The sequence below is a fragment of the Psittacula echo genome, assembly GCF_963264785.1.
Source record: "Psittacula echo genome assembly, chromosome: 14".
Lineage (NCBI taxonomy): Eukaryota > Metazoa > Chordata > Aves > Psittaciformes > Psittacidae > Psittacula > Psittacula echo.
In genome coordinates this window covers 5,832,912-5,969,183 of record NC_137750.1, presented here as the reverse complement: position 1 = coordinate 5,969,183, position 136,272 = coordinate 5,832,912, and the positions used below count along the sequence as shown (strand labels likewise).

Below are 136,272 nucleotides of genomic sequence, written 5' to 3'. Positions count from 1 at the left end.
ACCGCCGAGCCCGGCACCGCCATACTCACGTGGTGAGGAGGCATCGGGAGCGCTTGGCCAGCCCCAGGCAGGCCAGGAGGCAGACGGTGAGCACCAGCATGAAGAACAGGAGATAAGCCAGCCACCTGCATGCAGAGGAAGGCTCCATCACTTGTGTCCCCCTCACGTCCCCAGCCCCACCGGCAGCCCCGCTCACCGGTAATACTCGATGTAGGCGACATGGCCGGCAAGCACGGTGAGGTCTGTGCTGGTGCCGCGCCACACGGGCAGCCCCGTGAGCTGCAGCACGATGCTGCCTGAGAGCTGCTGCAGGAACTTGAGGGTCTGCAGGTAGTCCCCCCGCGTCGCCAGGAGCTCGTTCAGGCGCTGCAGGTGCTGCTCCAGGCCCACCTGCATCTGCAGCGTGGTGTCCGCTACCTGGGGATGGATGCGGGATGGTCAGTACCTCCGGGCCTTCCCAACATCCCATCCCAGGCAGTGCTCAAGGCCAGGCTGGACACAGGGGCTTGGAGCAAGCTGCTCCAGTGGAAGGTGTCCCTGCCCGTGGCAGGGGTTGGAGCTGGGTGAGCTTTAAGGTCCCTTCAACACAAACCACTCTGTGGTTCTATGATCCATGGGATGCTCCCTCCAGGACAGCAGCTCCATATCAGTGCCCTGTGCTCCAGCAGGATCCATCCTCTGGACAGCCCTGCCGCGGCCCCCACGGCCCTTCCTGGCCACAAAGGGCCCATTTTGCAGGGTGACATCACTGTCACCCTGTGATCAGCACGGCACGGCTGCCTGGGGCTCAGCCTGGGTCCCTCCAGCTGGATGCTTCTCCCTCCACAGTGCTTGAACCAGACCCAGGATGGAGGAGGGATGTGACCCTGTGGGACGTGGAGGGGATTGGATGAGGGGACCCGGTCCCATGGCCCTACCAGCGAGTCGATGCCAGTCAGTGTGTGGTTGGCGTGGTCCAGGGCATACAGCAGCTGGTACACCCCATCGTTGGTCTCACTGTTCCCATAGAAGCCGATGCCGACGGCTGCACTGTGGGCAGAGAGAGGACCCCTGATTAGAGGGAAGGAAATGCTCACCCCAACACAGGTGCCTTGATTTGGGGGCAGGGAGGATGTAGGGACACCGGTTGGACTGGGGACACTCCCTGGAGCATCCTGGTGTTGGGGGGACCCCTTACCTTTGGCAGGGCAGAGCCAAAGGAGCTGGGACAGGGTCAACATCGCAGTGGGGAGTGCTCACCATGGCTGCTTTAGCACTCGTGGTGGGGTCAGAGCTGGCCCCGAGGAGGGATGTGCCGGGCACGTGCCCGGTGCACGCGGTGTCCCCTCCACACAGCAAACGCCATAAATCCAACAGACATGAACCCATTCACCACAATTAAGCCTTTAGCATTCACAAGCAGGCTCAGCGCGGCCGCGGGAGAGGTTCAGAGCCCCTGGGGAGCTGCAGGAAGCTCTTTTGCTGCCTGCCAGCGGGCACCATGGCCCTCCTGCCACGCTCTGTGGGGTGCCCGAGGCTGGAAAAGCGGGAGCGATCCCGGTGGGAACACACCAGGATCTTTAGTGCCATTTCCCTGCTCCACACCACGCTCCAGGCAGCCACCTCGCTCCGCCCAGGGAAAGCAGCCCCTTTGTCTCGTGGTGGAAGGGCCCATGTCCCAGCCCATCACCCCGGCTCAGGCCAGCGGGTGGGGGATCCCTCCCAGCCATAACCCGAGATGGGTTTGGGAAGTGCCCGGAGCGCTGCCGGCTCCCCTCGCTAATTGCTGTGGTTGCAATTAAGAGCGGGAGCAGCCGGGACCCAGCAGCTGGGTCACGCTGCCGCTCGCCATCTGCTCCGGGCTGGGATTAGCGGCCCGGCCCCGCTCCCGGCTGGGATTAGCTGGGAAAGAGGCACGGCCGCAGTGGGGACAGGGCTGGACCGCGGCCGGACCCCAGCATCGGCGGCTGCGAGGATGGAGGCAGGGATGGGCTGTGTTTAATTGCATGGATCTAATTAAAGTAACTCATGGCTGGGGCTGAGCACCTCGTGATGGGGGCACAGCACCATGTCCCCATCCCCATCCTCACCAGCAGATGAGCCCGGCGGTGACGGCCATCCAGGTGACACAGCAGGAGTGGGGCCGCTTGGTCTCAGGGTGCTGGTCCCTCTTACAGCAGCATAGGCAGATCAGGTACACAGTGAGGAAGAGGAGGTTGAGGCCGAGGCAGACGGCGGACACCAAGCCCAGGAAAAGCAGCGACTGGGAAGGAGAAGGGGCAATCAGCGCTCGTGTCCCTCACGTGCTGCAGGATGCGGGGGGATGAGGCCACGTTCAGAGCCCCACGGGGCGGTCACACGGGGAAAGAGGAACCGTCCCCGTCCCCATCCCGGGCCATGGAGACCGGCTCTAAGGGGTGGTGCAGCCACCGGCGCTGTCCCCCCCTCCGTTTCGGGGCCATGGCGGGCCAATGCCTCGGGGCAGGGGGGCTGCAGCCGGGTAGGGGACACCACCGAGCGCCCAAGGAAGGGGTAACCCGGGAGGGGGGAAGGCTGCGGTGCCGGTACCGGCCGGCCCGGCGGGGGGGCCCCGCTGCCCGCGCGGGGAGAAGCGCGCTTTGTGCGGCGCTGGGGTCAGAGCTGGCGCCGGGCGAGGAAAGGGAAGGACGGGGAGGAGGGAACCCCGGTACCGGGAGCGCTGCCCCGGAGGGCTCCATCCCCGCGGAGGAGCGCGGGGTCGGTACCTGCTGGTAGTCGGCGTCCCGCGGGCGGAAGGCGGCGGGCACGCTCTGCAGGCGCAGCCCGCGGTGGGGCAGGCGGTGCAGCCACGACACCCACCACGGCGCCACGTACCCAGCGCGGGCGGGCGGCATCGCGGGGCCGCGCTGGGGCCGCCGCCGATGGCGGGGGGGAACCGAACCGCGCCACTCCGCCCGGGCCACGCCCCTCGCCACGCCCACCCCGATCGTGCTCCGCGTATAGATTTGCGCGTCCGGACCCTCCTATAGGGACACTGCGCGTGGACCACGCTATAGGGGCCTCGCATCCCGTCACTGCCCTTCTACAGGGGCACCGTACCCATCCCTCCTGCTATAGGGGCCTCACACCTTGTCAGTAACCTTCTATAGGGGAGCTGCACCCCACCACCCCGCTGCTGTAAGGGAACCACACCATGCCCATCCCCTCCCTGTTACATGGACCTTACCGTATCACCACCGTGCTACAGGGACATCACACCTTACCACCATCCTTCTGTAAGAGGAACCACATCCCCTCCCCTCCCTGCTACAGCAGCCTCTCCTTGTCACCACCCTATTATAGGGACACTGCACCCCACTACTGCCTTTTTATGGGGGCACAACACTCATCCTCCCTTCTATAGGGGCCTCACACCTTGTCACTGCCAGGCTATATAGACAGTGCATCCCATCACCTCCCTGCTATAGAGGAACCACACTCCCACCCTGTCCCTGCTATAACATGGCCCCCTGTCCACAAACTGTAGGGTAGGTTCCATATTGTCCCAGGCCCACCACATCCCCCAGGAAGCACCCCCCAGCATTCCTGAGCCCCAGAGCAGGGCTGGGGGCTTGGGTCACCAAATGAACCCCTGCAGGATCAGCCAGGGCCGCATGGACACACACACATCCCAGTGGGGAACAGTCAGGTTTATTTATTGTAACAAACAACATCAAAACTCCCATTTATTGGCTCATTTCAGCTCCTTGACGGCCAAACCTGCAGAGGAGAGAAACTGCTGGTGAGAAACGGCTCCACTCACACAAGAACCCCATACCCCAGAGCAGGGACACATCCCAGGATGGGGCTCCCAGTGTGAGACATCCCCCCTGGGACACCAGGAGGTACCTGGGGGCAGTGACTGCTTCAGCTTTTCGGCCTTCTCCTTGTCCGTGATGACCAGGGTGTAGAGGTACCGGCTGCAGCGCACCTTGAACTTCACGTTGTCCTTGTTCTTCTTGATCTTGACGGCTGCAGGGTCAGGAACAGCTCAGGATGGAGCCACCGCAGCCCAGCTCCCCCTGTTCCCCAGCCCTGCCTGCACTGGAAACTCCCAAATTAAGTGGATTTTGAAGCACCAACAGCCTCTGCTGCATCCCGGGGTTCAGCCCCAGGCTCCTGAGCCGACAGCTTCATTTTGAGGCTGTTTTTACAACAACCAACATGAAGAACTGGTATACCACCCATTTCCACACTGCAGATCCCCAACTCGACACCCAGCGCTCCCCAAAAGCCATCTGATCCGAGCCACTTGGCTGGAGCTGCTGGGAAATCCAAGTGGACCAGCACAGGAATGCTTTGTGAGGGGCTGCCAGCAGCTCCATCAGCGTTTCAATGCAGAACTCTCCCTCTCACCCACACCAGTGAGTTAACAAAAGGCTTTCAGTGTGAAAGCGCCTTTTCCCTGTGACGGCCAGATCCAAATAAGCGAGAGAATAGGGAAAACTCCTCACACATGGCTAAATACTGAGCTGAGGCACTGCCAGAGCTTCAATCATCACCATATTTGTACGTGCAATGGAAGGAGACACAAGTTCGGCCAGGATTCACTTATCAATGCGACAGCCCTGCCAGTGCCTGACACCCTGCAGTGATTTGAAGCCTACAGAGGGTCAGCAATGGGGTGATGTGAAATGAGCTTCCAAGGCGGCGCTTGGCTGAACCCCCCTGGGTGAGCAGCAGCAGCGTAGCTGAGGCAGCACTACAGCAGCCACCCCTGGAGAACCCAAGTCCTGGACCCACAGCATCCCCCTGCCCAGGGTGGCCTCGCTCACAGGTAAACTCTGAGCAAAACCAGTTTAAATCCCAGCTGTTTCACGTCAGCACTGGGGCAGCGCTCCCGAGCCAAGGAGCTCCATGGGGATGCATGGTCCTGCTGCCCTGCTCCCGTGCTGAGGCTCCCACCTCGCCCCCGGGGCTCCAGCAGCCCCACACTCACACTTGGCGTCCTTCCTCCTGGCTGTCAGCAGGAAGTCTTTGATCTCCTCAATCTTGCGGGGCTGGGAAGCAAAGCAGCGCCTCAGCACACACGGAACACCCCAAAGACCCCCCCAGCTCACTGCGGCCTCTGTGAGCCCCGACTCCCACAGCCACGACTCCCTCCCAGGGCCTGCGGGGTTTCTGTTCCCTGCAGCCAGGTTTGGTCTCCGACAGGACCGTGACAGCCGCAACACATCGCGGGGTCTGCGCTGCCACCCGCAGCACCACAGGGGCCGGGCAGGATAGGGACCCCCCGACCCGCCCCCTCCTCACCATGGTTCCGACCGGGCTCGGAGCGCTCCAACCTGCGAGAGACACAACCCAAGATGGCGTCAGTCCCACCGACCCCCAACGGCCGCCTACCGCCGGCGCCCCCGCACCCGCCCGCAGCCCATCGGCCACCACCGGCTCATCCCGCGTCCCCTCCGCTCCCCGAGCCCGCCGCGGGGCCGGCCGGTCCCGCACAGCCGCGGATGGCGGCGGATCCCGCATCACTCCCCCCTCCCCTCGGCGCCATACTAACAGCTCCCTCCTCAGTGCACAAACCGGAAGTGAGCTCCCGCTTCCGCATACAGGGCTTAAACCCGCCCCCTTGGAGCGTCGCTACGGCTCGGGCCGAGGGACAAAAAGAGCCCAGTCGCGATCGCGGTGGAGAGCGCGATTCCTGTGATGAGTTGGCAGGGTCTCAGCCCCGTGCCATGGGCAACGGAGGGTGTGCAGGGAGCACCGGGCACCTCTGGCCTCCCGCATCCCTCCGTGCATGGCTGGATGGGTCGCCTCTTGCATTCTCCTGAGCGCCCGCATCTCTCCGGAGGGATCCCGGAGATGGGGTCCTGCGCGGGGTTCCCCCCCCGAGAGATGCTGGGGCCCGATGTCTCGGGATGCTGGGGCTCGATGTTTCGGGAGCGGGTGTAATGGAGCAGCTTCGCCACAAGAGAGAGCTTGAGCCACACTCAAAGCTACTCAAACGACCCTAACCCCCTGCAATAACCATCGGGGGATCGGGGGGGAGCGAGGGATCCCATCCTGTCCTTGCATCCCATCAATCTCTCTTATCTCGGCCCCATCCCACTGAGCCCTATGTGGGGGAGGAACAGTATATGGGTATGCTGGGGTGCTCCTCGGTAATGCTGGTTTCTGGGTGCTTAAATGGGGTCATGGGGTGCAATGGGGATGGTGGAGACAGGAGGCTGCCCATCAGTCCTCCCAGGGACCCTCTATTCATGAAGGGAAGCCCCACCTTGAGTCATCACTTGGAGGGACTGGACCCCATGGGTGATGGGAGCAGTGACGTGGCTTGTCCTGGTCCAGCATTCCCAGGGTGGAAAGGGGGAATTAATGGAGCTGGTGGCTCCTGTGTGGCTGTTCCAGCACCCTGTGCCCATCACTGCATCCCATAGTGCTCCCAGGATCCCACTAAGACCTCTGGGACACAGCTGGGGTGGGATCTGTGGGGCTCACACAGAGGGGTGAAGCGTATCGTGTGGGTTGCTTCCCCTTTGCCACCCGATGAGTGTTTAATTGTGTGATTTACTTATCTCATTGGAAGGGACTGATTTACCCGGCTGCCTTTTAATTGCTTCAAAACTGGAGCAGTTTTTCATGTTTCAAGGCGTGCTGAATCGTACAATTAAACCACCACCAGCGTAAATCAACAGCCGAGAGGGACGCCGGCTCCTTGGTGTCATAATAAAACCAAACCAGCATGAAAAGTGCCCATTCCAGCACCGATGCTGAATGCTGATGCTTTTAACCCAAAGTACAGTGTGGCCTCACTATGGGGAGTGTTGATCACATCCCTGTCCCCCCCCAGCAGCATCCTTCCTGCTCCTCCCTGGGGCGGATTCCCTTTCACTGTATCACCATTATTTAAAGCCGGGTGGGTGTCTAAATCAACACCAAATAATTCATGGGAGTCATTTGCTCCTCAAAGACGGGATCGTTTTACAACCGGCTTTAAATTAAAGCAAAAACCAAATAAACTCAGCCCCAAACCCCATCGCACTCCGAAACTGCGGCTTTTAAAACACATCAAACGCGTTTCCTGCCTGCCTCCCACTGGCCCTGCTCCGCTGCCTGATGAAATTCAATTAGCAGCCTTAATTCACCCACCGAACACCAGCTCTAGGTATTAAACCCCTTCTCCGGTTGTGCTTGGGAAGCACAGGGCCAGGGTTACGGTTGTGTTTAACCCTATGGTTTGGGGGCATCATAAACCCCTTACCCCATTTGGGAAAGCAGCCTTCCTCCTCCTCCTCTGCCTCTGTGAGGATGCCCCAGTGAGGTGGATGTTGATGGAGACACATGGAAGAGAACCAGGATGCTGGATCCCCAAACCTCATCAGGACCCCTGGGTGCTCCTCGCTGAGCCTGTTGGGGTGATGTCCCCCCAGGGCCCTTGGGGACAATGGGGACCAGGTCGACACGGGTGGCATCCCCCTGGCAGCTCGCACAGGGGTTTATGTGCAGCAGCGGTTGGCAGCAGGTGATTAGATGCTATCACCTTATCAGCAGCAGCAGCTCCGGGGGCTGCGGGAGGCAGGAGACAACAGGGAATGGATGAAAAACCAGCAAGGGATGAAAATCCGATGTGGGGTTTCTCTCTTCCCCTCTCAAAGGCCTGATCTGGCGTTGAAGGAGCACTGAGGATAATCCGCTGCTGGCTCCATCCCTTGGTGCCGCTCACTGTGACCTCCCTGGGGCACAGTTGGGGCTCACCGTGGTGTGTGCACACCAGGGCAGCCCTGGTTTCATTGTGCAGAATGACACCGTCCTTCTGTGTTTTTCCTGGTACACGGAGGGGAACCACAGCTTGGGTGTGTATCAGGGTGAGCTCCGAGCTATGGGACCAGTCCCAGCCCACCAAGTGTTTGCTGCAGCCCTGGGACAGCAAGAGGGGTGTCCCTGCAGCATCATTTGGTACCCACTGCCTGGACCCCAGCTTTGCATCCACACCTGCAGCGCACCTTGATGGAATCAGAGCATCTCCTCTTCTTCCCATCCGCTGGCATGTGCTGGAGACCTGGAAGCATCCTGCCCACCCAGAGCGCTGGTGGCTGCCTTTTCTTGCTCTTCCCTGGGGACACAACTGCCCCTGCTCACGGTTCCCAGATGCAGCAGCGCTGCTGCTGTCTCCTTTACCCAAGGTTTCTGCATCTTACAGGTTAGAGCATGGAAGGAACTGACCATCCTTGGGGACACCATGTGGTACTTGTGTGATGGGAGATGTGTCCACAGAGGTACATAGTGTCCCTGGAGATCCTGCAGGAACCCCACTTTGTGGCTGCACCCCATGGCAGCTGAACCTCAATTTGGGCCATGATGTGTGTGTCCAAGAGGTGGAAAGCTGAGATGAGCATGCCTGAGATGTGCATGATTGAGATGTGCATGGTTGAGATGTACCAGTCTGGGATGCTCATGGCTGGGATGTGCCTGTTTGGGATGCTCACAGCTGAGACGAACATGCCTGAGACACATAACATGCAGCCATGCACTCACCTCATGTGCTGCGTGCCCAAGCAGCGCATGCCCAATGCATGTGTACACGCGTGTGCTGCAGACATGCACATGGAGCAGCATGTCCCCAGGCTGCACAGCGCCCAGCCCCAGCCCCCATCCATCCCTTGTTTTCCTTGTGGAACTGGGGTTCGTTCCTCCTAGCCTTGGGAAGGTGACGTGGCCGAGGTGGGAGCTGGCACAGTTAACGGCAGACACGAAAGGACACATTCCCGGGGAGATTCCCCTGTTCAGGGGACAAACTGCAGCAGAAATGGATTTTTCCCTCGTTTCCTGGAGTTTCTCCCTCTGGCGCAGAGGAGTGAGGCCCCGCATGGCGATTGCTGCTCCGAGCGCGGCGGCAGTCGCTGGATGTGTTCGTTATTAACAGGGACAGGAACCTCTTCCCAATCACTCTGTATTTTCTTTCTTCCCCCCCTTCACTCTCATTTTTCCTTTCTCCAGTCTTAAAGCAAAGGGCCCTGGCAGCGCTGCTGCCGAGCGCCGATCAATTCACTCCTAATGGCAGCTCCCATGCCCTCGCATTCATCAGCACGGCTCTTAAAGAGCATCCGAAGCTCCACGGGCGACTTCGGGGGGGAGAAAAAAAGCCCATCTGGAGGCGAGATGATATTTGCTCCATCTCTTCCCCTTTTGTTCTTTATCTGCTGAGGACAAAGGCAGGCGCAGGCTCGAGGTGGGGACAGGCAGCGGAGGCAGATGAAATCCCAAGACACAAAAGAGCTTTTCTTGGAAATGCCCTGGAAAGGGAGGAGGAAATTTGGGGATGGGGGACACAGAGGGCTGGGGGTGAGGCTGGTGGGGGTCCAGTTCATGGGCGGAATTGCAGCATGGCCAGAGCAGGGGAAGGAGGAATAAACGTGGTGGGAAGTTTCCCGGAGGCATCGGGAGCCGTTTGAAGCTCTTGAACGTATGTTCCTTTTAATTAGGGCTGGGCCGGATCCTGCCCCATGGAGCAGTCACACGGGAGCCAGGATCAGCATCTCCTGGGGAGCAGCTCTTGTGCGGCTGCTGGTTTGGGAGTTTAACATGTTGGGGTGATGCTGCAGCAAAGCCAGGTAATATCCAGGTCCCATCCACTCAGCATCCCTCCTCGGATGAGAGCAATAACCAAGGGAGTAACAACCAGCCAAGAGGTGCAGAGCAGAAGGTGCTGGGGTCCCCATCCGCAGCCCATGCCCACCAGCACTGTGTCTGGCCACCCCTGTAATGAATTGCTCTGGTCTCAGCATCCCACATGGCAGCACGAGAGATCCCAGCTGCAATGCAGGAGCAGAGCCCGTTATTTCTGGGTGCGTTTCCTTCCCAAAGCAGGCAGCTCTGGGCTCCTGCCTGCAGATTGCAGCCACCAAACAGCAGCAATAACCCACCGGCTCCGAAGAGGACACTTGGCAGGGACACGGTGGCCTGAAGGGCTGTGGTGTTAGGAGATGCCAAGGGATGCTCCCTTCCTTCCTCCTCGCTGCGTGCCCATGTGAGTGCCGGAGGGAGCTGGTGATGCTGGTGGTGTTCCTGCTGTTGGGGTACCTGCGTGATGGCATTTATCCGGTGCAGTGGGCACTGATGTTCTCCATGGCACATGCTCCGCAGTGCATCCTCCATGGTACACGCTCTGTGGAACATGGTCCATGGCCCGGGATGCTGGCGCAGGCAGAGACAGATGCTCTTCAGAGGAAGGAACAGCAGCTGCTTCTCCAAAGGGGCTTTTCTGCAGCTCACGGGAGATGTGCAGAGAAAAGGGAGAGCCACTTCATCTTAATTGTATGTAATTACAGCACAGTCTACCCATTCAGCCCCCCTGGAGCCAGCCTCAGCCCCTGAGACCCTCTCCCAGCCGGGATCGGGGCTGCTCATCTGAAGCTGGAGACATAAAAAGGATCGGAGTCCCATTCCCCAGCCCCACCGCTCCCCTGGGCATCAGGATGTGACGGTCTGAGCACGGGGAAGGTTGTGGAGTGGGGTTTTGGGGTGATGACCCCCACCTCAACAGTGGGCACCCCCCTGCATGGGGCAGGACATGCTCAGCTCCCTGCTGGCTGCCTCATTGTGTACCATCCTGTGGGCCCTGGTGCCTCATCTCGCATGGTACCTGAGCAGGTGGAGCTGAGGTGATGCCGTGATGCTACCCCCTGCTTGCTCCCATCTACCTCCAAAAGGGATTTGCTGTTTAGGAGCACAGGGCCGTGTGTGAGCTGCTGTATCACATTCTCTTGTGTCGCTGGCCTATGTTCCCCTGCACTTGTCTTCATGGAGAGCCACTAATAGTGACCCAGCCTGACGCAGCACAGCCAGGACCATCACCCCATGGGTGCTGCAAGGACGGAGGATGCGATGGGTGAGCAAAGGTCCCTGAGCTGGTGGCCATTGAGAGAGTGTTGGTGGCCCTTGGGTAGGTGCATGACACGGGCGGGTGGCACCAGCGGTGGCAGCGCCGGGGCGAGGGCAGAGCAGCTCCAGCTGAAGTCGGTGTCATCCTGCAGAGGAAGATTATGGTAATTTTCCTCCCCCCTTATGCATAATTTTCCGACTCGGCTGCAGCAGAGGCTGTGCGGGGAGGCTGGGTGATGGGAATGTCATCTGCGATTTGATTATCTCCTCCTGCCTGCCTGCTCCGCTTGCCTTTTCATTCCTTGTGAAGCCTTCATCAAAACACGCAGATCTAATTAGGACAATTACAGCGTGGGGACAGCAGAAACCCACCCCGCGCCACCCTGAGACCGGCTGCCTCTGCTGGGAGGTGGGGACCGGTGCTTCTGGGGGCCCTGGGGATATTTTGAGGTGATGGATGGACCCCACGCGCTGTCCCAGGGCTCCTTCATGGGGCTGCTCACACTGAGGTGGTGCTGGCTTTGGGGTGCAAAGGGATGGAAGTGGCCTCAGATGTGGACATGCCACTGGCTGTGAGGTCCATTGCTGGTGGGTGACCCAGAGGCTGCATGTGCTGGGGGCAGGTCTGTGTCCTCCCTCCCCATCACGGGTCTTGCTGGTGGCAGTGCCACCCCTGCTCCCGGCACACCGTGCCCCCCATCTCATCACGAGCCCCCCGCGAGGCTGCGGCTCCATCGGCCTCATTGGTATTCGTTCCCCGTGCGGTGGCAGCTGGCGGGATGGGAGCGGAGTGACAGCGGTGACAGGTAACGCCAGCCGCGGGGCGGCAGCGAGGGCGCAGCCGGGGCCCGGCTCCGTGTGCCCACACTGGGACGTGCCGTGGGGCTGGAGCATCCCATCTGCTGGGGGATGCTCACCCCGGATGCTGCGGGTGCTCCGAGCAGCGATGTGAGGAGCACCGTGCAGCCCCGTGCCCACAGCACATCAGTTAACACAGGGAAGGGAAAGCCGAGCAGGGACGTGCAGGCACCCTGCAGCCACCCCTGGGGACAGTGGCGAGGGGTGGTGGCCGGGCAGAGCCGGCTGCTCCGGCAATTAAGGGAAGTGCAAATTGTCAGAGGCTGTGATTAACGCTGCCTCCAAATCCGCATGAATATTAAAAGCCGACATTGCCCAGGCTCCCGGCACAATGAATTCTGGATGAATCTTAAGATAAATCGTTTGGATAACTTAGCGGCAGCTGTACTCCCTTGCCACCAACTGCCTCCCAAAATCATTCCACGTCAGGCGAGAGGAGCCAGAACAGAGATCAGCCCTGACGCTGGGAATTGTCATTCCGGGCTTGTCAGTGCTGGGATCAAGGCAGCAGAGCACAGGGCGCTCAGGGCAGCCTGGAAGGCGAAGGCAGAGACTCCTCAGGTCTGGCTGATACCCAGGAACTGGTGACAAATCCTGTTACTTGCCACAGTTCCTGTCGTCTTTGGCTGGGGGAGATTTGCTTTGACTCGGGAGTGCTCCTTCTGCAGGGATGGCATTTGTCACTGCCCCGTTACGGTTACACGCGCAGCCCCCAAAGCTCTTCCAACACCACGTTAACAGCAGCACATCCCACTCCTCCATTCCTGCCACCAGCATCCTCCAGCTCCGGTGCAGAGATCCATCTTCCCGGGAGGAGCCTGGAGCACTGGGACCAGCTCCCATTGGCATGCAGCCACCTCGCCTGCCGCGTGCTCAGGGTCAGAATGCAGTGCAGGAGCTGCTGCGATGTCCTCGGGAGCCGGGGGCCTTGACTGCAACCTTGTGCCACCATAAATCAGTGCTGGAGCTCTGGCAGCACGAGGTGGGGAATGGCAATGGCACAGAGGGCACCTCTCGGGCAGGGGATGAGCATCAGTAGGCACTGTGTGCCCCCATCTCCTTCCCTCCCTCTGCAGAGGGGTCCCCAGCCCATCTTCTCCTCTGCCGGCTCATGGGATGCATCCATCCTCCCTGGGATGTTGGGAATTGAAAATTGCAGATGTTTCCTGGGTCTAAATTACACTGACCCCATCAGGCTGCACCCCGCTGTCATCTAGGTTAGGAATTGTAAATCCAGCCCTGCACAGCCTGCGGGATGCAGCTCTGTGCATCCCTCTGGGCCCTCATCCCACGGGTTCTCATTGCACTGATAGATCCCAATGTGACAGAGTCGGGGTGATGGAGCTGGGACCTCCAGATGCCTCCAGCACCCCACAGCAGGTTTGGGCAGCCCTGAGGGGTTTCTGTCCCTCTGCATCCTGCCCCCTCCTCCTCTTCCTCCTCCTGGCCCCCGCGGCCACAGTGTGCCCGTGCCGTGCCATGGCCCTGCCACCGCGGTGGTGCCGAGAGCTGCAAACCCGACCCTGCGCTGCCAAAAGGCCGTCAGATAAATCAGCAGCTCAGGTGCAAACGGCAAAAGGAGATTAAAGTGGAGAGGAGCAGATTGAATCAGGGGCCATTAACAGATTAAATCATTACACACAATCAGATCAACGCACAAATAACATGAATAATAAGCATGGCTCAGAGGCACCGGTTCATGCTTCCAATTCATTGCAACCAGACGATGAGGGCTGGTGGCTGCCACCACCCGAGTGGCCAGAGGATAGAGGTGGCAGCATCCGGCCCAGGTCCCTATAGGGCACAGGATGCAGGGAAGAGCTCCATGGCTGGGGATGGTGACACCACTTGGGGTGTCCCCATGGGGTACCAGCCTTCAGGGAACCCCCAGCATGGCCCTCAGGGGTTGTATCCCCACGGACGTGTGAGGCAGCGAAGATACAGCAATAAAAGGCTGCAAACAAAGCCCAGGCAGTCCTGCGCATGGTCATGGTGAGTCCTCCCTCTGCCTCGGGAGGCCTCAGCCACCATCAAGCATTTGTTCTGCCTCAGAAGCCTTTCTTCCTTGGATTCCTGCTCATCAGGAAGGCAGGACAAAGTGTGAGCTGCTGTAGGAACACCTGGGAACAAGCATTATTATGTGGTGTGACAATGTTTGATGAATTCATACCTGCCCAGGGAAGGGACTAAGTAGGTGAATAAAGTGAGACTGTTCTCTGAGACAATCAATAGCCTTCAACTGAAGCGTCCCCACTGATGTGACGTTTTGATTTTTCTTCTTTGGACATACCGACTGGATTTATGTCCTCTTAAAGTGGAGAGAGCAGGGAGAGAAGTGCTGGCAGCGGGGTGGGCATGGCTGAGTGCAAGGGAGGGCAGCATGGCTGATGGAGCTGGAGTGACGGGTTTGGGTGTTGGATTGGAGTGATGGAACGCAGGCAATGGGTTTGTGTGATGCCTTGTGTTGATGAGTTGAAGTGATGGGGCCAGGGTGATGGATTTGGGCAGGGAAATGGGTTGGGGTGATGAATTTGGGGTGGGAATGGGTTGCTCAGGGAAGTTGTGCATGCTCCATCCCTGGTGGTGTTCAAGGCCAGGTTGGACAGAGCCTTCGGTGCCATGGTTTAGTGTGAGGTGTCCCTGCCCATGGCAGCAGGATTGGAACTGGATGATCTTAAGGTCCTTTCCAACCCCAACTATTCTATGATTCTAATTAGTTAATGGCTTGAATGATGGGGCCTGGGTGATGGTTTGGATGAAGCAAGAGTAATGGCTTGGGGTGATAAAGATGGGGCAATGGACATGGGGGCAATGGGGCTGGGGTTTGGGGTGGTGGAGCTGTACAATAGTACAGGCAAGCAGATCTGTGCCAGGACAAGGAGGTGCCTGGGCCATGTTCTGCAGTTGTAGATGGAGAAAGGGAAAGACAGAGTGGGATGAGCTGGTGCAGAGCAGAGGGAACTGCACATCTGGGACCTGTAGGGACAAGGCAGACACCTCCTGCACCCACCCTACAACCGCCCTCCCCATGCATCCCTGCAGGCACTGCTCTGGTACCCAGCCAGCCCATCACTCTGCCCATCAGCTTCCACCCCACCGGCGTCTGCATCACCCTCATCCCCAAGGCACCACCACAGCACCCACTGGTTGCTCCCGCCACGTCTCCGGGATTCCCGTCACATCCGCGGCCCGGGAGCTAATGACTCATCCCCGGCACGGCCATTTGTTTGTGCTGGTTTCGGGTAGACTGATGTTTTTAATGGCACATAATCATTTTTCAGAAGTCATTTGATGCTACTAATCATGGCTGTGATACGCCACGCCGGGATGTGTAATGACATGCTGAACAGGAAAAATGGCACTCGGATACTTGGTTCTTCCCGGTGTAATCTATATTTTACCACATCTCCCTGCCTAATGATACTTATAGCTGTTAATAAATGACTACTTAGACACTTCCCTTCTGCCTTTTTTTTTCCTTCAGTGGGCGATAAAGTAATTCTGGATTCAAACACAGGGATGGGAAAGGGAAGCGGCGGCTCAAGTGCTTCCCGCTGGAAGCGAGCGGTGGGAAGCTCGTAGAGGAGCCGCTTTTCCTGCTCGTAACTTTTCAGCCTCTTGGTGAAATGAGCAAATGTTTAACAAAACCCAGGAGTGAAACCATCTTTTAATGGGATGCGGTTGCTGCAGCAAGAGGCTCCTCCTGGCCCCGTGCCCACGGCTCGGGATGAATTCAAGCGCGGTTCCTGTTATCGCTTCATTAAAGGGATGTTGGCAAGCTGGGATTTTTAGATATGCTCTTCCTTAAGCAACGCTTTCCTTCCCTGCACTGCTAAAAGGCAGCGATCATGGAATGGGAATGGACTTGGAGCACTGGCAGTGCCCAGCAGCTCCCCTCCTTGGCTGCTCTTTGGAGCTTCCCTTCCCTTCATTTCATCCCATCCTATTTCATCTCTTCCCCTCCTTTCCCATCCCATCCCATTCCTCTCCTCGCCTCTCTGTCCTGAAGCCCAGTGCACATCCCACCTGTACCAGCACAGGGATCTGGGGGCTCCTCTCTCCATGTCCATGTGAGCTCCCTAGGGATGTGTCCATCCCTAACACCCAGCCCTGGCAGTCTCATGGTTGCAGCCGGTGAGCTTTTCCCTTCCCAAGGGAATAACCCTGCCAGCACAGCTACTTCCTTCCTCGTGCCCTCACCTTATTACTGGCTGCTTTTCCACACAATAAGGTGGAAATTGGGCTTTGCAGAGCGGTTGTGCACAATGACTCCTAATGTCCTGGGAAAGTAAATGGACAAGCCCTAGCAAAAGCTGCCCATTACTTAACGAACACGGACACGGCAGCGCCATTAATGTAATGGTGAGGAATGATTCCAGCCGTGCTGCTCCGTACCGCAGCTAATGCCGAGCTCCAGCCTCCGCTCACCATTAACCATCCCCTCGGCAAGGTGCTGCAGCTCACACGGGTGCCTGTATTAGTCCCAAAGGCAATGCCACACAGCAGCCACTTGCTGAGGAGGATGCGGTGATGGAGCTGCCCCCTGTGCCGGTGCTGGCTCAGCAGAGTGCACCGCAGCACACGAGCCTCCGTGCCAGGCCCTTTGCCAGCCGGCATCCTGTCACCTTGGCCAGGAGCAGCAGGGCTGAGTGGATCAGGCAGTAATGAGACAGAGCTGTAATGAATTGCAGCAGGGGCTGACAGGAGCCCTCAGCCGTGTGCCGGCTGTCACCACCAGCAGCCGCGGTGCTGCCAGGTCATGAGGAGTAAATGAAGCCCAGGGCTGAGCTTTGCAAAGCCAAATCCCTCTGCCCCGATGCAGCCGTGGCTGTGCCAATGCTCTGGGTCCATGCTGCGCATCCCTCATTACTCCTCTGGCACAGCCAGAGCTGGCACAGGGATGTGCCAGCTCAATGGGGTACCCTGCTCGGGCAGTGGTACCTCCTCTAAGTGTTATAACATGAAGCTCTTCTTCCTCTTCTTTAGCTTTTCCTCCTCCAAACCAGTGAATCGATTGGATGGTGGCAGGAAAGAGGCCCTTTACAGATCTGTGTGATTAACGTGGACTCACCCCATCCCCTCCATCCATCATCCTTAATTAATTAGAATGTGATTACTTATAGATTCCTCTTCTGTTATTCACAGCCCCTCATAGCCAGGATAGGGATTCCCCATCATCTGATGCTTTCCCGCCTGGAGCAGGATCCTCAGGAGAGCTTCCAGGCAAAGTATGGCCTCAGGGTGCTTGGCTTTTGTGTTGGCAAATTCCATTGCTCTGACTGTAACTGCTGCTGGCCCAAGCACCAGCGTTGCCAAGGGGCACGAAATGAGCTGGGAAAGCACAGTGGAAGCAAGTTCAGGAGGGCTGGAAGAGCAGGAATGGGGTGGGATGGAATGTGGGGGGGCTCTGGGATGGTGGGGACACCCTGAATGCCTCTGCCTGGCATCACTCATCTTCCTCCATCAGCAGAGGTGGCAGCAGGGTAAGGGAACAACCTGTGGTACCCCATGGACCAGGCATGGACTGGGGCAGGCAGAGCTCACCCCTCTGCCCCGGCCCTTGGCCCTGGCTCCACTCCTGGCTCTGCCTTCAGAGCTCCCTGGAAGCTGTTTCTTTCCCTCCTGTAAAGGAAAGGACAAGGCGCTCGTGTTCCTCTGGCCTGGTCACTCGGGCTTGAATCATTTCATCAATCACAGAGCAGCTCTCGGAGGAGACAGGAGCCAGGCAGGCTGCAAGGAGGAGGCGAGGAAACCTGCCTGGCTCTGCTGGTGTGGGAGAGACGGATCCAGCTCCAGCGCCCCACTGGGAAAACCTCCTGGAAACCTCACAAGGGGCTGAGCATCCCAGCCCAGACCCACGATGGCCCTGAGACGGGGCTCTGGATCCCAGCGGCGTTGCTGGGTCCTCTCCCAAAAGCTACCCACTCTCCATCACTGCACCACATAGGAAATGTCCTCACCATTTGAGAATCCCCCCTTTAACCAAGGTGTTTCTTCTCCCTTCTTCCTCTATTAGAGGCAATTTGGCAATATAAATATTGTCACTGGCAATTACCTGAGCATCCCACAAGCCCCCAAATAAAGCCAACTCCAGCCAAAGCCCCTGCAGCACAAGAGCGCGCCAGGATTGCTCCCAGTGGTGCTGGACGTGCTGACAGCTGGCAGAGCTAATGGATATCCCAGTGGATCCGGGGGAAATACGGCTTTTCCATGGCGGTGGTGCCGGGCTTGGCTCAGAGCCGCGGAGCCGCGCTGGATCCCATCCAGCGGCCTCGCCATCTGCTCCGCACTACAAACATGTGGGTACAAAGCGAGTGTCACTTGTGTTAATTCTGCAAGATGTGGCAATTGGTTTAATGTCCTTTGAAGAGCTGGCAGCATCCCTGCCTCCCAGATCCCACCCCAAAACCTGGGTGCTGTTGCCCCCGTGAATCACTGCATCTCACTCCTTCCCCTGCATCCCATGGTGACTTGCCACCATCCCCGTCAGCATGAGGGCGCAGGGAGAACACGTTTCCTATTGTTAAGAATGCAGATTTTCAGCTCTGTTGTGTTTTTTTTTGGTGTTATTTTTACTAAAAGAGCCCTCCCAAGGCTCTCTGACCCAGTCACACGGCTCCTGCCACGTCTCAGCAGCCACCTAATTAAAAACTGGACTTTGGTCAGGCAAGAAAATAGCTTCATCTGGGTGTTATTTGCCTTACTAATGCAGTGGCAGCTTTCTGCATGGGGTGAGGGTTTATAAAACCTTAATTAAGTTTCACATTTGAAACGAGGGCAGGTACAAGCCTTGGCTTTAATGGCCTTGAACCCTGGAGATGCCGTGGTAGAGGGTGGCTGATGCCTGCCTCAACCTGAGGTCCCCACCCTGGCCTTTCTGCTGGTTTCATTCTTCTTTTCTTTCTAATCAACACTTCAGACTGGACTCAGAGCAGCTATTTGTAAAGCTGTCAGGGAGCCTGGCATCCTGCGACTGCGTTTCTAGGGATAGGCTGCTAACAGCTCTCCTTGAATGGGCAGGTGGAGCTGGAACAGAGTTTGGGAACATCACGATGCAGGGCTCAGGGGCATCACGACACAGGGCTTGGGCACGTCACGATGCAGGGCTTGGAGATGTTGCGGTACAGGGGTTGGGGACTTCATGGCACAAAGCGTGGGGACACTGCAATGTAGGGTTTGGGGACATTGCAGTGCAGGGCTTGGGGACATTATGGCACAGGGCTTGGGGATATTGTGGCACAGGGATCAGCACTGTGGCACAGGGCTCAGGGACATTGCATCACAGGGCTTGGGGACATTGTGGTACATGGCTTGGGAGTATAACAATGCAGGGCTGGGGGGCATTGTGGCACAGGGCTTGGGGATACAATGATGCTGGACTCGGGGACATTGTAGCACAGGGCTTCACGATGTAGCAGCACAGGGATTGACATCGGGGCACAAGGCTCAGGCACATTGCAGCACAGAGCCTCAGGTCTCACGGACATCATGGCATAAGACTTGGGGACATCCTGACATAGGCCTCGTGGACATCACAGCATAGGGCTCAGAGATGTCACAGCACAGGGCTCATGGACATCACAGCACAGCAATCAGGGGCTGTGGTGCAGAAAAGACTTTGGCAAAGGGCTCTGCATGGTTGGTTTTGGACTCCCCTCCCCAACCCAGCGCGGTGGCAGCCCATGGCCTGTGCACACTGTGGGGCTGCAAACCCTGCCAGGGGCATGAGGGGGGATCCCAACCCTCACTCCCCATAACGTCCCCAAGGCAGGGATGCTGCAGCGCCCGGTCCGGCCCCACGTGCAGAAGTGATTTAGACAGTTGTATTAAAATGCAAATTCTGCCCGGCTCGCTAGTTTATCATCTGACTTGTTATACAATTTGCCAGTTATAGAAGAAAAATTACCATAATGGGCCCCTGGGGAATGGTTGTAAAAAGGATACCAAACATTACTTATCAGCCCATTCCGCTACAATTATCTCCTGCTTTTCTTCTCCCACCCTCCCCCAGCAACCCCAAGGAAAATTAAACCATCAATAGGAGTCAGGGAGCAGGGAGAGCCTCGGGTGTGCTGGGGTGTGTGTGTGCGCCCCTGAGCACCCCCATCTCCCACAGCCCCCAGGAAAGCTTTGGAATCGCCTCCGTCATCAGTTAAACACACCTCAAAGGGAAGATGCGAGCGCGTCTCTGGAGGAGCAGAGCACAGAGACGGGGAAGGGACGGCCTTTATTCTGCAAGGAGAACAAGGAACCCTTTAATGTGACTCTAGAAAGGGAGTTAAAGTCTCCTCGTTTGTTCTGGGGAGGCAATTTAGCCCTGTCCTTCTCAGCTCCAGTTTGCTGTAAATGCTTTGGCATCGTGGGGGCACCTTTGGAGAGATGAGAGCTGGGACTCGCTGCCTGCTGCCGCCTCTGGCACGTCCCTGCTTCTCCCAGCATCTTCTGGTACATTCCAGCATTTCCCAGCATCTCCAGGCATATCCCAGCATCTCCGAGGGGTACCAGCGTGATTCCAGCAACCCAGTGATGCCCTGGTAGGGCTCTGGGCTCCCCCAGGTCCCAGTTTCCAAGCTGAGGTACCAGGAGGTGACTTCTTTTCTGATGGCCGATGAGCGGTCGGTGCCATCCTCAGCCCCCTGCCTCGTGCGTGCGGCCGATCCCAACCCAGCAGCTCCGGGAACTCTCCAGGAATCGCCCTCAAACCCTGGGTGAATTTTCCGCTGTTTTGGAGCCGAGGCTCTCGAATGTGCGATTTTCCATGCAGATCATTTCCTAATTAACCCTCATCCCAAAGGACTGCCGGGAGCGCAGGCGCCACCTCCCAGGGTGCAAACTGGCAGGGGCTCGTGCCAAGTGGCACAAGTGGGTGTCCCCCATCAAGTGTGGAGCTGGTCCAGGCTCTACAATGGAAAAGCAGGATCTGGCAGCAGCGCCCATGCCAGGAGCAGACAGGGAATGGATGACACTGACTGGCTCCAAGCCCTCCTGCAGCTGGGAGGTCCCATCCACCCGTTACTGCTGGTTTCTTCCTCCTGGAGCATCACTATGGGAGGAAAACTGGGATCCACAGTGGAAACTAGAGCAGGATGTGGGCTCTGGGCCCGCCCGTATCCCTTGGGAGCTGCAGTGGGCTCAAAGGGGAGCTCACAGAGGATGGGGGTGTCAGTGGGGCGATGGGGTGCAAGGGGGGAGCCCCACACATCAGCACGGGGGTCCCTGGAGTGTTCTCAGCAGGGATCCTGATTGTGCCTCCTGGAGCTGCCAAGGCCGTGCTGTAACCAGCCACACAACATTAGCTTCCCATCACAGACTGATGTGCTGGAAAACAGCATATTCCCTTGGCAGCGGCACGTTCCAGATGATGGGAAGGCAGTGAGGGATGGGCAGGGACAGGCTCATGTTTTGCATGGCCCTGGTCCCCCCAGCCCTGCTCTTATCTGGGAGGTGATGCTGTGGCTGCAAGCTACATCCCTGTCCCCTGCCCCATGTGTGGCCAACCCAAGGTTCTCAGAGCCACAGCCCCATAGAACACCCCACAGGTCTCCTCCCTATCTCTTCCCAAGGGACCATGTCTGGGACACATCCCTGTGTGGCCACTAACCATGTCCCTCCATCATGAGGGCACCGCATCCCCAGCCTGCAAGAGCATCGTGTGCAGGCGCTGCCACCGAGACAGGCACTCCGGAGGAAGGGTCTGCACGGGAGGAGTATTTTTAGCTTTCTCATTAACTGAGTGCTTTCAAATTAGCCTTCTATTAACCTCAAAGTAAAATGAAAGCGTTGGAAAGAAAGCGTGGGGGGGATTTGATTCCCCCCTTCCCTTTCAGGTCTGAAGTCTCCTGCAGAATATCAAGGTTTTCATGATTAACGTCACATTTGCCTTGAAGCTCTAATGAAGAGCAGTTGTGTAATGTTTAACTTCTGGGAATAGCAGGGAGGGTGTCAGCCAGGACTGAGGCAGCTCGGCCTGTGTGGGACCCTGCCGAGCTGCTGCTGCTCTGCTGCTGCTGCCTCTGATGTGTGCTGATGGGGTTTGGGGATGAAGGTGGCTGGTCTGGGGATGAAGAGTCCCATTCGGCTGCTCACAAGCAGCACAGAGGTGGTCAGACCCCCGTTCAACTCTGTTTGTGCTGTTATCCAGCATGTCCCTGGGTGGGATGGAGGTGGAAAGGGGAGGGAGATAGAAGGGGGATGCAGATGAAAAGGGAATGGAGATGCAGGAAGGAAAGAGACAGAGGAGAGACAGAGATGGAGGATGCATGGAGATGGAGGAAAAGAGGAAGAAGACTGAGGAGGGATGGAGACAGAGAGAGAATGGAGGTGGAGAAGGGATGAAGATGAAGGAAAGATGGAGCAGAGCCTGGGGCAGTGCCAGCATCGTGTGCATCCTCTCCTGGTCCTCTCTGTGTCCTGCCACATATGGGGCTGCTCCAAGCCCAAGGAACAGTCCCCAACCCCGAGACCTCCTATGATCCACCCGAGTAGAGGCAGGATGGGAAGTGAGAGAGCAGAAACCCACAGCACTGGGGTGCTACAGCTCCCACTCAGCCCCATGGGATCCCCCAAATCATCCCTGTCCCTGATGAAAGGAGACACGTATGTGTGTGCAGAGAGTCCCTAAACAAACCCCGTGCACACACACACACAGACACCCACCCAGGGCTGATTTCCATTAAGTGCAAAGCAGAAATAACAGGAACATCAAAGGGAAATTGGAAAGACAGAGGGAAAAAAAACTGGGGCGGAGGAGCGGGAGTGGGAGAGACGGAGGAGAAGAAAGGGAAAGGAGCCGCAGCCAAGCCGGCGTCTGTCCTGCAAATTGGAAGTGCTGCTCGGAGGTGTCCACAGGCGACCTGCCAAATCAATTGATTTCATCTGTGGGCAGAGATGCCTCTCCTTTATTTCACACCAATTTGCACGGCCAGCGTTAGATAAAAATGGCAGAGACGCAGGAAAGGGAGCGCGGGGGGAGCAGGGGACAGGAAGAGATGGAGAGGAAGGAGAGGGGGCAGAGCTGCTGGGACATGCCGGGGGACAGTCCCCTGCTGGCCCCTGTCACCCTGCCACATCCTCCCCCGTATCCCTAGGGACCCATTCACATCCCACTCCCCATCGGGGACGCAGGAATGAGGAGGAGCCCCCAAATCCCGGCAGTTCTCCGGAGGTGCCACCCTTGTGCCATCCCCTCCTTCCTCGGATGCGGCTCCATCCCGGTGCTGGCAAGCTGAAGACTCAGACAGAGAAAAATACCCGCTGACATCAAGGTTATGTAGTCCTGGGCTGACAAGATGGATTATCTCCCGCAATCCATCATTTCCATGGCTCCTAGTGCAGTTTTCCTTTTGCTCTTTTGCTTCCACGCTCTTTTTCCTCTCCTTTTTTGCTTTGTTTTGAATTTATCAGCAAACAATTTGAGCAGCTCTAAGAGCCTCTGAGAGCTGCTGCAGAGCACAGGAATCGTCTCCCTTTGGCTGGGGCTGCAGTCACTCACCTCAGGCTGTAAATCCTGTGACCTTGAGAATTAAATAATAGCCGTAATAACCCTAATGAAGTCCCACGGAACTTCTCACTCAGAGCAGCCACTTTGGCAGGTGGGAAAGAGCTGGGACCTTTTCCTAGTGATGGAGGCCATGATGAGCTCCCATGGAAACGCTGTGGATGGTGGGTGTTTGGGATTGGGGCCACCGTCCCCTGCTCCGCTCCTGCTCGACAGCAAATCATAGCAGTGCTCGGGGTGCCAGTGCTGGTGCCAGCCTTGGCACGGGGAGGGGGGGATTTGCCGTCAGCCTTTTGCTGGTGCGGCTTTTCCCGCGGGAAGTGTTTCATTTTGACATTTCCCAAAGAAAAATTCCCTTCTTGTCACACGATGGCAGTTTTCTTTTCAAGCCAATAAATCACAGCTCTAACAAAAGCCCCGTGACTGAGAGTCAAAACATTTCCCTTGCGCTGGGTTTGTGCCAAGACGCCCCTCGCTGCTGCTGCACCCACCAAATTCCCCTTCTCCTCCTGTTTTCCTTTCCTCTCCACATGCCTGGTGGATGCTGAGCACTCTGGGCAGACCCACCACAATTGGACATGGAATTGATGATCCTTATGGATCCCTTCTAACTTGAGTTATAGCCCATTTGCAGCCTCATCCCATGCTCAGGGACACGGCAAGGCCAGGCAGAGTGAATAACTAAAGGGGAAAGTCAACCTATTGCTTTAATATGGGAATTAAAGACCAGGGAGACCTTAGAGCAGCTCCAGTGCCTAAAGGGGCTCCAGGAAACCTGGAGAGGGGCTTTGGACAAGGGCCTGCAGGGACAGGCCAAGGGGAATGGCTTTAACCTGCCAGAGGGGAGATTGAGATGAGCTCTTAGGCAGAAGCTGCTCCCTGTGAGGGCAGCGTTACTGCAGCCCCATGTCCCCTTAGGGCTGGCCAGGACCCAGCATCCCAGGTATAGGCAGCCGCTGCTTGTGACAGTTGGAGTTGCCTTCGGTCCCTGCTGCTCCTCCTGCCACTGGAGCTATTAAAGATCTAACAAATCACTAAATTAAACAGTGCTTTTGCACATATTGAATGAGCCTCCCAGAGCAGGCCGGGAGGCGGCTGAAGTGCCCGTGATGAATGTGCCTGAGCTGCAGCAACGGAGGCTTTCAGGGCATCTCTGCTGAGGTACTGTGCTGGGGCTGAGCATCCCTCCTGCCCGGCTCCCAGCCCGCACATAGCCTGGATCATGGGGACCCCAGGATTGCCCCTCTTCAAGTGCTTCTGCTCCCCAGTGCAGGGGATTTGCACCAGTGAGGGCTTTGCCACTGGTTTTAGGGTATGGGACCCATTCCCACGTGGAACTGTGTCTCTGTCCATCCTCAGAACCACCACAGCCCATTGCTGGGTCCCCACTGGTACCCACTGCTGGTGCTCCCCATTACTCATTCCCTGCTTGCGCTGTGTTGTCAGGCAGTCGGTGGGATGTGGCTGCCATTGACCCCTGGGGCTGGAGCCAGCCCCGGTGTCACCCAGCTCACGGCGCAGGGACCGGAGCACACATCCCACCTCTGCTGGGACCTGGGCTTAATTAATCTTCTGTCGAGCAGAGAAGTGGAAATGGTCCCGGAGGAAGCGGCGAGATGATTGTGCTGGAGTGAGACAAAAGAGAGCAGTTAGGCTGTGACAGCTGATATTAAAATGACTACAACTCACTTCACCCCCCCAGTCAATGCATTATATTCCTTATAAATAATGGGTTACTCCAGGTTAACTGTCTGTTGCTGCATTCCAATTGTTGATATTTAATTAGCTCTAAAATTAAAGGGTTCTTTTATTGCCCTGCTGTTCGAACTGCTTTATTTCTAATTGATGGAGATTAAAGTGTCTCCTCGCCATCCTCGCTCCTCCGGCACAGGGATCGGGACAGGTTTGGTGGCAGCTTGTGGCACCGGGAGGAGCAGAGCCCCGGCTGTGGTGTGGTGCCAGTGAGGGGCTGTGCCCCCAGGGGTCTGTGCTGGGTCATGGGCACATCCCCTTCCACATCACCTCCATAGAGACCTGGAGAGGATCCTGGTGCTGGATCCTTCCTATGCACTGACTGAGCATCCCTTTTCCTGGCTGCTGGTACATGTGAGTCCTGATGGGCAGGCAGTGGGCAGGGACTGGCACGAATCAGGTTATCTCCATGATAACTCACCCCATTGCCTGCACTGAAAATCACCCCAGAAAGCTAATCCTGGAGCTGCTTCTTATGTCTCAATAAAGGCAGAAATTAAGACCCATCTCATCAGCCTGAAATGAAATTTAACAGCCTGAGGTGGGCACCAGGCGCTGTTAAACCCCTTCACCATCTTGCTCCAGGCTTAAATGGCTCTTTAAAAACCTAATGCATAATTTAACCAGAGCAATTTAAAGCAGACACCACCAGGGATGTTGGGTAGGCACGGAGCGGCCTGGGGCTCAGGGGTGCCTCTGGGAAACCTTCACCCCATCACTATGGGGAGATGCGTGCGGCTCCCTCAGCATCGCACATCTCCCTCTGCCAAACCCTGCCTCCAAAGGGAACAGTTTGCTCCATGGCACACGGCGAGCAGGATGTGGTTGTGGGGTCAGCCGCCAGCCCCATAGCCACCAATGGGGCATGGCTGGCTCCGAGCTGGGGGTCACTGGTCCTGCAGCTGCATCCGCCCTGGTACACAGGAGAAATTTCACGGTGCCTCTTTCATGTCAGAGCAACACCAAAGCACTTGGGAGAGTTAATAATAGAACAGCAGCGAATGAAACAATGAATAATGGAGCAGGGTAATAGAAATAATAAATAATATATTTACAAACTCCAGTCCTGCCCCAGTCCGCTCCCAGGGATGGGGCTGGCACATCTCATGGCTGTGGGCATGGCCAGGGCTGCTCTGTACCTCAGTGCCAACCTTTACCAGAGGGTGCCAAGCCCCACGGCATCCCCTCGGGAATGGCACGGGGGTGTAATCGGGCAGCAGCTCCCAAACACTGGGAATGCTGCTCTTGAATGGGGTTCGCATGATGGAAAGCCTCTTGCTGAGCCGTCTTTTCATGTTCCCTGGCTCCTAAACAACTCGCTCTCACTTGACTGTAATCCCAAAGCGCTTTAATGGTGGTTTATTTTCAAAGCAATCCATGGAATAACAAGGGCTGCTTTTCCTCGCCCTGGAGAGCTGGCACGGGCTCAGCACATGGAGGGTGCAGGCAGGCTGTGAGGTGATGGGGGGGGTCCCCTCACCCAGCCCATGGTAGTGGGCATGGGCAGATGCGATTACCAGGACCCCATCTGCTCCCATGCACCGACTGCCAGCTGCTGCCGGCTCGGTGCCGGGGCAGGAGCTCTGTTTTGCCAGGACATGGGTTATGGCTCTTGCACGGGGACCCTAGTGAACACTCAGGGCTGCGCCAGGGTCCAGCGGTCACCATGGTGGAGCATCCCTGGGGGCTGACAGGGACCAGGGCCGCTGTCCCTGTGCAGGGCATGCAGGTGGCAGGCGGCAGCGGGGTCAGCCCCTGCGCGGTGATGGATGGGGCTCGGCTGGTGGCATCCCCAGGCTGATTTATCACTCGCTGCCATGGGTCTGTGGGATTGAAGTCAAGGTGAAAGCCAGAGGGAGGGTTTCCTCGGTGGAAGTGTCTGGGAGCGGGTGCCTGGCTCTGACATAGAGCCCATGGAATGACACACACTGTACCCTGGAATATAGGGGTTCATCTCAGGAAGGGGTTCCTGGCTCCCAGCATTAAAACAGCCTGAGTCCTTGGGGTCTGGCCAAGGGCTTTGACCCCCCACATATCCCCCTAATCCCCCCTGGGGTGGGTTCTGCCTGCTCCAAGTGAGGCCCCTTCCTGTGCTGGTCCCCATATGCTGTGCTCTGCACTGAATCATTAATATATCTGTCACAGGGCAACTTGCAGGCGAGATAATATTGATGTAGCCATTAGAGTGCAGGGAGAACAAGGCACGACGCTGCTGCTGCGTGTGGGATGTCAGTGACACCCGGACCAGGATCATTCCCACTCCGTGCTGCTCCGCTGGGTACCACAGGCGTGCGCTTCCCTGCATCACCCCCCAGGACAGATGCATGGTGCCGCCATCACCATCTTCCACCCCAAAACCATCTCCCTGAGGGGGCACCGCCTCTGCTGCCGGCTCCTGCGCTACCTGGGAGAGGAGGGAAAAACACTGGGAGCCCTTAAAATAACACACAACTGTTTAAGGATGTGAGATCCGTGCTAAATCTCGGCGAAAAGGAGCAATTATCCTGTCAGCGCAGGTGATATCATTTTGGAGAGCGAGTTCCGCAGCTGTGATTTTTTCCCCACCATTTCTCCCCTGGAGGGATTTAGTGGCCAATTATCCATTGGGAAGTGGGAAGGTGCTCACTGTCTGTTCTGTGCTGTGTGCCCCAGGGATGCAGGAAGCTGCTGCCCCACCACGGCTCTGCTTTTCCAGGCCTTTAGCACCAAATGGCAGCTGTGCTGCCTACGAACCTCTGGCCAGGACCTGCAGCACCGTTGGGTGCTGTGGAGGTGACACGGAGCTGGTGTTCCCCAGGGACACGTGCTCAGGATCAGCTTTGCCCTTTGGGCAGGGGTGGTTTTGCTGCCTCCCGTAAGCTCCCTATTGATGCTGGGTGCACAGTGCTGCTCCCAGCTCCCTTCTCCCCATGGGGAACATGATGCTGTGTCAGGGAGGAGTCTCAGCAGGTCCAGAGCACCCAGGCACTGCCAGGCGAGCATTTGGGGTGATGCCAGGGCTCAGTGTCCCTCTGGGAGCACCGAGAGTGGACCCCAAAAGCGCCTTCTCACCCCAGGGGTTGGCTGGTGCTGGTGTTGGTGTGGGTGCTGCTGTGGATGCTGGCATTGCTGTGAGTGCTGGCACTGGTACTGCTGTGGGTGCTGCTACGGGTGCTGGCACTGCTGTAAGTGCTGCTATGGATGCTGGCACTGCTGTGGGTGCTGCTGTAGGGGCTGGTGCGGCTGTGGGTGCTGATGCTGGTGTGGCTGCTGCTGTGGCTGCTGATGCTGCTGTGGATGCTGCTGTGGCTGCTGATGCGGCTGTGGATGCTGCTGTGGCTGCTGATGCGGCTGTGGATGCTGCTATGGGTGCTGCTGTGGATGCTGCTATGGGTGCTGCTGTGGATGCTGCTGCTGCTATGGGTGCTGGTGCTGGTGTGGCAGCAGGGCACGCAGGGTTAACGCTTCCCCCTTCGGGCTGCTGGGAACATAATTAAGTGCTAACTTGTCATTTTTTTTTAATGAAGTACCGGAGCTGGAGGTTTCTAATTGCTAATGAGCCAGAATAATGATTAGTTGTGTTTTAATGAGGGCGATGAGCACTTGGAGCGGGAGACAGCGCCCGGCCCTGCTTTGGCCTCGTTTTTCTGCCATGGTTGTGTGAAGTGTCCAACAACCTGGATTGTCCCATTTGCAGCAGTGGAGGTGGCTCTGCCACCTCTGTGCTCACCCTTCGGAGCAGGGCTGTGATTCCATATGAATCCATGCGAGTGCCACGGTCCCTGGCCAGGCATCAGCTTTCACCAGTGGCCATATGGGATGCTGAGGACATCTCTGCACAGCCAGCTCTTGCCGGCACATTGGCATCACTTGGGAGCACTGTGGAACTGGGAATCCCAAGGATGAGCCCCTGCACTCTATGGTGTCCCTGTGATCCTTCTGACATTCCCACCTGCTTCTGGCCGAGCTCTGCCCTGCCTGGGGACACCGGGATGCTGTGTGACCTGGGTGTGTGTGAGCTTGTCACCCCCTGACACATCTTAGTGCTGGTGGGTGCTGTCTGCACAGAGCCTCATCCCATCCTGTATGTATGGCATCAGAGGGCGAAAATCAGATGACTAATTAGGTAATTACAGGTGATTATCTTTAATTAGAGAATGGAACGGTGTGAATCAGGGGGATGGGGAAGGTGGAGGCTGCCAGGCTCTGGGAGATGCTGAGCTGGAGCCCTGGGATCATGCAGACTCATGGCCGCCTCGGCTCCCTCCAAAGCATCCCCTGCTCGAGGGCTGAGTGAAGCCGACGGCGTTGCTTCCTTTGGACTCCATGCGCAACGTGGCTGGTGATGGAGCACATCCCACGGCAAGGCCGGCTCCAGTGATGCCATCAGCTCCATCTGAACATCACCCCGTGATCCACCTCACTGAGCAGAAGCCGTAGGAGAACCGCCCCCCCCAGCTCCAGACAGGCCCATTAACCAACGTACTCTGTTATTTCTCAAAGGTGTCATTAAATCTGATTGTTAATTACTAAGTGGCAATGGGGAATAGGCACAAACGGCGGTGCCCACCCACAGCTTTCCCCCCTCAAGGCCCAGAACCCCTCAATCCCCCAGGAAACAGTGTTCGCGTCTCTTCACGCTGCTCTGGTTTCTGCTACTTCACAGGAGCTGAAATCTGACCTTTTTTAATATACAAGGCTGCGATTGTGGAGCCGGGAGCAGCTCTGGGAGGAAAAGGTGGAAGCGAGTGAGATGGGGGGAAAAAGCATCGCAGCCTTCCGGCGGGGTGGTGGTTTGGTACCCACCAAGAGCTGGGGATGAGCTGGTGGGAGGGATGCTTGGGGAGTACCAGTGGGATGCAGGAGCCTGGCCTGGGATGAAGGAAAAGAGGCAGAGATGGGGAGCTGCCTGTTTAAAGCCATATGCAAGCTGTCACCTGCTCAGGCAGAGCGGGGCTGCCTGGCAATTGCAGCCCAGGTCCTGATAATTGCACTTTCTTTTCTTCCTTTCTCTCCCTTTCCCCCCGCTGAGCTGCAATAATTGGGTGCTGCCCGAGCTCATCCGCTGCTGGCTCCCTGAAAGGAGCTCTGCAATTAGCCAGCGGCACTATAATAAAGCCTCTAATACCCACTTTCACGGCTCACGCTGCAGTTGTTCAGCCCCATTCCCATCCCCATCCCACCACATCCCCATCCCCACTGCCACCTCCATCACCAACCCCATCCCATTCCATCCCCATCCCTATCCCATCCCTATTCCCATCCCCATTCTTATCTCCATCCCATCCTCATCCTATCCCATCCCTATCCCCATTCCATTTCCTTCCCCATCCCCTTCCCCAACCCCATTCTACCCCCATCCCTTTCCACGTCCCTCCTCCCATCCCCATCCCATCCCACCGCACCCCACCCATGGGATGCAGCAGCTCCAGCCCTTGCCCATCCTCACCGCTCTCCCATCTCTAGCAGTGCCCAGCATGGGCCGTGCCCAAGCACCATGGTGCTGAGGCCCGGGTCTGATCCTGACCTACTTTTCAGAGCAGCAAAGTCCCCAGCAGCGTTTGAAAGCGGCTCCCGCCGGGGAGCCCTGCACGGGGCCGGCGTTCCCAGGGCGCTCCCTGACAAGCGCTCACAATAACATAATTATGGCAGAAATAATCCCTGTGTCAGTGCTGGAGAGGGGCTTTCAGCGGGAGCAGGGGAGCCCCGCGCCCTGCGCTCTCCATACGTGGTAATTAACAACGTGAGGAGCTCCCCAGCCTGTGCCACTCGCATTATTTATGAGCATCTCAGGGCTGGTGACTTACGGGCACTCCTGCTCCCTCCCTGCCTTGTGTTTCCCTCGGTTCTCTCCCTCGGAGTTGCCGTGTGGCAGCGAATCCTGGTGGGATCTGCTGCTGGATGTGGCCAGGACCGTGGTGATGGAAGAGGGGGGAGTGGTGAAGTGGACCCCATCGCTGCCTGCACCTCCTCAGGAGCATCATCTGGGGTGCCCCCATCCTGGGGTGCTGCAGGTCCCGTCTGAAAGCCAGGGCTGCCCAAGGTGCTTCTGCATCCCTGGGAGATACAAGATAGATAGATGATGGGGTGGGAATGGGGATGGGTATAGTGATGGCATGAGGATGGAGATGTAGAGGGAGATGGAGATGGGAATGGAGATAGGGATGGGATGGGCTGGGCTGGAATGAGATGGAAATCGGGATGTTATGGCGTGGGGATTGGCTCTTTCCTCCTCTCCATCCCACAGGACCACCAATCGAGGGTGAGATCTCAGCCTCCCACCCCAGTGAGCTCCAGTGCAGAGAGGCACAAGGCCCCGGCTCTCCCTTTGCAGGCAGCTGATGACCCGAGAGCCCTAGGGCAGGGACGAGGAGTTGGACATCAGTGTATAAATCATCACCTCTCTTTATAGACAGTTTTAACCTTCCTGGCTTCTGCCTGGGGATTTATTAGCAGCTGCATTTCCTGCAGCAGTAACTCACCACGCTGCCAGGCAGGCTGTGGGTCACCTCTGCACTCTCAAGCTGGTCCTTGGCACCCCAACATGGATGGGGCAGCTCCTCACCTCCGTACCTGGGTGCCCCTGAAATCCCATCCTGCAGCACTGCCATGAACAGCCAGATCTCCTGCCTGCAGATTGGGATGGGGGCTGTGGACCCTGCCTGCATCACTGATGGGACAGGGATAGAGGCAGGGATGGGGACAAGGGCTGCTGGTGATGAAACTCCCATCCCCAAGGTCCTTGGCTCGGCCTGTCTGTGTTCCCACAGCCCGCACAGACCTGACAGCCGAGGGATCTTCATTCCCCAAAGGATTTTCTTAATTAGGAGACTCCATCACTTGCTCTCACACACACGCACCCACTCGGCAGCAGCTCCTCAGAGGCTCTGCCCACCCACCCTGCTGCAGTGCCAGCTGGCACAGGGGCATTGCAGTGGCATCAAGGAGGGAACAGGGACCCTGCTCCCCCAGGGCTGAGCCTGGGTCAGGAAGGATAGGGCATGCTCCTGCCCCCTCAAAATCCACTTCCCTGCTGAAGTCTGTGCTCAGACAATCAAGAGCTTTAGTGATGGGGTTTAGAATCCTGCCTGAGAGGGGAACGCGCCTTTGCTCTGCTTCCCCCTGCCCTGTCCCTCATGTCCCCAGTGGGGACATTCCCACCTGGTGACCTGGTGCTGAGTCCTCCCTGTCACCTCCGGGTGGGTTTTACCTGTTCATCGGTTGGGTTTGGTCCCTGTGCTGCCCATGGGGCTGGGGCTGGTTGGCTGTGGGTGAATGAGGCTGATGCTGGCAGCGTACGGATGCGCTGCAGAGGCAAGACATGGTTCAGCCACTGCCCCCACGTGCATCCTTCTCTGATGGGCTTCAAACCATGCAGAGTGCCAGGAGCTGGCTGTGGCGTGGTCCACAATGCAGGGAAGGTCAGTGAAGGTGCCCACTGGCACTGAATGAGCATTGTGTGTACCCACCATACCTGCACCGTACCTGCCATATCTGTGCCATAACCACCATATATCTGTGCCATATCCTCTGCACCATACCTGCCATATCTGCACTGTACACACCGTACCTGCTGTATCTGTACTGTACCTGCACTCTACCCACCATTCCTCCACCATAACCACCATTCCCGCACCATATCCGCCGTTCCTGCACTGTCCTTGCACCATACCCACCATACCTGTGCCATACGTGCCATATCCATGCTGTATCTACCATACCTGTTGTACCTGCACTGTACTTGCCATACCTGTTCCGTACGTGCCGTACCCACACTCCTGCAGTGCCAGCACCCAGGCACAAGGCGCATCCCCGCAGCCTGTTGAGCGCGTTGCGATGGAGGAATTGATCCCGCTGCTTCATTTATTAGCTGCTGTAATACCACCGAAACCGTTTCCACGATATCCCAAACTAAATCATTTATTCTTGACAAAAATCCAATAAAGAGCTCAGTCCTTCTCCATAGGCAGATAAAGCCCAGATTAACGGGGCTGCCGAGATCAAAAAAGAAGGAAGAAAAAGGAGGAAATGCTGGGAAACGAGCGCGGGCTGTAGAGGAGACTCCTTCCACCTTCTTGCTTTCCCAAGGCTGCGGCGGCTCAGGGTTTTATTACAAAAAGCCCCCTAAGTATTACAGGCTAATCCGTAAATCCCAGCCTAGTAAAATATGTGATGGATTTTGTAAATTGTGCCCTTTACAAATCTGATTGAACTTTTTTTTCCCTGCTGGTTTCCTTTTCTTCTCCTTCCCCCTCCTTTCCTGGGGGATTTCTTTTCTCCTTGGGGACCGTGATGCCTTTTGGTGTCCATGTCCTGCTCCTTCTCCAGGCTGACCCCTAAGACCCTGTTTAAAGGCATCTGATGGTGGGACTGACATGGCAGCAGGAACAGTGGGGATATGAATGGGGATGGGGATGGAGATAAGGATAGGGAAAGGGATGGGGACAGGAATGGGAATGGAGATGGGGTTTGGGATGGGGATGAGGATGGGGAAGAGGAAGGGAATCAGGATGGGAATGGACATGCAGATGAATATGAGAATGGTGATGGGGTTGGGAAAAGGGCTGAGACGGGAATGTAGAGCACACCTGTATCCCTGGTTGGCTGCCTGCATTATGAATTGCTTCTTTCTCCTGATGTTTAGGGCTTTCTGCCTTCCCTGGGCTGCCTCAAGGTGCTCTGGAGCTGGTCAGGGACAGAGGGTCCCCAATGGGGATGGGTGCCATCACTGTGATGGGACCACCCTGAGCCAATGGGGCAGGGATCCAGGGTCTGTGGGAGGCTGCTGAGGGTCAGACAGGGACCGTGTTGTCTTTGGCTGCTCCTTGGGGGCTGTGGAGGGACTTGGTTGCTCGGCTGGGCTGTAAATCCCAGTGTCAGATGTGGCGCGGGTCGGTCTGAAACCCCTCCATGGCCAACTGTGGAGCATCACCACCCTGCACAGTGCCTGCACGGACACCTCGGGGTGCTGGGGTCACCCCTGGGGCCAGGCCAGGCTGTGAAGCCTGGAAATGGGATTTCAAGAGCAGCGCAGCCCAGGGACACATCCATCCCCTGTGCAGAATGGGATGAACTCGGGCACGTCTTTCCTCTCTCCAGCATTATTTCCTGCTTCTTTATTAAAGCAAGATGTTGCTGGTGAAACTCACCCTCCCTTCCCTGTTTTTCCATTAAATGATTCTGCAGAGGAACATCTGGCAGCAGCAAACGAATGGGCTATTCCTGCCTGTCGTGCAGGAGATGCTGATCTCCCTGCAGTGGCTAGGGGTGGCTGGCAAATGCACCATGGTGCCTGTCACCCGGTGGCACGGGGTGACATGGGCAGCAGTGAGGATGGGGACCCATTGGCAATCATGCCCCACGCAGCAACCCGGGAGCTGGGAAGAGGAGAAGCATCTGCCACGTCTCTCATTTGACTTCGTTCCATCCTGAGCTGCTTTTTCTTTTGGTTTAAGGGTAACGCTGCTGCTGACGGAGAACTGGGATCAGATCCAGCCTGGAGCCAGGATCCAGCCCACAGCATGAGGAGCAGAGTCCGGATCTCTGCCGGGGACTCAGATCTTTCTGGGATAGTGGAGCAGAAGCGGGGCTTGGGGGGTGATGGGCACTGAAGCTCCAAGCCCCTGTGTCCAACCTGGCCTTGAACACTGCCAGGGATGGGGCAGCCACAGCTTCTCTGGGCACCCTGTGCCAGCGCCTCAGCACCCTCACAGGGAAGAGCTTCTGCCTAAGAGCTCATCTCAGTCTCCCCTCTGGCAGGTTAAAGCCATTCCCCTTGGCCTGTTCCTACATCCCTTTGTGCAACGAGGGGTTTCTGAGCTCCCGTCAGTGCTGACTGTGGGAACATCAGGGCAGAGTCGTGCCTCAGTTTCCCCAACACTAAACAGTGCTGTGATTGAGGCTGGGAGCCATCCAGCCCTTCCTGTCCTCCTACAGCCCACCCCAGCCATTGAATACCAGCGTTAAACATGTTTGGAACCAGCACTGGTGGATGCTAAGTGGTAACCATGGCAACTGCCAGGTTTCTGTTTCCTTGCCCTTGCCAATCACCTTGAGATGCCACCACGTCCCGGTCACCAGCCGGGTACCCCATGTCTCCTGTGGTCCCACCGTCAATCCCAGCACTGCAGAGGGACACAGTGATTGGTGGCTGCAGAGCTGTGCTGGAGATCCCCTTCCCACCAGACACATCCCAGGCTGTGAAGGGGCTCCCAGGAGTCCCTTCACCCCAGGGACAGGAGCCAGCACCCCCCGACACCACATCCCTGGTGCTGGAGCATCCCTGCCCGGCAGCGCCGGCGGAAGGAGCACAAAGCAACATCTGCAAGTGTTTAACCACACTGCTGGCCTGGCCCTTCCCAAAATAGCTCTCTGGGATGGGCTCCCGTGCCAGCACTGATGTAATGTGCTTTTCTTTCCCTCCCGTCTGCTCCTTTCCTGCTGGAGCCACCATTCACTTGTCAGCAACGCTCCATGCCGAGGGCTTTGCTGCCGCAAGCCCGGTCTGTGCTGGCACAACCGTGGTGATGCTGAGTGATGGCTCGTGGTGCAGAGGCGCTGGGTGGGTCCTGGCGGTGCAATGCCATTGTTGGCTCCTCATGGAGCTGGGCTACGTCCTTAATTCTCTATTAAATAAGTGGGGAAACTGGGGAAATCTGGGTGGTTTTCTGCTGGCTGCTCTGCTGGGGTTGGTGTAAGTGGGGAGGGAGTGAGGGCCAGCAGCTTCCAAGTGGGATCCATTGTCCCCATACATCCCGCTGCACCTCTGCTGTTCCGGTAGCCCTATGGAGAGGGGATGCCCTGGCTGTAATCCATGGCAGGGCAGGGCTTGCTGCCATGGGTACCACCATGGGATGCCCCCATGTCCCCATGCCTCTCACAGGGGCTGCAGATGCCTTTGCAGCGCAGGCTGCAGCCAGCCCTGGCCCCTCTCCATGCACAGGGGGTTAACTTGGCCATGGCCATGCAAGCAGAGACGGGCCGGCGCTGAGCCAGGCGCAGGCAGGAGCTGGGGCCAGCTGGCTGCAGCCCCTCGCCTGGCTCCCGCTCCAGCACATGCCTCTGGAGCAAGGAGTCTGCGCAGCACCCGCCCGGCCCCATCCCTCTGCCACCTCCCCACCAGCACCGCAGGGTCCCACTGCAGTGGTGCAGGGGTTCCCTTGGGTCCGGGACCACGAGGATGCCGGCATCCTGTGGCAAAAGCTCATGGAGGAAAGCAGCCTGTCCCTGCTCTGTGTGTGGGGATGGCACAGGGACCTCGCTGGGTCCATCCCAAGGACATTGCATCCATCCCATCTCAGCAACTTTTCAGTGCTGTAAATCACTGCTGCTGCTCGGATATCCATTGTCACCGTGTGTGTGACACTGGTGCCACCGGGGCACAGGGGCCATGGCACGGCAGAGCAAAGGGCAGGGGGTTGTGTTTGCTGGGTGGCTCGCAGTCTGTGTGCCGTGCTGCCAGCCCCAGCTGCTCCCGCTCCTGCCCGGCAATGAGGCTTCATTCTGAGATTTACTGCTGTCTCATGGAAAACCGGCTGGAGTGGGAGGACGCCTCCTTGTACAGGCAGGGAGGAGCTGGCAGGGGCTCTCTCCTTCTCCCCACTTCCCACTTCTGTGCCCCACAGCGATACAAGGGACCCCCACATCCCCTTGGTCCCCTCAGGGATGTCTGGGCTGCGGTGATGCCCCTTGTCCCCTCCATCAACCCACACCCAGTGCCCACTGCGCTGCTTGGAGACGTGCAAGTTGTGTCCCCCCCGTCCTCCTCCCCTGCAGGAACACATGGCACCACGTGCTCAAATAATTACTTCATTATGGGCTAATTACTGCAATTAGCTGAGCAGTGCTCCTGCAAGTGCCTGCTGGCCTGTGCTCGCCTGTCACGTCCCCTCCACCCCTGCAGCCCATGGAGGTGGCACCAAGCATGGCCTGGATGGACCTGGGGATGCTCTGCTTGGCTTGGGGGGCTCCAGCTTGGCACCCTGGTGCCTCTCAGTGCCTTGGGAACCCTGGAAGGAGCACAGGGCCACACATGTGGGTTTGCTGGTCCCTCCAGAGCTGCTTCTGCCATCCCCATCCCCATCCCTATCCCAATCCTCTGAGAGAGGCACCCAGCAGTTAGCCATGGGATGGGCATGTGCTGATGCCCTGCAGCACTGCATGGCTCTTGTCCTTGTCTCTGCAGTGGGATTGGTGACATTCACCACCAAATTGGTGCTGTTCCCTGATGACCTTTTCCCATCCCCTATGACTCCCAGCACCTCGGCAGGAGCCCCTGCTGATCCATGGCTGTGCCGAGTGGGAGGTGCTGGTGTCTCCTGTCATTGACTCATGTTTTATCTTTAATTCCTCCCCTGGGCCTTATCCCACGCACAGCACGAGAGCTGAGGAGCAGACACTCCATCCCCAGGGACCCCAGAGCCACGGTGATGGGCGCATTCACTGCCTGCCTTTGGGCTGCTCTGCTCAGAGGGGAGCCCGGTGTGGGCAGACACAGGATGTGTCCTGCGGGGCTGGCATGCTGCTGGAGGGGGGACACGCTGAAGAGTGCCTGCTTTGGAGTCCCTTCACCTGCTGATGTGCACTGTCACAACAGAGCATGTAATGGGTCCCTCTGGCTCTGCTCTGCTAACCCGGTGCGTGCTGCCGTGCGGGGATGCTGCCCCATAATAAGCTTATCTCTCACAGGCTGCTCCAGACAGGAACAACCCATCCAGAAATGGGGCTCCCCCATCCTGCCAGCCCCTGGAGATGGGGTGCAGAGGGTACAGAGCTGACACATCCCCATCTGTCCCCCAACACAGGGAAGAGTGCAATGAGTGGGGTGATGGGGGATGCACAGAGACCCCCATCCACCATCATCACCTTGGTGTCACCGTGAGAGCCGGGAGCACTGGGGACACCCGTGTCCTGTGCTCCACTGTCATCACCATTCCCTGAGCCCTGAACATGAGTATGAGTTAATGAAGCAGGAGCAGAGCTCTGCCTCACGGCTCGATGACAAATGTGTCCCGAAATCGGGGGAAAAGGCAGTGATTTGAGGGATTCAATTATTCACCAGCAGCTTGCTCCTGCTGTGCACTGGGGAGGTGGTGCCAGCGTGGGGAGGTGTGGGGTGTCCCGGGGTGCCCCGATGGGACCACAGCTCAGCTGGGAGCCCCCCATGGGAGACAGGGACATGCAGGGGCTGTGTGGGTGTGCAGAAGCAGTGCTGGCGCGTGGCTGGGAAGCACATTGGGATAAAGGGAGGCATTCATTCACACCTCGCTGGGCTGGCAGCGCCCTGCCAGGGAAGTGCAAATGGAATCAGCAGGAGCTCAGGCCCTGCAAAACCCCCTTGTCCTTGGCTGAACGCGGTGTGGGGCCTCATCCTGCTCCTCTGTGAGCCCTGGTGATGCTGGAGTTTAATGTCACCTGAGTCAGGATGAGACCTCATGGAGGTGGATGTGCATTTAAAATTGATTTTAGTCGGTCCTACTGTCTCCAGCTCCCAGGGATCTGCGTCCTCATGGCCTGGCCACAGTCACATCTGCATGGTACAAGGGACAAGGGCATCGCTGCTTGTCCTCACAGCCTCTGCTGGGTTCTTTTCTATGGGCAGCAGCACGGTGGAGGTCAGAGGGGCCCGTTTCTTGCCTTAGGGGTCACAGTGGCTATGGGCACCTCCACCTCCATCCATCCTGTACTATAACCAGCACTGCCTCCCTTGGGGCCATGCCACATCCTTGGCCATGGATGCCGGGGATGAGCCCAGCACCGCGGCTCAGTGCCCATAACCCCGCGCTGCAGTGATGGGGCCTGGCAGGGGACCAGCGCTTGTCAGTGTGGGCAGGTGCTGGCAGGGCTGGGGGATGCAGCAGCCAGCTCCCGGCGCACACCCCGCTGCTCGCAGCGCTGCCCGGGGGCCACTCGCTCTTCGCTTGCATATGCTGTGAGCAGAGGAGATTCATCCCCTCCAGCCTCCCTTGGCTGCAGGCTTGGGAAGAGGCTTAGGGAGATGCTCGGGTCTGGCACAGCCCATGGACCATCCATCCATCCCTCCTTTCCCATGCGGGAGCAGACCCCAGCTGAGCACTGGTAGGATGTTGGCATCATCCCCTTGAACACTTCATCACGAAAGCAAATATGAGTGTGGCACGGGCATGCTGAGCAGCATCCAACACCACAGCTGGGTACCGCAGGACATCCCTCCCTGGCCAGCCCCACTGTGAGAGCCACCACCTGTCCCAGCTCGTAGAGGACCTTGCTGCGAGCTGGTTTAGGTCCCTTGTCCCAGAGCATCCTGTACCCTTCATACAGCTCCCAGCGCCTCAGCCCTGCCAGCAGCCTGCTGCTCCCAGCAATTCCCAGCCCTCGGCCCTGATGGCAGCCAGAAGGAAGCAGCTGTTTGCCAGGGAGGCAGAGCCTGGCAGCGGGCAGCCGTGCCGCAGCCTGTGCCAAGCCGCGCTGAACAAGCTCCTGCTAAGCCGCTTCACGGTGCCCGCTCCGAACAAGCAGGATTAGCACCGGGGAGGAGGTTTTGGAGGCTCTTTTGTGGGTCCAAAGTGCCCCATGGATTAGGTGCCACCTTCCCCTGGGTCCCTGCAGAGCTGCAGCCAGGCAGCGGCTGTTTAGAGAGGAGAAGAATCACAGCATCAATCAGAGCGGGCAGCAGGAGCAGAGCGGGTGATTTAGGTGACTGGTCACTGCTGTAACTGATGATGAGCTGTGAGTTGAGGAGGGAGAAGTAAGAAGGCGAGGCAGGCTGGTGTCTGTGTGCACAAACTACCTTATCCACAGAGGGGATCCGGCACCCTGGGATGTGATAAATCCCTCTTGCCACTGCCGTGCGCTTGGATGAGATGGGTTTCTGAAGGAAAGCAGAGGCTCGGATGTGAGTTACTGGCTGAGGAGCAGCATCCCCAGAGCCTGGCTTGCACAGGGCCCCAGGGATGCTGGGTCTCCAGTGTGGGACCCCAGGGATGCTGTGTTTCTACCATGAACCATGATGGAGAGAATACCGACAGCCAAGGTTTGCAGGGGGCCCTTTCAGCTGCATCATGCAGGCCCTCCTTTCCCCCCCTCCCCAACCCTTCCATCTTCTCTAGCTCTCATTTACAAACAAGGCTGCAGCCGAAGATGGGGAAGGAGGAGGAAGAGGAGGCACCGGAGCCGTGTGTTTCATTCCTGCACATCTCTTCCTGCGTGCCAGATGGGCAGAGGGAATCAGCTCTAATTGTTTATCTATGATGCGATGCAGCAGTCACCTTCTCCCAATGGTCCCAGCTCCAGGGCAGGGGGATGGAGATGGGGGGGCCCAGGAGCGGGGGGACCCCGCTCCTGGGCCCCCCCATCTCCATCCCCCTGCCCCAGAGCTGCAACTATGGGTCAGCAATACTCCTTCATCTCCTTTCCCCTCTCTCCTGATGCTTCCGATGCTGCTCCTCATCCTCTTACCAGCTCCATGGCCAAGGATGATGCATGACAATGTGATGGAGAGGATGTGGTGCTTCAGGGACAATTAATCACCAGCACAATTAAAAGCAACACAAAGCCTGTGGGCAGGCTGGGAGCCACATGCTTCTTCAAGGCCAAGGCCAGGGCATCTCTTTCCCCCATCGCTTGGGGTTTGCATTTCAGTGCTGTGGATTTCCCATCATTTTATTTAAGCACACCAACCACCCTCCATCCCCAGGCCCTGATGCTCACATATCAGAGCCCAGCAAACGATTTATGTAGAGATGATGTACGACCTGCTTGCTCATCTAAGTTTGTGGCTAATCCTGTAGCTGAGATGCCTCTGCAGAGCACGATGCTGGCTGGGAGGAGGGATGCTCCTCGCATCTCACTCTTGGGTGCTGGAGGGGTCTCTGATTTTACTCATTTAAATGCTTTTTCTCCTAAACAGCCTCAGAAACCAGTTCCCCATCACCCACCCTGCTGCTCCTTCTATGGGTAAAGGCAGGTAAATAGATCCCTGGATCCTGGGGGCTTTTCTATTTGTAACACGTGTGTCCGGAGCCCCTCCGTGCCTGCATGCACGTGTGTCGAGCTCTGCTGTACACATGGCTGCGCCTCAATCTTCCTGAGCATGTACACTCGCTCTCACCGTATATATATGGGTGTGCACAGCTTTATGACAACTGAAATGGAAAAGACAATTGGATGTCAAAACCTATCCGAGGAGCCCATTTATACCCACCGGTCTTTATGGGATTCCCACTGATTGATTCAGGTCCCATAAAACTTCCTGTGGCAGCTCCCTCCCCTCCCAGCCGGCTCTGCCTCTGTTCAATAGGGATGTGATTGACTCCTCTGCCTGCAGCAGGATTGAATCTGCATCCCTGGATGTGCAGCTCCTTCCCAGCTCCCTGCTGGAGCTGCTCCCGATAAGGGATGCAGCGCATGTGCTGCCGTGCCATCCATCAAGCTATCAGGGTGCCAGGCGGGCTGGGGACTGAGGGCTGTGGATGGATCCCGATGGAGCTTTCCCTTCCCAGTCACTTTCTTCTCTCCTTGTAGAGATGAACTTGATGCCCCATCCCTGGCAGTGCTCAAGGCCAGGTTGGATGGGGCTTGGAGCAGCCTGCTCTAGTGGAAGGCAGGGGGTTGGAACCCATTGCACCGCACAGGTCCACGTGTGTCTGTGTTTCCAAGGGGCAGCGTCTGTCCTGCAGAAAGGAGATGGGATGATGTTCCCCTTCATCCCCACTGGCACTTGTTGAGCGGCTCATCCAGCAGCTTCCCCCCAGCGCTCTGCTCTCCATGGCTGAGCACACTGACCTTTCCCAGCGCTTCCCAGCTCGGCTCCCAGCCACTGCTCCTGATGGCTGCCAGAGGGAGCAGCGGGAACAGCCCTGGCCCCTTCCCCCGGCTCCAGTCGCCTCCCAGCCCTCTCTTCACCCAGCACCTATTAATATTTATATCACTGGGTGTGTGGTGAGAGCTTGGACACAATCAGGACACTGAATTCATTGCACAGGGACAGGCAGCGGGGGGCTGGAAGAGTGTGTCCAGCGCTGCGGTACCCATGACACCAGGGAGTGAGGGGGGCAGATGAGGATGACAGCAGAGCCTGGTCCTCCCAATCCTCCTGGTCCCTAGAGAGGATCAAAGGCACTTCCAGGACTTCCAAGATCTGGGCTGAAAAGGCATGGTGCAGCCTTCCTACTATGCTGCTGGCTGTCAAGGGCAAGGGTTGGAGGTAGTACTACCTGTATGGGAGCACAGTTGTGTTGCTATTGCATTGCTGTACCACCACTGGACCACTTGCATCACATTACTCTCTCATTGTCATCACATTGGCATTGTGCATCCCTGCATCCCGCACAGCCTCAGAAGCACCCTGCTTTGTTAGGATGTCTCCCCACCAGCCATTCTCAGAGGCTGAGGGCCACAGAGATCCCTTATCCTGGAGGCTTTTCCTTGTTGCAGCAAAGCCCGGTCAAGGAGAGGGTGCAAGGGCTTGGCTGCTCCACATCAGTCTGTGAATTGAGTCGGAAAGCCAAGGGCTGCCCAATATATTGCTCTGCTCCTGGTACACCATGTCCTGGTGACATGGGAAGGGCAGGCACACGCCGTCTCCATCACAGCAGCACAGGGCAACGTGTTCCCACCCCCTTTTATAAAAGGCAATGCTCCTGTAATAAAGAATGTAATAACCCGCTGTGCCTGTGTGGATAGAAAACTCATTTGTTTAATAGGCAGCAGTTTGGCTTTGTCATGTTCATTTAGTTTTTAATGACGCACAGTTGTGCCAATATTGATTTTAGCTTATAGGGACTCAAAAAATTTACTATCTGGAATTATCTGAAATGTAGCCGCTTTATCCGGCCGGCAGGAATTCAGGACTCTTCCCACCTTACTCCAGGCTGGTGGTGATGGCACAGCCCAGTTGTGATGAGCTGGTCCCCATCTCACTCATGGTATCACCGAGATGCTCACCCCTGAGCTCCCCCAGCCTCTGGGCATGGGGAAACTGAGGCACAAGGAATGGTTCTCCCAAGTCAACCTTTGTAGCAAGGTTGGGCCCAGGTCTCTCTGCCTGTGCTCCATGAGGGTGTTTGGTGTGAGAAGAGAGGGGCTGGTGAGCAGCGCTGCAGCACAGACCGGCCCCATCACCGCGCTCAGAATGGCCTCCGCTGGTTTCTCATGAGTCAGCAGCTCTCGCGCTCTGCACGGGGCGACAACTGACAGCAAATCCCATCGGCGGCCCCTGCTCCAGCGCAATAACTCGGCAGGATCCAGCTGGAATCCATTTCCCGAGCGCCTCCATGCTCCCTGGCTCTCCCTGGGATAACACAAGGTGATGCTCGGGATGCAGTGACCCTGGCACTGTCCCCATCCCGCTGGAGCTCGGGTGGGGAATGGAGCACATCCAGCTGGAGCAGGGAACACAGAGGGGCCTGGGCAGGGTCCCTCCTGCCGGGGCTCCCCACAATCCCATTCCCAACCTGATGATTTGCCTGCAAGCATGGACTAATTCACTTTGAGGTTTTGCTGCTGTTGATGGGATTGATTGAGGAGCTGCAATTGCATCTCCCTGAAATGCCCCTGGGGCTTTGTGGGAGCACAAGTAAGGGAGTAAATGGCTGATATTTGTGGGGGGACAGGCTCTGGCAGCCCCACAAAGCCGTGTATCCCCCTCCCTGGGTCACCATTCGCACCCACTGCCCTTTGCCAGTCTGGCAGCACTGCAGCATCCAGCTCTGCCAGCCTGTGCTGGGTGTAATTCATTATACAAGTCAGAAAATACATTATTTACTATTTCTCCTATTATTACACATTATTTATCACCTAATCCTGCAGTGATGAAAAGCAGAGCAGCACCTGAACCACCCTGTGATGATGGACAGCCCCTGTGGCGTGCCAGGATGGAGCAGAGACCGGAGTTGAGCACAAAAGGCATGGTGAGGTTGGGGTGTGTGGGGCCCATGGGGTGAGGACATGGCGGGGGGGCAGCCTGTTGCCACCCTCCTGATGGTCCTGGGGAGCAGCCAGACGTTTGGGGGGCTTCATATTATAAGACATTGGTGCCAACGTGTGATGCAGCTCAGTAAGCACGCAAGGATGGAGCCAGCAGCCCCCTGCCTCTGTTCCAGCCCCAGCATGGATCCAGGGATGGGGTTTCCCCCTTCCCTCAGTAACAATGAGGAAAACAAGGGCTGGGGGCTGCAGTCACTCCCTGCACACACCTGGGGGGGTTTAACCTGCAGGTGAATTAAATCTGGTGGCTGAATGCAGAGCAGTTAAATGAACCTGAGCAGGCAAAGCTGGGGGAAAGCAGTGGTTGGTGGGTTTTGTGATGCTGGTGAGCTTGGCAGTGCCTACCTCTGTGCTGGAGCCATCTGGGAAGTAGCAGGAGCAAGCTGGCCCTTTCCATGAGGGATGAGCCACAGGCAGCGCCCATTGGCAGCAGGTAAGATGGACTTCGAGGCTTTTCTGTTGCTTTTGTGAGCTTCTGCTTGCTGGCGCCCAGAGTTATGGGGTGTGAGCAGTGCTTGGGGCTGCAGTGGGCACACATAGCTCTGTATGCGCTTCAGTGTGGTGATTACAAAGGTTGGGGTGCATAAGCAGATGCAATCTGGTCTTAAAGAGTGAGCTGGTGTCTTCCCAAGTCCTTGGCTTTCTGGTCTGCCCTGCACAGCCCTCCTCTGAGCATCAGATGCTGGGGTATGTGGGGAGCTGGGTGTCAGGAATGTGCTTGTTGCAGTTGTTCTGGCCAAGGGAAGTGGAGCTGGGGGGCTCCTGGCACCCCCGGCCTGGCCCTGGCTGCTGTGTGGGGATCAGCAGTGAGTTCCTTTACAGCATCAGCTCCTGGAAGTGTGTGATGAAGTGAGAGTCTTGGATCAGCCCTTAGCAAAGCTGGCTGCTCCCCAGCTGCTGTGCTGGAGAAATGCTGGGGAAGGTGGCCTTTAAATGTTAAGAAATCACATTAAAGTGAGCCAGAGCCTCAATTTTTAATCTCTTGATTTAAAAGTCAGCCTCGAGGTCTGGGCTGTTGGTGGGGCTGGTGCTGCTGAGCTGATGCTTCTGTGCCGGTGGTCTCAGGGTGCAGGGCCAATGCTGAGCTTGCTGCCATGAAGCCAGTGGTTGCACCTTTGCCCTGTCACATCAGATCAAATCCAGCTACCCCTGAGACCCTTCCTGGGGGCTCCTGTTGGCTGTATCCGGCAGGAGCAAAAGCAAGAGTTGGCTTTGCAAGGAGGTGGGGGAGCTGCTGCAGGGCTTCCGGTCCTGTGGATGCAGCTTCGGGTTTGGTTTACATTTAGAGATGCTCCTGCTCTGGAATGCTGCATCCAGAAGATGCTCTGGAGGGAGATTTGTAGCAACCCTGGGAAGTTTCTGACCCTTCTCGGCTTGTTCCTACACCGCTGCTCTCCAAAAGGAGCCAGATCCTGCTCAGAAATGGGACTGATGTGACCATTACTGGGAGATGCCATTGCTCCGCTCTCTGCCAGCTCAGAGCCCCTCAGCTCTGCAGCCCCAGCACTGAGCATGATCTTGTTCTGGGCTTGGAGAAAGATCATAATTGGGCTGAGAAGCCTCAAGCAGCTGATGCTGGGAGAGTGCTTGGGGCTGGGAAGAGGAGCAGGAGGAGAGGGCTCTCTCCTGTTGCTATTCCTTTTCTCACTATTATTTTTGAAGACATCAAATATTTAAGATGCTTCTGTTCTGCGCTGGTTCGGAGGCTCCTTGTGCAGCATCCAAGGGCAGCGTGGAGCTGTTTGATGCCCTTCAGTCCTGCTGGAAATGGAGCATTTGCCTGTTTGTGCCTCTGCCTGGGGATGCAGAAGTGATGCCAGGGCCCAGGGGTGTGCAATGGCTGCACCTCATCCCACACCATGGCTCTGCTGGGGAGAAGGGGCCTGTCCTAAACCCAGGTTTAAAGAGAGGAGTTAACATATCACTCATTGCCTCCAGCATTACCCTGAATTAACTCTTCCAGGAGAGCAGATTCTTCTGGAGAGATTAAAGAGCCACTTCCAATCTTCATTACAACAGAAGTCGTGGGGAGCTGTGCTGCAGCCACTCAATTATCCTCCCCATTAGAAGTGTGCACTTTATCGCAAATCTGGATAGGTCTGGCTTCAGCTCCTGCCTATGGGAGCTTGTTATACCCCTGTCTGAGGCTGCGGAGCCTCTGTTATCCAGTTCCTCTTCCCTGTGCCGGTGTTGACAGCCTGCGGTTACATCTGTCTCCCCTCCCCTTTGATAGCAGAGAAGGACTGGGCTCCTGCAGTCTGCCTCTCACAGGCAACGCTTCCAACCTTGCTTCTCCTTGCACTTCCCAGAGCAGGGAGCTCGGAGGTGGCACGATGCTCCCCATGGGATGCTGCTCTCACGCTTAAAGAACAGCGATGCTAAGAGTCAGTGCCTTGTCCAAGGAAGATGAGGGATGCTGAGGCTGGATGAAGGACGCTCTTGGCTGTTGTCCTGCAGCCTTTGGATAAGGCTGGCGGTCCCCGAAGCGCCTGACATCCCAGCAGAGACTTTTCCGTTTCAAACAAAGCCTTGATCTTTTTTTGGAACTGGCCTTGGTTTCAGACAAGAGTTTTTAATTCGGGCCCAGCGCCGCGTTTCGGGTTTGACTTTGATGCGCCCTCTTCAAGCAGGAGGTAAAATCACAGCTTTCAAATCCACAAATAGCCCCAAGGCGGGTTCCTGCTGCCTGCGGGGCCTGTGGTGGCTGTGCCAGGCCAACCCCTCATTAGCTGAGGTCTCCAGCAGCAGCCCGTGGATGTGCTGCTGCTGCTGGGATCAGGGGTTTCCAGAGAGGAGCTCAAAACCCCGATGAGCACTTGGAGACCCACACATCTTCACCCCCTCCAGAAGAGTCTTGGAGAGGCAAGAGCCGCACGACGTGGCTCTAAGCTGGTCCATGTGTTGTCATGATTCCCAGTGTAATTACAAGTGATGCTGCCCCAAATTGTGGCTCAGAAGTTGGGATCCTCAATACGCTGTGTGGTGGTTTTGGAGGACCAGGCCAGAACTCTCGGCTGATGGAGAGATGCCCTGCATGGGGGAGACACAGCAGCACAGCCTCCCACCCAGGCATTGCTGGCATGTCCTCAGTGTCACTGGATAGGTGACACCAGAGCCCCCTGCCCTCTCTGTTCCATGAGATGTGCCAGCTCTCTGCTTTTCCACTCACTCCTGGAAAGAGCTGGGCTGTTGCCTGCTGAGACTTGCTCCTGCTTGGATGGATTTGGGCACATAAGAGCTGGTATGGAGCAGGCAGGGCTGTACTGCTGGGGCTGGGAGGGAGGATGTGCTCTGGTGGGAGCACTGCTGCGAGATCAAAACTCAACCAGTCTGCCCGGGTCACTATGGGGAACCAGGTACCTGTGCAAGTGAGTAATAAATGGCTTGCACCTTGGCAAGATTAATTCTAATAACCATAAATCAGTGCAGGCACCAGGGACAGACTCTGAATTTATGGCCCCAGAGACAGGAATTCCTGTTCTTTATGGAACAAAGCCCTGATCCCAAGGCAGCCCTGTAGCCTGCTGAGCATTATCGTGGCTGCAGCATGTGTTGGTGCCGGGGAGCAGGGTCTGAGCCCACCACAGTGGGGTGAAGCAGCCCCTCTCCCTGCTTGTTCCAGCCCACACTGGGGAACACCTCCTGGAGAGGCGAGCCAGGATTGCAGCCTCCCACTGCACATCGATCCCCGTCAGCTCGGTTGCGATGCCAGCCACGGAGCTGATTAATGCTGGGGTGGGCAAGCGCTGGGTTATTGTTCAGTCTCTCTTCAAGAGGTCGATGGGAAATTTGGCAGTAGCTCTCCAAATAAGCAACGTGCACATGAGCATTGTCCCCCAACCAAGGACTGCGCGCGGTTTACACACGGGTGCCTCTACTGCAGTGGAAATGCACACCGGGGCTGGGGCACTAATGCACAGTGGTATCGATGCTGGTGGGGAGAGTGCTGCCTCCTCTCTGCCCTGATTTGACCTGGCCATGCTGGGCCTGGCTTCAGGCTAATCTGCTCAAGCTTTTATTTCACCCTGATCCTTGTAGGTCCCTTGGCTCAGCAGTACTGTGTGTGCTAAGAGGCTGATCCAGCACTCAGGATAGCTATTTCCTTCTGTGCAGATGGTGGAGGTCCTTGGGTGTTAATGCTCAGTAGCAGCCGTGACTGAGCCACTCTCCCCAACAGTACAGCAAGGTACTGTAGTAGTGTAAAGCACGGACATCTTCAAAGGATGTGCATTTAAGGCCTGATCCTGTTGGGAGATTTGGGCTTGAGGAATTGCAGGATTGGGCCTGTGGGGTGGTATGTTATCTGGGAGGTGCTGCTGGTTCATCTCTAGGCATAGAGCTTATATTTTTCGAGAACTTAAAAAATATTTGCTTTGATGATCTTGTGGCAATGAGTTTGCTCATCGCCTCGGGGCCAAGCTGTGTCCCCTTCTCAAGGACCCGGTGATGATGCTCTGAGGGCTGTCGGAGGGGCTGGGGCATTGGGAGAGGCGAAAGCTGCGGGGGGGGGAGCTGCTGCTCACACTGACGGGGACACCGGGCCGGGGGGGACACAACCCGACCCTCCCGCTCCGCACGAACCGGGTGTGGGGAGACGCGCCCGCCGCTCCCGCTCCCCCCCGCGGCTCCGTGCGCGCCCAGCCGCTGCCGCTGGGTAGCGCTCGGAGCCGCGCCGTCTCCCCGCCTCCCCGGCTCAGGCTGCCGCCGGCTCCGCCGAGCCCCGCCGCCGCCGCTCACTCCGCCGCCGCACCGGAGCAGCAGCAGCATCAGCAGCCGGCCGGAGCGCCGAGAGGGGTCGGCGTGGCGCCGCCAGCCCGCCCGCCGCGCACCGCCGGCGGCTCCGAGCGGGTCCCCGCGCCGCTGCGCGGCACCGCCGCACTTTCCCCGGGGGTACCCGCTGGTGTCGGGGCGCAACGACGGGAACGCCCCCCCATCCGTGGCCCGGAGCCGCCGAGGCGGGGATGTCCCCAGGCAGGAGCTGAGCGCTGGGGAGGGGCCGCCCCCCCGGACCCCAAACTTTTCGGCCCCTGCGGTTTGCTCGGCTCCGGGAGCAGCCGCGGTTCCCGCAGGGGCCGGCGGCTCGGAGCCCTGCGCTTCCCGGCCCCCTTTCTGACGCGGGGCGTAGCGCTCGGGGAGGGGCTCGCCCGCCGGCCCCGCTCCAGATCCGGGGGTCCCGGCTGCGCACGTCCCCGTGGGGGCTGCACACGGTGGGGAGCTGCCTGCGGACCTCCGCTGCGCCCCAGAGGGAGCCTTTCACCCCGCCGTGCTCGCCCCGAGCAGCGCTGCTGCGGGGGTTTCTGTGCCGGAGCCCAGAGGACGCCCCAGTGCTCGGCCCGCAGCGGGGCTGGCGCCGTCGCCGCCCCCCGGATTATAAAGTCGGGGAAGTTCCCCCCCCCCCCGCCCCGGCTCGGCGGAGCCATGGCCCGGCTCGGGAGCTGGGCGCTGCTGTGCTTCGTGGTGCTCGCCCTGCCCGGACCCCCGGGAGCCGGCGCCCAAGGTAAGGGGATACTGGGGGAAGGAGGGGGTGAATCCTCCAGCCCCGGCTTTGGGTGCTGGAGATGGAGCGCGGGGGGTTGCGGGGGTCCCTGCGCCGCTCCCGCCCTGCCGGGTCGGGGAATCTTTGTGCCAGCCGGGGGGATATGTGCGTGGAGTGGGGCAGCCCCCGAGCTTCTGCTGTCGTGGGGGAACAGCATCGGTGGTGTTGGAGAAGCGCCTCCGGTGCCAAGCGCAGCCCCGTGTCCGGGAGCGCTCGGCGGGGGTGAGGAGCGCGGTTCTGCCTCCTCCTCTCCTCCCCTGCCCCAAAACTGCCCCCGGGCTCGGGATGAGGGGTGAACGCTGCTCAGAGCATGGGGTAGAGATCGCCCTGGACCGCCTTCGGGAGACTGAGCATCCCCGGGGGATGGCGAGGGGTGAAGGCACCCATCTCACCCCCTCCGGGAGAACCCCCGTTACACCGCAAGACGTGGGGTGCAAGTCTGGGGAGCTCCCGAGGAGCAGCTCTTGCCCTGGTGTTGCTTCCATCGACCTCCAGCCAGCTGCTCAGACCGGGCTGGGGCTGCAGTGGTCTGAGCCCTGAGCCCCCGGGGTGCCTGGGGGTCCCTGAGCACTCAACTGCCCTTTAGTGACGCGGTACCCCCGGGCAGGGTGAGCCCTCGCTGCTCCTCACTCCAGGGCTCTGCCATGGCTCGGTCTGGTTTTAGCTGCTCCTCTATCCGCGGGGGATGTAGAAACACTTTGTGGCCCTTTGGGGTGCAGCCGGGGTTCCAAGGGGCTGGGAGGACCCCGGGCTCCCGTCCTCTCCGCAGCAGCGAGGCTCCCCTTGGGGCTGCAGCGCGGCTGCCTCCATCCCTGCCGCTCGGACCAAGCGGATCCAGGCTGTGAAATGTGGGGAGCGCAGTGGGGTGCAGCCCCGGGGGCCCTCGCCCACGACATTTCTTGCCCTTGTTTGCGGCAGCGAGCGGAGCCAGAAGTCCCCGTGCGCTCCCGTCCTCCCGCTCCCCCTGAGCCTCCCCCAGCACTGCTATAATTTCTCAGTAATTAAGTTCAGAACATAACATCTAAAGCGGCAGTACATTATCCGGGCAGGCCCTGTGTGGGGAGCTGTGAAGGTCTCTTTGATTGATTCACTCCCTTGCTGAGTTTCTCTTCTCCCGGCTGGCGTCTCCGGCTGGCGGGTCCTCTGTGGTCCGTTTGTTCCTTGCCAGCGGGACGGGTTCCTGGTGGGGAACAATCTCCTTCCCCCTCTCCGTGGGGTGGATGCCGTGGGGCTGTGCGTGCTGCAGCCCTTTGGAGGGGTGGCGAAGGGGTTTTGCTCTGCTCTCCTGGCGCAGGAGCCCGGCTTTGCTGCGTCTGTCACGTCCTCGCGGGCGGTGTGACATTGCTCGGTGCCCGTCACCGTGGCAGGCGGCAGCCACGGGCACAGGGAGCATTGCCAAAGCCTGGCACGTGCCCGCCTTCCCTGGCTGCATCCAGGGTCACCTCCTTGGCTGTGCTTCCTGGGAGATGCTGGTGGAGCACTGGGATGAGGGAGATGGAGTGGGCAGGATGCTCGGATTCGGGCTCAGCCCCATTGCGGTGGGGCAGGCAGGGCAGCCCCACATGGGCATCCCTGCAGGGCTGGTGGTGAGGGGCAGCGTGAGCGGACGCAGGCAGCGCTTTGTGCCGGTGGGATCGATTCAGGCAGCCAAAGAAAATGGGATCAATAGGGAAGGGGAGGAGGAGGGGACGACGGGAGACCTCTGCGGCCTGGGCGCAGGATGAGACACTTTAATACCTACAGTCAGTAAAACAAAGGCCCCTCATCGCCTGGGAATGAGGGGATGGAAGCTTAATTACAGCCCGTCTGGGCTGTGTAATTATTAATTACCCCCGGCAAAAAATAACTTATTGGTTAGGGGCCTGGTGCTAATTACTTGGAGCCAAATGCGGTGCTGGTGGTGGCTCATCAGTCAGTGGGAGCTGTGTCGCAGTGCGACCTATGCCGGTGCCATGGACCCCCCCACCGGGGTCCCAGCCCCTTTCTCCCCACTTCTGACAGGCTTTTTGCCCTCCAGGGATGTGGTCCTCACCCCCTCAGTGTTAGAGGCACAGCCTGGGAGTCCCCTTTGCTGGCACAGCACCTCTAATGGGATTGAGGAGCCTGCAGCCAGTTCCAGGAGGGATTTGGGAGGCTTAAGGTTCCAGGAGGGATTTGGGGCAGGGGCCTGAGATGGGCAGCTTCCACCAAAGAGGCTTATTAGAGGCTGGGGTGGGGGAGTGCCAGCATTTCCTGATACCCACATCGTGCACAGAGGGAGCTGAGTCCCTGCCCATTCCTGAGGATGGGATGCTGGTGTCAGGCTCATGCCAGGGTGTCATTGAAGGATGCTGCCAGTGTCCTCTGTGCCGGCGGCAGCAGGGAAGGGCAGAGCATGGGTTTCTCCTGGCCTTACCCTCCTCTTCCCCACAAGCACAGCCATCACGTTAGGTCTGGTGCAAAGCTCTGGCTCAGGAAGCAAAGTGGCTTTTAGGGGAGAGGAAGGGAAGATTAAAATTTGATGCTGCTTTGGAAGCCATTAGTGACCAGGCTCAGCTGTGCAACGTTGATGACTTGATAACTGCCAGGGGAGGGGGATCCGGTCCGTGTCACCCTGCCCCGTCGCTGCGCTGGTCCCCAAAGGTTTGGGGTGTCAGGGATCCGAGCCACGGCAGCGCTTGGGTATGGCACCGTGCCCTTGGGATGGGAGCTGGCTCCATGGGGCAGAGCAGGCAGGATGAGGGGTGCCAGTGGGGGCTATGGTCTCATACCCACCTCCACTGCCCAGAGTGCTGGCCAAGGGGGGCAATGTCAAATGCTGCCCATCCTTTAGTGATGGGGAATAGGTTGCGGTGGCATTTCTGCTTGTGGGAGCAAATGAAGGAGCTAAAGGAGGGGAAAAGGAGGAGGCAGGTTTGAGAACCTGGGGAAACACTGATAATTAAACCTGGAGGAGGAAGGGTGCATCATGGCATGATGAGAGGTGATGCTGCCTTTACCTTGGTAGGACTTCATGGACCATGTCCTTGTTTCCAGCCCATGCCTGGAGCTGATCCCTCATGTGGCTGGTTCCTGCCTGGGGACGAGCTCCAGGCACACCACACATTACTGTAGGCCCTACACAAACTGGCTGGGGGTGCACTGTTAGTGGGTCGCGTGTCGCTGGGTGACAAATGGCCAGTGCCAGCCCGGTGATACATCTGGTGCTGTCAGAGGTGATGTGATTGCGCTAACGAAGGGCGAGCGGAGCCCTCGGGCTGTGCCCGGGTGGGTGGCTGTGGGGCTGTGCCGGTGCCATGCATCCCTTGTTCCCTTTGGTCTTCCAAAGCTCCTGTGGGGATCCAGCACCATATGGGGCTGGGATGGCTCAGGTGTAGGTGCTGGGAGCAAAAGGGTGTCCTGGGAGCTGCTTCAAGTGCAGGGGGCATTGCATGGAGCTGCTGGAGAGGATACAGGACCAGGGTCACTCAGAGATGCGGTGATGACACTGGGACCTACCTCTTTCCCATTGCTGCGCTGTGCTTTGGGGTTCTCCCCCCCTGCACCCCCATGGAGGTGGGTCTGGACTCAGGGTGTGTTCCTGCTATCCTGTTCTGGCAGGCAGGAATGTGCTGGCAGCAGCTCCCTGCATTGCTGGTCCTGCTTGGCATCCCTCACACCCTGGGCACGCTGGCAATGCTGTCAGCATAGGCACTGCCCCAAGCACCCCTCTGTGGGGCTGGGGACCGGCAGTTGAGGTTGTGTCCACTTGGCTCCCAGGGGTGCTTTAGGGAATTCCATCCCCTTGGCTCCCAGGGATGCCTTAGGGGGATTCCATCCCCTTGGCTTCCAGTAATGCTTTAGGGGGATTCCATCCGCTTGGCTCCCAAAGATGCTTTGAGGGGTCCATCCCCTGGTTCCCAGGGATTCTTTGGGAGTGCATCCCACGCTTTGCTGCCTGTGATTCCTCACCTTCCCATCATCTCCTCTGCCTGACGCCGACCACCTGCCTGTGCTGGAGGGAGGCAGCAGCCCTCCCCTTGCCCTAGCCCTGCAGGGTGCAGGAATGCCTGGCCTGGAAAGCCATACCGGGCTCGGGTTGCCTGGGAACTGGGAAACCTGATCCCTGGGAACGGGGCCGAGGGCAGGGGACATTCCTGGGCTGCAGCTGGTCCCCAGCCCCCTTTGTCTCCCCGCAGCCCTTGGCCCCCTCAGGAATGGGGACTCAGGGTGCCGGGGGCTCTGGGCCTCATGCAAGGAGCATCCCTGGGGATGCTGTGACCGGCAGCTGCTGCCTGCTCTGTGTTGTCACCTCCCCGCATGGATCAGTGTCACCTCGTGGGCTGGAGAAGGCCTTGGGCACTGGGACCAGCTGCCACGGATGCCAGCAGCTGGGCATCCCATCAGGCATTAGGGACCAGTGATGGCATGGTGGCAATTCCAGGAATGCTGGGTCCCTCCATGCCGAACCCACCCCCCCTCCTATCAACATCCCTTGTCCCCATCATCCACCTCAGTGGCAGCTCCTCAGCATTCCAAGAACTCTCCCTTTATCCATAGGCAGCCAAGGGGGAAACTGAGGCACGGGCAGAGGTGGCAGTGGGTGCAGTGGGATGGGGACCATGGCACGGTGCCGGTTGCATCCTGCTGCGATAGAGCGGCTCTATCGGCTCCCATCCATCACTGCCAGCCCCACGAACATGCCGAGGTCCCCGGTGAAGGGGAACCTTGATGGCTTTGACCATTAGCAGCAAGGAGCCGTGGAGCTAATTTTAGCTGCGATCATTAATTGCTTTTGCCCTGCTGGGTGTGACGACAGCCTCGAGTCCTCGCCGGTAACCTTGAGCCCTCCTGGCTCCCTGCAGCGGCAGGGCCAGGGATGGGTTTATCCATGGGAATGCTGGGCTCTGGAGGGGTTTATCCAGGATACTGGGGTCCGTGCGTGAGGCTGGCAGGGACTGGGGTGCCTGGAAGGGTTCTGCTACCGCTGGCTTGCAAGGAGGGGTGTCCCTTGTGCCCCCAGGCCTGTGTCTGCAGGGCTGGGGTGCGTTTGCCAGGATGCTGGAGGAGCTTGGCCCTCTGTCCCTATTCCATGGGGCCATCTCTTCCCAGTACATCCCGGTTCACTGGCTGTGAGCTGTGGCTGGGTGAGGAAATGGAGATGAATCTAGGGCACGGACTGAGCATTAACTGTGGTTTTATGGGGTCATTTCTGTTCCTTATCCCTGCCAGGAGCCTGTGTCTCCCTGTGAGGAGCAATTGAGTGCTGGGCAGTGCAAGTGGCTGAACCCAGGAATCGGTGTGGTGGGATGCTCAGTGCTTCCTGTCCGCCTTTTCCTCCTTCTGGGCTTGGAGCACAAAGTCAGGCTGAAAGCGTGGGGGAAGTTTGCATGGATCCAGCATCCCTATTTCCAAGCATCCCGTGATGGTCTGGCTGGGGATGTGCCGGGGCGGGAGCTGGATGCGGACATGCTGCCGGATCCTGGCCCGGCATGGCGCCGGGATAGATGGATGGATGGAGGGGGCTGGGGCGTGGCGGACACAATAGCTCTGGTTTCAGCAACCCGCCTCCTGCATGCCTGAAAAACAGCTGATGGCCATGAAGGGGGATGAAATGGGATTAGCTGCTGTTTCCAAAGGGAGCGCGTCCTGCTGAGCCGGACAATGAGCCCGCTGTGCCCCTGCTTCGTGCCTTGGCCCTGGCTCCCTGGGTCTCTCAGGTCCCTCGTGCTCCAGGTTTGGGTGCTGCACAGGCGCCTCAGGGTGCTTGCAAGAGGCTGGAGACCATGGGGCAGGATGGGGACTTCTCACCCCACAACAGCATCCAATGGGTCCCAGGGGACCTCGCACATCCCGTGCTGGGGTGGCAGCAGCTTGGGGCTGCTATGCTGGGTGCCCAGTTTGAAGCCTCACATCTGAAACAGAGGTGTGAGGAGCTTTGTGGGGTGGGTGCCGGGGTGTGGGGCACGATGGAGCCCATCACCGTGTGCCGGGGTGGGCACCACGTGCGGCCCCAGCTGCAGCACTGCGGCTCCAGTGAGCTGGAGTGAGCTGATGTTTATTTTGATAATGAGTTCTCGATGCATTCGCAAACTAACAACATCAGCTCATTAGGGTGGGATGGTTAATTCAGAGCTCTGCCCTCGGGAGAAGCCTGCCGGCTGCGCAAGGGAAAGCGCCGAGCACCCTGCCTGTGTGCATGGGGTACATGGGGAGGAAGGTGATGGGTGCCTTCATTTCCCCGTGTTCCTTGCTTGCAGGGTGGGATGCAGGGTTGGAAGGGCAGCGGCAGGGAGCTGAGCTGTGCAGTGGAGGGTGGAAACAAGGCATGTGCTGTGAGCAGGGCAATGAGCTGGGGAGCGCTTCACCTGGGGCGGTGGCGGAGCCGCGCTCGCTTGGCTTCTCCCCATCAGCTTCACGTCAGGCTGGGCAGCAGCGCTGGCTTTCCCGCTGGAATCGCTGGCCCGGAGTCACGGCGTCGGCTGGAAAAGCCCCTCTGGCTGGGACAGCCACAAGTGTGGAAATAAGCGCAATGATCAGGGTTCGCTTCCTTGCCCTGGAAAATCAGTGCATGGCTGGGGGGGGGGATTGGCAGGCTGTGAGTTATTCCTGTCCCCCATCTGCAAACAGAGTGTCTGGGAAGGAAAAGCTTTGGAAAAGCCTTTTTCCAAGGAAAACTCACGTTCGCCGTCATGCTGCAGCTATTTATGATCCAAGTGAGCAATGCAATGACTAATTAATACTTAGGAAAGAGGATGTCCGGACTCCTCCCCAGTACATCGGTGGGTGCGCGGTGCCCGCTGGCTCCGGGAGGGGACCAGAGCCGCCGTCCCGCTGGGCACGGGGCCGGGGGGAGCTGGCAAAGGGTTTTCCATCCCGCGGGGCTGGAGGCTCCATTGCGTCAGCGCCATGGGAAAGGCTGAGTGGGGTTTGTCTGTGGTTTCTGCCTCCTGTTTTTCTTTCCCCACTCCCTTGCTGAGATTCCCGTGGTGAGAATGGAAAGAGGCTGCTTGTCTCTGTGTGTGTGTGTGTGTGTGTGTCTGTGCTGAGCATCCTGTGAGGGTGGAGGATACGGGGGGGGGATGGATGCCCTTGCAGAAGTGACACCCCAGGCCCTGTTGAGGCTCCCATAGAGCAGGTCTGGTGCTGGCTTTGCTTTCCCACCCCTCCTCAGCCTCAGTGGCCACAGTAGTCCAGGGCTGTGATTTCCTTCCAGGAACACCTGAAGGATACTCTCTATGTGCTCCATGGGGCTAAATCCAGCCCAGAAGCGTGTTGTGCTGCATTGGGCTCATGTGTCATCCATCCCACCCAGCACTGCAGTGATGCTGGGGTTGGAGTCCAGGGCTGCGGGGGACCCTCACTTTGCTTGGCTGCTGGTATGGAGCCTGTTGCTGCCAAATCCTCATGTGGAAGCTCCATTCCTGACTGCAAAGCCTTTGGAAATGGGACTGGGAAAGGCCCTTCCACCCCTCCAAGGCTCTGGGGAAGGGGATGCATGTTTCCCCTCTCACCTGCCTGGAATGCTGGTGGCTGTTGGTGGGTCTGGAGACGATGTCTGCCCCTCCATCCTCTCCTCACTGTTTTGGAGTCTTCTGGGGAAGCCAGCAGCAGGATCTGGCCCCTCTAATGGTGTTGAGTCACTCTCTGGGTGTCTGTGACTCACAGCAGTGACCCAGATAACGACAGAGCTGTGGAATCAAGGGGTCAGGAGGATTTGTGGCATCATCACAAGGAGTTTGCTGGGGAAGGAGTTTTGACTGGAGCCTGGAGCTTGTTAAACATTCCCAGCTTGGGATAGGGCTGTGCCCTGCATGGGAACGTGCTCAGCCTCACAGGGCTGGACTGGGAGGGCTCCTGTCCCCTCCAAGGAGCATCCCTGCATAGCTTCTTTGCTGCGGGTCCCTTGCAGCTCCATGCTGGGGTCTGTGCAGTCAGGGCCAGCTTTGGGGATGTTTAGGGGCCGCATGGTCCTTCAGAGCACAAAGCTCTGCCTGTTGCCCACGGGCTGGGAGCACACAACGGTGCCGTGTGTGTGCCTGTGCCGGGTTTCCCGGGACGGGAATGTTGTTCTTTCCAGGCGGGATGTGCGCGGCGCTGGGTGTGCAGGGCAGGCAGGGACGCGCAGGCACACAGCCCCGCTCTGTTCACAGCCGCCCGGCTCAATGAGACACTGTTCCCCAGCCAGGGCTGCCTTGGCTCCGGGACCATCTCAAGCTGTACCTGGCCTATGTCAGCACCGTGGTGCACCCAGGATGGGTCCCCAGTGCTGCATGGGCTGAAGGATGAGGTCCTTGACGTGGGGGTGATGCTGGCACTGCCTTGGCTCTGGTGCAGTGGGACATTCTCCAGGTTTGGGATGCTCTGATGGCTGGGGACATGTGTGATGTTTAGTGAAGTGGCTCAGGATGTGACCGCGATGGGATCATCTCTGCTGAGAAAAGGGAGGTCCTGAGCATGCACCATGGTGCTGAGCTCCATATCCCTTTTGCACCCCTGTTGTCCTGGGGCAGCCATGCTCATCTCTACATGTGCCCCATCCCTGGGGGGGGTTCAGCTGGGCCTGGTGAGGCCCCCGGCTCAGCCAACAGCCCACTGAGCCCTGGGAGAGCCCCCGCTGCTGAAGAGGAGCTTGTTATGGAGCCATCCTGCTTTTAATTAACAAATTAAAATCCTAGTTAACAATCCAGCCCCAGGGCTGTTGGAGGCTGGGAGAAGCCGGAGCGTTTGTTATGGAAACAGCAGTTAATTAACAAATAAATAAATAACTGGGGGCCTGGAGACAGATGTGGGAGGAGGAAGGGGAGATGGCAGCGTGGTCTCACTGGCAGGAAGCAATGCGGGAGGAAGGTGTGCATCCATCCATCCATCTGCCTGTCCTGCGGGATGCCATGGCCCTGGTGGGGTAGTGATAACCCTGCTGGGTGCAAGGGGCTGTGCCGTTGATCTGGCCATGTACTGTGCTAGATGCACCTTGGTTTTGGGCCTTCTGGGCTCTGCCAAGCACTGTTGGCTCAGGAAATCACACCCACTGCCTGTTCCTAGAGCCCGAGGCTGGGAAGCACAGAGATGGATCAAGTGTGACACTGACAAAGCTGCTGTGCAGTTCGCAGGTGACACCGGTGCTGCGCTGGGGCATTGATTGCTGGATCCCCTGCATCCTGTGATCGCTGCCGATCAGCATCTCCTTTACCCTGGGCTGGGTCTGTGCAGTGGGATTTGGGTGCTGAGGCCGTGGCTGTGCCCTGCAGTGGTCAGCTATTAACCACTGGGTTGTCACGGAGAGCCCCAAGCTGGTGAGCAGGGGTTTGGGATCACTGTGCTGCTCCCCAGTGCACTGTCCCCCTGTCACTGTCACTGCCAGCTCTGAGGGCAGGGGTGGCTGCAGGGACAAACATGGAGACGTGACCCCGCTGCCAGCCCACACCGGGGCCCTGCAGGGGTTTGGAGGGGTAAGGAGGTGGCAGAGCCCCCGTCCCTCCTGCATCTTCCCCTTCCCAAAGGCTCCAGGGGAGAAAGCCACTTTAAAAGCCAGCGCTGGTGGCATCACACGGGCAGGAGCCGTGCTTCACTGAGCAGCTCCTCCAGCGCCGCATCTCCCTCAGCCTCCCACCTAATCCAGTGAATGCACCCCTGCAATCCGCTTATGGCGTGTAAGGAACCCCACATCTCCTCCGAGGGAGGAGCAGGGCAGTGGCACCAGAGCTGTGCCGAGTCCATCCTGGCTCCGGCTCCCATCCTTTGCCAGACCCCTCCATCGCTTGCACTAGGATGTCTCCTCCAGGCACCCCAATGTGGGTGATGTGCTCCCCTGCTGGGGGCTGGGCCCATGTCTCAGGGACTCCCCTCCACCACAATGGCCTTTGTCCGGTGCGGGGGAATCGCTAAAGCAATGGCACAGAGATGCTGATGGAGATGAGAAGGTGCCCGGTTCTACCTTGTGTCTCTGTGGCTGAGCAGGAGCTGTCGCCTGAGCTGAAGGACCAGGATGCCCTTGTCTGGCTGCCCATGCCCCTTCTCCATGACAGAGCTGCAGCTCCTCGTGCTGCGAGCAGTCTGTGGGCTCAGTGCGAGGCATCGGAGCAGAGACGAATGCGTTTCAGCAGCAAGGTCATGCAGGGTATGTGCTGGTGGCAGATGCTGGAGAGAGCCTCTTGCTGCTCCATCCTGCTCTGCTTTCCCTCTCCAAGGGCTGCACTGGTGCCCAGTCCAAGGATGGATGGAGGGATGCAGCCACTGTGAGATGCTCCCGCATCCTCCGAGCGCAGCAGCGCAGCCCTTCTCCAACCTGCTGATGGCTTGGGGCTGCGGCCCCTCTTCCGTGCAACAAAGCTGGTTTTATTCCTGTGATCTCAGTGTGAGTGGGGCCGAGCGAGGGAGGCTCTTCAGGCTGCTCTGCCTCTCTTAAAACCCCTCTTAGCTCTGCTCTGCAATTGCTTTACAAGAAGCAGCTGCTTTTCGACATCGCTTCTTGCTGCAGCTTCCGTCATCTCCCCACTGCTCAGGGCTTGGGCTGTGGTGCTGCTGGAGGGATGGAGCTGAAGCCTCTTGTGCCTGTCTTAGACTATTGGGGAAGGCAGGAAAATCAAAGCTAACACAGGGTTTTTCCAAGCAGCAAAGGAGAGGGTGTCAATTATCAGCTCCAGCATGGAGCAGCAGCAGCTCTGGGGCACTGTTTTTGGGTCCCCCTCTGTCCCAGCGCACGTTTGCTGCCTGGGAACCTCCTGGGAATGGGGAACTGCTGCAGCTGGACAGGGCTGGAGGGGACGTTTGGGGTTGAGGTCTGCTGCAGCCCAGTCAGGCTCTTGGGGGTGGATTGGAGCTGTGGCCAGACGGATGGGGGTGTGCTTTGGGGTGGACTTGCCCTGGATATGTGGGTCCTCATCATCATCTTGGTGTTGCTCCTGCCCTTGAGAAAGGGCAGTGCTCGGGGTGGGTGGGAAGGCGCTGTGTGGATGGAAAGAAGGAAATCCTGGTCGACAGGGATGGGGAGCCAGGCTGGGGACCATGCTGCAGGGATCAGAGGGATGATGCCCTCCAGTGTGCACCACGAGCTTACAGGTCCAAGAGCATCACTTTCAGCTGAACCCCCCGAGCTGTGCCATGGCCCTGCTGCCTCCCCATGGCAAGAGCATTTTCCACATTGCTCTCACATCCTCGTGCTGCCGGCGGTGAGCACGGAACCCCCCGGCTCAGGCTGTGCCCTCTGCATAATGCAGGAGGCAAGAGCTGTCCGTGGGGGCTGCAGATAAACGGGGTAAATGGCTGAGAAATGGAGCGTGTCTGTTGGGAGCCACCGCGGCCGCTGTCAGCACCGGTTCCTCTGCTTCCCATAGCCCCAGCTGCGGCCGGCCCGGCACCGGCACCAGTGTGGATGGGAGCAGGAGATGGATCAGAGCCCATCGGAGCATTGGAAATTGCATTTCACGGGCGGGCTGGGATACCAACCCCAGCGCTGGGCGCTCCGAGAGGAGATAAAATTTGATTAAGGAGCCCGCTATTAATTTATGGCGAGTATGCTCTGGATAGTGGAGAGGTTGCTTTTAATTAATAGCCATGAGGAGAGTTTGAAAGCTCTTGGTCTCAGTGGGGGGAGAAGGGGAGGGAGAGGAAAGGCAGGGGAGGGAGGGAGCAAAGTAAGTTGTGAGGATTAATGGACACAGCTGCAATTATCAGTCTTTTTCTTAGAGGAATGAAAAATAACTGCATTAGAAGAGGCGCCATGGGGTGGGGGGGAATGCGGGGAGGCCTGGCTGAGCCACAGGGCTGAGTGCTGGGTGCCTTTGGAACTGCTCTGTGTGCCTGTGGGGACACCTCATAGCCACTAGCCCAGCTTGGGGTGGGTACAAGGAATGGCTGGGATGTTCCTGTACTCCTGGGCCTGCCCTTTCCACTGGGATCAGGACTGAGGGCTGATGCTGGGATGGATATTGATGGGTTCAGTGATATTGATGGGCTGGGGAGGATGGAACCATCCTGCCCCACTGCTGGTGCTGTGTGAGCCACAGGGAGGCTGCAGACCCCTGCCTGCCCCTTCCCCATGGCACTGCCTGCTCAGGTGTTAGGAGGGTGAATGGGGCTCACTAAGGATGCTCGCCCCATCTCATCCCTGTACCTTGTCACCCCCAGGCACCCGGTCCCCACTCGGCAGCATGATGTGCTCCGCAGCTTCCCAGGTGCCGGGAGCATTCAGCATTTCCATTCCGTGTTTGCTGTTTATGAAGGGGAGGAAGCCTCCTCTCAGGAATGCTGATGGCCCTGGCACTGAGCACTGCTAATCCCCAGCTCCGGAGGGGACCGTGGTGGGGACACCAGGAGCAGTGCCCTTGGTGCCATGCGGACATGGGCCCGGTGACTTTCCCAACAGCCACTGAAATATTGATGCCTCCCAACCACACGCTTGCATCCAACTAGCAGGAAACGTAACTTAGCCAAGGGATGGCTCCTGAGGCAGCAGCGCAGCCCTTGGCCTTTACCTGCCCCTGCCCAGGTCCATGGCCATGGGGTCCCCCAGCCAAGGTGGCCGTGGAGGGGCCATGGGTTGTCCCCACGGCCAGGGTCTCTCATTGCACCCAACCATGGCTGGGACCCCACTGGGTTGCTCAGGGACATCTCGGTTCCCCATAGGTGCTGTGGTGATGTTAACCCATGCCAAGACAGGTCCCCTCCTGCCCCGGGGATGGGCAGCGGGGACCAGGGAGCCGCGCCGCAAGCCTGTTACACAAATGAATAATAAAACCGGAGGAAAATTACCCTCTTATTGAAACGTGGTTTAGGAATCAAACAATTATTGTGGTAATTGAAAAAATGTGTCCTTAAATTAAATGCACTGGTTCCTATTAAAATTTTAGTGGATTTCTTCTCTGTTTCTTTCCCCCCCCCTCCCTCCCTCCCTCCCTGCCTGCGCTGGCGGCTCCAGGCTGGTAATTATAGCACGGGTTTCGCTTTCTCTTTATTGTTTTTTAATCTCCTCGTGCTGCGCTGCGCCCGCCATCGTCTGATGCAGCAGAGATTTAACTTCATCGCCCCGCGCTGGGGGGGGCCAGGGCGCTCAGTGGGGAGGGGAGCAGTGGATGTCACCCCCTGTCCGTAAGGGACATAGAATCCCAGATGATTTGGGTTGAAGGGACCTTAAAGCTCCTCCAGCTCCAACCCCTGCCACGGGCAGGGACACCTTCCACTGGAGCAGCTTGCTCCAAGCCCCTGTGTCCAACCTGGCCTTGAACACTGCCAGGGATGGGGCAGCCACAGCTTCTCTGGGCACCCTGGGCCAGCGCCTCAGCACCCTCACAGGGAAGAACTTCTGCCTAAGAGCTCATCTCAGTCTCCCCTCTGGCAGGTTCAAGCCATTCCCCTTGGCCTGTCCCTACAGGCCCTTGTCCAAAGCCCCTCTCCAGGTTTCCTGCAGCCCCTTCGGGTACTGGAAGACTTTTATAAGAACCTGGGTGTCCCATGAGCTGCTGGTCCCTTATGGCTGGCTGGGGGGACTTGTCTCATGCCCCATCCCCACCTTCTCTTTGCTCACTGGGGTTTGCTGAGCACAAGTGGGGGGTCTCATCCTCCTTCTCCCCACCAGCAGCTGCACAGAGCACCCTGCCCTGGGCAGGCATTCCAGGATTCCTCTGGGCTTAAACCTTCCCGCCCCTTCCCATCAAGAGGGATTTGAAGCCTGGAGAGGGGGGCTTAGCTCCTGGCTCACCCATTACACCCAGGAATTAGGATCCATTACTGCTCTTTAGGTACAACCAGGGCCCCTGCTCTAAATCCACATCCCCTCCCCTCACTAATGCTCTGGGCTCAGACCCAGCTCTATGTAAATAAAGTGCAGGGACAAAGATTGTGATCCCATTAGGCAGGATTAGTGCCTTGTGAGGGCCTGGCATTAAAATGTCACCAGTGATGGAGGGAGAGAGCTGGGGTCATCCCCATTCCCATCCCCTTTCCCTAGTGCCAGCTTTTCGCATTCTATGTATCCCATCCATCCCTGCCTGCAGCTAAGCTCTGGGTGTGGGCAGGACAGGGATGGAGTGGTTTGGTGGCACCTATTCCATGCAGGGGACTGTGCCAGGCTGGCATGGCATGGTATGGCATGGCACAGCACCCGACTGATGGCCTCGGGAGCTCAGCACCACCCTGTGCCACCGGCAGATGTGCAGATGTTCCGGGACTGCCCCTCGCTGCTGCCTTTGCAAAGTGATGAGTTTCTGCAGCAACTAATTAGCCTCTAATGAGCCAGTGGAGAGTAAAGAGGCACAGCAGATGGGGGAGAGGTGGAATTAGCAGTAATGACCCTTGGGTTCAGGGGTGGATGTGGTGTCACACACCGGGATTGCTCCCACTGCCCCCAGGACCTGTGGGATCGTGGCCTCTGTCCACGCTGCCCCTGCAGTGGGCAGTGAGGTGATGGGTGATGAGGTGATGGGCACCCCTGTGCACCCTGGATTTGGTGGTGCCATGGCCTATGATGCTAACAGGATGATGTGACAGAAAAGTCCCCTTGGCATATGGGGAGCAGAGCTGAGATGCTGCGTGGCATCAAATAGAGGGAAACTGAGGCATGGAAGGCTGGAGCTTGGTGCCATCTTCACCCTCGCAAGGGACACCAGGTGCACCTGGGACTCCCTGCCCTGCCTGGGATGTTTTGGCTTTCCCAAGGGATTGGAGGAGGTTGTGGGGGGACGGAGAAGGCTGCAGTGCCCTTTGTGGATGGGTAACGATCGATCAATGGTGGAATTAGGAGCTGCCTCTCCTGCTCGGAGCTGTTCTTCACCCCTTAATGCAGAACAGATGGCTCGGGCGCTTCAAAGCAAGATGAGCCTGAGCTGCTTAAAGTCAAATTAGGATGTATGCAAACGGCCTGTGGCCCGGAGGAAGGTATGCCAGGAGCACCCTGCATCCCAAATCCATCCCAAACGCATCCCAAATCCATCCCAAACGCATCCTAAATCCATCCCAAGTGCTTGGTGCTGGGATCAGTGGGGGGATGCCTCTGGAGCACTCAACCCAGGATGCTGAGCCCTGTGGTTTCTGATGGGGCTCGCACATAGGTGACCATCACCAGAGCCTGGGCATCAGCCTGTTTTGCTGCATGGATGCATTGGCTGCATCTTGCCCTGCCTGGTCCATGGCTCATCTGCTGGTTTCATGCCTGAGGTGTTCAGCCTTGGGGCTGATGTTCGGCTTTGCCATGGCCTCAAATGGATGCTGCAATAATCCCACACCTCCAGCCTGGCGTGGGTGAAGCTCTGGCATTGCAGGTCAAGCTCCTGCCACAGCGTGGTAGGGACACGTGTCCACACGTGTCGAGGTGGCACACACCATGCACGGGCACTGAGCCCCTTGACTGCATTGAGAGGTGCCTCAGTGCCCCAATCCAGCCTGGATCTGGTGCAGGAGCAATGGGATAAGGACTGCCCGCACCAGCCAGCGCTGCTGAAGGTCAGAGAGGAGCATTAAAGTAGGGAGCTCTCTGCTGCTCCTTCCCTGCCTAATGACTCGCCTGGCATTTAGCATCCCTGTGCCCACCCCGGGGACACGCAGCAGGGGGGGTGTGAATCAAACGAGCATCTCCACATGGATGCAGCAATTGGCACCCCCGGGTGTGCAGGAGGAGAGGACAGGGACCCCCAGGGCAGCTCTGGTGGTGTCTCTGAACCCCCGTGGCAGTGGGGCGCCAGCCCAGGCTGAGCCCATGGGCACTGCTTTGCTGTGAGCTCAGGGTGTGGAGAGCTGCGGCAGGAATTCAGCTCGTGCACAAGAGAGCAAAGCCCTGCCCCAAAGAAAAAACCCAAAGCTGTGATTGAAAGCGCACTTGAAAGCTGCTGGGGAATATGAATGTGTCTTTGAAGTAAAAGGGCTTCCATTTGTTAAGCAGAAAATGGAGCTGTGTGTTTCGATTTATAGTTTTACTTAGCAAATGAAACAGGAGAGGAGTAAGTGTTTATGTCTCACTCCACTCCCAGCCCCTCCACCCTCTTCACCCCCCAAGTTAAAAGCTCAGTGCTTCTGAAGCACTACAAAGGCAGCGGGGAATAAAGCAAAGCAAGCGGCTTAGGTAAACCCTAGATGGGCTAAGCCCTTGTCGACAGGCTTGGGAAATGGCTCAGGGCGGGGAAGTGGCCAGTGGGGAGGCCTGGCTGGGACAGAGGGATGGGGAGGAGGCCACCAGCATCTCCCTGCCCATGTGCCCATGTGCTGCTGGGTTATGGTTATGATGAAGTGCATGGGGCTGGCAGGTTATGGGGCCGGCAGGTTGTGGGTCCTCACCCGTGTCTGTCACCCCTCTCCCTCCTCTCTCTGCAGACGATGTCTCCCCATACTTTAAGACGGAGCCGGTGCGGAGCCAGGTCCATCTGGAGGGGAACCGCCTGGTCCTGACGTGCATGGCTGAGGGCAGTTGGCCCCTTGAGTTCAAGTGGCTGCACAACAGCCAGGAGCTGACCAAGTTCTCCTTGGAGTACCGGTGAGTCCCGTCACACCCTGAGCATCCGGGACATCCTGCCTGGCACACTGGTCCCTGCCGGTGCACACTGCAGGCATCACCGGTCCCCCTGCAAGGGGATACTGTGCTGGGGATGCAGCCGTTAGCATTGCCAGGAGCTGCCTCCTCTGTTTGGAGAGCAAACGGTGGATTTAAGCAGGTCAACATCAGGGAGGAGGCGTTTGAACAAGGGGATTAACACCGGGCTGCAGCTCACTGCTGGCTCCTGGCTCCCTGGGATCAGTCCAGCCCAGGGATGGAGCAGGAAAGGGCAGCACAAGAGAACAGCCTGGTCTGGGACATCCAGCCCCATGTGGTGACTGATTCTGACGGCCCCGCATCACAGCCTGCTTGGAGCTCGCTTCTAAGTGAAGCCGGGTACCTCTGGTCATCTCCTGTGCCTGTGTGTGTCATCCTCTCTGTTTTAATCAATAACTCAGCCCGAGACAAGCAGTTCCCCATTTAAAGGCATTGAATCCAAAGGCTTCGTGTTGCTGTAGCAACGCGGGGCTGCTCCGGGATGCCGGGAACGCAGACAATGTGGCTGGTGACGTCCCCTCCCCATCACCCTGTGCCGTTCTGGGTGCCCTCCCCAGCGCGGTGCTGTGCCGGCTGGGGACCACGGGTTTGTTCCTCACTAAGCCATGGCGGCTGCAGCTCTGTGGTGTCCCCATTGCCCCAGGCTTGCTGCTGGGTGCCCCATGGCACAGGTCCCTTGTCCCTAACCCCGGTGTTGAAGCTCAGAGACCTGTTGAGCCCCACGGTTCCCACAGCTCACATCTGTCAGGAGCCACGTTGGCTGCAGTGGGAGCAATGCAACGTGTCAGCTCTTGAATGGGGTTGTGGGGACAGTGGTGACACTGGGGGGGACACAGAGACCATGCAGGGGCTCCCACAGGGCAGCTGCACAGTGATGGGGCTGAGCCACACACTCCAAGTGGGATTAAGATGTCAGGACCCTGTCCCTGGGCTCTGCCCCACCTTGGAGCGAGTTGGGGTGCTTGGGAGGCACCTCCAAACCCAGAACTGGTTTGGACCCCCAGAACTGGGGACTCCTGGGCCTGCTCCGTGTCTCGGTTTACCCTTCTGTAGGAAAGGTGTCTGCTCAGGGATGCGGAGCAGCACCTCATCCCCACATTCCTGCATCCCTGCATCCTGGCGCCAAGGTGACTCCTTGCCCAATGAGCCCCCGGCCCCCACCTCCAGCTCCAGCATCCAGCCAGAAAGGATTAAGGAAGGAAGCGAGCAGATAAACAAACACATGAGGAAAACCCAAACAAACCCAGGCGCAGCTAATGAAGCAAACAGCCTGGATGCAAATCACTGCCTGGCTTCAACCCCTCCTCGCCATGGTGAGGACACAACCTGCCAGCAGCAGCTTCCCTCTGCCCGCCGTGTGCTGCCTGCCCCTGCGTCTCCGTGGGGATTTCGTGTGTCGAGATGAGGGTTGGGATGTCGGGCCTGGAACTGAGGGTGAAGCACCAGAGTGAGTGATGATGGGCAGGAGTGGAATTTGAATAGAGCTGTCGGTGGCGCGGAGCCAGCCTGCTCCGGCACGGGGAGGGAGTAATTAAAACTTAACGAGTTTAGTAACGGAGTAATCCTGGGAGAGGGGAGGGATGCTGTGAATGGATGGAGCCGCTCAGGGATGCGGCTGTCTGTGCAGGGGCCAGGGATGGCTGGGGCTGCATCAGTAGTGTGGGTGAGGGATGTGGTGTACAAACCCATATCAGGGATGCATTGTGCCCCCTGACATCTCCCCATGCCAGGGACAGGAGGGACCCTCCCTGCATCCTGGCTATGCCCGTGACAGGAGGCATTGTCCTTTGCAGCAGGGCCCTATGCTGTAGGGAGGACGTGTCTCAGGCTTAGAGTCATAGAATCATGGATACAATCAACCAGGTTGGAAAAGACCTTTAAGCTCATCAAGTCGAACCCAGGGCTGCCATGATCACTGAGGTCTCATCTACGTGTTTTGTGGCACAAGTGTGCCACCAAGCATTTCCACCCTCAGCATTCTCATTGCTCCTCCCGAGATCTCTCCCATAGCCGGGAATCCCACCGGCATCACCAGCTGCTCTCATCCTTGTGCATTGCACCCCTTTTTTAGGGGCTGTGGGCTGGGGCTCCCCGTGGCTTCCCATGAGCCATCCCTGTTCATCCTGGTCTGATGGCCCTGGAGCTCATGGTGTGTTGTAAGGGAAGGAGCCGCTCTCCCAGTTTGGCAGCGCGTTTCCATGGTGACCAGCCTTCCCTTCCCGCAGCCGCCAGCTTGCCACCGAGCGACTTGTTGGCGTGTGGTGACGGGCAGGTGGGGAACGGGAATGGGAATGGGAACGGGAATGAGCTCAGCAGGTCCCTGGCCTCCAGCCAGTGCAGTGGAGCATCCCTGAGGATCGTGGAGAGAGGAATGCATGAGAGCCATTGGAGCATCCCTGGGGATTGAGTGTGATCAGGGACCACAGAGGGATCAGGGACCAGACTGGTTCTGTGCGTGCTTTCTCCTGAGAGCATCCTTGGGGACCACGGGGGATCAGGGACCAGCCTTCACTCGCTTCACTTGCTGCCTGCTGCTGGCATGGGGTGCATGGAGACAGCTCTCCCATGGGACCACTGCTTCCTCCCACACTTGGGGATCCCACAGCAAAGCCCCATCCCCTCCACTGCCTGTTGTGACCTTTGTTAGGGTGATGGCAGGGTTTTGGGGGGTGGAAATGTGCTGCATGCTGCATTCCCATGTCCTGGCACTGTGTTCCCCAGGGCCTGCTCCAGTTTTCCCTATGCTCTCCAGGGTCTGCTCTGGTTTTCCCTGCATAATCTCTCCGTCGCACTCTCCAGAGCCTGACTTCTCCTCGTACGAGGAATCATAACATGCAAATCAGGCAGCTTGATGCCTTTAATGAAATCCTCGGAAGGAAAGCGCTTCTCTGGTGAATTGAGGATATTTATTTCTCATACAAGAAATTTAACATGCAGATTAGTTGGGTCTGGTAATTCATCACATGAGATTGTCCTATTAAGGGTTGCATCGAGTCCTGCTGCCTGGAGAAATTACCTTGCACATAGATTACCTCTGGACAGACACCCATCCGTAGAGATGCATCTCCTGTGCACTAAATCAGCCTCTTGCCTCTCCCCACGTTCCTCCGCAGCTGGTGCAGGAGCTACTAAAGGATCCTGTGCCTCTTCCCAAGAGCCCAGATCCCCTTTACCAGGAGCTCGGAGCCTGGGAAAGTGTAATTACATCCCTGGCACTGGCTGGCTTTGCTGCTGCTGTGCTCTCTGTGCCTCCCCCAGCTAAATGGGGTTTGCAGGACAGAGCTTCCTGGTGCTCCTCTGGGTTCCTCCAGTGCAATGCAGCCCCATGGCCAGATCTGGGGCTATTTTGACCCCCTCCTCCCTCCCTCCTTCATGGGATGTTTTGGGATGTGTGTACCCCAGGGATGCTGCACACACAGCACCCCACCAAGCCTTTATGGCCTTTGGAGGACTCCAGTTATTTGATGCCTGGACTTTGTTCCCAAATTATGTAAAAAAATGGAGCCAGAACCCTCTCAAAAACACAGACCTGGGGCAAAATGGGGTGTTTTACCCCTGGCTCCCTGCTGGGACCCCAGCCTGTGCTCTCTGGAGCACATCCCTGCTCCAGCTGGACCAGCTCTTCACCAGCCCAGCTGTGAAGCACAGCCCTTCCCTGGGGAGCTGATTGCCATCCAATGGGATCATTAATGGGAGCTAATAAAGCAGAGAGGCTACAAGGGGAGCTCAGCAGTGAGCTGCTGCTTGTGTCTTCAGGCTTGGCATTGCCAAAGCTCCTAGGAGTGCCAGTGAAGCAGCACAAAGCTGGTAATGGGCAGCATGGAGTGGGCTTTGGTGGTGATGGTTGTGCTGTGAAGGTTCCTGCCTTGTTCTGTGCCTTGTCTGGCTTTGAGGGTGACACAAGCAATAGTGCAGAGCAGCAGTGCCCATGAGCTACATGGACACTGGGGCTGGCAGGGTAGGGGAAGGTGATAGAGGGGATCTCCATGCTGGGACCTTGTGCAGGCTCAAGCAGCCATGGAAAGGGGCCAAGCAGAGGGTTCTCAGATCCAGAGTTACCACCTGAGCTGGATGGTGGTGGCTGAGCTGGTGAGGGCCATGCTGAAGCCTTCCGGTTGCTTCACATGGCTTGAGGCTTGTGCCCCAGCTCTGCAGGCAGGTGGCAGATTAATCCATGGATGTTAATTATTAACCGGTTCATTGTTCTGACCCGGCCAAGTGAGGCAGTGATTTACTGCGCCGCCGGCACCGCGGAGCTCCCATTCCCTCTGGGAAGCAGCGAGGCTCCGACCACGGCCACGTGTGTAACAACCGAGCCCTTTCCAATCAGGAGCTAATTGAGATCCAATAACACAGTTAATGGGGGCTGATGGAATAGCAGGGCGGGCGTTTAAAAGCATATTGAGCGGCAGCCGGACGGGTGGAGGTGCTGGGACGCACTGCTCGGAGGCTGGGAGTCGTTAAGCCTTTGCTAAGTGTGTTTTAATGCTCACTTGGCATTTCATTATCGCACAGATGCATGTCCCCTCTAGAATTAATTAGTCGTTATACGGGATATTAATCAGAGGGGACCGTGGCAATGCGCTGCCATCCAAAATCCCATCCAGCTGTTGCTGTTACTGGGCGGTGTTGGAAGAACCACGCGGATTCCTGCACTCGTCTGCCTTTCCCATTTGATGGATCAAATCCTTTGGCTGATGCTTTTCCCGGCCCCTCTCCACCCCCTCAATCTAATAATAATTCGGCAGCGTCAGCCCCATGCTTCTCGGCAGCCCTGCAAGAACAGAGCTACAGGGGCTGGGGCCTCGTGGCACCAACCAGCCCCACCACCACGAAGCAGCGCATCCAGCCCGGTGATGCCAACACCTTGCCGTGGTTGTGTGGCAAAGGGGGGTTATGGTTGATGGCGGTGCTGTGCCCTGTCCTGCACCACTGATGGGGTGGATGGGAGGTCGTCGTTCCCAACGTGCAGCTCACCCATCTGTCATGGTTCGGTGCCAAAGCCTTCCAACTGCTTCTGCAAACCCACCGCTCCCCTGGCACAGGGCTTGCGGCTTCGGATCCCCCCTCCCGACCCCGGGGCCGTGCCGATCTCCATCAGTGCTGCCTCTTGCAGCAGGGGTCATTCTGCGCTTCGGAAGTGCTTTTCCCTGCAGACGGTGCCCTGTTAACCTCTGTCTTCACAAACCAGCCCCTGGAACAGCCGAGTCAGCAGCAAGGGCTGCACCGGGAGCAGGGCCAAACCTCTGTCCTGGCTTGAGCAGTGCGACGCGTGTCCCTGGGCTGGTTGTGGGTGAAGAGACCTGGTTGGGGCCGTGCTGAGGACTGGATCCAGCGGAAGAGCTGTTTGCTTGGCACAGTGGGACCAGGAAAGCAGCGTGGCCATGGCTTGCTCAGCCTCGGGGGCTTCATCCCTCCTCCTGCCCGCGGCACAGGGGTGAAATCGGTTACCACCCCCTTCACAGCCCTGCGTGATGGGGGAAGGAAATCAAAGCAGAGTGGTCTCGGATAAAAGCCTCTGTGGAAGCCGAGAACAAAGTCCCTGCTCGTGCCTGGTTAATGACTGCGGGCCAGGCTGCGCCCGGTGATTGATTTCCTTTCTCCGGGCTATTTTCAGCCGCTTTAGGTGTGTGCGGGAGCTCAGCTCCTTAATAGCTCCTCCAGCTCCGGTGGAGCAGGCGCTGTGAGCTGGATCTGTCCCCACGGGGGGGTGAAGGCTGCTGGTGCCCATGGAGGTGTTCTGGCTCCCGGGGTGTGGGGACAAGATGGGGCTGTGCATCGGTGGGTGCTCCATGCGTGGGCCCTAAGGATGAGGGTGATTTGGGTCCTATAGGGTGGCTTGTGGGCTGAGGTGGGGGGTTTGGGACCAGCCCTCTCCCAGGATGAGGGTTGAGGGGGTCCCTGCGCTGCTGAGCAGGCAGGTGAGCACCAGTGTCCATCTGTCCATCCGTGTGCGTGTTTAGGAGTCACGGTGTGTGATTTATTCACGAGGACACCACAAGGAGAGCGGGCCCATTATTCCTGGTGTCTGCATCGGTGCCTGACAGCTCCCTGGAATTGAAATCTCTTACTTAAAGCCTCTGGGGATCATTTTTAAATATCAGCCGTGACACTCAAGGACTCGCTCCCTATGGCATCCTCCCTCCTCCCACGGGGATGGGTGACCCCCAGAATGCCATGTACGTGGATGTGTGTTGGCAGTGGGTCTGATGTGATCACCCCAGCTCGGTGGTGCCTCTGGGTGAGGTGGGAGCCTCCTGTCTCCAGCACCATCTCCATGCAGGGAGGTGGGCACAAGGTCCTGTTGTGCTTCCCTGCACAGGGGACACACTCCTTGTGTCCTCCCAAAGTTTCATTTATGCTCAGTTATCAAAAGAACAAAGCTCTGTCGAAGCAGCCTGCGGCGTGTTTGAATGCAAGATTAGGTTTGGGCAAGGGAGGGTTGAGCTTGCTTATTTATTGCCTTTCTGCTTTGTCTCTGAGCACTCCCCATCGGGAAAGGTGAAGCCGCAGCACCCACCCATCCCCATGAGGGGTTCACCCATCTGTGAGGCCAGTGGGATCCAGCCTGGTTTGGGGGTGATGGAGCAGGCACCCCTGCATCCCTCCTGTGGTGGGGATGGTTCAGGGAGGTCCGGTGGCACTGGGTCCAGCATGGGGACGGGGGGTGATGCTCGGGAGCAGTGGGAGAATGGAGACGTGGTTATTCCCTTGATCTGCTTATCGGCTGCTGGCGCTGGTGGCTGATAAGAGCCGCTCTGGGGGTGATAAGGCAGCTCAGCCTCTGCTCATTGCGTGCGGGTCCCAGGCGGAGGGACACCAGCACACCCTGGTGTGTCTCTGCCACTCAGCACCGAGGCTCAGTGTGATTCCCTGGGTCCTCGTGTCCCCAGCAGCCACCTCTGCTTCTGACGGCTCAAAGCCATTTGTCCAGTGCCTCCCACTCACAGCCATGAGTCACTGATGGCCACCAGCTCACGCTGCATGTGTGATGCAGCAAAAGCACCTCCTACGTGCGTGGCCACCAGTCCCTGTGGCCAGCAAGGGACACCGTGTGTGTGCACATACATGCATGCACACACACCTCCAGCAGTAGATGGGGGTTTGTGTAGGACCTGCAGCCTCTCCCGGGGGCTGTGACAGTGACCTGGATGTCCCCAGCACCACTGATGTGGCTCCTGTCTGCCGCAGGTACGTGATCACATCACTGGACCGCACTCATGCCGGCTTCTACCGCTGCATCGTCCGCAACCGGATGGGAGCCCTGCTGCAGCGCCAGACCGAGGTGCAGGTGGCATGTAAGTGACAGTCCCATGTGGGACACCTGGCTCCGGGGCAGCTCTGGTGTTAGTGCAGCCCATGGCCAGCACATGAGATCAGGAGCATCCCTGGGGTGATGCCAGCAGGGATGGGGATGATGCTGCCTCTGCTGCTCCTGCTGCATGGTTGCTGCAGTGGTTGGGGGCAACGGGGCACCCCCCAGGCAGTGCAGGTTGTGCCAGGGCTGCGAAACCCACAGCACCGTGTCTGAGCACGCAGTTCTGGCTCCTTGGAGGGGAGAAGCACTTGATGGTGTGAAGCAGCCCTGCTCCTCCCGGCTGCTCCGAGAGCAAACACCGTTTATAATCATTACTGAAGGCAAACAGGAACGTGAGGCTGACGGCTGCATCCGGCAGTGCAGGAGCAGGGATGGGTGGCTCGGTCCTAGATGCTCCTTCCATGGCTCCACGCTCGGTCCTAGATGCTCCTTCCATGGCTCCACATGGATCCTGTGGACAAATGGACCTGAGCAGGATGGGCCAGACTTTGGGATCTGCACTAGGGCATGATGCAAAGGCACCATGGGGAGGTTAAGCAGGATACTGAGGATGCTGAGTGCCGTGATGCTGGCTCTGTACCTTGGGGACTTGCCCCTTTCTGTCTCTCCTTCCCTCTGGGATACCCCCAATCCCAACCCCTTCAACACCTTCCTGAGGAGCAATGAGAAATCAGGAAGCTAATGAGAAATTAATAAGGCAGCTGTGCTAACAACTGATGATAATGGCAAAGTCGTTAAAAAAAGATTCTTTACATGTTTCTAATTACAGCAATTAAGGGAAGTCAATAAAAATCCCCTGCCCCCCCCCCCCACTTCTCCATGCCCCCTGCTTCACTCTGCTTTCAGCGTGCTCCCAGCCTGCAGTGTCTGGGCAGAATGGAGGCGGCAGGTTCTCGATCCAAGGTCATGCCGGGATGATCCCAGTGCTGGGACATGGGTTGTACAGGGTGTGCAGGAGCAGCCCATGGAGTCTGAGTTATCCCCCCACCATCCCATAGCATGTACCAGCCAAGGAGGGGAGCAGAGAGCAGACCGCAGCACAGCCCCTTTGCATCCCGTGGCGGAGCCCATCCCTGTGGCCTCCAGCCGGACTCTGCTGGGTCCCTGGGTGCGTTTGCAGCTCCTGAGCCGTTTCTCCCACCCGCTCTGCAGACATGGGGAGCTTTGAGGACCGCGAGACGCAGCAGAGCGTGTCACACGGGGAGGCGGCCGTCATCCGCGCGCCCCACATCGCCAGCTTCCCCCAGCCCCAGGTCACCTGGTTCCGCGACGGCCGCAAGATCTCCCCCAGCAGCCGCATGTGAGTACCCCTGGTACCCCCCTGCCTCCGTCCAGCAGCCCCCTGCCTCCGTCCAGCAGCCCCCTGCCTCCGTCCAGCAGCCCCCTGCATCCCTCCAGCAGCCCCCTGCATCCCTCCAGCAGCCCCCTGCATCCCTCCAGCAGCCCCCTGCATCCCTCCAGCAGCCTCCTGCATCCTTCCCTGCATCCCGAGGGGCTGTGTTTCCCTTGGCTGCCCTTGTCCTTGCAATAAGGCTGTTTAACAGATACCTCAAGCGCATCGTGCTAACACCCACAGGCATTCGGCGACTAACGGCTCTGTTTGTCACTGGGGAAATGAATTTAGAACAGAAATGAAAATAAGAGGGAGGAAGGTGGGTGAAAGGTGGGCATCAGGGATGGAGCTGGGCACAACGCACGTGTCCCCACAGGGCTGCATCAGGCCCCAGTGCTGGTGGAGCTGCAAACCCGGTGCTGGCAGATGCAGTGTGTGGGAATTGAATTTGTAACCCACATTATGCAGGAACTGAACTGGTCTCCTTCCTATTTGCAAGGCAGGATTGAAGAGATAAAACTCCTTTATCTCATATTTAATGGTAGAAAAAATATATTCCCCAAACCATTTTATGTTTCCTGCAGATTAGATCGTTCCATTAAGAAAAGGTCCTATTAATCTGCACTGTCCGACGTGCTCTGCTGGGTGTGGGGGGGATGAGGGGCATAGCATGGTCCTGGGGCCAGTGGTTGAGCTGAACCCCTCTTGATGCTGGTGGGAGGAAGGCTGAGGGTTGTGCCTGTCCCATGTGGGTACCAGGTTGCGAATGAGGGTCCCATCTCTCAGCATCAGTATCCCCATTGTGTTCCCATTCCCACAGAGCCATCACGCTGGAGAACACCCTCGTCATCCTCTCCACGGTGGCCCCGGACGCGGGACGTTACTATGTGCAGGCGGTGAACGACAAGAACGGGGACAACAAGACGAGCCAGCCCATCACGCTGAGCGTGGCCAGTGAGTGCTGGGGGCTGTGCCCCCCTCCCGGCCCCGCTGCCCTGCGCCGCCGGGCTCCCCCCGCTTTAATTTGCAGTGAATCTCGTCACAGGCTCTGGCTTTGCTGACTGCACACTTCAGCTGCATCACGATTTATTTAGGCACTTCGGGCTGTGCTGCAGGTGCTGATTGTGTCGTGGGCAGAGCCTCCTGCTCCATCCCTGCTGCTGGGGATGGATCCGGCCATGGCCCGGGCTGCGGGATGGGATGGTGCAGTGCATCCCCATGGGACATGCTGCCCCGCTCCTGCTCATGTTCCCCTCGCAGCACGTGTTGCTCCCATCAGCTCAACACCCTCGTGGTTGATCCCTCTGGTCCCTTTGGGTGAGGGTCCCCAGCCGCTGTTCAGGTGGTGACAGCCCATGGGGAAGGTGCCCCAGAGTGGCATCAATCCTGGTACTCCCATCCCGCTGCCCCATGGAGGGGCTTTTCCCTCTCCATAGAGGACTCTCCCCATTCCTCCTCCCCTCCTGCCCCATTAATCTGTTTTTCTGCACCTCGGCACCCTGGGGGGCCATAAACAACCTGAGCCTATGTTTATGGATTCAGCCATATCAGCAGCTTTCAAGCCCATCGTGTTTTTACAGCGCCTACATGAGGGTTTTTTATTGTTGCAATCATTTTGCTTTATATACTCCCCTTCTCCTTCCTCCCTGGCACACAGGCTGGGGCCAGGCTGGTGCTATGGGCTCCTGTGGGAGGAAAGGGCTATGAAAGCACCCTGACGCCAAGGTGATGGGCTTCAGGTGCCCCATTGGCCTCGCTGGGTGCTGAGGCACCCCAGGGTGAGCAGAGGGTGCTGGTGCTCTTTCCTCTCTCTTCCTTCTCCCAGACGTGGGTGGCCCGGCTGATCCCATCGCACCCACCATCATTGTCCCACCCAGGAACACCAGCGTGGTGGCTGGCACCTCGGAGGTGACCATGGAGTGCGTGGCCAACGCCAGGCGAGTAGCGGGATGGGGATCTCCCAGGGCTGGGTACCCCCAGCTCCCTTCCCACCACGGCTCCTGTGGGATGGCGCGATGTGGGGGGGTCCATGGGGCTTATGGCTGGTTCTTGACCTGCTCCTGCCCCCCCAGGCCGCTGATGAAGCTGCACATCATCTGGAAGAAGGACGGGGTGCCCCTTTCCAGCGGCATCAGCGACTACAGCCGACGGCTCACCATCCTCAGCCCCGCGCTGAGCGACAGCGGCTACTACGAGTGCGAGGCCGTGCTGCGCAGCAGCAGCGTGCCCGCCGTGGCCGAGGGCGCCTTCCTCTCCGTCATGGGTGAGGACCCGGCCATGGGCAGCCCAAATCACGCATGCAATGAGTTGAGGGTGGTCTCAGCCCTTGGGGCTGAGGTGGGAATGACAGGCGGGAACAACAGGCGGGAGTCACTGGGGGTGTTTTGAGCCTGACTGTGGCACAAACCCTTCCCGTTGCTGGGTTTCACTCTGCAGAGCCACCACAGTTCATCAAGGAGCCTGAGAGGCACATCACAGCCGAGATGGAGAAGGTGGTGGCCATTCCCTGCCAAGCCAAAGGTGAGCTGCTCCCCAGCCACTTTCCCCATGCTGCCATGTCCCCATGCCTGATGTGACCCTGTCCTTGCAGGCGTGCCCCCCCCGGAGATGGCCTGGTACAAGGATGCTGCCCTCATCCACCTGGAGAAGCTGTCCCGCTTCCAGCTCCTGGCGGACGGCAGCCTGCAGATCAGCGGGCTGGTCCCCGACGACACCGGCATGTTCCAGTGCTTCGCCCGCAACGCGGCCGGCGAGGTGCAGACCACCACGTACCTGGCCGTGACCAGTAGGTGACAGCCCCCCCCTGCCCGGACCTCCTGGCTGGGCTCAGGGACCCCAGGAAACCAGGATGAGGATGCTCCAGGAGCGGGTCAGCTCCTGGATGAGCACCAGGAATGGCTTCAGGATGGGTTGTGCATCTCTCTGCCCCCCCAGGCATCGCCCCCAACATCACCAGGGGTCCCCAGGACAGCACAGTGATTGATGGCATGTCCGTGATCCTCAACTGCGAGACCTCAGGGGCTCCACGTCCGGCCATCACATGGCAGAAAGGTAAAGGGGATGGGGACACGAGCCCTGTGTCTGCCTGCCCATCCCTGCCTGGCCACCAGGCCCCTGATGGAGCTGATGGGTTCCTTGTGCCGCAGGGGAGCGGGTCCTGGCCAGCGGCTCGGTGCAGCTCCCGCGCTTCACGCTGCTGGAGTCGGGCAGCCTGCTCGTGAGCCCTGCACACCTCGCCGACGCCGGCACCTACCTCTGCCTGGCCACCAACTCCCGCGGCGTGGACGAGGCCTCCGCTGACCTGGTGGTGTGGGGTAGGGGACCTGCCATGGACCCGCCTCACCCTGCTCTGCGTGCGCAGGGGAGGATGGACACAGCTCCATGGACAAACTGGGCAAGGTTCAAGGCCAGGTTGGACACAGGGGCTTGGAGCAAGCTGCTCCAGTGGAAGGTGTCCCTGCCCATGCCAGGGGTTGAAGATGGATGAGCTTTAAGGTTCCTTCCAACCCAAACCACGCTGGGGTTCTATATATTTGGGAAAATTTCTTCACCAAAAGCATAGTCAAGCACTGGAACAAGCTTCCCAGGGAAGTGCTGGAGTCACCATTCCTAGAAGTGTTCACAAACTGTGTAGGCAAAGCCCTTGGTGACATGGTTTGGTGGTGAATTTGGTAGGCCTGGGTAACACTTAGGTTTGATGATCTTAAAGGTGTTTTCCAATCTGGTTGATTCTATGATGGATGGTGAGGTACAAAGGTCTGTAGGGATGGGCTTTAGCATGTAGCTGATTGACTGCATGGATGCACACATCCTTACTGATGCCGAACCTCGAAGCAGTGCTGGTGACTCATTCTGTCCCCCCACAGCAAGGACTCGTATCACCGACCCACCGCAGGACCAGAGCGTCATCAAGGGGACCAAAGCTGTCATGAGCTGTGGGGTCACCCATGACCCCAGCGTGGATGTGAGGTGCGTGTGATGGGGATGGGAGGGTTGGGGGGTCCAGGCACCCCCAGGCTGCGGGCGGATGGAGGGTGCCATCCCCGGCCCTGTGCCGGTGATGCTGCAGTGCCACCTGGTGCCCTGTGCACCGGGAGCCTGGCACGGTGCTGGGACCCCCCCCGGTCCCCAGCACCCCTGGTGTCCCCCCGGCACAGGTACCTCTGGGAGAAGGACGGGGCACCGCTGAGCACGGAGAGCGGCCCCAGGGTGCGCCTGGACGAGATGGGCACCCTCCACATCTCCCAGACCTGGTCGGGCGACATCGGCACTTACACCTGCAAGGTGGTGTCAGCCGGGGGCAACGACTCACGCAGTGCCCACCTCCGTGTCCGGTGAGACCCCCCCTCAGCCCCTCAGCATCCCACACCCCAGTCTATGCCCCCTCCATCACCACCCCATCCCTCACCCCCTGTCCAGGCAGCTCCCCCATGCTCCCGAGAGCCCTGTGGCCATGCTCAGCCCCCTGGAGAAACGAGCCATCAACCTCACCTGGGCCAAACCCTTCGATGGCAACAGCCCCCTGCTCCGCTACATCGTGGAGGTCTCTGAGAACAGTAAGGGGCTGCTCCCACCTCCCTGGCTAGGCTGGCACCGGGCAAAGCCTGAGCTCCAGCATCACCTCGGGATGGGGGGCGAGGGATGCTGTGTGGAGCTTGGGGACCCCAGCATCCTGCATCCTCCACCCTGCTTCCCCCTTTTCCCCCCGCAGATGCTCCCTGGACCGTGCTGCTGGCCAGCGTGGACCCTGAGGTGACATCAGTGGCCGTGCGGGGCTTGGTCCCTGCTCGTTCTTATCAGTTCCGCCTCTGTGCTGTGAATGATGTGGGCAGGGGCCAGTTCAGCAAGGACACAGAGAGGTGAGTGGTGGCTGGGGGTCTGGGGGGGCTTGTACAATGGGTGCTCATCCCTGCCTTGTCCCCCATAGGGTGTCCCTGCCCGAGGAGCCCCCCTCTGCACCCCCCCAGAATGTCATTGCCAGCGGCCGCACCAACCAGTCCATCATGATCCAGTGGCAGCCACCCCCCGAGAGCCACCAGAATGGTGTCCTCAAGGGCTACATCATCCGGTGAGCAGGGGCATCCCATCCCTGCCATCCCAGGGTGCTGGTGGGGACACCGGCAGCTCTGACAGTCCCCGGTCCCCAGGTACTGCCTGGCCGGGCTGCCCGTGGGCTACCAGTTCAAGAACATCACCAACGCCGAGGTCAACAACCTGCTGCTGGAGGACCTCATCATCTGGACCAACTACGAGATTGAGGTGGCGGCATACAACAGCGCCGGCCTGGGGGTGTACAGCATGAAGGTGACTGAGTGGACGCTGCAAGGAGGTAGGCAGGGCCTCGCCGTTCACCCCATCAGCAGCAGGATGTGCCATGGGGGTGATGGATGCTGTGAACCCTGCCTTCATCCCGGCAGTGCCCACGGTGCCCCCAGGGAACGTGCAGACCGAGGCCACCAACTCCACCACCATCCGCTTCACCTGGAACCCCCCCAGCCCCCAGTTCATCAATGGCATCAACCAGGGGTACAAGGTGAGGGGTGATTCCTGAGGGTATCCCTAAAACCAGAGAGGGTTGGGAACTCCCCATCCAACCTTCACAGACTGGCTCAGCTCCTCCTTAACCCCCCGACTTCAATTGGTTCCAGCCTGACAGTTAAAATAGTATTTACTGATGATATTTAACACTTGCTTGGGCTCAGAGGCTCCCCTGCTCTTTAATTAATTCCAAATTTGCAATTAATTCAAATTTACATTAATGAAATTGAATTAAAAACATTAAACTTGTTTCTTAATCCACTCAAAAGAAGTTCAGGAATTTAATTGCCGCTGGATGCGATAACCAGAGCAAGGCAGATATTTAACATTCTTACTAAGTGCCACTTAGTATTTTTGATTAGTATTTTTTAGGGCCTAATTAGTATTTAATTAAGTAGCTATAGGCTATCTCGCACAATGGCAATTAAATGCCCAAACATCCCTCCTAAACACAGGCGATTACACTGTGTTATCAATGGGAGTTAATCACAGCACATGCTCCGCATCGGCTCGGAGGGGTAAACACGCACCATTAACAGCATCAAGTGTTCCCTGCGCCCTTAATTGATATTTAATCAACTCTGAATAAATAAGAGGAGGCCGGAGATGCGTAGAGGATGGTGTCTGTGGTGCTGACGTGTGTGGTGGGGATGCTGGTACCCAGCATCATCATCCCAATTGGTGGTACCCGCACCATCATCCCAATTGGTGGTACCCGCACCATCATCCCAATTGGTGGTACCCGCACCATCATCCCAATTGGTGGTACCCGCACCATCATCCCAATTGGTGGTACCCGCACCATCATCCCAACTGGTGGCACCCGCATCATCATCCCAATTCCTTCTTCCTGCAGCTCATTGCCTGGGAACCAGAGCACGAGGAGGAGGCAACGGTGGTGACGGTGCGGCCCAACTTCCAGGACAGCATCCATGTGGGATACGTGTCGGGGCTGCGGAAGTTTGCCGAGTACTTCACCTCGGTGCTGTGCTTCACCACGCCGGGGGACGGCCCGCGCAGCCCCCCCCAGCTGGTGCGCACCCACGAGGATGGTACGGGGAGGCTCCGTGTTCCCATGGGATGCACCTGGGGAGGGGGGGACGTAGTCCCACTGGAGATGCCTGTTGGGGTGTGGAATGGGATGCTGCTGAGCCCCAGGAAGCCCTATCCAAGGGGAGTCCCCTCCATGCGTGCTCCTTGTGGGTGTCCCGTGGGTGCCATGTGCTGAGCCTGGGTGTCTTTGGGCAGTGCCTGGCCCCGTGGGACATCTCAGCTTCAGTGACATTCTGGACACGTCCCTGAAGGTCAGCTGGCAGGAGCCACTGGAGAAGAACGGCATCCTGACAGGTAAGGGAGCATCAGCAGGTACCCAGTTCCTGCGTCGGTCCCCTTCCTGCCCCGCAGCATCATCCCCTGGTCCCCTTCCCACCCTGTAGCATCTCCCCCTCGTCCCACTCAGCTCCCTGGGGTGGGCAGTGACGGGGGCTGACAGCACAGGGTGCATTCCAGGCTACCGGATCTCCTGGGAGGAATACAACCGCACCAACACACGGGTGACCCATTACCTGCCCAACGTCACCCTGGAGTACCGCGTCACCGGCCTCACTGCCCTCACCACCTACACCATCGAGGTGGCTGCCATGACCTCCAAGGGCCAGGGCCAGCTTTCCTCCTCCACCATCTCCTCGGGGGTGCCTCCAGGTGAGTGTGGCAGTGCGGGGATGCCAATGGGCAGGGGGCAAGCGGCCGGTGCCACTCACCCTGCCCTGTCCCTGCAGAGCTCCCCGGTGCCCCCACCAACCTGGGCATCTCCAACATCGGGCCCCGCTCTGTCACCCTCCAGTTCCGCCCAGGCTACGATGGCAAAACCTCCATCTCCCGCTGGCAGGTGGAGGCACAGGTATGGGGCAGCTCAAGGGGGGCTAATGGGGTGTTGGGGGGCAGCTCACCCCATTCCCATCCCATAGGCAGGCCAGAGCAGTGAGGCCGAAGAGTGGGGGCTCGTCCATCAGCTGGCAAATGAGCCCGATGCCCGCTCCATGGAGGTGCCCAACCTGAAGCCCTACACCTACTACAGGCGAGTGGCCAGGGTGATGCTGCGGTGTCCTCCCAAGGGACTGGAGCCCCCTTGTCCCCTTCCATGACCCCCCCTTCTCCTTCCTCAGTTTCCGCATGCGGCAGGTGAACATCGTGGGCACCAGCCCCCCCAGCCTGCCCTCCCGGAGGATCCAGACCCTGCAGGCCCCCCCAGACATGGCACCCGCCAACGTCACCCTGAGGACAGCCAGTGAGACCAGCCTGTGGCTGCGCTGGATGGTGAGGAGGGACCATGGCTCATGTCCATGGGCAAGGGGCTCAGAGGGGCTGTGGGACATTGTGACTGACGGTGATGATTCTGCTGGATGGGTCCAGCCTCTCCTGGAGCAGGAGTACAATGGGAACCCTGACTCAGTGGGCTACAGGATCCGGTACATGCGCTTGGACGGGCGAGGGCAGCCAGCGCTGCACATCATCCATGACCGTGTGGAGCGGGAATACACCATTGAGGACCTGGAGGAGTGGACTGAGTACCGGGTACAGGTCCAAGCATTTAACGCCATCGGATCAGGGCCATGGAGCCACCCAGTGGTGGGACGCACCCGGGAGTCAGGTACCACTGCCCACCCCATGGCACCAGGCACCCAACCCAGCCAGATCTACCACTGACTTTTACTCTTATCACCCCTTCAGTGCCCTCCTCTGGCCCCAGCAACGTGTCGGTGGTGGCCACCTCCTCCAGCAGCATGCTGGTCCGATGGAGTGACATCCCGGAGGCAGACTGCAATGGCCACATCCTTGGTTACAAGGTGAGCTGCTACCATTGTGCCACCTCCAAGCGATGATGCCAGCTCCATCCCGGGGCTGGCTGTGTCACACGGGTCTCTTGCAGGTGATGTACAAGGAGAAGGACTCGGACACACGTGCCCAGTTCTGGCTGGTGGAGGGCAATGCCTCCCGCAGCGCCCAGCTGGCCGGGCTGGGCAAGTACAGGCTGTATGAGATCCGTGTGCTGGCCTTCACCAGGATCGGTGATGGGGCGCCCAGCCGGCCCCCCGTCCTCGAGCGGACACTGGATGATGGTGGGTGGCAGCATCTTGGTGGGCAGAGACCCCCGAATGTGGTGTTGGGGGTCCCCCATGGTGCTGAAGACCTTCCCATCCCATTCCTGGTGTGATGCCCCTATTCTTCTATACTCACTTGTGCACTCCCTGGTGAACCCCATCTCTCCCCTCCAGTGCCCGGGCCCCCCGTGGGGATCCTCTTCCCCGAAGTGAGGACCACCTTGGTGCGGCTCATCTGGCAGCCTCCTGCGGAGCCCAACGGCATCATCCTGGGTAGGTGCGGAGCCATCCTGGCTGTGCCACGCTGGGATGGGTTGCGGAGGTCCTGTGGGTGCAGGGATCCGCATGGGGAGGCAGAGCCCAGCTCCCTGACATGCCCTGAGCATCTCAGACCCCAGGGCTGGTGTTTGCATGTGAGCTGCCCTGCGCAGGGAGCCAAACCCCTCACTGCTGGGCAGTGCATGGGCAGGGATGGAGGAGGGAGCCATGCACGGGGGGACCCCAGGACAATGTCCCCTCCACCAGCCCCCCCGTGCCGCTTCCTCCCTGCAGCGTACCAGGTCACCCATAGCCTCAACACCACCGCGGCCAACGCTGCAGCCGTGGAGGTGCTGGAGCCCAGCGCCCGGCAGTACACGGCCACCGGCCTCCAGCCCGAGGCCACCTACTTGTTCCGCATCGCTGCGCAGACCCGCAAGGGCTGGGGTGAGGCGGCTGAAGCCCTCGTGGTGACCACGGAGAAGAGAGGTAACGGGGCAGGGGGGTCCTGCCTATGGGGCTGTGCCCGTGGGGTGCCTGCAGCGCCTCCAGCCCCTCGCCTCCCGCAGCCCGCCCGCAGCCCCCCGGGAAGCCGCTGGCGCAGCAGGAGGAGGTGCGTGCCCGCAGCGTGCGGCTGTCCTGGCAGCCGGGCAGCGATGGGCTCTCCCCTGTCCGGTTCTACACGGTGCAGAGCCGCGAGCTGCCCAACGGCGACTGGGCTCTGCACCCTGCCCCTGCGAGCCGCAACGCCACCGCCTTCATCGTGGATAGGTGAGATGGGGGTGATGGAGGGAGATGGGGGTGATGGGAGGGTGATGGGGAGATGGAGGGAGATGGGGGTGATGGGAGGGTGATGGGGAGATGGAGGGAGATGGGGGTGATGGGAGGGTGATGGGGAGATGGAGGGAGATGGGGGTGATGGGAGGGTGATGGGGAGATGGAGGGAGATGGGGGTGATGGGAGGGTGATGGGGAGATGGAGGGAGATGGGGGTGATGGGAGGGTGATGGGGAGATGGTGGAACTGGGGGGATCTGAAGGTCCTTTCCAACCCAAACTGTTCTATGACCCTATGAAGGGTGGTTTATGGGGTCGCCCACTGGCTTCACTGTCCCCATACAGGCTGAAGCCTTTCACCTCCTACAAGTTCCGTGTGAAGGCAACAAATGACATCGGGGACAGCGAGTACAGCGAGGAGTCGGAGTCGCTCACCACTCTGCAGGCGGGTCAGCACCTCCTGGGGCAGGGAGAGGGGGTTCCCTCTCTTCCCTGGGCATCCCTGGAGCCTCATCACCCACTTCTCCCGCACAGCCCCTGAGGAAGCCCCCACCATCCTCTCCGTCACCCCGCACACCACCACATCCGTGCTCATCCGCTGGCAGGTACTGTCCTGGCCCCTCTGCCCTGTGGGGTGCCACAGGATGGGCCACCAGCCCCATAGGAGTAGCCCCTCATTGTCCTCCCCACGCAGCCCCCGACCGAGGACAAGATCAACGGGATCCTGCTGGGTTTCCGCCTGCGGTACCGCGAGCTGGTGCCTGACAGCCTGCGCGGCATCGGCAACCCCGGCGCCACGTGGGCACAGCTCACCCGTGAGTGCTGCTGGCCCCACCGGGCCTGGGGATGTGGGGCTTGGGGTGACCCGGTGGTGGCGGGTGCAGGATGGAGCATCCCGTGCTCCGTGGCCTCTCCTGGGTACCAGCCTGGAGATGTCGGGTCAGGTAGCGCCTGCTCACGCTACCAGGTCTGTGGTCACCAGTGTGCCTGTCTGATGTCACCAGCTCAGTCCAGCCTTGCTCAGCTCTATGTCCCTGTAGTGCAGGTGTCCATGTGTCCACCTAACATGGGCTTGATGTCCTGTTGTGTGTGTCCGGGTGTGTTGCTGTCCTGAGACCCCAACGGGAATAGGGTCCACTCCAGGGGCCGCAGGGACATGAGCGACAAGGGCAGAGCCCAACACAGAACCGTGTCCCCTCCATCACTCTCAATTGCTCCCTGGGGAGACCTTGATGCCCAGACCCAGCTTGTGCCACTCAGGGACTCCTTGGTGTTGTGACAGCCCTGTTGGCACCTGAGGGTGCCAGGGCCCTTTCCCGGGTGGGCAGCCATGCAGGGGTGGGTGCTCACAGGTGGGATCCCACCCATGCCATGGCACTAACCGGCTGCTGCTCTCCCTGCCCCGTGGCTCCCAGCCGTCTACGCCGTGCACAACCTCAGCGAGGTGTCCCTCACCCAGTACGAGCTGGACAGTAAGTCACTGCTCCCCCTGCCCTCCGTGCCATCCCCCTGCCCCTCCATGCCATCGCCTGCATGTCCCCCACTGCCACCCTCTGTGTGTGTGTCCCCTCTGCCTGCCTGTACTGCAGGGTGAGCCCAATGCCTGTGCCCAGGGACACCTCTGCCTTCCTCTCTGGTTGTTCCTTGGAGACACCCCCTTTATACCCAGCAATGGGGGGAGCTGCTCGGTCCCCTGGGGGGCTCAGGACCCCCCCCAGCTGTGAGGACCCCACTCACCCGTTTCCCCCACAGACCTGAGCAAGCACCGGCGCTATGAGATCCGCCTGAGCGTGTACAACGCGGTGGGCGAGGGCCCCCCCAGTCCCCCACAGGAGGTGTTTGTGGGTGAAGCGGGTGAGTCCATAGCACAGCAGGGTCCTGCGGGGTGCTCCATGCTCCCACGTGTGTGCCAGGCCAAGGAGTGCCCCCAGCATCAAGGGGGGGCTTTCCCGTCCCTGGTCCTGCAGGGATGTGACGCTGTCCCCTCCCTCGGCACAGTGCCCACCGGTGCACCGCGGAACGTGGTGGTGCAGGCGGCCACAGCCACACAGCTGGATGTGACCTGGGAGCCACCACCCTTGGAGAGCCAGAATGGAGACATCCAAGGGTACAAGGTACCGCCACTGAGCCGGGACACGGGAGGGTGCCGGGATCCTGCGGGATGCTGGGTGCCACTGATGTCTGCTGGGCTTCCCTGAGTGATGCTGTGTGCGTTGGTGGATCTGGGGAGGTTTTGGATGCCCTGGGAGATGCTGTGCGTGCTATTGGGAGCGTGAGGAGATATCGGGAGTCCCATCCCGGTGCCAGGCGGCCGCAGGGCGGCAGGTGGCGCCCTCGGTCCTGGGATGCCTCTGGGATACAGCCGGGATGCTCGGCCCCGTGCTTTAGGCACCTCCACTGGTGCAGGTTGCTCCAAGCCCCTGTGTCCAACCTGGCCTTGAACACTGCCAGGGATGGGGCAGCCGCAGCTCCTCTGGGCACCCTGTGCCAGCGCCTCAGCACCCTCACGGCCCGGGGAGGGCGAGAGGGGCTGGATCCCTGCGTCACCCAGGTCCCCTCCTCCCTCCTGCAGATCCACTTCTGGGAGGCGCAGCGCCAGAACGGGAGCGAGCGGGTGAAGACGCTTTTCCTGCCGGAGCGCGGGGTGAAGCTGAAGAACCTCACGGGGTTCACCTCGTACTGGGTCAGCGTCGCCGCCTTCAACGCCGCGGGAGACGGGCCCCGCAGTGCCCCGGTGAACGGGCGCACGCAGCAGGCAGGTGGGGCCCGCGGCACGGCTCCCCCGGCCCCTCGCGGTCACACCTGCATCCTCCTACCCCTTATCTCCATGGGGAGGTGTCTCCATGGGTCCAGCTTCTAGGGGTGTTCGGTTGATGCCCCCTCATCCCAGCTCCTGCTCCCAAGCAGACATCAGATACCCCAGAGGGTTTGTGTACTGGGGACACATGGAGATGGAGGTCTTGGCTGAGATTTGAAAAGGAGGAAGGTCTCAGAAGGACAGACAAGGAGACTCCTCCCCTGAGGAGTTGCTATCTTTGAGGAGCCATGCTATCTTTGACTCCATCCCCACCACAACACAGGGGAGAGGCATTGGGGTGGTGTGAGATGGTGATAACAAGTGCCCCAACCCCACTAAGGTGGAGACAAGGAGAGGGGCTGGATTCATGCTGGGAATGTCCAATGGAAGCACTGAGCTGGCCCCATCCCCTTTCCTCCTATAGCCCCCAGTGCCCCGGGATCCATCCGGTTCAGTGAGCTGACCACCACATCAGTGAATGTGTCCTGGGAGCCACCGCCGCTACCCAACGGCATCCTCGAGGGCTACCGGCTGGTCTATGAGCCCTGCATGCCTGTGGATGGTGAGGGCATGGCCGGGGTGCTGGGGGGAGCCGAGTGGGCTCCAAGAAGGACCTGGCTCAGCCTCCATCCCTGCAGGCATCAGTAAGATCGTGACAGTGGACGTGAAGGGGAACAGCCCGCTGTGGATGAAGGTGAAGGACCTGGCTGAGGGCGTCACGTACCAGTTCCGAATCCGGGCCAAAACCTTTGCCTATGGTCCAGATGTTGAGGCAAACATCACCACGGGGCCTGGGGAAGGTATGGGGGGGATGTGTGGGATGCTGTGCCGGGGTGAGGGAGGGGATGTGATGGAGAACAGTGCCACTGGGGCTGGCATGGGGTGTGCAGTTTGTACCCACGTGCCTCCAGCTCTGCTCTGGTCCCCAGGTGCCCCTGGTCCCCCCGGTGAGCCCTTCATCTCCCGCTATGGCTCAGCTATCACCATCCACTGGTCCAGCGGGGACCCCGGCCAAGGGCCCATCACCAGATACGTCATCGAAGCCCGTCCTTCAGGTACTGCAGCTTCTCTCTGCTTTCTATCCCTACCTTGGATGGGTTCAGGAGAAAGGGAAACTGAGGCAGGGAGCGCTGACCTCTCCCAGGCCACTCAACAGGACAGGCTGGGATTAGGACATGGATGGCTGGGGATTCAGCTGTGTGCTGGTCCATGAGGACCATGCTCCTGGGGCTGATTGAAAGGGGCTGGTGAGCAGTGGAGCAGCACTCGTTGATGCTGCCGCTCTCATGGGCACAGAGGTCCTGATGCCCCCCCAGTCCCACCTCTCCTAAGCTCCCTCTCTCTTCCAGATGAGGGGCTCTGGGACATCCTCATCAAAGACATCCCCAAGGAGGTGACCTCCTACACCTTTAGCATGGACATCCTCAAGCAGGGGGTCAGCTACGACTTCCGTGTCATCGCTGTGAATGACTATGGCTACGGGACCCCCAGCACGCCTTCCCCTTCTGTGTCAGGTAGCCAGTGGCCAGCATGAGGGTGTCCCCATCCATTGGCCCCTCTGCTCATCCCCCTCTGATCCTCCCTGCTGTGCCCCAGCCCAGAAAGCCAATCCGTTCTACGAGGAGTGGTGGTTCCTGGTGGTCATCGCCCTCGTAGGGCTCATCTTCATCCTCCTGCTTGTCTTCGTGCTCATCATCCGTGGGCAGAGCAAGAAGTACTCCAAGAAGTCAGACTCAGGTGAGCACTGGTGGGTGGTGATGGGACCCTTCGAGGTGCAAAGCCCTGACCCAAGGCCAGGTTGGACACAGGGGCTTGGAGCAAGCTGCTCTAGTGGAAGGTGTCCTTGCCTGTGGCAGGGGTTGGTCTGGATGAGCTTTAAAGGCCCCTTCCAACACAAACCATGTTGTGATTCTGTGGCCCCATCGAAGCCTCCCTGTCTGCCTTTGGGGTGAATGGGATCTTGCCTCAGGGCTCAGCTCCTCCTATGACATCTGATAAAGATACTTTGGGCTTCCTGGAGGGCGCTGGGAGCTCAGAATGAAACAGTGGCTTGTCCTGCTGCGGCTCCGGAGGCAGGGCAGCCTCCAGTGAGGGCTCGGCAGAGGTCACTGGGATTACTCAAACACGGCTCTGTTTTCTTAGCTGTGTCAAGGCTCAAATTGTGGGGAAAATCCAGACCTCCCATTAAGCAAACAGAGCTGGGAGCTGGAGGCGATGGGGCCGGTCGGGCGAGAGCCAAAGCAGGCTCAGCACGGCCACAGCACTGGCACAAGGCTGATGCTTGGCTGTGGTCTGTCCACACTGGAGCTGGCACAACCCTACCAGGGCCATTCCCAGTCCAGGTCCCCCCCACACACACACTTTGGGGAGGGTTCTGGGGGAGCCTGAGCATCCCTTTCCCCAGGGAACAGCTCCAAGGCAACGGCCCTGAACCACGGCGAGATGGTGAGCCTGGATGAGGGCAGCTTCCCAGCCCTGGAGCTCAACAATCGGCGCCTCTCCATCAAGAATTCCTTCTGCCGCAAGAACGGCATCTACACCCGGTAAGAACCCGCTGGGCAGGGGGGACCTTTCATCCCTGGGCCATTGTGGGATGGGGATGGGGCTGGGGAGGGCTGGCATCCCACAGGAGTGACCCCATTCTGCCCAATGCCATGTGCTGAAGCCGCTGCACCAGCCTGCTGTGCCAGGATGCTGAGCATCCTGGAAAGCTGGGAACCCATAAGAGCCCATGGACAGGCTCTTCGGAGGGCCTAGATGTGGCTTGGGGATGCTCCCTGAGCCTGTCCCATGGATTTGCTGGGCTCATCCCTGTGTGGCAGAGCCCCAAGGGGGGGACCTGCACTGAGCATCCCTCTGCTCCCAAGGTCCCCACCACGGCCCAGCCCCGGCAGCCTCCACTACTCGGATGAGGATGTGACCAAGTACAACGACCTGATCCCTGCCGAGAGCAGCAGCCTGACCGAGAAACCCTCCGAGGTCTCCGACTCTCAGGTGCCCACCCAGGACATGGGGATGTGGGACACAGGGACACCAGGAAAGGATGGACAGTGCTGGGAGCCCTCCCTGAGCGCCAACCCTGCTCTCTGTCCACCACCACGCGCATCCTGCTGTGCACTTGGGAAAGGCAATGCCGGTCCTGTTCTCCTGCTTTTTTAGGGAGCAGCATCCCCCATGGCTTCGTGACACGGAGCCAAAGCAAAGCTGGCACAGTCCCTGGCCTGTGTGCTGGGGATGTGGCACCATGGGGTGCACCCAGGGCTGCTGGGGACAGGGCATGAGAGGGCAGCAGGGTTGGGGCCTGTCCTGCTGCCCAGTTACTGGTGGCAACCCTGGAAAATGGCACTTTTGTCTCATCCTGCAGCAAGGGCATCTGTGGCCATGGGCAGCTCCCACAGGGACCACGGGAGCATCACCCTGGATGGATTCTGATTGCTGGGTGAAAAGACAAGGCTGAACCCAAGGGCCAGTCCTTGGGGTCCCCAGCGCTGTCCCCAAGCATGGGGGTGCCCAGGCCCACCGGTCCCCCCTCGCTGCCTGCCCTGGCTGGGGCTTTGCAGATGCCGGCCCCGCTCCCCGCTGCCGGCTCGGGGCTCGAGTGGCTCTTTGAGGAGCTGTGAAGAGCGGCGGGAGCTGGCGCTGGCGCGGGGCAGCTTCCCCACCGCCCTCAATGGGCTCTTTGTGCGCATGGAGGAGGCTGAATCCAATTACAGCCAGCGGGAAAGCAGCGCCTCCCAAAAACACCTCCTGCCTGCGTGGGGGGAGCTCGGCCCCAGGGACCCCCCGAGGGGCCCCATTGCCCTTTTGTGTGCGTTCTGTTTCGCTTTAGAAGGCAGCAGAAACAGCCCCGGCGGTGCCGCAGCCCCTCAAGTCTTGTGGGATGTGCTCCCCAGCATCCCTCCAAGAGCTGGTTTGGGGCCGGGGGGGTGATGCCCCTCACTCTGTGCTCATTCTCTTATCCCCTTCTTTAGGGCAGTGACAGCGAGTACGAGGTGGACCCCGGCCACCAGAAAGCGCACTCCTTTGTGAACCACTACATCAGCGACCCCACGTACTACAACTCATGGCGGCGGCAGCAGAAGGGCATCTCTCGGGCACAGGCTTACAGCTACACCGAGAGCGACTCCGGCGAGCCCGACCCCGCCGCCCTGCCCAACAGCACCTCCACGCAGCAGGGCAGCCTCTTCCGGCCCAAAGCCAGCAGGACTCCCACCCCCCAGACCCCCGGCAACCCCCCCAGCCAGCCCGGGACCCTGTACCGCCCGCCCAGCAGCCTGGCCCCCGGCTCCAGGGCTCCCATCGCCGGGTTTTCTTCTTTCGTTTGATGTTTAAACAGAAGCAGAACACGGGAGAGAGGAAAATACATCTAAAAAAACAAGGAAAAAAGTAAAGGAAAAGCCCCCAAAATTAAGGAATAAAGCAGCGAGGAGGAGGAGGAAGAGGCTGAAGGGCCCCAGGGCTCAGTGCCGTGGGGGTGTTTGCTTCCCCGCGGAGCAGAACCCAGCTCTTCGTCTGTGTTATGGATTGCTCAGCCGAGGAGGGTTGGGAATGTCCGCAGGATTGCATCGGACTTCGCCCTCGGGACCTGCAGTGCTGGGGTCCCTATGTGGTGCTGAGGATCTCACCGTGCCAAACCCCGGCCCCTCCGCTTGTGGTCCCCCCAGGATGTGGGGACAAGCGGTAGTGACACAGAGACCCCAATTCAAAGCCTCTGGATATGGACCCCCAACCCAGCACCCCCCAGCCTTTGGGAAAAGGGGCACCCACATGCGAGGAACCCAGGGGACAACTGATTCCTCCTCCTTTCGGTGCCCAGGACTTGAACCCCAGGAGTGCCCTGCCGGGGTGCACATGGTGCTGATGACCCCCCTGATTTTGCACCCCGGATGAGGCTCAGATGGGGCTATGCAGCAGCCACACACACCACACACACCACACCCCCCCCATTGCTGGTGGTTTGGGGTCTCTTTTAATGGGGTTTTGTGCAGAGGCAGCACAAGGGACATGCGATGGGTGGTGATGCCCAGGGGGGTCCAGGGCTGTTTTGGTGGCCTCTGCATAGCAAACCCCCGCAGTGCCTACTGCTGAGCCAGGCTGAGCCGAGGGAGATGCCAATAAACAGCCTGAGGATCAGCGGCTCTCACTTCTCTGTCACCCTGCTGGGATGTGTCAGCCTGTCCTGCTCTCCTAGCTGGGCTTGTGTCAGCCCTGTGGCACCATGGAAGGAGCCAGGCAGAGGTGCAGTGCCAAGATGTGGCTCAGAATGGCACGGGGAGCAGTGATGGATGTATCCCTGCATGTTTCCATCCCATTGGGGTCTGTAGCTGGAGGAGAAACGGTGACCTAATGATGGGATGGGGAAGGAGGGAGGTGGATGGATGCACCAAGCGCTTTTGGCATCACCAGCACTGGAGGCTTCTCCTGGGGTGGTTTCCACCCTTGTTGCCTGCTCTGCCCTTCAGGTCTGGCAGGAAAATCCAGGTGATGTGGTTGGGTTCCATCACCCCTCCAGCAGCAAACAGTGTGGGAATGGAGGTGAGGGGGATGTGGAGCTAAGGGAAGGGGCTCAGCCTGATGCCAGCTCTGGCTTCCTTGCCTGGGGGCTACCAGGACCCAGGGGCTTGAGTCCCTTGTAGGCACATGCCTGGACCCTCACCCTCGTGTGAGCAAGGATCTGGGCAGAAAAGGGGGATGCTGGTGCCATCACTGACAGCAAGCTACTGTCCCCATGGCACATGGTGGTGGCCATGGAGCCACATCTGGTGGGTGACTCATCTGACCTACTTGGAAGCTGGTGCTAAAGGATGCACAGCACCCAGGGGTGCCCATCCACAATCTGGGCAGCAAAGGGAGCTCCACCACCCTACTTGGGTGGAGGCATTTGCATGGAAGCAGAGCATGGACAAATCCTGCCCCTTGTTTACAGCCTGGCTCCAGCCTCAGGCATCCTGGTCTGTGCAAGAGAAACTTTCCTCCCACTGAGGCTGGGACATGGAGCTGCCAGAGCCATGGGGCAGAGCAGGTCTGGGGAGTTGAGCGGCACAGGTGAGTTCCCCATGTGAGGGATGCTCCTTGTGCAAGGGATAATCCCCATGCAAGGGGTGCTCCCTGTGTAAGGGATGCTTGGGGTGCCTGTGTGGGGTCTGCATGTGCTTCCCAGCACAGTGAGGTGCTGCAGCCCCAGCAGCCAGGGCAGAGCAGAGCCCAAGCCCTGCTGCCTGCCCCAGTCCTGTTCATCTCCAGCTATGAGGAGGAGAAGCTGGAGGGTGCAGCAGCATCCGCAGCAGGTTTGGAGCTGGCACCGCGCCGGGCGGTGAAGCCACCAGTGCGGCTGTGGCTGGAGCACCGGGGCCGTGTGGCAGCGATGGTGGCAAACCCAGCACAAGCACTTTCTATTGTGGTTTCCCACACTGCAAGGATGCAGCACCCGAGGAAGTGGCAGATCCCACATCCCACCGTGGCTCTGCTCTGTGAGGAACCTCCCTGGCTTGGTCCAGGAGCCACCCAGGGCACAAAGCCCAATGTGGGCACAGCAGAGATGGGCTGAGTGCCATTGGCACCACTGGGAGCTCTTGCTCACTTGCGCGGCCTCAGTTTCCCCACGGCACAGATACAACCGGCCCGGCTGGGCTTGCAGGGGAAGATGCTGTGCTCCCTGCCAAGCACAGCCACCTCTTTCCCCACGCTGCTGCCACAACCAGCTCTTCCCTAAAGTCCCTCCAGGCAGCTCTGTGCTGCCTGCACCCTGCCTGCACTGCCAGGTCTCTGTGCAGGGCAAGCTGTCGCCAGCAATCAGTCCCTGAGGACTGAATTGGCCTTGACACATCCCTTGACTGCTGCTCGGCAGAGCCCTGCGGTTCAGCCAAGGGCAGAGCTTCGCTTGCTTATCGGGACTGGGTGAGCCAAGCGGGACAGAGGGGAGAAGCTGCATCCCAGACCTTGCCCTGTGGATGGGCAGCTCTGGAGCGGTACCTGCTCGCTGCCCCTGCTGTGATGGGGAGATGTTTATGTGCCGGGAATGAGGGTTGTGACCTCTGGGCTGAACCCCATGAGTTATCGTTATTTGTGTATCTCAGCCGCAGCCCTTTGGTGTTGGAGGAGTCAGGTACTAACAGTTTCTTCTCCAGGTTGAGACTGGATCAAGCGAGGAGTAATGCGGGCAAAGAGAAACACTCGGTGTGGGCAGTGCAGGAGCAGCAGCCCTGCAGCCTGCGCTCTCCTTTTCCTCCAATTACCCCAGGGCACAGCCGAGTGTCCCCATCTTTCCCTTGCCATGGAGACAGGAACAGCCCCTCCTGCCATGACTGGGACTCAGTGCATCCTCAGAGCCCCACGTGCCCCAGGCCTTGCCACCTCCCATGCCTTGCCAGGCTGCAGGGCTCCTGGACGCAGGATGCATCCTCCCAGGACAGCAGGAAGAGGAGAGAGATGGAGAAGGTGGATCCAGGCCTCTGCACCCTTTCCTGCACATGTGGGTGCCTGCTATGGCCAAAGTGGTCCCTGTGCCAAAGCTGTGCCAGGGCAGGTGCTTTCCATGGGTGCTGCTGATCCCCCAGGACAAGCCAGGGTGGCTGCAGCACAGCCGGGTGATGGGTTCCCAGGCAGATAATGGGTTGTGTGAGCCTGTTCCATGGCCAGGGGAGTGTCCCTGCTGGGAGCTGCAGCCATCTGCACCACAAGCCTGCCCACAGCAGGCTCCAACCTGTGCACGGCTTGTCCTGGCACCCATGGGTGCTGAGCGGGTGATGCCCCTCAGTAAGCCGGATAACCACTCATCCCTGGGAGAGCAGCATGGAAAAGGGGCTCTGGGAAAGCATCAAGCTCCTTCTGCAGCATCTCCTGCGCGGCCAAGGCGGTGTTGGCAGACAAAGCTGGCAGCGCTGAGGCAGGAGGAGGGGATGGGGCTGCCGGGAAACTCGGGCGCTTCTCCCTGCTCTGCCTTTCAAAGCGCTTTTCAAGCCCGTTCTTTCTTCTCTGCTTTCAAAAGCCGCTGAGAAGCAGTAAAAGGAATTGGTGACGGGTTTAGGGAGGGGGGCAGAGATGCAAGCACCCGCTCCCGAGCCCCCCAGCACCCAAACCTCGCTGCTGGATCCAGCCCTGGGGCTCTGCACAGCCCGAGGTGCTGCAGAGGAGAGGAGAGGGAAGGGGCCTGTCCCTCTGAGGCAGTTTTTCAAGCTGAGTGGGTGCCTGCTCTTCCCAGCCGGAGCCAGGGCAGCCCATGGGAGCCTTCCCCCACCACCCGCTGATGTTAATCCCTCCTGACCGCGCTGTCTCAGCCAGCGCAGTGCTCCCATGACAGCATCAGGTGAGGCGAGCAGTGCTGTGATTAACACGGGTGAGCAGAGCTGCTGCTGGGGGCTCAGGCAAACCCTCCTTCTCACCTACCAACAAACCCCTATTGCATCCAGTGGTGGCTCCCAGGGGACCCTCCTCAACTGTGAGCACTGGGCTCTGCCTCTTGCCTCAGTTTCCCCACATGGAAAACAAGGAAGATCAAATTTGCCAAAAAAAACCAGCTATGGAAACGGAACTGGTGTGAGACAAGGAAGCAGCACGGCCTGGAAAGGAGACTGCAGGCACTGGTGTGGTGGTGCTGGACGCCAGGCTGTGGGCAGAGGTTGTGCCCTGAGTGGTTTGGCCACGGTGCCAACACCAGCTCCTCCACAGTGCCAGGAGCAGCAGCTCCATGGTTATGCCGTGAGCAAGCTCCTGCCCTTCCCATGGAGAGAAGCGTCTGCTCTGGATGAGCCATCAGAGCACCCGGCTGCTGCTAAAACCACAGCCCCTGGGCTGGTGCGGGGAATGGAGCTCGTTGTACTACTGGCAGGAGACATCGTCGGTCCCTGCAGCATCGTGCCTCAGCCTCCGAACCCCCAGGGTGGCACTGCCGGGGGACCCCAGGACCCCACTCGCCGCCCCCCTGCCCCAGCCTGGCTCTCTCTCGAAGAGCCGCCAGACGCTCCGGAATACGCAAGAAACGCCGCATTAGGCAGATTCGGGATAATCTTGTCTCTCCCGCCCCTTTTCTCCCACAAAGGTCTCCATTTAATCCCCGAGAGCTGCTCTGAAGCCCTGCACTCTCCCTTTCAGCACATCGCAGGGGACGGGGAGAGCACAGGGAACCCCAGCATCACCTCCTGGCCACACGTCACCCAACGGAGCCTCGGCCTGAGGGAGCCCCCGGCCCCCCGACAGGGTTGGAGCAGCGGGGCTGGGTGGGGACAGAGCTGGGGGGCTGAGGAGTGTGGGGTCACGGTCACGACTGGAACAGGGACATCGGTGCTGCCCTGGGGCTGCACCCGTCACCTCCTGCAGCTGAGGTCGGCTCCTAATTCCTCTTAATTAAATAGAACCGGTCACCCCCTGCTTCTGCCCATCCTCCCTCCTCCCGGGGTGCTGCCAGCCCCTTGCTCTGCCCCCGGGGACCCCACTTAGGATCCCCCCCAAGGGAATGGACGCGGGGTACCCCCATCCCTGGCCCAGGAGGGGCTGCGGACCTCACTTGAGGGCTCCACTCATGACACGAGCTGGGACAAGAAACCCCCCCACAGCACCCCACTCGGGTTTGAATGGAGGGTATGGGACTGCCCAGTGACGCGGCGTCGCGCCATTGGCCCGGGCGGGGCGATGACATCATGCCCGCCGCCGCGGTTTGGGGGGGCAGTTTCGTTCCGGCTCGGCTCGGCCATGGACCGGCGGCGGGCCCCGGTCTCGCAGGTACGGGGGGGGTGTGTGGGTCAGCCCTGTGCGGCTCGGTACGATACCATACGGTACGGTGCGATACAGCACGGTACGATACGGCTCGGTACGGGAGGAGGCAGCCGGGCTCCGGCTCGGCTATTGTCCAGCGGCGGGCGGGGTCCCCGGGGCTGCTCCAAGCCCCACTCCAGTACCGTCCTGCGGGCGGCGGTGCTCCCCTTACCCCCTTCCCCGCCCGTCCGTAGGGCCGGTCCGATGGGCGAAGGAGTTAACCGGATGCGGCGCCGTGTTTGCCCAGCGTGGGGCACCGGGCGGCTCACCCCGCCCCGGCGGCAGCGATCGCCCCGCGCTCCGTCCGGTCCCACTGGCGAGTTGCGATGTCCGGAGCCGGCGCTGGCCGCGGCCGGGGCGGTGGCTGCCCGCGGCCCTTCTCGGAAAGGTTGATCCACCCGGCGCTGGAGTGGGTCCAGCGGCACCCCGGGGCTGGGCACCGCGGGTGCTGAGTCAGGGCCGCCCGAAATCCCCTCCCCGGTTCATCATCCCGCTGCCCGGGAGCGGGGCTTCCCGCGGGCCTTCCCGCCCTGCGCTGCATCCCTGCTGTTCCCATGGGTGCTCTCACAGCAGGCGCTGGCTCCCAAACCCGCCCTGGTGCTGGGGGAGCTGGTGAGGAGCGGGACTCGCCCTGATTTGACCCCGGCCGTGGCTGCGTTCAGTATAGATGTTTCCGAGTGCCGAATCTATGGATTGGGAAGGGAGCTGGGATCGTTAATGGTCTGGGGGAGAAACTGAGGCATGGAATGATGGGAACACGAGTCTCTGCGCCTCGGGACAGGGCTTGCTGCCTAGCTGGGCACCCAGTAAACAAGTCTGTTTAGCACACAGCTCCCTCGGATACCATGGAGCGAATCCAGCTGAGACTTAACACCGAGAAGCTTCAGTGGGTTTGGGTCCGGGGGGCTGGAAGAACAACGCTGGCCTCAATCCCCATCACCGGGACTGGCCACCCAACATCATCCCATGGGCTAGCCCAGCCGTGGGGCTCCATCCCCACCGGGCAGCCCCGCGCCGCTGCCGGCCCCGTTGTGCTGACCGCGGCGGTCTCTCCCTTTGTTCCCGGGTTTTGTGGTGAGCGCAGCAGAGCCGCCGCGGTTGACGGCCCCCCGAGCTGAGCGCTGCGGGGTGCCGGGCCCTACCCGCAGGTCGGGTGCGTGGCCGGGCTGTGGGACATGTGCCTGTTTACTTCCCGTCCGCCCCAGTGAAAACCGCAGGAATCTGGAGCCCGCAGAGGTCGGGAGGTTCTGTTTAGCCCCGGTATCCTGCCGGACCCCCGCCAGCCCCTGTTGTTGTGCGAGATGGAGCCAGGGCCAGCGAGAAGATAACCTTTCCCCCCGGGAAGGGTCCCCTCCTCGTCCTGCAGAGCCGCCGGCTGGTTCGTGGCCCCGTAGCACGAGGATTTATGGTCCTGTGCGTGTTGTGGCGTGTCCTGCCAAGAGTTCTGTGCTGAACTCTGGCTAGCTCCTCGCTGTTGGCAGTTCCTTGGGGAGCGCTGCTCTCCTGTTGGCACCGGTGCGCCGGTGCTGGGGCGCTGAGTTCCCAGCTTGGCGGTGAGCGGTGTGCCGGCAGCCCTGGCCAGAGCCGAGCTTCTCCTCCCACCCTGGTGAGCCGTCTGCTGGCCTTGGCTTTGAGGCTCGCCGCCGGCTCACTTTCCACTTCCAGAGGCGCTGCCGGGGCTGTTCCGTGCATCCCAGGGCTGAACTTCAGCAGCGTCCCAATGCCAAGGACAGGACCAGACCTGTTCCCGTGCCGGGAGGAGGCTGTCACCGGGGCGCCTGGGCTGCCCGCACCAACAGCACCGCCTGCCCCCTGGGTCCTGGGAAGAGTCGCTGGGGAGCTCCGTGTGAGGGTGTGACAACGGGCTGGTCCCCTCCCGGGGCCGGCGGTGACGGGGTGTGATCCGTGCCCTGTCTGCCAGGCAGCAACATCAAAGGGCCACATGAGCCGGATCCGGATCCCCGACCGGTCCTGCGCAGCCCCTGCCCCAGTGCCCAGCAGGGTGGGGAGAGCATCCTCTGATCTCTGGGCTGGAGGGTGCTGCCTGCGGTGCTGTGCACGGCAGAGCTCGTTTGGAGCCGGCCGGGCTGGCTGGGATGCTTTCCCTCTCCCAGCCTGTGAGTGGGATGAGCCGGGGGCAGGATGTGTGGGAGCGCAGCTGGACCCAACATCCCCTCTGTGTGCACCCATTCACCGGGGTCTTTCTTTAAGGTACTTGTGCCTCTGTGGGTGCCTGGTGCTGAGCAGGGTGAGATGGGGAGGATGAGGGGGTCTCGAATCACCAGGGCACACAGTCCCAGGGCTGTCCCAGCCTCCACACTGGCTGCAGGATCCGCTGTCCTGCAAGCAGGATGAAATCATGTCCATGGGGACCGGAGGCTCTCGCTCCTTGGAGCCTGTGGTTCCAAAGGGCTGAAGTGTGGGCAGAAGCGCATGTTCTGTCAATACACTTCATCCCTCTTGTCCTCAACCCAAACTTGCAGGTCTCATTCCTCCCCTTTCCCGAAGTCCTGCAGGGACTTGGCTGTGCTCCGGGCTCACTCCAGGATGGCAGCGCTGCCAGCCTGCCTGCCTGCACAGTCTCTCGGGTTACAGAGCCGCTTTCGCTGGTAGGTAGGTTGAGAGGCAGCAGCAGCAGCTGCGAGGCTGCCCTGGCCTGGTTTCCTTTGTGAAAGTGCCACAGTGGGAATGTCACAGGATCCGTTCTCCCTGAGGAAGAGGAGGAGAACAGAGCTCTGTGTCCTGCTCCCTGGGCAGGACGGGGCTGGCAGCCAGGCAGCAGCATCCCATTGCTCTGCCATCACCTCTTGGGGAGTGGAGCATTGAGGGATGGGGGAGACTTTGCCCACTACAAAAAGGCTTCGTGGGCAGGAGCATCAAGGGGGGGGCTTGGCGACTGGTTTGGAGCTGTGAGGGTGATGGAGAGCTGCTGGCTGGGGAGGCTGCTGCAGCGCGCTGGGGATGCTCCAACCTCCCACTGGCCTCCGAGCCAAGGCTTGTGAAGTATCTTGCAAATGCTGGACTTGGCCTCGAAATCTAAATAGGAGGGAAGGACAGTCCCCAGCTGGCCTAAATCAGCAGCACGGTTGCCTGGCCCAGCTGGGGAGCTCGCCGGGAGTGTTTGTTTTATGTAAAACCAAAGGCTGCAGGAATGCCGGCCTGGAAGCAGATCGGCAAGGGGAGAGCGGCTGGGCCGTGCCCACAGATGAGATCCTGGCTCCTGGTTTGAGGGTGTGGAGAAGGCAGAGTGGTTGCGCTTGGTCCCACAACTGCTAAGGATGAACTGGATGCTCCCCATGTTCCCCATGCCCACCCTGGCCAGCTCCATGTGGAAGCGCTGCGTGGAAGGGCTGGGCACTGGGACTTTGCCCCCACATATGGGGTCAGAGTCCCTCCTTCTGCAGCCTGCATGAGATCCTGCAGCTTTAGCGGGGGACAGACGGGTGTCACAGGGCAGGTTTGGGGTGGGATGTGGGGCAGAAACCCTCCCATAGCTGTGCCAGGAGCTTGGGGCTGATGCTGTGGTCCCCTGCAGTGTCCAGTGAGCAGGTACAGGGGCGGGTTGTGCTAGGGTGGTGCTGCGATTGCTGCCCTGCAAAGCCACTCAGCTGCACCGTGGGGCTGGGTGGGCAATGGTGGGGATGGGGTCCCCACCACAAGGCTCACACAGAGCATTGACATCAGCCCCTTCCCCATGCGTTTCACGGGGCCGCGCTGTTGCCGGTTGTTCCTGAAGGGAGGAAGCGTGTGGCTGTGAGCCCTTCCTCCCCATCAGCCTCCCCCTGCACCACCTGGGGCTGCCTGGCGCCAGGGATGTGGTGACGTGGTCTCTGTCCCTGTCCCCTCCCGCGTGGGCAGGTCCGTTGGTGGCACTGGGGTGGCCGTGGGAAGGAGGAACAGGGCTCTTCCCACATCCCGCTCAGCCACAGTCATCTCTGCTGCCACCCCTGAGTCACAGCGGGGACAGTGAGGTGGCCGGGTATGGCCACAGCATGGAGGGCTTTGGGGTGCTCAAAGGCAGCAGCAAAGCTATGTCCCCGTGTCCCCATCCTGCCCGGTGTGAATGGTACCCGTGGGGTGCTGCCCGTCCCCATCCCGGCTCCCCCCAGCGCGCTGCTTGGCTGGCGGTGCCTCCCAGGGGCTCTACGCCCTCCTCACACACTTCCTGCCGTCTGTTTCCAATTCCTCCTGGCGTCTGCTCCTCCCTGCTTGCTTCCAATTAAAAAAAGGGGGAAAAAATATCCCAGGCATCTTCTCGGCGCGCGGCTCCCAAAGGCTCCAGTGAGCTGGGGCTGTGCGGGAGGGGATGGTGGGTGCCGGCGTTGCTCCACATCCCTTTTGGTGCCCTTTTGTGTGGGGAGCATCCTGCAATATCCCTGCGCCCAGGTCTTTCTCTTGTGACCCTTTCTGTCTGCTCCACTGATAGGGTTTGGTACCCACGCAATTAGGAAGTGTGGGGAGCTCGGGGTGTGTGAGGACATGTCCCTGTGAATGATTCCACATATGGATGCTATTCCCAGGGGAGCAGAGCGGATGTCATGCACGGGGTTCATGGGGCTGGTGCCGGCAGGGCTGTACCCATTCATGTCCTCAAAGCCTGACCGTGTCCCTTTCTGCTGTCCCTTAGGAGTGACCCCTTGTGACACCGGTGGGATCCCAAGTGCAGCGCATCGCTGTGAGCACAGCCTGGCTCTGTCTCGGCCGCCCCGGCGCAGCCCCCATCCCACTGCGGCGATGCCCATCCTCAAGCAGCTCGTGTCCAACTCTGCCCACTCCAAGCGGCGCTCCCGGGCGGACCTGACGGCCGAGATGATCAGCGCGCCGCTGGGCGACTTCCGCCACACCATGCACGTGGGGAGAGCAGGGGATGCCTTTGGGGACACCTCCTTCCTCACCAGCAAGGCCGGGGAGCCGGGGATGGAGATGGGTGAGGAGCCGGGAGCCTCCAAGCCCAGCCTCCTGTCCCGCCGCTTCCGCAGCAGCAAGCGCTCGCAGTCGGTGACGCGCGGTGACCGCCGGGACATGCTGGGCTCGCTGCGGGACTCGGCGCTCTTTGTGAAGAACGCGGTGTCCCTGCCCCAGCTCAACGAGAAGGACGTGGACCGGAGCGCGGGGCAGCTGCCCAAGAGCCTCTCCTCCAGCCCCGTCAAGAAGCTGCCCGAGGAGGGGAGTCCTGAAGAGCAGCAGCGCCCAAATGGGGCGGCCGCGGGGCCGCTGAGCCCCGGCTTGGACGAGCGCGACTTCGGGGACATCACAGAGCTGCCCGTGGTGGTGGCCAAGAGCGGGGCGGGCATGAAGCACGCTGAGTCCATCATGTCCTTCCACATCGACCTGGGGCCCTCCATGCTCGGCGACATCCTGAGCATCATGGATAAGGAGCAGTGGGAGCAGGATGAAGACCCTGAGGCAGAGGAGAGCCGTGAGGAGGAGGAGGATGAGGATGAGGATGCTGCCACCCTGCCTGGCTCCCCGGCAGCGTTCTCAATGAGCCAGAGCCCGTCCCGCGGCGTTCGCTGCCCCCCCAGGGACAGCAGTTCGGGGCCAGAGGAGCGCAGCCCCATCCCTGTGCCCCTGAGCCAGCGGGGGGGCCCCCCAAAACGCCCAGACAAGGAGTTCTCGTTCGCTGATGAAGATGATGATGAGATCAGAGTATAAGCGGCGGGCGCTGAGAGCTCTGGTTCTCATCTGCAGTGGTTGGACACGGGGCTGAATGTCCCGGTGCTGCACCGGGTGGCACTGGGGGGACTCAACTCATGCCTCTTTCCCTCTCCCCATCCCAGCAGGACAGTGCTCAGCTCCTGGGAATGGGGACACCGACACCCCCCGGGAGCTCCGGCACATCCCGGGAGGGGAAAGCAGACTCTGTTTCAGTTCTTGCTGTTGGACTTTGGATATTAGCTTTTCTTCTGCCCCCTCTTGCCCATGTAAAGCTATATAGGGCCGGCCAAGGCGAGGCTTCCAAGTTTTAGCCCCTTTAGTAATATATCTATTTTTTTCCACCGTACAGTTTTTACTGCTCTCTGATTTGTACTTAACTTTCCTTACTCTCGCTTTTGGTTTTAACGGAGGGGAGGTTTCCTGTGAGGAAGGACTTGGCTTGGGAGCTCAGACAAGGCTCTGACTCCCTGGGTTTCTTGGGGACTTTTGCCAGACCAAGAGCCTCCAGGCCTGTGCTGTGATGGGAGCTCGCTCCCCATCCCTCGGACAGATGGATGGATGGATGGGTCCATTCCGGATGCTTGACACTACAAATGAGGGGATGCCCCTGGCCATCCCTGCCACCGGCTGCTCCCAGGGATGCTGATGGGAGCATGGGTCTGTCCCCCATGTGCCAGGCTGAGCCCTGAGGTGTCCGTGCTGGGCAGCCACTGTTGTGGCATTGCTCTGCCTGGGCAGTGCTGACACTGGCCTGGCGCAGGCGGTTCAGGAGCAGGTTTTAGACCATGTGTGTACAAATGCAAAGAATAAAAGGAACCGGTAGTGACCGCAGTGCCCTGAGTTCCTGGGGGGGGGGGGGGGATGTGTTGGACCCTGCTGCATGCGGGGACCCGGCTTTGTGCTGTCACCATCCCCAGGCCCTGTCCTGCTGCTCCCACCATCCCTGGCTGGATCCTGCCTGGCAGATTGCCCCTGGCCGGTGGTGTGGCCCCTGCGGAGGCCGGGCTTTATCTGCCCTGTGGTGGGAGGAAGTGGGCGAGCTCCCACTGACCGGATCTGGCTCTAGGCTGGGACCCTCTGGCCAGGCTGGATCCTGCCAAGGGATGGCTCTGCCAAGATGCTGCTCTGCTCCTGCAGCCCCATTCCCTGCCAGCCAGGGAGCGATGGCCGAGCAGGACTGGCTGTCCCGGCTGCTCCCATCCCATGGCTCTGCCTCTGCGGCAAGCAGGGTTCCCTCACTAGAGGTGGATGGGGAGGATGGATCTTGCCCTTGATGCCCCAGTGCTCCCGGTGGGCTCTCCCCTGGTGAGGCCGGTGGGAGCGGGTGAGTGCTGTGCTGCAGTGGGGACACAATGGGGTCCTGTGCGTGTGCCAGGGCCGATGCAATGCCCCGCGGTGTGGGACATTGGGCTATTGTCTGGGATGGGAGAACAACAGCAGCTGCTCTGAGCTCACCGGGCTGCCTCTGCCCCGGTCCCTGCAGCACAGCCCCAGTGCCCTGTGCCAGCATCCCCTACCCTGAGCTGATGGTGCTGGTCCCTGCATCTGTGAGGCCACCGGGCTGCTGGGGGGGACCTGGCTCTGGTCCCGTACGGATGCTCTCATGCAAAGCAATGGGGCAGGGTAGGTCACTGGGGTTTGAACCCTGTACTCCCTGGTGGTGCAGGGAGGGGAGAGGCCCCCGGGTGACCCAGCACCGGCCGCCTGCGACTGTCACTTGGCAATGGTGATCTCTGTGACGCCTGTCAGCTCCAGCCTCCCGCTCGGCAGCACTGCGCTGCCGCGAGCCGACGGGGCAGAAGAGCCCTCTGTGAGACTGTTACACCAGGAATGGGTTCCTCCTGTGAGGGTGCTGAGGCGCTGGCCCAGGGTGCCCAGAGAAGCTGTGGCTGCCCCATCCCTGGCAGTGTTCAAGGCCAGGTTGGACCCAGGGGCTTGGAGCAAGCTGCTCCAGTGGAAGGTGTCCCTGCCCGTGGCAGGGGTTGGGAATGGATGAGCTTTAAGGTCCCTTCAACACAAACCAGGCTGATTCTATACCACAGCCCCACGCAATGGGGCCAGTGCCATGGGTCCTGGTTACAGTGCCAGCAGTACCTGCTGCATGGGAGCACTGAGCTGCACCCGCAGCCTCCCGAACCCCTCCATCTGCACAGCACAGGATGGACATCTCAGTGCGGGACCCCGTGCGTGCGTGAGCTGTGATTGCTTGGTGCGGGTCGGTGCACAGCCCGCCCCGGCAGCACTGCTCCAGTGCATTTATAGCTACTGACAGAATGGGAGCAGGTCTCCATCCCCGGTGTGTCGGGCCATGGCACTCCGGGCGTGTGTCAGGATGCTCATGGCTGCGGGATGGAGAAGGGACGGAGCATCAGGTTAAACCTGGGGGCTGAGGGGTCTTTTCTGGCTGGCACCAAGAAGCGGTGCAGCCCCATGGTCATGCCCAGCATGTGCTGCCGCAGCTGGGTGTGGGGCAGCCTGGCAGTGGGGACCGAAGGTGACCTGTTTGTCCCCATGGTACAGACGGTGATGTGGGGCTGCCCTGCAGGCACCAGGCCCTGGGGACAGTGCTGCTGTGCACCCAGTGATGCTCAAACACAGGATCCATCTCTCACTGTTTGCGCATTTGGTTCCAGCTCTCCGGCCGTGTCTGGCTCTGCTGGATGCCGAGCAGCATTCCCGGTGGGAGGGGGTTAACCTGGCCCCTGGTGCTCCTGGGGAGATGGGGAGCAGCTGCTCTGCCCCGGCGCTGGGGCTGGAGGAGAAGCAGATGTCGGTGCGGAGGCAATTACAGGGATGCGCTGGGGCCGGGGCTGAGCTCCCTGCACCACCAATCCCGGTGCAAATTGACATCAGATGTGGGCAGCTTCTCCCTCTAAAGCAGCGCCCCGGGCTGCTGCAGGGGTTGGGTTTGCTCTGGTTTGGGGAGGAGGAGGGGTTCTCAGTGCTGCTGGGGCCCAGGCTGGCTGCAGTGTGGTGAATCCCCTGGGATATTGATCCTTTCCTTGGGTATCCCCACTCTCAGCCCCTTTGCAGGCCTGGAGGTGCCCCTTGCCAGAGCAGGGGTGATGCAGGGGCTGGTGTGGAGAAGATCAGGTTTGAGTTGGAGGCTGATGTGGAGCAGCAGCGAGGAGCTCAGCCCCTGCTGTTCCCACATATGGACAGTAAGTCTGGGACAGGGTCCTGCCGCATCCTTGGAGGGTGTTGGGGTTCTTCTCCTTGCTGCTTGTCCTTTCTGGGCTCCTGCCTGAGGCCAGGCTGGCTCCAGGCATTGTCTCCTTAGGGATGCATCCAGCACAGTGCTGTGAGGGCTGAGATGCTCCTGTCCTCAATGGCACCAGCACTGGGGCTGGTGGGGGAAGATCTCCCTGCTCTGCCTTCCCCACAGAGCTGGGGGCAGCCGTCTGTACCTTCTCCCACCAAGGGCTGTGCACCAAGGGTGAGTGCTGGGAAGGGATGGGATGGGACCAGCATCACCCTGCAAGATCCTGGGGACACCGGGATGGGCCCCTTTTCACTCCAGCCCATGCCCTTGTCAGGTTTCTCCCTGGCTTTACAACCAGTGCGTTGGCAGGGTTTGCCCTAGATGCTAGCACTGCTCAGAGCCCATCATCCTCCCAGCCCTTGGGATGGGTGCTCCCACCCCTTTGGCACTGGGGAGGGCTCGAGCCTCTCCAGGGCAACCAGACCTTGTCAGTTCCTTGTGGACCAAGCCCTGTGCACCCAGTGGGTGCTGCACATCCCCTCCCCATGGGAAAGCTCCTCCTTGAGTGCTCCAAGCCAGGAGGCGCAGGATGGGGGATCCTGGGTGCAGGCAGGGCAGCAATGGGTGCTGTGGGGCACAGGGAGGTGTGACAGAGGGTGCATGGGGTGGCCCGGTGTGTGCTGCCCCTTCCAGCCCGCTGGTGGGGTGAGGACCCTGGTGTGCGGGCTCCGCACCAAGGGCGACGGCTGCGGCTTCCTGCACGAGTGTGACCAGAGCAGGATGCCCGAGCGCTGTTTCTGCTCCACGTTCAGTAGGTGCAGGAGCCTCTCCCTCCCCAGCACCCGAGTCCCGCAGGCCTGGCCTCCAGCAAGTGCTTGATGCCACCTCCTGTCTGCGGGGAGAAATGCCCCAGAGCCTGGGTGCTCCTGGGGCATCCCGGTTCCTCCACCCAGCCCATCCCTGAGTGATTTCCATTGTGTTGGATTGAGCGTTGTCCTGCTCTTTGCTCCTGCAGGTGAGTGCAGCAACAAGGACTGCCCCCTCCTGCACGCTGATGCCAGCATCGTGGGCTGCCCCTCGTACGACCGTGGCTTCTGCAGGCAGGGTGAGCTGCTGGGATGGGTGCTGGGTGATGGGGGCTGCCTGTCTGCTACCCACCTAGATGGGAACCTCTCCTTTGCATGGCAGGTCCCCTGTGCAAGTACAAGCACACGCGGAGGGTGATGTGTGCCAACTACCTCGTGGGCTTCTGCCCAAAAGGACCCAACTGCAGATTCATGCAGTAAGTAGTGGGCACGCTGGGGGGGAAAACCCATCCCTGTGGGGCTGCAGAGGTGGCCGTGGCCCCTGCAGTGTCTGGGTTAAGGACAACGGTGTTTGGGGTCTTTATCTGAACTAACTGAGCCCCTCTGGTCTCTCCCCATGTCCATCCTGAGCTGATGACCACATGGTTTGCAGTGGGTGGGCAGGGGATGCTCCAGTCCCTATGGGAAGCCACAGAGGAATCCGGAGGTACCACTTGCTGTGTCCCAAGGAGTAACTGCCTGTTCTATCCCTCTGCAGCCTCAAGGCTGGGTTGATGATGAGCAGCACAGACCCATCTAAGGTGATGCAGTGAAGTCCTTTTCTCCAATGCCTCTACCCATCAGGGTGATGCAGAGCTGCCTCTGCCCCACACCTCTTGGCAGCTGCTGCCCCACAAGCTCCCGCAACTGTCCCATTTCCTCCAGGGAGCTGGCTGTCCTTGGGGGCTGGTACAGCTGGACCTGGCCGCCAGCAAGGAGACTGGATGCAAGGATGTGCTGCCCATCGAGCCCCCTCTAAAAGTCTAAAAAGACTGGCGCTACCCAGCACCCGGCAGTGCAGCCATGGGACATCAATAGCTGCTCCGCGGGCACACAGACCCTGCCTGAACAAGGCACTGGCTTAAAGGTGAGTGGTGTTGGGACTGCGAGCAATGGCTCACCTTGGAGGGAGGGTGAAGGGAAACGATGTGAGAATGAACATGTGGTAACGTGGCACTGGGTTGATGCAGCACAAACCTGGTGCCTGCCTCTCCCCGTCACCCCAGTGCAGGCAGAAAGATCACAGCTCCAGTAACTGTGGGAAGACTCAGCTGGAAATCCTGCTGGGGAAGTGACTCAAGTGCTTCAGCACAGACATAGAAGGAGGACACAGCAGAGCAGGATGGAGCCAGCGAGGCAGCTGCTGGACTAGAAAAGCCAGTTGGGCTTGGTTTTGTCCAGCACCAGCACGAGAGAAATCACAGCTTCCTTAATGCAACCAAACCTGGGCTCTTCACAGCTGCCCCGTGCCCTCCTGCACAGGCAGCCACAGGTTTGATGGGTGTGGGAGCAGCCCACGTGGGGCTCTGGCAGATGGGGGTGTGGGGATGCCAACCCCTGGGAAGGGGGCAAAAGCACCACGTTTGAGAACACACAGGACCAAGCAGGAAAGGCGAAGCTGCACAAGCTTTTATTGCTGCTGAGAGGGAGGGCGTTAGTGGTGAACCCCCCTGACACAGCTGACACAATACAACTGCCCCACTCTGAATAAAGAGGTTGGATCTTTCTAACTTGGCTTTTGTTTTATGCCCTTCATGCCTGGAGCATGAGCAACCCTTTCCCAGACATGTTTGGCAACGGGGCAGGCTACAACCAGCACTCTGCTAACTGTCCTCATCGGCCTGATGCAGACACGGGTTTGCCCTTTGGGCACAACAGCTCATCCAATGGATTTTTTTCTTCCCTTCCTCCAGCAATAGGGCGCTGTGGTCCGAGTGCTGCTGCTCTCATGGCTTCCCCTCAGAGCCTGGCAGTGGCACCAGTGCTGTGCTGACAGTGAAGCAGGGCTGGGGGGGGGTCTTTGTGGAAGGAAAGAACCCCCCTTCTCCTGTTCAACCCCATCAGGGTAAGTAAAAGATGGGCTCTAACTTAAAGGGAACAGTTACTCTGGCCACAGCCCATCGCAAACCTTACATCACTCTGACTACAACATACAGGTTCATTAATGTATAGCAGCAGCCCAGGAGTTGTCCTGTGCCTGGTGTTCCACAGCAAGATTTAGGCTTCTGCAGACTACAGGAGCTCTGTTGCACCCTGCCCTCCCAGGGTGGCTCTGACGCTTTCCTCTTTCAGTACTAAAAGCTGCCCGCACCACACAGCAGTGACTGCAGGCACTGTCAGCATCCTCCCTCTGCCTACAAGGAAGTAACTGAAAAGCAGCCCCTCTGCAATGGAAGAACCCAACTCTGACCTCTGCTGATTTGAGTCCCTGCTGGGACACTGGGTCTGAGCAATTCTGCTGGCTCCCAGAAGAGATTCCTGACCATTCCTTGGGTGCTCTTCCAGCTGCTTCAGTGGTATTTACGCCAGCGATAATGCTCTGGGAACACAAGAGGACAGTGTTAGCACAGTGCTCTGGGACTGCAAGAGTGCAAGTCCTGCAGGGGAAACTACGAACACAGGCCAGTGAATCCCTTCTCAGTTATGAGTAAAACCAGTGAATGGGTGTTTAAATGTTGGAGCATCCCTTCTGCTGTGTGCAGGGCTCCTGATGGTTCCTGGACCTCCCCAGGGAGAAGCTGTGAATCAGGAACTGGTTTCACCACCTTTATTAGCTAATTCCTCTGCCCACCTAAGCCAGGTCAGAATATTGCTGTCTGAGCTCTGATTTTAATCTTAACTGTGCAGTAATTATTTCAGAGCCTGAATTAACATGAATGGCAAATACTTTGCTGCTGCTGCAAAAGTGAGAAGTCCTGAAACAAGACTGGTACCAAGAAGGGAATCTTACTGATGTGCTGATAGTTCCACACATAGCTGAGGAGGCAGTACCCAGCCAGCAGCATGGAGATCCCGGCTGGTCCACCCTTCTTCACGTTGATGTATTTGTTGTAGTAGCTGTTCCAGGCTGTTGGAACAGAAAGGTGAGGGTCAGATCACATGCAGGTCTTATGAGTTCACTGGTTTCCATGTCACTTCCCAAAGCCAAATGGTTGGGTCTGGTTATTCACTTCTGTAAGGATCCAGGCTGGCCACCTGGACCAGGCTGTAGCAGGTAAATGGGATAGCTCTGCCCCAGGGGCAGGAATTCAGGCTCACCTCTCTGTGCTCCTCCAAGCAGTGCCTGGGGGGAGAAGTCTCTGGTGGTCACCCACAGGGGTAGCTCCCCCAGCCTCACGTCCATCAGCCGCCTTTCCAGGAGGGGACCTGTGCAAGGAGAGTGGTCAGAGGCAGGGAATGAGGGACTTGGGAAGGGAGAGGGAATCATCTCTCCCACAAAGGGAGTTGCTTCACCAGCTCAAACACGCAAAAGCCTGACTCAAACCTGAATACAAGTGGCACCCTTTGGGTTTGCAGGCTGCAGGGTTGGACACCTGAACCTCCATGGACCATTCCTGGATCCCTTTCCAGATAAGCCCAGTGTTTCCCACCCCTCCTCTCGCAGTCACATCAGCCAGTTGAGCCTGGCAATGCAGGGAATCAGCAGCAGACACTTATGTTTCCTGCATTACCTTGCTGCCCCTTGGAGAAATTGCCCGTTGGTGTCTTCATTGTGATCCCCACATCCTCATGCAAAAGCTTCCCTGGAAAAATCCCCAGCCTATCATAATTAGGATGCAAGTCTGGAAACCACTCCAAGCCCAGGGCCCCTGCCCGTGTGCTCCTACCAGGAGGCTGGGGCAAGCAGATGGGATGGCTTTGGGAAGTGTGGAGCATGGGCTGGTGCAGCGCCAGCTCAGCATCCCTCCTTGCACTCAGGATGGGCTCAGACACCATCTGCTGCTTGCTCTCACTAAGCTTGTGTGTGCTGGTTAGGTAAGTTTTGGATGTCTCTTCGCTGTGACCTCCAAGAGCCTCCGTCACGGATAGATGGAGGTTCTTGCTGTGCAGAGCAGGAATAGGGGCTTTCTGCCCCACACCAGTCTCTGGGTGCCCCCGCTTCTCTTCCATCCCGGTTTTGCCCGTTCCCTCCTGCAGCACAAGGTCACCGGGGCTGCTGCTGCCGTTGGCTCCGGGGGCAGCCCCAAGCACGGGCGGTTTCGTTGCCTTTAAGCTGCCCTTTTTCCCCTCTGAGCTCGCAGGCGCCTTCCCCGCAGCTCCAAGGCCGCGCGTCTCCATCTGCGCGCTTCCAGCACCGGTCATTGCCTCCTGCGGGCCAGGCCCCGGCGCCGCTGCCCCGGCCGAGGCTGCTCCCCTGCCGCCGGCCCCGCTCTTCCCCCGCACCACGCGGGCGCGGTGCTTCTCGATCACGATTTCCGCGCCGTTCCTCAGCGTTTCGGGCACGTCCTGCACCTCCTCGGGGGGCAGATCCAGCCACCTGGCCACCTCCTGCACCGCGGCCTCCGCCGCCCGCTCCGCGCCGGGGACGAACCCTCCGCCCTGCCCTGCCGCCGCCGCCGCCTTCCCCTCGCTGGGGCTCGGCGGGCTCTTGCCGCTCTTACCGGCCGCCCCGGGGCCGGCTCGCTCCGTGCTCCCGGCGCTGCTAACGGCGGGGCCAAGGGCCCTGCTCGGCGCGGCCTTGCAGTACGGGAGGTGTGAGCGGAGCCGCTTGAAGGGCTTGTGGCAGTGCGGGCAGAGCTCCTGCCCCGGCGGGGCCGCGGACATGGCGGCGGTACCCCCCCAGCCCCGTTACCGGGGTTCCCTTTCCCGTTCAGGCGTCGCCGCCGCCACCCCCGACCGGGGCCTGGCCCGCGCTCCGCGCGCAAGCTGTGACGCCACAGGGGGGCGTGCCCGCGCCCCGGGGGAGGGCACTGCACATGCGCAGGAGGCGGCAGACGCCGGAAGCGGCGGTTGGAGCCGGGTGGGGGACGCCTCGGCTCAGCGGTGGGCGGCGGACAGGGAGCAGGCCGGGGCCAGGCCGCACCGAGCGGGGACCGAGCTACGCTCCCACCGTCCCGTCCCGTCCCGCCTCGCACAGACCAGCCCGGCCCGCCATGAGCTGCCGGCAGCCGAGCGAGCGGGGAGCGAGACAGAGGTGAGGCGGGGGAGCGCGGCCTCCGGGGCACGGAGCGGGATTCAGGGGGATGTGGCTTGTGCTGCCCCTGCGGTGCATTGAGTAAGGGAGCTGCGAAGGGGATGGGGGGGGGAAAAGAGGGGAGCGGCCTCTTTTGCTGCAGAAGGGGTTAAACGGAAGCTGGGATGTGGTGGTGAATGCTAAAGGGGTAGCCCCGGGTCGGGGTTGGCTGCGCCTGGGAGATCAAAGAGAAGGCGGAGGGTATGGGGGGCCTCGAGGTGTGTGCTTGGTGGGGAAGGGGAGGAGGTAAGTCCTGTCTGGGTAGGAGAGAAGCAGGAGGGACTGTGGAGCATGTAGGAGCTGGGCCCCCTGTGGCAGGGCTGGCCGAGGAGAATGGAGGTGTGAAGAGAAGGAGGGATCTGGAGCCGATGCAAGGGGGGAAATTCTCTTCCTAGGAGAGGGAGAGGCCTATGGGTGGGCAGCGGGTGAGGGGGCTGTGGGCACCCAGGGCTGGGGAGTGAGGGAGGCAGCTCCTGCTCTGTAGGCGTGGAGCAAACACTGGCAGCTGAGTCTGCTGCGGGAGCTTGTCTGTAAGAGAAGATGCGGTTATAAATACCTCACTTGAGGCTGTTTTGACTCATTTGAGTGTGTATTCAATTTTAGGCACTGAAACTGCTCTATCTGTTATTTTGGATAGTGCTCAGCATGCTGAGGTCCTGGTTGACTTGTGATATTTGTAGAGTGGGAAACATCATCTGATATTAGTACTGAAATATTGTGGGCACTGAGGGACCTTGCTTTGCACAATTCTGGGTCACTGTTTGAATCAGCTGCCATGAAGTTATGATGTTATGAGAGAATGGCAAATCCATGGGATGTGGGGAAGGATTTGTCTTCTGTGAGGTGTTTTCTAACAAAGCTTCCTTTCCACATGGAAAATACTGTTGCAACTTGACTTCACATACTATTAGAACAAAGAGACTAAACTCACCTCAGGCACTAACTGCAGGCTTATGCAAGCAAGGCGAACATAACTGGGTGTTCATTGACTGCGTGGTTACTGCTGCTCTTCCAGGTGCTGTTCTCAGCCTGTCAGATGTCATTCAGAGTCTCAGGGTTATTTTTAGACCTGACTGAGTATTGAGAGCAGTTGCAAGGCTGAGAATTGTCAAATGGGTTTATTTAGGAAGCTGCTCAGCACTGGGTTCAGTGGCAGGTCTGAGTCCTTGTCCCTTGAACTGATAGAAAACATCAGCCTGGCTGCTTTGAGAGAAACGTGATTATTTCCTCTCTGTTCTGTAGACAGCAGCTAAGAAGAGACTGTGAAAGTCCACAGCATGTCAGAGGTTTAGATACAGCATTAATTTGCAAGTTTTACCCTTAATTTTGAGTTGCCTTCAGAGAACAAAGCAGAAGGTGTATAAATAAGCTGCTAATGCTGTTTTTTCTCCTTTCCCCCGAACATTCTTCAGGAAGAGGAGGCGGAATGGCAGTGAAGATGATGGTCACATTCCCCAGACAAAGCGTAGTACCAGGAATACTGTCCTTCAAGACTCTTGGGACACTGAGGTGAGAGCCTTCTCGGGCAAAGTCAGTTCCCTTTGATGCTGAAGTTGAATAACAGGTGGAATATTCTGTGAAATTCTATTCGTGGAGGATGAAAACACTTTGTGTGTGTGAGCTCATGAGGCTCAACTCTGTTACTGACTTAAAAGGCTGAAATCTGTAAAGCGTGGTTTGGAAATCAGCGTTTTCCAGGGAATCTGGTTACCTGGGGCCTGAATATTGCTGTTACTGTGTTTCAAACACTGATTCATACCACCCAAGTGAAGATACAAGAAAAGCATTTGCTGCCACTTCTGGTTTTGCTCTCTGAAAGGAAGTGTGATGTATCCAGCACCGAGGAGGTGGCTGGGGTGGATGACTCTGTGTGGTTACTTGGCCTGGCCGTCTACTCTTACGACTATGCAGTTACGCACAGTAACATAATTATTTGTGGTAGAAGGTCAAAAAGCATCCAAATCGTGCTGGTTGCAGGAGTTCTTATCTGATGGTTAGAAAATGCTCTGCTGGAGCTCAGCAGTTGAAGCAGGACTTGATCATTCACAGCTAAAACACTCAAACTGCTGGGTTTCTGCTTGTGTTTGCTGTGATCTTTTGCTGGAGGTGGGATAAGTTGTCTCTTTTTCTCTCGCTGCTGTCATGTCAGGTGTTCTGGGATGGTGCATTTGCTATTTATGAGATTTCTTTTTATATGAAATGCTGATTTCCAAACTGCTGCCAGATTTCCTGAGTTGGTGTCTGTATTAATCATCTGAAACTTCACTGTGTGCATTTCTCATTAGCAACGTGGTTCTGTTACAAAATGCTTATGAAGGAGAGTGTGGAGCAGAGGCTCCCTCCTGCTTTGTGTTAACAAAATTGATTTCTTGCAAGGTTTTTGAAACATCCTTGTAGATTTTTGTAGCCTTTTCACTGCAGATTGACTATAACGATTCATTATGAACTGTTGCACTTACAGTGAACTATTAACTATACTATGCACAAAATAGCGTATGTATAATGGAAATAGTTATATGCCTTTGAGCAACATATCTTTTATTATTGTTTCAAATGTATATTCACATTTAAAATGGCAAGAGCTCTGTATCCCACCATTCCCTTTTTTGAGGGAGAATTTTAATCCATACACCTTTACAAGTAGCTGATGGGACAGTCACTGGCATTGTGTGGAAAATGCTCCAAGAGCTGAGATATTCATGAGGAAGCAATTTGTTGTGCTGAAAACTGTTCCTGGTTCCTGTATTGCTGTTCAGGCAGCAGTAGAACTTGCTGGAATGAGGTCGTTTTGCTTTTTGGGTATAACGGGTAGAACCATCCATAGCTGCTTTGCCATCTGACACTGACTCACTTGTCCAACAGGTTAAACACCTCTCCGTGTGTAGAGTAGTTAATGGCTTTGTGGCGGGAGGAGGAAGAATTTAGTGTGGAACAAGGGATTGGAGTAGGAGTAATGAAATTAAGACTATCAGGAAAAGCCTTTCATGGTGAGTGGCAGAAGCACCTTTGCTTGTCATTTAAACACTTGGCGTTTGACTGGGCAAAGCCATTGAAATGCAGAACTGTCAATAAATAGCCTTGTAGTAGCCCTGCAGGAATGGGTGACCTTAACTGTGTCCTGAACGGCTGTTTTGTTTGGGTGTCTGCAGCAAACAGCATGGGCATGGCCCGCCTGCCCCGCCACCCCAAGGTCAGTGCCCAGGCTAACACCAGGCTCCTGCTTTCTGCATGCACTTGCCTTGTGGAAGTCTGTTTTTAACATATTAAACCCCCATGTGCAGGCAAGGAGAAGCTCTAACTGTTGGTGCTGAACACAGGTTTCAGCGTGCCCTTTCTCTAGGGAGCAAAGCTCACAGTGTTGCTACTGATGAACAGAGCTTGTTTTATTTTGGCTTGTTTTCTTGCACTGTAGGATCAGCACATTGAGCATGCCCAGACGTTCAAGCCAGGAGATTAAATCAGTATTAGTTGAATGTCTCTTAAAGGACTTCCTGTGCCAAATGAAGGCATTCATGTGCTTACAGTGCACAAGTGCTTCCGATTGATGGCACTTTGGAATTCTTGGCCATTTGTAATGCTTTTATTTAGTTTCCTGATACTTTGCCATTAGCAAAGACAGCTCTTGGTGATTAAAAATCATCACAGGCTTTGGGATATTGAGCTAGGAGGGAAAGTGTGTGTGCAGGAGCAGTTTGTAACTTCAAAGGGAAGAGCAGATAAGTGCTTTTCATCTGAGGGCATACCCACACCTGCTATTGTGAAACATGAGCTGAAGTACCAATTCCTTTTGTTTCCCTTTGGTTGGAAATTCACTGTTTTACAGTGTGGATTACTGAGAACATAAAGCTCAGTATGAAATGAGGCAACGTGATACTGGAACTGCACTTGGATTTTGTCAGGATCTTTTCCCATTTTATTTTTACTGACAGCGGTAGGTATAGGATGAAGGGAGGTATTTTTCTTCATGGCAGTTCAAACGGGCTGTTGTGTGGTGTTATCCCTCAGTCCCTCCCTTTGAGCCCTGGGTCTCACATGAGCTGGATTCAATGCAAAAGGACATGGCTGGTTTCTCCCACTAGACTGTTCCTTCACCCAGGGGAGATGGGATCCTTCAGTCTGCCTTTTACAGGAGGGAAATTGAGGTTCTCTTCCATCTCGATCAGTATTGCTCTTGGCACATTGCTGTAATGAAGTGCATCTCCTGGAACAAACCACCCCTGAGTGACAGCCACCCTGAGGATGACAGTAAACCTCTGCTCTGCCACTCAGTCTGTGAGCTGGCACACGATGAAACACTGCACTAGAACTAGAGCAGGCGTTAAACATTAGCGAGGCAGAGCCTTTGCCACCGCATTTTGCTTCCTGCTCAGCCTGTCCCGTTTACCAGGAGGTCAGCTCTGCTGTGATTCCTGCTGCTTGGGTATACATTCAACAAAAGCCCTTCCTTGCTGGGTGTAAGTCAGGCCAGGCAGTTGTAGTGGATCCTCTGCGGGGCTGCCATGGGATAATGCACAACCCAAGGAATCACCGCTGCAGGGCCCTTTGCTCTGATTTTCCCTGGGAAGGGAGTGTGCAGTGTTCTGGGTAAATCCCTTCCTGCATAACTTCTGTAAAACCCGATTTCTTGTGGTTCCTCTTTGTTGTGCTGACCTATGATGGGATTCTCCAGTGCTCAGCACCACTGCTGTGGTACGGGTGGAGATCGCTGACGCACAGCAGCGCCGCTGCTCCCACGTCACAGGATTTGTCTCTGCCACTCCACAGTGACACGATTGAGGTCTTGAATTCAGACTGAAGCCAGATAATGCCTCTGTTAAACTCATCTTGAAAGATCTGGAGAGCAGCAGGGTCTGAATGGCTGTTACTGAAGTTCCTGTCACAGTGAGATGCTGCGTCACAGATCACGTTAATAGATTTAACAGGACATTTGTTTGGAAGTGATTTAAAACTTCTGTAGCTACTCAGTGTGATGTTAAGAGAGGCTCATCAGTCAGGTAAACCTCAAAGATGCCCTTTTGATACTTAAAGTACTTATAAACCTTCACTGGGCTCCTTTCCTTTGCCCTTTTGCTTTGTTTCATTGTGTAGATGCCTGTCATTGCTGATATGATGACTATAAGGATTCTTTTTTTGTCTAATTGTAGTCCAAATGCGTTACAGAATGTGCACCACAGCCTGGGGAAATGGTAGGTCCCTGACATGGTTTGGGCAATAAATGGGCTTCACTGTGCTAGTGAACATTTGCATTAGAGAAATGGAAATAAAGAGGGTCTGACAAAGCACATCTGTCAACAGCCTTAGGTGCAGGAAGCACGTCCCAGGACACAATTTCGGCTTTAAAAAGATGAGAGATGCATAAAATAATCATTGCTAACTGCTCTAAAATGTTTGTTGAGATGTGAAACTTCGGGAGTCAGTAATACCAGGTTCTCATTTCAATTTTTACCTTGATTTGCAGAAGGTGGCTGTAACGAAAAACAGTAACGAACAGAGACTAAAAGGCAACAAAGTGTCCTGTGCGGTGGGTTTCTCTCCAAGGCTGCTGTGACTTGTCCAGCCTAACAGCGTTGCATTCAGTACCTGTGCTTCTATGCAAAACGGGATGGTCTAGCAAGCACCATGTCCTGCCTCCTCTCTGTCCTTCTGGGGTTCTCTCCCTCTCTAGTGTTAGCAGTGTTAGGAAGAGGAGCTGCTGCTTCCTCAAGGGTGACTTCACCCGTGTGTTGCTGTCTTCTCCTTGCTGGAGCAAGCCTGAGTGCTGTTGTCTTGCTTGCTGCACTGCCACAGAACTGAAGCATTTTTGGTGCTTAACGAAACAAGGACATTTAGAAGGTTGGATTGTCATGATGTGGAATCAGTGCCCTGGGGTTTCCAGTGGCAAATCCTCATTCAGTGCCTTCCTAGGCAATTCTCACTGCTCATTGACAGACATGGTGGGTGCTGTTCGCACCATCCTTCAGATATATCTGCAGTGAGGCCTCCTGGATGTGGTGCTGAGTCTTAAATGGCTGTGGACTTCTTCAAATTGGTCTTCCTCTGCTGTGGCCACCGAGCTTTGAATTCTGTGGTTTTAGTTTAATACTTAAAATATGGGGGTGTTACTTAGCTGCTCTCACTTCTGCTGGCTGCTTTTATGAATTTACTTCTTCTGGGATGGTGGTGTAGCCATTCTCTCTTCTTTAAGCACCTAAATATTTCCAACGTTGTCTTGAACAGCCTATTGCACAGTAATGAAACATTTCATCTGTAACTAATGGAACCTTTCATTAGCAGCCCTTAAAACAGTGTAAGCCAAAGAGTTTTATGTCTTTGAAACGCTGAAAATGATGGTTAGGGCTCTTCCAGTCATTACCATGAAGTGTGATGCTGGCAAACGAGCCCTGTCCTCTCTGTGAGCTAAATCATGACTTCTCTTTTCTGCATGTGGAAGTTTTTGATGCTCTTCTGCTGTCCTGTCAAGTAAATCATTATGGAAAATTACTGGGACTACACTGCTGACCCAGTGCTTAACTGGGAAAAGTTGTGTGTATGTCAAGGTGTTCAAAGACTTAAAATGGGAATTGTGCTGCTTTTAACAGCCTCTTGCTTTGGATGCTTCAGATCTCATTTTAGAAAGATTTGACTTGTAAGAAACTGCTTTGCATGGTGCTTACCTAAAGTGTCTGCTAGAAGAGAAGAGCACAGCTCTCCCCTGCCCTGTCTGCCTTCACTGCCACCTGCAGCTCAGCAGGAATGTGCTTTATTTCCCAATTCTCGGATGAACTCAGCAAACTTCACTAGTGCTAACGTGGGTCGTGGGGGCAGAGCTGGTGGGTCTAACACTGAAAGATGAAATCCAATGCACCAGAGGTCAGTGAACCTCCAGGTGAAAGTTTGCTCATCCCTTCAGCTCTGCAGAGCTTTCCATGGGTTGGCAGTATCAGAAGTGATGAATGCCAAGGAAGTACTTGGTGGATTTATGTCACTCCATCAGGCTGAATGTGAGCCTGAAATATGAAAGGGAGGGACTTACTGTAAAGATGATTTGCTTATCTAAGGTGTCTCCTGTTATGGACAGGAGAGAAAACAGTGTGATTCTGCCATTAACCTTCTCTTTGTCTCAGTCTTCCAGCAGCGATAGCGGCAGCAGCAGCAGCAGCAGCTGTAGTAGCAGTAGCATCAACAGCCCTGACAGAGCATGCGGTGCAGAAACCAGCCTAAACCCTGTCATTGCGGGATCCAGCCCTGTCTCCTCTCAGTCCTTCCATGAGCAGTCTGCACTAAGCCAAGGTCCTTACTTCCACATCAACCAGATCCTGAAGGAGGCACACTTTCACAGCCTACAGAGCCGGGGACGCCTTCCCACATGATGAACCAGCAGCTCCCTGCCTTCTGTGAAGGGACAGCACTGTGTAGATTTGATATTTCAACTCAAAAGTTTGTTAAAAATGGAATTGCACAAAATGCCTGTTGCCTTTTCAGTCTATATTTGAAATAACAGGTTACACAGGCAATTGTTTACTTGTGGTTTGCTGCACTATTGCAATGCAAAAGGGGCTTTTAAGCAATTTTTATAGGATTCATTTTTGGGGTGGTTTTAAAGTACTTGTCAAGAGGAGACTTGAGGAATCCACATTTGTGTTATAGGATTGCAAAATGTCCAGTTCCAATCGACTGCCTAATCTGTTTGTTAGCAGTTTATTGCTTTCTGTAAAGTTCTTTCCAGCGTTCATCTTCAGTTTTATAAGTCTTTTTTAATTTCAATAAACTAGTAAAAAATTTATTTGGCAACATAATTCCTTTGAGCATTGATAGTCACTGAGACAGGAAGAATAGGTGCTACCACTGGAATCCCTGAGGACTGCTCCAGTGGCAAACTTCCCACCTAGCTCAGTGCAGGGCGACCTTTATCTTGATTGAGCTTTACTGCTGCAGTACTGAAATGTGAGACTAGAAGCAGGGTTTAGAAGCAGGAAGGTTCAGGCAGCTGGAGCTGCAGTGCCAGGCACCTGCTGGGTTCATACTGGAGCAGACTGGTGGTACCTGATGGCAAGAGGAGTCTGATGTTGCTCCAGTGCCCGTTTCTAGCTGTGAAATGTTTTGTTTTCTGTTAGTGTGTAGGTTGTTTTGGGGTTTTTTTCTTTAATTTGATTTTAAGGCTAGCAACTTCAAAGGAACAGGAGGTGAAAGAGCAGCTGCAGCCAGAGGGCACGGACATCCCTGACCCGCGCCTGGTTCACGTGGCACACTGTGACCTGGCTAAGGACAGAGAACACTCCTCTTCTGACAGCACCAGCAGAGGTGGCCCCGATCCCTGCCAAGGGGGGAGAACGACCTCAGTAAAGACAGACACACAGCCAGATGTTTCAGTTTTTACTGGGTCACTTGGTCATGCCAGAAAGCCAGCCCAGCTTGAAGAGAGAAGGTGCTGTTGTGTCTTCCTCCTCGGTTACAAGCTGCCTGAACAAAGAGCCAGGGCGCGATGCCTCATCTTCTGCTCTTGTGAGTACAGGAGGTGGAACCTGTTAGTTCATATAACAAAAGCATCTGTAACTATTAGAACATACCTCTGAATTCTCCCTACCCTCAACTACAGCCACTGCAAGGAGGAGTAGACTACAGAACAGCTCTTCTCAGGCAACGGGAGCTTGAACCACAACCGAAGCGGCGCCACTCCAGGCGGTGAGTGACATACTGTTCTGAGCAGCAGAAGCACAGCATCTGGCTGTTGTTAGCAACAGGAGACTCTTCTGATGTCATTCAAAGCGGACTTAACCTCTCCAGAACCATTTGAGCATGAAAGAAGGAGCAAGCATCTGTCAAGAGTCGACACAAGTGTGGCTAGCACTGAACACACATGTGCCACCACAGCAGGCGAGGGGAGTGGTAGGAGTGAGCCACACACCACTGCACACTTCTACTCCAGCTGAGGTATAAGAGGTAAAGAATACCTTTAGTGTGAAGCTTTGGGCTTTCAAACAGCCCTCATACTATGTCTGGTCTGGTCTCCATTATTCATGGTCTGAATAATGGAGAACAAGAGTTGCAGAGTAAACTGCATCAGCATCTCAGGTAACACTCAGCTCTGATAAAACCAGACCTTTTCTATCCCCACTGAAGGGACATAACCACAGATGGATTATTGTGTTAATAATAGCTAAAGGAAAGAGATTACTAATTACTGCTTCCTGTAGCAGTGAGATATTCCTTGGCTCTCAAGCCTCAGCACAGAGAACTCCATCTAAGTGGATGTTTTAAATGTAGCAACATAAGTTGTCTACTTCTAAAACTCAGACACAGGACAACACAAAGCCTTTGCAAGAGAAGCAAACCACTCTGCTCACACAGGCTTCAATACTCAAACCAAGCTTCATCTGGAGTTACAGGTCAGCATCCCACTGGAAAGGAGTTCAGATAATTAGCTTGTATCCTTCAAGACTTCTTGCAGCCATCTTTAAATGAATTGTCTTCTATGCAATGACCTCAAAATGCCTCATCCCTGCATTTTTATGGTGGTTATTGCTTATGTTTTCCCACAGAGCAGAGGGCCCCCAAAATACAGGGGCCATCAGTTGGTTTGTTGAGGGTCAAGGGGAAACCCATCTTGTGCTGTGTTGCTGCAATGGTTCTCTGGTTTTACCGAAAATAAAGATGAGGTTAAACATGAACTGCTTGGCTACTTTGTTCTTTCCCTGCAAGCCCTAGTGTTGGCAGCAGAATGAGTACTGCCAAAAAGTTAGTACAGCCCCGTTCACTGACCTGAACTCTGTCTGTGCTCCTGGAAGCAGACTTGGTCTTCCGCGAGCTCGACATACTCAGCGGCAGAAGTCCAAATCTTGTAAGAGATGAGAGACAGAAATGTGGCCGGTCAGAGGGAAGCAACAATTCCAGACATTCTGCTTCCCCAAAGGACACAGGAATGCCTTACCTGATCTGGCTGGATGCTAACGGCAAGATGTTGTGTTGCTCCTGGGAGCTAAATGTGCTGCTCCTGCTCGTGTACTGGTTCTCCGTCCCGGTCAGCAAGCCGAAAAGAACCTAGGAGGCACGAAGGGGGTGTCCGCATTTGAGAGCAGCTGAGCTCTCATACACTGATGAGCACCATACACTGGTGAGCATGCTGCTTGGATTGGGTTTAAGTTTGAGCAGTGTCTCCCTTCCCCCTCTAACTCTTGCTTTTAATTGGCGCTGCTTTTTATCACAGTAGGTTAGTTCTAGGCCTGTTTCAGCACTACTTAACCTGATTAGAGCTGCACAGGCTCCAGTGAATCCCATTAGATAAAGTTCAGCCAACTCCTCTTATCTTCAGCTGGCATTAAATACTCTTCCCATTTCTGCCTAAGTGCCTGCAGTTATCTTTAGGCGTTAAGCAGTTTATGAAGCTGCCCTTCAGAAGGTGTTTTGCTTCCTGCTCCCTCCCTGTGCCTTGAACTCACAGAGGTTCGCTGAACCAGACGATTCAGGTTGCTGTTCAAGTGTGGAGTGAAAACATCCAAGTCAAACGGATCTATGTGTCCCTCCAGGAAGTCTATCACCTTCTCCATCCTACGAGCAGAGCAGAGGAGCCCTATCAGAGGTTACATCCCAGCACCGGTCGCCAAGGCCAACAGATTTTACAATGAGGTGACAGAGCTAAACTGGGAATTACTCAGCAGAACAGCTGAAGTTCCCAGCTATTTCACAACCTACAACGTCTGCTGTTGCAGAGGAACCTCCTCCCTGTGGTATGTCCCAGAGAGAGATGCCTCAGTTCTCAAGACTGGAGCATACACAAGGTTTTAACTCGATAGACACGCTGCATATGGGAGGCCGCCATCTCTGAGCGCTCGGCAGCAGAATTCCACCCCTGCTTCTATATTTTGAGGATGAGTATCCTCCTGGGACCGATAAAGCTGCTGGTTTAAACCATTTTAGGGCCCCAGAAGCTCCTGCTGGTATCTGAACCCCAAAACTGCATCGCACCTGGAGTCGTGCTTGATCCTGCTGGGTTTTGTTTCCTCACTCTTTGCTGTCAAGATGATGCTCAGGTACCGCAGATCATAGAGTAGCTGCAGAGCTCTGTTCTGGGTCATGGGGAAGGTGCCTGCTTTCTGCAGATAGGACAGTGAGGAACAAGGTTCTTCACTCACACAGAAGGTGTCAAAGGACTCCTTCAGGGAAATGCTTAGGAACACCAGCATCAAGCACCACCCAACCTAACAACTGTTCTGAGCAGTCTGGTGTTTGATCCCTTTCTGCCTCATTTCTGGGGCAGTCAGGGGAAGACTCTTCTCACCGTTTCCAATGCTCACAGGCAGACACTTTCCATGCTGAGGGATCATCCTACTCACGTACCTTCTCCTGCTGCTCCTCCATAAGCTTTTCATAGGCAGCGAGCACTTGTGCCATGCAGGCCCTCAGCAGCTCCTGCAAGGTGACTTTGGGAAGAGTGTGGCCACCGACCCGGTTCACCTCTTGGCACAGGCTGAAGAGGAGGCACTGCACGCACCAGGAGGGCTGTGGAAGAAAACCCTGTTAGTTCAACATGGTCTGTAAGCTTTACTTTAGCAGCTTCCTACTTCTGTGTATAAACCAGGCCTAAGTCCTTCAGCTCAGTTTTATGGTATCTGGGCCAATGTTCTTCATTTGCATCTACAGCAGCAACTAATTTCCTTCCTCTGTCCTTAGGAGGTATCTCAAAGAGCAAGTAAAAGCACTGGGGAGCATTTTGCTGTGCTCAGCATACCAAGCAAACTCCACAGCAAGCCAAAGTGTTGGCTCTGGAGACTTTTCTCCTCCCAGCAGGCTGTTTCTGTGTGTTTACCAGGAGGATGTACCTCGTACCTGCATGGGCAGCCGGATCTTGGACGTTACGGTGGTTCCAGACTCCGTCTCCTCCTGAATTTCGATTTCATCCCAGCTGGTGGCTGTGGCCAGGACAGAGCCAGCTGTGTCCAGCAGCAATGTGCGGGTGAAGCACTCGACCAGCCCCTACAGCACAAAACACAAAGCGCACAGTCAGAGGACAGGCAGCATGAACAGGAGCACCAAGGGACAGGCAGCCTGTTCCTCCCTGCAGAGAGGTTGATCTCCCACAGCCCCCCATGCCTCCCAAAGTCAGTCTTACAGAGACCATCCCACTGGATGCCACCTCCTGTCCCCATGAGTTGACTGAGCAGCATGGAAGTAGCATGGCGAGCTCTCAGCAGCCAGCTAAGGAGCAGCAGTACTGACCATAGGGAGCTGAGTGAGCACAACCCATGCAGGAAGCAGCGGTGAGGGGAGAAACAGCTCCTTACTTTGGTGACAGCCGAGCTCCAGATCTGGTAAGCAAAGAGGCTCTGCTGCAGGAGCTCTGCCTTCACCCCCTGCCACTTGGCCTGCACGGGGCCTACTTCCTGGGCCTTCCCCTTCCCCAGCTTCTTGGTGGAGCGGGTTTCTTTCAACACCATCTCCGAGCTGCCCGACCGGCCCAGGACACACTGCTTCAGGTGAGGGCAGAGCTCAGTCAGGGACTGGCAGAGTCTGGCCATGAAGAGGACAGCGTTGAGTCTGGTATCATTGGGAGCATCCGCCTGCCCCCCCAGCAGGCTCTGGGTCCTCTGGAGCTCTTCATGCACACAGCCCAGTACATGGTGGATGCAGGCGACGCAGTGGTCACGGAGCAGCCCCTCCACTGTGCCAGCATCAGCGTAGCGGTCAAAGGCAGAGCGTGGCTGCACCACGGGAGCTGCCTCCTTGGCCGAGGGGTCCACGGGGAGGTAGGAGAGGAGATCATCCAGCCTGGCCTTCAGCTTGGAGTCCAGAGCCGAGCAGAAGCTCTGCACGCACGGCGTCAGCGCCTGCGCCTTCATGGCCAGGCCGCTCTTGGTGAAGGGGCCGCGGTTTGCCACGCTGACCCAAGCGGCGTCGCAGGGCAGGTCGCTGGAGCTCTCTGACCACAGGAACAGGGCCATGTTGTGTTCAAACTGGATGTGCTTGCTCGGGGCAGAGGTGCTGGGGTGGACTTCAAGCTCCTGCAAGGCGATGGTGAGAAGCTGTCCGGAGCTGCTCGAGATGGAGTCAAACGCTTCTTTGGTCACTGTCTGGAACAGAAAACCAACAGCACTTTTACATGTGCCTCCTGCCGCCTAGCACTTAAACCACACACTAACACCAGCAGTGGACAACAAGGGGGAGCACAGAGCAAGGCTCCCCTGAACTGCCACCCACCTCCAGCCTGTCCAGGAACAGCTGCTGCAGCAGATCCTCCCAGAGGGAAGCAGGCTTGTCCAGGAGGCGATGGCACAGCGCATCCCAGTTCTGGCTCACGGCCTCGCTCGTGAGCAGCTCCCACACAGCATCACGAATCCCTGCCAGGCCTTTCATGCTCTTCACATACACCAGCAGGTTGCTGACCCCTGCCCTGATGTCCTCGCTGCACCTGCAGGACATGGTTGGCTTCACTGACTTGCTCAGGCACAGCCCCGGGGAAGGCAGGAGAGAACGTGGGCTCCTGAACCTGAAGAGGCTTTGCCTGTAGAATCACTCGTGGGGCTGAGGGTACCTCCTGGGGAGGCAGCTGCACCCCACATCCCAGGAACACACTGAAACTGGGAGCACGGTGCCCTGGGAGCACTGGCAGCAGGGAGGGCTGGTGGGGCTCTGGGAAGGGTTGCAGGGGACACATCCCATGGCCAGCAAGCACACATGGGGAGGGGGGGGCTGCAGCTGGGGCAGGGATCAGCTGGCTCCACCAGATAATGACACAGGACTAATGAGGCTGTTAATGAGGCTGCAAGGGGCAGGCAGGGCTGTAGGTGCCTTCCCCACAGGGCAAGGCATGCTGGGGTGGAGCTGGCAGCCCTATAAAGGGCGGCTGGTTCTCTCCTCCAGACTAGGGAAGGGCAGTGAGAAGAAAGGAGGTGCTGGATCAAGATCCCAGTGAGCCAGGTAAGAGATTTCCTTCTCATTTACTCTGTGCTTGTTTTCGCTGGTGGCTACAACAGAATAAGCAGTTCTAGACATGTATCTTTGTGCAGCCCAGGTGGTTTGTTATGTCAGTGTTACAGCCTGGCTGTCAGGATGGGGCTGTGCTGCCTCTGGCTGTTAAACTGCAGGGAAAAAGGAATGCCAAGCAGCCTGCCTGGAATGCAAGAGGATGTAAATGAGCTCGGGTTTGCTTCGTGCTGCTGCTGTGTGGTGCCTGGGAGAGCCCTGCAAAGGGGCTGCTGCCACACTCACATGGTGATCCACTTCTGCAGCGTCTCTCTGAGGTGCTCCTGGCTGATGGGATGGGCCAGGGTCCGCAGGGCTGGCTGGAATCCCACCACGGACTCCGGGAGGTACCGGAACCAGCTGCTCAGCTTCACCTCCTCCTCCAGAACCCCCCCTTTCCCTGCAAGCAGACAGGGAGGGCATCAGCCCAGCATGGGGGTAACCTCCTGCCTGCAAATAGAGCTGCCTGTGCCCTCACCTGCTGGGTGCTGGCCTGTGGTGCTCTCCAGAGTGGAGAAGAGCAAACCACAGGGCAAGGCTGGATCCGGTGGCATCCCTTCGGGCATGGTGTAGAAGAGAGCATAGGCCTGGTACAGGGTCGTGGTTAACAGCTCCATCAGCGAGCACACCTGAGCTTTTATACCTGCGCCTGCAGAGCAATGCCCTCCAGTTGAGGCAGCCCCTCCAACAGAGGTGTGAACAGCCCTGGGCTTACAGTGAGACTTTCTGGGAAGGGCTAGAAGGCAAAAGACTCATTCCTTTACAGATGAGCTTAGCTTGAGGCCCTCGGCACTGTTAATTTTCATGGCATTTGGGTGCTGCACCAAGCGCTGTCAGCCCCATCACCACAGTGCCATGCCATGGCTGTGTCCCCACCAGTGAGCTTCACAGGGCTAACCCACCCGCTCCTGTTGCGGCAAGAGGGAGAGGAGGTGAAGGGGTTTAAGAAGGAGGCAGCGCAGTGGTACTGACCGTGGTGGGGCTGGTTGAGGCGCTGCTGGATGGCCAGCTTCCTGGCCAGGAGGAAGTCAGCGAGGGCCTGGCGTGGAGAGCTGTCCTCCAGCAGCATGATGGCACACAGGGCTTCCGCCACCGACTGGTCCGACACCGTCTGGCTCTTCAGCAGGGCCTTGCTCTCCTGCAGGATGGTGGATCTGGGAGGGAATGAGAGGTGCACAGTGAGCATCCGGGTGCTGGAGCGAGAGGTTCAGGTGTGGTTATGGGGCTGGAAGAGGTGTAAGAGCCCCAGGTTCTGGGGTCATGGAATGGTTTGTGTTGGAAGGGACCTTAAAGCTCACCCAACTCCAACCCCTGCCACGGGCAGGGACCCCTTCCACTGGAGCAGCTTGCTCCAAGCCCCTGTGTCCAACCTGGCCTTGAACACTGCCAGGGATGGGGCATCCCTTGGGTGATCCCTCCAGCATCCCCCCGCCCTGCTCCCCACGGCCCACCTGAGGTGGCTGGCGGCCGCCACCTGCCGCAGCAGGATGGGGAAGCGGGCAAGGACCGGGCTGCTGCGGGCCCGGGGCGCATCGAGCTGGAGCTGGCGGCGGAGGTGGGCTCCGAGCAGATGGAGCCGGGCTGCGGGCAGGTACCGGCCGCCCTCCACTGCCCCCCACACCTTCTCGGGCACGTCCAGCAGCAGCTTCAGCTGCGCCGCCGCCCGGTAGAAGCTCTCCTGAGCCGGCGGCCGAGCCTGGAGGAGGAAGAAGAGGAGGTCAAGGGGGAGCTCCGAGCCCGCCCCGCCGCGCCCCTCGCCCCCATCCCCTCACCGGTGCCGCGGGGCCGGGCCGGGCCGCGCCGCCGCCCTGCAGGCCCCGCACGGCGCCCAGGAGGCGCTCGGCGCTGAGGCGCATCTCGGCGATGGTGTCGGCCGCCTCGATGAGGTCGCGGTACCGCTCGCCCACCATCTGCCGCAGCTCCTCCCGCTTCTGCTCGATGTCGGCGCGGAGCCGCCGCTCCACCGCCCGCAGCTCGGCCGCCGTGTGCGCCTCGAACAGCGCCTCGGCCTCCGCGCCCCGAGCCGCCATGGCCGAGCCGCCCGTGATCCGCGCCGCCGCTGACGTGGGCGCCGCCATCTTGGGGACGGGAAAGGGGAGGGCGGCGGGGCGGGGCGCCGCCATCTTTGTGCAGGGCAGAGCCGCGCTGTTGCTGTGGCGACGCGGGGATGGAGGGAGCACAGCTTTAATTGGGGTTTACCGGTTAGTTCTTTATTTAGGGCCCGTTTCCCGGGAATGGGCCGGTCCTGGCGCCTCCCCGCTCCCGCCGGTGGCTCTGCGCCCGCAGCGGCCCAGCAGCGCTAGAGGGAGACAGCGGGACAGCGGAGGAGTGGCGGGGCTGGACCGAGCATCGCGTCCCCGCCCGGCGGGACCTTGTCAGTGTCTGTGCATGACAGCCACAGAGAGGGCTGTGTTGGAGGGAGCTGAAAGCTCCTCCAGCTCCAACCCCTGCCACAGGCAGGGACCCCTTCCACTGGAGCAGCTTGCTCCAAGCCCCTGTGTCCAACCTGGCCTTGAACACTGCCAGGGATGGGGCAGCCACAGCTTCTCTGGGCACCCTGTGCCAGCGCCTCAGCACCCTCACAGGGAAGAGCTTCTGCCTAAGAGCTCATCTCAGTCTCCTCTCGGGCAGGTTAAAGCCATTCCCCTTGGCCTGTCCGTTGTCCAAAGCCCTTCTCCAGGTTTCTTTTGGCCCTGAGGGAGCACCGGAGCTGCTCTAAGGTCTCTCGGAGCCTCTCCACATCACCTCGTGTATTTCAGCCTGTGGCGGCAGGGTGAAATCACAACGCTCTGCGTTTCCTTTGCTAAATCTCCCCTGGGCAGTTGGTGCCTTTCTCGCGTCAACGTTGATGTTTCCTGACAGAAACCCAGAGCCCGCTCCCCGTGCAGGTCCTGGTGTGATCACGTATAGAGATACAGACCCAGCCAGGAGAGCTCCCCGCAGCCAAGGCACCGGCTCGGCACCTCGTGCTGACTCAGCTACAGCACAGCGGAGCAACCAGCGCAGTGCTTGTTTCCCTGCATTGTTCCTGCAGGAAGATCCTGCCCTGTTATCTCTGCTGCCCTGGCGCGGCGGATCTGTGGGGCAGAGCTGCCGGGCAGCATCCAGCTCCCTGCGGGATGTGGTGTAACCGGGTTGGTAGGGGTTGTGTTCAGATCCCATAACCCCCTGTTTATTGTGTTGTAAATTTAGGGGGGAACAGGAAAATGGTGTTTTGGAATGAGGGGTTTATGGCGTGGAAGCTGTTGATGGCAAAGCCTGTGCAGCCGCTCAGAGCCAAGCTTCAGTTCCCAGCGGGGCTGGTTTCTTCCCATCAGTGTTCCCCTCCTGTAAGCACCCCCGTGTGTGCACATCCCTCCCGCTGCTGATTTCACCGGCAGATTAAACCTGCAGCACTTTACATGCCCTTGATCTCATCACAACCAGCCCGAAGGGGAGGAGAAGCTTCTCCCATCCGGTTGTTCAGAGCTGCTGCAACCCCTTGCCTCAAAGAGCTGTTTGTGGTCGTGCTTCAGCTGTGCCCATCCAGGTTAGGGGTGATGCTGGCACAGATGTGCTTGCAGCTCAGTGCCCTGAGCTTACGCTTGCCCAGTGAATGATCCTGTGGGGCTTTGGGGGTAATCACAGCTCTCCTGCTGCATGGACCCTCCAAAGCAGAGACCACCCCATGGGTGCTGCTCACCAGCAGTGCATGGGGAGATGGATGTGGGGAAGAACTGGTCCTTCCCTTGTTGTCCTTTAGTGCGGCTCCAGGTTTGCTGCCTCTTCCTCTCCCAGGGCAGTGCTCAAGCCTTTGTTCTACCCCACTGCCCCCACCGGCCCTCACACACGCACAGAGCCAGAAGCTGTAGGAAACCCGTTTTATTTCCCTCCCAGCCCATCCCCGGCTCCCTCCCTGTGGCACAAACCATGGCTCGGTTCCACACCGAGACACAGCTGCTGTGGAAGGAAGCAAGACGTGAAGCAGAGAACACTCGGTGTGTACAGCAGACCCACACGCACAACACAGAGCACAGCGACAGGGACGGGGGGCTATGTACAGGGGATGGCAGCACGGAGCTGGGGGTGAGCTGGCTCGGCAGGGAAGGGCTCCTGTGCTTAGTTCAGGCTAAACCTCACCTTCCCTGGCCCTGCGCAAGTCGCCTGTTGAGGTGAAAGGACAGAGGAACAGAGGAGGCCGAGTGTCTGTACAATGTCAGGATAACAAACCCCTGTGCTGGCATGGTCGGTATATACAGATATGTACAAGAGCCACCCCTCCTCTCCTCCTGGCTGTGCAGTGTGGGGTGGGATGGCTGCAGTGCCCAGGCTTCGCATCCCTCCTTGTCTCCTGGTCAGGATGTGGCTTGAAGCAGGTTCCCCCAAATCTCAGCCCTCCTGTCCTGGCTTTTTGCATGGAGCAAGCAGGGAGAGGGCTGAACTCCAGCAGGATACATGGGTGTGAGGCTAGGGGGGGGGCAGAAGCTGGCAGGGAAAGGCAGAGGTATCCTTGCATTGGAAAGCAGCAGCTCTGGTTTCAGACTTAGAAGCAGGAAGGTTGGTTTGGGGGTCTGTGCCCTTTGTTTGTGCCTTGTTGGTGACTGATCCCTGCTTTGAGCAGCCCTGGGCAAGGTGTGCAGCCCCAGCACAGGGGATGGAGACTCCCTGAGCAGTTTGGGGTCAGCTTGCTCCCAGCAAGGGCTGAAAGAACCCCCCGAGATGGGAGAGTCAATCCCTGCTCTAAAGCAGCGTCACGGATCCAGAGCTCCCGTTGCAGGGGATGGAGCTGTCAGGGGCTGCACCGCTGCCTGTTCAGTGCAGTCAGTGCAGGTCTGGGAGGGCAGGAACCTCCCCATGGAGTCTCCATCAAAGAGAAGGCTCTTCCCGTCAGGACAAAAGCTTGGGAACCCCTCCAGAAACACGGCAGCGCGGTTCATTAGGAGGTCAATCGTTTAAACAAGTCCACGGTGGCTTTAGTGCTGATGTGAGGAGCTGAGAGATGCAACAAGGGAGGCTTCAGGTCCAAACCCTGCCCAGCAGAGCGGGGTTTGGCTATTGAGCACCGGGAGGGCTGGCACGGTTGGAAGCATTGCCTGGGGTGATGCTCAGCCCAGCCACGGCACCAGGCTTCACATCTCTGAGGGCTGAGGAAGAGGAGACAGCGAGGATGGCTCCATGAGGACAATCCAGGGGGACTTGTAGAGCCCCTTGGCTTTGCTGGTGCTCTTTGCCTGTCCAGTTTTGGGGATAGGAAGGGGAATTGGCTCTTCATGAGCTATCGGAGGACCAAGCAGGTGCCGGGTCTGGCAGACCCACAGCGAACACCGCCGGTGACAGCCCCATCGCACCCGCAGCAAAGCGGCGGCGGGTCCGTGCTCCCTGCGCACTGCGATGCTGCGCGGAACGGCCCCGCGCTGCGCTTCCCAGCGCCTCCGAGTCGTGCTCAATGCTCTCCCGCTGCTCCAGCCGGGTGGGCGGGCGCTGGAACGAGCCTGTGCTGCCCGGGGACAGTGCGTGTGTGCGTGCGGGGCGGCAGCGGAGCCGCTCCAGCGCCCGCCGGCTCAGCGCGGTCACTGCAATCACTGCGCAGAGCAGATCCAATTTGAGGTCAAGTTCCCACTAAAATGAAGTGGCTGGGAAGGCAAACTCTGTTACTCGCAGGCAGCGGCAGCGGGGCTGCTCTTTATTAGGCAGCAAGGAACAAGCAGCGGGGTTGACTCGCCTGGGTTTACTGCGAGTCCTGCGCTCCCGCTGCTCACTCCTTCTCCTGTCCTTCCCCTGGGGTGAGCTGGGGCAGGGTGGCCATAGGGGGTCTGGCAGCCCCCCAGAGCTACCTCATGCTGCTTCCCTGCAGCATCCCACCTCGGTGGCCTTTGGGGTGTCGGTGGCAGCCCCTGTGCTCCTCGCTCCACACCTGCACCCCTTTATCCCCAGCACAAGAGATCCCCTGGGTGCAAAGTGGGGGAATGGGGTATTTCCGATCTCAGTCCCCTTGCAGAGCTCTGAGCTGCCAGAAATGTCACTGCCTGGGGGTTCTGCCAGGACAAAGCTGATCCAGGCACACTCTGTGCTGGGCAGGATCCTTCCCAGGGCTGGGAAGCCAGGCTTTCCGTATTCTCCAGATTAAGGCAGCACAGAGAGGAGATGCTCCTCCTGGAGACTCCCTCTGCCATCAGTTGGAGCGGTGGTGGCAGAGCTCGCATAGGGCAAAGCTGGCCATGGCAGGTGAGTGCTGGGGGTGTGAACATCAGCTCCCATGAGGGGCAGGGGGCTCAGTGACCCCTTCCCATCACCTCCCTGTTTTCCACACAGATCCTTCCTTCCCCACCCACCAAATATGAAATACCCACAGCCCGGCTGACGCATTGCTGCAGCTCCAACATGAAAACCTCATCCTTCAGAAGGCTCTGGCTGCACCAGGCCTGTCCATCACCATCCAGTACCTTGCTGTAGTGTAATGTGCTGCTCGTGGTTTAATCCTGCAGCACCAGCAGGGCAGCTCCTGCTGCCTCAGAGCCCGGCTTTGGCTTTCCCTCCCTTAGCACAGCCAGCACAGGCAGCGAGCAACAGCGGGTGCCCGCTCAGTGCTGAGCCCAAGCGGTGCCACTGGGTGCTCAGCTGCAGACACCCTGTTCCTCAGAGGAGCACTAAAGAGTTAAAAGCAAATCAATGCTGACAACGCTCTGCTTTGCCCTGCAGAAAGTCCCTGAGCCATGTCCGTGGAGCAGGCGCTGAGCCTGGCACTGAGCTCTTTTGGGGAGCACAGCAGGATGAGTGATGCCCTGGGCAGGAGCTCGCTGCAAGAGCCAGGTAGAGCTGTGGAAAATCATCTCCCAGAGCTGATGCTTTCAGAGCATCAGCTGGGGGTGGTGTAATGTGGCACCCCAAAGTGGGCAGCACCTTGTGGGCAATGCTCATCCTTGTAGTGTGGGGTGAAGGCTCCGTGCCTGCTGGCCATGGGGCTGCTGTGGGGGCTTCAGGGTGGGATGGGAAAGGGGGGGATGAGTGAGAGCCGGCTGATTCCTCCACCTAAACCCTGCGTTCCCACGGCTCGGCTCTGGAGCGGGAGCCTGTGAACAGAGCCCGGCCTCTGGCACAGGATCCGCTCCGGGTGCTCCAGCAGGAAGACAGCTCTTGTCCTGCTCCCCTGGGCTTTCCCTCTGCTCCCACTGCGCTGGACAAGGAGGGTGGCTTCGCTGGGGCAGGAGCCCTGGCTTTGCACTGAGCTGGAGAGGTGGGCAGGGACAGAGCCGAGTGCTCCAGGATGGTCTTGAGAAGCTGAATGCAGTGGGAGCTCAGGCAGACCCCTTACCCCTCATGCTGTTCACTGCACCCTGTGTGCCCCCTTTCCCACACTGTGATACACGAGAGGACCGGGGGTCTGGACACATGCTGCTCTGCCCATGCCATGCCTCAGTGCTGGAAGCCCTGTCCTCTTCTCTGCCCAGTCCCTTCTGCTCAGGCAAGGATCAGGACCAGGTCCCCAGCATCCCCACCTCCTGTCCCCATCCTCTCCATTTCCCCTTCCTCCAGCGTGACTTGCCTGGCAGGAGCAGGGAAACTGCTCACCACATTCCAAGTGTCCGGCAGCCCCAGAGATCCTCAGAGCCATGGCTGGGGCAGGACAAGCCCAGATCTCACCCACAGCCTGTGCCAGGGTGCTCCAAACCCCTGCTGTGCTGCTTCCAAGGATTCCCGAGCAGGGACCGGTGCAGGTGATGGTTCCATCGTGCTCATCCAGTGGAAAGAGCAGTGATCTCGGCTGCAGGTGTGGGGCTGATGCTGCTGCAGAGGGAGAAGGGGGAATTCCTCCATCCGAGGAGAAAACCTGTGGGCAGGTGACGTCAGGGCAGGAGAGGGAAGGGGCTCTCCTGCAGCAGGGATGGAGGATGCAGGGTAGGAGCGTGGTGGGACCAGAGGGGCTCTGGGGTGGCAGAGCTGCTTCTCATAGGGCAGCCACCTCTGTCCTGGTCTGTCACCTCCGGGCAGGGCGGCTGTTGCAGACGATGCAGTCAAACAGCAGCAGGGATCTTCAGGGGAGGCCATGGAGGAGCTTAGAAGCCAGGTAAAACATAACCACAAACATCCTTGGATCCTGGAGGAGGGTGGCTCTCCAGGGAGCTCCCATCAGGTCTTTGCTATAAGATGGTGTTGGCAAGCACCCGTGGCCTCGGCTTCTCCTGAGGTCACCCCGCTGTGTGTGTGTGTGTCCACACGTGAGCACCCATTCTGGAGCAGAGCACCCAAAGCCAACCAGCCCCGAGGGTACCACCGGGGGAGCCAGCGGAGCCCCCATGGTGCACTTTGGTGTTGAACCACACCACAGCGCTACAAGTGGTCTTTGTTTCCCTGGTGAGGCAGCTCCTCTCGAACCGTTTCCTTCCTCAACCAGCAGCAGCTCAGGAGGAGCCCCGGTGGGGAGCTCCAATGGCCATCGGTGCGTGCTGCCATCCCTAAGCCAGCGCTGCTGCCCTGACTCCGTACATGCCACCACCGTGCTGCAGCGGGCGAGAGCAGAGCGAAGGAAGGACCACGCCACTGTCCCCTCAGATGCTCGTCTGCAGGTCACCATTGAGCAGGGTCCTCTGGGTTTCCGTGGTCTCGTTGAGCCTGGATTTGTCCTGCTTGCTGTCGCTCCGGTCCGCCTCGTCCATGCCGCTGACCTTCACCAGGCACAGGACGTTCTGGAAGCTCTTCTTGAAGTTGTCAGACAAGAAGGCGTAAAGGATGGGGTTGGCGCAGCTGTTGGCATAACTGAGGACCACCACGAAATCAAACATGCCCTTGAGGACAGGCGTGGGCACTATCAGCACGGAGACGGAGGAGACGTTGAAGATGTAGAAGGGGAGCCAGCAGAAGATGAAGACGGCGACCACGATGGACACCATCCTGGTCACCTTCTTCTCGGACTTTTTCCTCTTGGAGGAGCCCACTCTGATGCCCGAGGACTTGACTTTGATAATGATGAACAAGTAGCAAAGGCAGATAATGGTGAGAGGCACCAGGAAGCCCAGGATGAAGGCATAGATGATGAAGCCCGTGTACCAAGCACCTGACTCTCCTGGCCAGATGATGGTGCAGCTACTCCTGCCGTGGTTATGCTGCACCCCAGCATAAATCATGATGGGCATGATCACCAACAGGGAGATGCCCCAAACGGCCATGTTGATCATTTTGGCCGTCCTGGGCCGTCTCCACTTGGCAGATTTAATGGGATGGACAACAGCCAGGTACCGGTCAATGCTCATAACTGTCAAGCAGAAGATACTGGTGAACTGGTTGATCCCATCCACTGTCATGACAATTCTGCAGAGGGCTTTGCCAAAGGGCCAGTGCACCAGGGCCACCTGCATGGCCAGGAAGGGCAGCCCGAGCATGAACAGCTCGTCCGCGATGGCCAGGTTGAGGATGTAGATGTTGGTGATGGTCTTCATCTTGGCATACCGAAGGATGACGTATATTACCAGCGTGTTGCCGCACAGCCCGATGATGCAGACCACGAAGTAGATGAAGGTGAGGATGGCATTGCTGGTCAGGTCGAAGTGGTGGCCTGTGGCGTTCTGCGATGCATTGGTGGGCGCATCCACCGAGAAGTTGTCGAAGGGGGAAGATGAGGAGAACCAGAACGCGGTGGCATTGGGCAGCTGGTACTCCAGATCCATGGCTCTGCCGGTCCCTGGGTGCTGCCGGTTCAGAGCAGCCGGGATGTCAGAGGAGCCGGGATGTCATCGTCCCTCGCTCTGGGGACAGATGAGAAGATTCTAGAAATGGGAGAATAAAGCAAAATGAAGGGATTCCTGGGGGGATTTACCCGTCCTGCTGCGAGCTCCGTGGTGGCAGAGCTGCTCCCTGCAGGGGCACCCCCCGCACCGCCTCCCGTGAGCCCGAGACCGCCGCGCTGTGCCTCGGACACGCCGCAGCTCCTCCTGGCTCCGGTGATACCGGTGTCCGCGGGACTCCCCACATCCAACCGTGAGTCCCCGCCGGGTGCTACCGATGCCCTCAGCACCGAGTGCTGGGGGAAACCTCGTCCCGTGCCTCGCCCTTCAGCGGGGCGCCGGCACCGACGGGGCTCCCCGGGCGGCTCCGCGCCCCCCGCCCCATCCCGCTGCTCCCCGAAGGGCACGGGAGCGGTGCTGCCTCCGCCGCTCACCTGCGCCCGCCGCCGCGCCCCTGCACAGCCCGGCGGGGACCGGCACCGGCAGCGCCCGCAGCTCCGCTCCTGCACCGCTCCGCTCGGCTCCGCCGCTGGACCCAGCACCGGCTGCTGCGCTCCGCCCCGCACGGGGCGGCTCTGCGGGGCCGGGGCGGGGACAGCCCTGCCCGCACTGCTTGTACTGCCCGCACTGCCAGCTCTGCTTGCCCTGCCTGTGCTGCCCAGCCTGCCCACCCTCCTCTGCCCGCCTTGCTCTGCCCTCCGTGCGCTGCCCGCCCTGCTCTGCCCTTCTCTGCCCACTCTGGTTGTGGGGATCCTGATCCCCCCCAAAGCGTGGCAGGACCTACCTGGTTCCATGGGGCTTCCAGCAGAAAACGCATCCCTCAGCTCTTTCCTCCTCCTCGCACAAGCTTGGCTTTGTCACCTGGCTCCTGCTGCAGAAGAGACATCTTGGTCCCCGTGATGGTGCAAAGGGCTCAGCTTCTCCTGAGGTCCCCAGGGCCACCACAAGGGAGGGATGGGGCAGGGTGATGGCAGCGTGATGGCCACGCTGTGACCATGAAGCTGGAGA

General features: G+C 58.5%; 8 protein-coding genes across 13 annotated transcripts in view; 3 read left to right on the top strand and 5 right to left on the bottom strand.

The window, feature by feature from the left end:
* Positions 1-2,852, bottom strand: part of TTYH2 (tweety family member 2) — a gene marked incomplete at both ends in the record, with an annotated part of 5,524 nt that extends 2,672 nt beyond the window's left edge. The window contains 5 exons of the mRNA XM_080629099.1: positions 30-125; positions 197-417; positions 918-1,029; positions 2,070-2,242; positions 2,724-2,852. Of these exons, the coding sequence (XP_080485225.1) occupies positions 30-125; positions 197-417; positions 918-1,029; positions 2,070-2,242; positions 2,724-2,852 (731 nt within the window). The remainder of the gene's footprint in view (positions 1-29; positions 126-196; positions 418-917; positions 1,030-2,069; positions 2,243-2,723) is intronic.
* Positions 2,853-3,626: 774 nt separating this feature from the next.
* RPL38 (ribosomal protein L38) lies at positions 3,627-5,523 on the bottom strand. Its single transcript, XM_080629680.1, has 5 exons — positions 5,501-5,523; positions 5,251-5,282; positions 4,937-4,997; positions 3,847-3,969; positions 3,627-3,717 (listed from the first exon to the last, which is right to left on the bottom strand). The coding sequence occupies exons 2-5, from the start codon at positions 5,251-5,253 to the stop codon at positions 3,692-3,694; spliced, it is 213 nt and encodes a 70-aa protein (XP_080485806.1). The 5' UTR covers positions 5,254-5,282; positions 5,501-5,523; the 3' UTR covers positions 3,627-3,691.
* A 43,765-nt stretch (positions 5,524-49,288) lies between these two features.
* On the top strand, positions 49,289-91,328 carry SDK2 (sidekick cell adhesion molecule 2; the record flags this gene model as incomplete). Its single annotated transcript, XM_080629527.1, has 45 exons — positions 49,289-49,367; positions 65,667-65,826; positions 73,075-73,181; positions 74,354-74,501; positions 75,355-75,488; positions 76,360-76,471; positions 76,607-76,797; positions 76,971-77,054; positions 77,125-77,319; positions 77,469-77,585; positions 77,681-77,848; positions 78,401-78,503; positions 78,692-78,868; positions 78,954-79,090; positions 79,246-79,393; positions 79,462-79,602; positions 79,682-79,863; positions 79,952-80,067; positions 80,929-81,124; positions 81,321-81,419; positions 81,582-81,773; positions 81,851-81,972; positions 82,040-82,149; positions 82,238-82,388; positions 82,485-82,722; positions 82,803-82,918; positions 83,002-83,191; positions 83,348-83,446; positions 83,726-83,920; positions 84,001-84,202; positions 84,552-84,655; positions 84,741-84,811; positions 84,901-85,021; positions 85,622-85,678; positions 85,959-86,060; positions 86,205-86,320; positions 86,779-86,965; positions 87,428-87,565; positions 87,642-87,803; positions 87,933-88,058; positions 88,353-88,517; positions 88,600-88,740; positions 89,408-89,546; positions 89,871-89,997; positions 90,975-91,328. 45 exons carry the CDS (start codon positions 49,289-49,291, stop codon positions 91,326-91,328), a joined length of 6,519 nt encoding a protein of 2,172 aa, XP_080485653.1.
* Positions 91,329-101,487: 10,159 nt separating this feature from the next.
* Positions 101,488-102,408, top strand: CDC42EP4 (CDC42 effector protein 4; the record flags this gene model as incomplete). Its single annotated transcript, XM_080629092.1, has 1 exon — positions 101,488-102,408. One exon carries the CDS (start codon positions 101,488-101,490, stop codon positions 102,406-102,408), a length of 921 nt encoding a protein of 306 aa, XP_080485218.1.
* A 5,702-nt stretch (positions 102,409-108,110) lies between these two features.
* MTNAP1 (mitochondrial nucleoid associated protein 1) lies at positions 108,111-111,343 on the bottom strand. 2 transcript variants are annotated; one of them, XM_080629190.1, is made up of 4 exons: positions 110,130-111,343; positions 109,717-109,824; positions 109,409-109,525; positions 108,111-108,997 (listed from the first exon to the last, which is right to left on the bottom strand). In XM_080629190.1, the coding sequence occupies exons 1-4, from the start codon at positions 111,220-111,222 to the stop codon at positions 108,969-108,971; spliced, it is 1,347 nt and encodes a 448-aa protein (XP_080485316.1). In that variant the 5' UTR covers positions 111,223-111,343; the 3' UTR covers positions 108,111-108,968. The 2 variants fall into 2 exon arrangements, with proteins under 2 accessions (XP_080485316.1, XP_080485315.1); XM_080629189.1 differs by lacking the exon at positions 108,111-108,997 and having other exon boundaries at positions 109,074-109,525.
* A 63-nt stretch (positions 111,344-111,406) lies between these two features.
* On the top strand, positions 111,407-119,832 carry VCF1 (VCP nuclear cofactor family member 1). Of its 3 annotated transcripts, XM_080629191.1 has the most exons (5): positions 111,407-111,592; positions 113,044-113,140; positions 116,776-116,817; positions 117,090-117,152; positions 118,735-119,832. In XM_080629191.1, exons 1-5 carry the CDS (start codon positions 111,552-111,554, stop codon positions 118,978-118,980), a joined length of 489 nt encoding a protein of 162 aa, XP_080485317.1. In that variant the 5' UTR covers positions 111,407-111,551; the 3' UTR covers positions 118,981-119,832. The 3 variants fall into 3 exon arrangements, with proteins under 3 accessions (XP_080485317.1, XP_080485318.1, XP_080485319.1); XM_080629192.1 differs by lacking the exon at positions 116,776-116,817; XM_080629193.1 differs by lacking the exons at positions 116,776-116,817; positions 117,090-117,152.
* Positions 119,833-119,970: 138 nt separating this feature from the next.
* COG1 (component of oligomeric golgi complex 1) lies at positions 119,971-127,613 on the bottom strand. 3 transcript variants are annotated; one of them, XM_080629186.1, is made up of 14 exons: positions 127,339-127,613; positions 127,018-127,262; positions 126,539-126,720; positions 126,045-126,215; positions 125,813-125,966; positions 124,802-125,012; positions 123,889-124,674; positions 123,434-123,580; positions 122,945-123,106; positions 122,573-122,700; positions 122,047-122,155; positions 121,539-121,648; positions 121,370-121,445; positions 119,971-121,240 (listed from the first exon to the last, which is right to left on the bottom strand). In XM_080629186.1, the coding sequence occupies exons 1-14, from the start codon at positions 127,594-127,596 to the stop codon at positions 121,127-121,129; spliced, it is 2,853 nt and encodes a 950-aa protein (XP_080485312.1). In that variant the 5' UTR covers positions 127,597-127,613; the 3' UTR covers positions 119,971-121,126. The 3 variants fall into 3 exon arrangements, with proteins under 3 accessions (XP_080485312.1, XP_080485314.1, XP_080485313.1); XM_080629188.1 differs by having other exon boundaries at positions 119,971-120,132; XM_080629187.1 differs by lacking the exon at positions 126,045-126,215.
* A 6,478-nt stretch (positions 127,614-134,091) lies between these two features.
* On the bottom strand, positions 134,092-135,207 carry SSTR2 (somatostatin receptor 2; the record flags this gene model as incomplete). The annotated part of the gene is made up of 1 exon (XM_080629519.1): positions 134,092-135,207. The coding sequence occupies one exon, from the start codon at positions 135,205-135,207 to the stop codon at positions 134,092-134,094; it is 1,116 nt and encodes a 371-aa protein (XP_080485645.1).
* Between the last annotated feature and the right edge of the window lie 1,065 nt (positions 135,208-136,272).

What these genes read in the sequence shown, in the direction of transcription:
- COG1 (XM_080629188.1), bottom strand. Translation starts at nt 127,596, where the DNA reads ATGGCGGCTCGGGGCGCGGAGGCCGAGGCGCTGTTCGAGGCGCACACG. An exon ending in CCTCAACCAGCCCCACCACG is followed by an intron (nt 126,216 to 126,538) that starts GTCAGTACCACT and finishes ATTGCTCTGCAG; the next exon opens with GCGCAGGTATAAAAGCTCAG. An exon ending in AGATCCGGCTGCCCATGCAG is followed by an intron (nt 123,107 to 123,433) that starts GTACGAGGTACA and finishes TTTCTTCCACAG; the next exon opens with CCCTCCTGGTGCGTGCAGTG.
- RPL38 (XM_080629680.1), bottom strand. An exon ending in CAGGAGGAAGGACGCCAAGT is followed by an intron (nt 3,970 to 4,936) that starts GTGAGTGTGGGG and finishes CTGACCCTGCAG; the next exon opens with CCGTCAAGATCAAGAAGAAC. An exon ending in GAAGCAGTCACTGCCCCCAG is followed by an intron (nt 3,718 to 3,846) that starts GTACCTCCTGGT and finishes TCTCCTCTGCAG; the next exon opens with GTTTGGCCGTCAAGGAGCTG.
- VCF1 (XM_080629191.1), top strand. Translation starts at nt 111,552, where the DNA reads ATGAGCTGCCGGCAGCCGAGCGAGCGGGGAGCGAGACAGAG. An exon ending in GAGCGGGGAGCGAGACAGAG is followed by an intron (nt 111,593 to 113,043) that starts GTGAGGCGGGGG and finishes AACATTCTTCAG; the next exon opens with GAAGAGGAGGCGGAATGGCA. An exon ending in AAGACTCTTGGGACACTGAG is followed by an intron (nt 113,141 to 116,775) that starts GTGAGAGCCTTC and finishes GTCTAATTGTAG; the next exon opens with TCCAAATGCGTTACAGAATG.
- MTNAP1 (XM_080629189.1), bottom strand. Translation starts at nt 111,222, where the DNA reads ATGTCCGCGGCCCCGCCGGGGCAGGAGCTCTGCCCGCACTGCCACAAG. An exon ending in TTTCTCCAAGGGGCAGCAAG is followed by an intron (nt 109,825 to 110,129) that starts GTAATGCAGGAA and finishes CTCCTTGCACAG; the next exon opens with GTCCCCTCCTGGAAAGGCGG. An exon ending in GCTTGGAGGAGCACAGAGAG is followed by an intron (nt 109,526 to 109,716) that starts GTGAGCCTGAAT and finishes CTGTTCCAACAG; the next exon opens with CCTGGAACAGCTACTACAAC.